The 142,558-nt window shown below is 46.9% G+C and overlaps 4 protein-coding genes across 10 annotated transcripts; 1 reads left to right on the forward strand and 3 right to left on the reverse strand.

Moving 5' to 3' along the window:
* Positions 1–6,969: 6,969 nt before the first annotated feature.
* VWA5B1 (von Willebrand factor A domain containing 5B1) lies at positions 6,970–77,688 on the reverse strand. Of its 6 annotated transcripts, XM_079986782.1 has the most exons (23): positions 77,306–77,688; positions 77,022–77,201; positions 56,373–56,532; positions 55,392–55,553; positions 54,212–54,434; positions 53,469–53,614; positions 52,007–52,138; positions 51,387–51,511; positions 46,745–46,921; positions 40,340–40,450; positions 38,877–39,079; positions 37,737–37,851; positions 29,075–29,260; positions 25,680–25,875; positions 23,711–23,907; positions 20,003–20,231; positions 18,642–18,962; positions 17,504–17,641; positions 16,693–16,806; positions 14,592–14,669; positions 13,402–13,462; positions 12,676–12,799; positions 6,970–11,370 (listed from the first exon to the last, which is right to left on the reverse strand). In XM_079986782.1, the coding sequence occupies exons 3-23, from the start codon at positions 56,509–56,511 to the stop codon at positions 10,660–10,662; spliced, it is 3,888 nt and encodes a 1,295-aa protein (XP_079842908.1). In that variant the 5' UTR covers positions 56,512–56,532; positions 77,022–77,201; positions 77,306–77,688; the 3' UTR covers positions 6,970–10,659. The 6 variants fall into 6 exon arrangements, with proteins under 6 accessions (XP_079842908.1, XP_079842913.1, XP_079842911.1 ...); XM_079986787.1 differs by lacking the exon at positions 77,306–77,688 and having other exon boundaries at positions 20,003–20,222; positions 55,395–55,553; positions 77,022–77,251; XM_079986785.1 differs by lacking the exon at positions 77,306–77,688 and having other exon boundaries at positions 55,395–55,553; positions 77,022–77,251.
* Positions 77,689–89,846: 12,158 nt separating this feature from the next.
* LOC307222034 (ATP-dependent RNA helicase DDX19B) lies at positions 89,847–113,705 on the forward strand. 2 transcript variants are annotated; one of them, XM_079987049.1, is made up of 13 exons: positions 89,847–89,975; positions 95,135–95,183; positions 95,303–95,377; positions 96,845–96,898; positions 98,917–99,052; positions 104,364–104,456; positions 104,778–104,880; positions 105,888–106,002; positions 106,494–106,671; positions 107,493–107,730; positions 109,035–109,197; positions 109,638–109,829; positions 111,381–113,705. In XM_079987049.1, exons 1-13 carry the CDS (start codon positions 89,919–89,921, stop codon positions 111,440–111,442), a joined length of 1,515 nt encoding a protein of 504 aa, XP_079843175.1. In that variant the 5' UTR covers positions 89,847–89,918; the 3' UTR covers positions 111,443–113,705. The 2 variants fall into 2 exon arrangements, with proteins under 2 accessions (XP_079843175.1, XP_079843176.1); XM_079987050.1 differs by lacking the exon at positions 95,303–95,377.
* A 1,384-nt stretch (positions 113,706–115,089) lies between these two features.
* Positions 115,090–126,896, reverse strand: UBXN10 (UBX domain protein 10). Its single transcript, XM_079987250.1, has 3 exons — positions 126,598–126,896; positions 119,368–119,489; positions 115,090–118,574 (listed from the first exon to the last, which is right to left on the reverse strand). The coding sequence occupies exon 3, from the start codon at positions 118,557–118,559 to the stop codon at positions 117,666–117,668; it is 894 nt and encodes a 297-aa protein (XP_079843376.1). The 5' UTR covers positions 118,560–118,574; positions 119,368–119,489; positions 126,598–126,896; the 3' UTR covers positions 115,090–117,665.
* Positions 126,897–139,198: 12,302 nt separating this feature from the next.
* Positions 139,199–142,066, reverse strand: FAM43B (family with sequence similarity 43 member B). The gene has a single exon (XM_079987175.1). It carries the CDS (start codon positions 140,728–140,730, stop codon positions 139,609–139,611), a length of 1,122 nt encoding a protein of 373 aa, XP_079843301.1. The 5' UTR covers positions 140,731–142,066; the 3' UTR covers positions 139,199–139,608.
* Between the last annotated feature and the right edge of the window lie 492 nt (positions 142,067–142,558).

Here is a 142,558-nt window from a genome sequence, read left to right on the forward strand (position 1 = left end):
CTTTAATTTAGTTGAAATTTTATGCTACATTAGGTTGAAAACCTTTAATAAAATTGATTAAAGAACAAAACAAAATGCTGTTGATTCCCACCCCACCCCCGAGTTGTGTGTGTGTGTGTGTGTGTGTGTGATGTAGAATTTCGGAGCACTGAAGATCAGACAAAGGAGAAAGTGAGAGAATGCCCAGAACTGTCTTACCTGCACACAACAAAATGTTTGGGGCCTGTCCTGATTGCCTCAAACCCAGGGTTGTGCAGGACTGGTTTTCTTGGGATGAGTTGCAGATCAAGTCAGGCAGGTGCTTGGCATCCGAAAAGCAACTGCATGTGCATTAACGAACACCATGGAGATGAGTACTTTATAAATACACCTGTGCTAATCATCCTCCGAACAATCACCCGAAAACGAGCCAAAGTGTGGGCAGGAAGATCAGAACCAAAGCACTTATCTGTCAATTTAGCTTTGCTGTGAAGCTTCACAAGCACTGCTGGCGGCGGCGGCTGAGGGGCGGGGGGGGGGGAGAGACCCTGCGACACCTCCAATACGATTCCCACCCCCACCCCCCAAGTCCACGTGCTGCCTAGATCAGCTGCAGCCTCTGCCTCCTCTTTCGGCACAGAGCATCATCAGCTGTCAAAACTCAAGCGGAGGCTTCACTAAGTCTCTAAAAGGGCTTCCCCACCCTTCACCCCAGGGACTGGGGGTTGGGTATTTGCTTTTTAAAAAGAGGAAAGCCTGGGGCTTGGGCTGGATTAATTTCCTACAGAGGAAAGAGCAAAGTCAGGTGGGGCTGCTGTGTTAGTCTTACATTCTGGAACTGGGGCCATATTTCCTTCTCGGTTATTTTCTGGGGGCCACTTTCCTTTAAAAAAAATAATATTTGTCAGAGCTGCCTCTAGGTCCCAGCTCACAGAGGACCAACGCTAGGCTGTAGTAATGTACAAAAGTCTTTATTGAAGTTCAGTTTCCATTTCAAAGCCACAGCGTGCAGCCCTACGTCTTAAACCCTAGATCGGCGAAGTCCCGTCTGAGTCTCCTCCCCTATGACACCAGTTTAAGATCCTAGCCCTGCTCCACCTTTTACGCTGCTCTTTCCTCCTCTGGGTCCTCCTGCCCGCTGGGGCATTGCCCTTTCTGGACTCTTCCGACGCTGAGTCGCTTAGCTCCTCCCCCTCCCTCCGGCGGGCTTTAGGACCCGGTTCCCAATCCTCATTCTCTGCTGTCCCGCGCTCCTGTACATTTGAACTTGCCTCTCGCGCCAACCCAGTGACCTTTCTCCTAACCGTTACACTACTTCGGTCACTGCTTCCCTCTTCCGGGACACTGGCCGGATCTGACCTCTCCTCCGTTGTCCGACTTTCTGATGGAGGCATGGTCAGCCCTGCCTTATCTTCTCTCCCTGGTGGGGAATGCACTGGCCCCGATCCTTGGGACTCTTCCCCCCCACTCTGCTCTGGTGGGGAAGCTGGTCCTGATTTCCAGCTACTGCTCTGGGAGTCCCTGCTGCCCCCTTGCTCCTGGGGCGTTCCCCTTGGGAACCCCCTACCCCTGGCCACTGGCGCCCCCTTCTGTGAATCTTCCGATTCGCTGGAGAGGCTCATGGAATCCCTCGGTCCACTGTCCTCTTCTCCTACGCTCCCCTCGGATTCTTCCCCTTCGCTCTCCATCTCCTCTCTTCCCTGTGCCTCTGCTCCTGAGCCCCTGCCAATATTTATTAAATTTTCCACTTTTATCATAATCACGTTTTGTTACATAATTCTATAACTTAATACATTACAGTAGTACCTCGGGTTAAGAACTTAATTCGTTCTGGAGGTCTGTTCTTAACCTGAAACTGTTCTTAACCTGAGGTAAAGTAAAGGTAAAGGGAGCCCTGACCATTAGGTCCAGTCGTGGCCAACTCTGGGGTTGCGGCGCTCATCTCGCTTTATTGGCCAAGGGAGCTGGGGTACAGCTTCTGGGTCATGTGGCCAGCATGACTAAGCCGCTTCTGGCGAACCAGAGCAGCGCACGGAAACGCCCTTTACCTTCCCACCAGAGCGGTACCTATTTATCTACTTGCACTGAACCACCGACATTCTGATCGGCATGTCCTAGGCTCTGTGGTTTAACCTATAGCACCATACGTGTCCCGTAACCTGAGGTACCACTTTAGCTAATGGGGCCTCCTGCTGCCGCTGCGCCACCGCTGCACAATTTCTGTTCTCATCCTGAAGCAAAATTCTTAACCCGAGGTAATATTTCTGGGTTTGCGGAGTCTGTAACCTGAAGCGTATTTAACCCGAGGTACCACTGTACTCTATAAGAGCATCGACCTCCTTCCCTCCCTCTTTCTGACTTCCACACACCTTTCTATAGTCTTCGCATTTCTATAATCACATGTTTACCTTCTATCTTATTATATTTTACCTTGTTATTGGTAAATCAGTTCCTTACATTTACATTACAAAACATTTCAGTTCAAGCCTACAAACCTTTTCAAATGTTTACAGTTTTCTTTCATATAAAGTATATGGTAAATTTGTTCCAGTCCTTTTGAAAGGGTCACTAACTGTTTCTGGGGGCCACTTTCCAGTGGCAGGCAGCACCAGAGGCAAAAGGGAGCAGCATGCTAGGTTTCTACACACACCTTTCTCTGTCTTCCAACCAGGCAAGCAAGGGGCAACATCAGAATTCCAGGATGCATCCCAGCCAGCAGCAATGATGGCATCCACCAACCTGGATGGCTTTAAAAGAGGATCAGACAAATTCATGGAAGAGGCGGCTATCGACGACTACTAGGCACAAGGGCTATGCTTTGCCTCCACAGTCAGGGGGCAGCAATGCTCCTGAATATCAGCTTCTAGAAAACACAGGAGAGAAGAGGGCTGTTTTGCTGGGATCCCGTTTGCTGACTTCCTGCAGGCATCTGTTTGGTTGCTGTGAGAACAGGATATTGGCTAGCTGGGTCATTGGCCTGATCCAGCAGTAATAATAATAATAATTTATTATTTATACCCTGCCCATCTGGCTGGGTTTCCCCAGCCACTCTGGGCAGCTTCCAACCTAATATTAAAAACAATACAGCGTCAGACATTAAAACCTCCCTAAACAGGGCCACCTTCAGCTGTCTTTTTAAAGTAAAATAGTTGTTTATTGCCTTGATATCTGCTGGAAGGGCGTTCCACAGGGCAGGCGCCACTACCGAGAAGGCCCTCTGCCTGGTTCCCTGTAACCTTACTTCTCGCAATGAGGGAACCCCCAGAAGGCCCTCGGCGCTGGATCTCAGTGTCCAGGCTGAACGATGGGGGTGGAGACGCTCCTTCAGGTGTACAGGACCAAGGCCGTTTAGGGCTTTAAAGGTCAGCACCAACACTTTGAATTGTGCTTGGAAACATACTGGGAGCCAATGAAGATCTTTCAGGACTGGTGTTATGTGGTCTCAGTGGCCACTCCCAGTCACCAGTCTAGCTGCTGCATTCTGGATTAATTGCAGTTTCCGAATCACCTTCAAAGGTAGCCCCACATAGAGCACATTGCAGTAGTCCAAGTGGGAGATAACCAGAGCATGCACCACTCTGGCAAGACAGTCTGCAGGCAGGTAGGGTCTCAGGCTGCGTACCAGATAGAGCTGGTAAACAGCTGCCCTGGACACAGAATTAACCTGCGCCTCCGTGGACAGCTGTGAGTCCAAAATGACTCCCAGGCTGCACACCTGGTCCTTCAGGGGCACAGTTATCCCATTCAGGATCAGGGAGTCCTCCACACCCACCCGCCCCCTGTCTCCCAAGAACAGTACTTCTGTCTTGTCAGGATTCAACCTGTGCCATGCATCCTCCAACTGCCTCCAGACACTCACACAGGACCTTCACCGCCTTCACTGGTTCTGATTTAAAAGAGAGGTAGAGCAGGCTTTTCTTATGTTCTTATCCCTGCTGTACAGTCTTTTTCCTGAGATGTTTATTATTAGATTTGAGCCCCGCCCCACCCCGGTATTAACTGGACAATTTGACCTTCCCCAAGTATTGCCATGCTTTCTCCAGATTTGGCTGTCTCCCTTCTGCAATATTGGGAAGGCACAATGAAGGTGTCCCATAGGAGGAATCTTTGTGTCCCTGTAGAGATGAATCAGTCAAAAGTTTAGGCCACTTTTTAAAAAAATAAATAAAAATAAACCCTGTAATCTTCATGGAGAGCAACACAACAGGCTACTTTGCCCCTTTCTGAGGAAACATCCTGTAAGGACAGCAGTCCACAATGGTACCTGTAATCTAGATAGCTCAGTTGGTTAGAGCATGGTGCTGATAGCACCAAGGTTGCAGGTTCGATCCCCATATGAAACAGCTACATATTCCTGCATTGCAGGGGGTTGGACTAAATGAACTTCAGAAGGGTCCCTTCCAATGCATCAATTCTATGAAACATTTCTTGGCTGATTCAAACAAGCTAATAGAGTCAGTGGCCAAGTTCCTGTTCTCTACTCAAAGGTCTCATAAGGTGACGCTCTCATTTTAATTGCAATTGGCAGCTCATTTTTTTATCCTTGTATTATATGTTATTTAAATATGTTAATGTTTTAATGATTATGTTCTTACTCTGTCTGTCCTGTTTCAGTGGGTCCCTGATGGTATAATAGATTGTTCATTGATTGTTTTAATATATGCTTTTATAAGTCGCTTCAAGGTGTTTCTGTGAAAATTGCTGCGTGGGGCCCTGGCCATTTACCACAAAGTCCTTTCCCAAGGGCACCACCTCTTGCCAGAGAGGTGCTGAAATCTGGCAATGAGGGAGCAGTGCATTAATTCCGTCAGTGCAGCCTCGCCATGCTTACAAACCAAGACAGAAAAGGTTTTCTTGCAGCGAGTTGTGGTTTTATTGCAACACCGAAGCTTCCACAAGACAAAACCAACACAAGAAACAAGCCAAAGGAAAAATAATAATCCATGCAGTCACCATTTTGCTGATATTGCACAATGCCCTTCCCTCACTAAACTGCTCTTCCAGCACCACCAACTAAAGTTCAAAACACAATTTGGAGAGGCATTTTTCTTTGTGCATCCAAAAACACTCACCAAACCCCCATTCATAATTTGTTCGCTGATATTCCTAATGACTGTTACTTGAGATAGAGATAGATATAGATAGATAGATAGAGAGAGAGAGAGAGAGAAAGAGAGAGAGAGAAAGAATTGGGTTGTTTCTGATATTATTCTCATGTAAATTTCTTCCCAAATTTTGAAGTTCTGAATTACTTGATCTGGTTTCCCTAACGGATCCAGTGCATTAGGAATCATCTCTTGTTCTGTCTTTAAGTTTCCACATTTTCGTGGGTGCAGGATCTGACACAGCTTTCCATTCCTTCAAGCCATTTGTGTCTTTCTCCCTCCTCGTCACTGGGCCATACACATTGCTAAAACACTGCACAAAAGCAACCCTTAATATGACTGTGCATGCTATTGTGTCAAGATTCTTTTCGTGTGGTGTTTTACCGATATGTTGTGCATTGGTGAAAACACTACACAAAAAATAATATTGGGGAGCAGATGTACAATGGCATCAATATTGCCTCTCTTTTTGGGGGTTGTGTTTTATCAATGTATATCTTTGAACGTAACCTAGATAGCAAAGAAGAAAGAAGTGATGCGAGTAAACTGAAAGTAGGGAAACTGATCCCAGCTCTATTCCAAATGAGATGAAAGTGATTGGAGCCAGTGAAAATGCCACCTGACTGGCAGAGAGCAATGCCTGGTGGTGGGGCAACATTTCTGATGCTCCCAGAGGCTACTACTTAAGTAGCACACATAATAGCTACTATGTGGACTATCTGCAGCATAAGAGACAGCATTAAAAAAAATCACTCAGTATATACTATCTATTCAGGGAGCAAGGGTACATAAAAAGACATTCAATAAAACCAGTCATACAGCAGAAATAGAGAGCGTAATGAAAATCCTCATAGATCATAGATCAGCTGCAAACTAAAAACAGCAATTCAGTTTGGGAAAGGCCTGAGAAAAACCATTTTTGCAGCACAGAGTAGTAGGCAATTGTTGAAACAGTAAAGAGGACAGGGTCCCATCCATTACAGGCATGGATATAGAGAAAAGTGGATTCTCAGCTATTCCAGTCCTGAGTTGTTAAGGCTTTATAACAGCGCAATCTTAACCATGTCTCCTCATAAGTAAGTCTTGTTGAATTCAGTCGAGTTTACTACCAGGTGAATGAAGTTAGGATTGCAGCCTTAGACCATAAACTTGGCCTAAGGCAACCTAGCTGATGCATTTTGCCCTACCTGCAACTTTCAGTTTAACCTTAAAGGTAGAATGCATTGCAGTAATCCAGTCTGTGTCTGAATACAAGTTTGTGGAGACCACCAAGGGGGAGACTTCTGGCTCTTGCCCTCATAACCTAAATGCAGGCTTCCCATCTGTTTGGCCATTGTGAACACAGGATACTGGACTGGATCAGCCCCTCCATGTTGGTGGAAAGATCTGCTGATGTAGAAGTACCAACAGCAGGGTTTCCATGGTGGTAGGGAGTAAAAGGGGGCATGTTGGAGGTGAATTAGGGAAGGTATTGGACCCATAGGAAAAGGGCAACAATCTGTACCAGCTCTGGAGCTGATGACAAGGTTTTGTTTTGTTTTGTTTTGTTTTGTTTTAAGTAAAAAAGAGAATGGAATCAGTGGAAATTCCACTTATCTTATTTTGAAAAAAGCATAGGAACCATTGAATCTGGCAAGCTGATGCTTCATGTCCATCAACAAGAGTAAGGTTTTCATGTACTCTTGGCTGTATTTCATTGGAGATTGAAATACTCATTTAACAGATTTCAATCTTGCTTTTTTATATTGCTGTAACCTTCCTCGGGACCTCATGGATGAAGGGTGGGCAAGAAATCAAGTTGTTGTTCTTCTATTAATTTCCAGCTGGATTCCAAAAGTAAAATCTGAGCAGAAAGTCAGAAAACCAAAATAATATTTTTTTTGGGGGGGAGGGGAACCAAAGTTTGAATTTGTGGGTTGTTGTTTAATTACCAAAATGGCTCTAGTTTAAATGGAGGAGAGGGGTGCCTGATCCCGATTTCACGCAACACTGTGCAAGCTGCAGTAAATATATTTTAGCTCACAGGAATACTTTGCTACAGGAAAACAAAAGGGAGGCAAGAAAAGGTTTCAATATTTTTTCCCCACTTTTGAGGTTTCGGGCGCATGGGATGGCAAATGCAAAGCCCAGACACCACAGTCAAAAGCGTCAGTGATACAGCAGGCATGATCACATCCGGAAGGCACTTCAGACGTTAGATAATTATATCATCACATTGAGCAGCAAGAACAATTATTGAAAGAGGCCACCTGGTGGACTGACACAACTAAATGAAGCTGCTAACACTTTGCCGGCAGTATGAACACAGCTCAGTAGAAAACCCCACTCCACACATCCCTGGTGGCAGAGCCGGAGGGCTGGAAGATGAGTGGCAGGTAGGGGGGCTCCTGAAATTCTCCCAGTCTGAATTCCTCCCTGGAATAACTGGGAACTCTGAATCACCTAGTCTTGTTTTCAAAATAGAGCTGATGCTCTAGGAGTCTTCCACTGCTGTTTTAAACTTCCTCATCTTACATATGTGCAATTGGCCATAGCTTTGCATTCTATGAGGACTGAGATCTTATTTTACATTTAGGGGAAAGTCTATAGCTCAGGGTGGAGCATCTGCTTTTCATGCAGAAGGTTCCAGGTTCAATCTCTAGCAGCTCCGGGTAGGGCTGGGAATGTGCCCAGGCTAAAACCCTGGGAAGCCACTGCCAGCCAGTGTAGACAATACTGAGCTAGAAGAATCAATGGTCTGACTCAATATACGATAGCTTTCTATGTTCTTTCCTGTGTTGTGCCAAGACCTGCCCTTCAGTTTCTCAAAAGTTTTCTCCCTGTTTGTCTGCATGGTTCTCAGGGTAGTTTATAATTTTGGTAAATATAGGGCTTTGAGCTTAGCTTATCGATGTAAGCATGCTATGTATGCTTTTCTTTACATCAAACATTTTCCTCCATGCTCTGTAGCCTCCCCAGGTGCCTGTCCTTCCTAGCCTCATATGTGGAGTTACTTCATGACGTCTTTCCCTGGGCTTTAATTGACGTGTGGGCACCTGGGAGGGCTGCAGAGTCCCAACCACAAGGGGTGATGAATTGCAGAGTGAAATAAAGGGCTGTGAATGTCTTGTCTTTCTTTCTCCAAATCACTTGCAGCCTTCCCAGGTGCCCTCAGCCACCTTGAAAGTAAATACAACAAAAAGCCACTGGCCCACCCATTACGACCAACATTTTATCTTCCCTTTGGATGCAATTCCTTTTCTCATTAGTTGACAAAGGACGGTCCCTCCAAAAGAAAAGTGGGAGGAAGTTTTTGTGCTGCAACATTAGTCTTTTCACCTCCTCTGCATTACCAGTGTGCAGGAACGTGCTGATAAAAGAAGACACTGCTCAAAACCAACCTTGATGGGATTGTGCATCTGCATCTGTCCTCCTCACCATTCCGGCGGCTGCCTCAGTGAGAGAGATGAGAAGCAGGACTCACCCCATCAGCTCTACTGAAAGGCCAGCTCCATCAGGCACCTCCAACCCCTAAACTGTTCCCAAGTGGTTATTATAAAAAGTGCTATTAAACTTTAAGAACCGGTGCCTGATTGTTCCTTTTTCTGTTGTGTGCCATGTCTTGTGATTGCAAGCCTGTGGTCAGGGAATATTCTGTTTTCATTGGTTGCTTATAAGCCTCCATGGGATTCTTTCCCACAAAGCAGATTATAGTGGTGTTGTGATCTGCGGTCAAAATTACTATTTCTGCAGCAGTGTCAACCCCATCAACATGAAAGGGGAGTTTTTTAGCCACTAAGAAGCCTTCTCACCCTTTGTGCTGATTGGAACGAATAAGTGTGAAAGGGGCTGAGCCAGCCAGGGAAGATTGGCTCCTAGGGTCACTCTGGAGAAGGTGTGTGGGAAGAATATTGAGGAGAAGTTGTTATGTATGCTCCGAAGCTAAGCGTTTAGGAACACAGACAACACAAGCTGTTCCAGCGGAACGTCAAGGTAAACACAGCTTAAGCCACTCTGAAAGAACATATTGGAGCTCTCTGAATCAGTTCCCAACGTACCTGGCACAGAAAATAGTAGATCCAGCTGAAAAGCAACAAATGGAGATTTGTATTTATCGTTGCAATGCCTCCCTAATTATTATTGTTTTATATTTGTAAGATTATTGTATAATCTTAGGTCATATAACCTTAGAAGTGGGTGTGTCTGTGACTAACACAAAGGGAACCCTGCACTTCTGAATTTGTCACTACAGTACCAGCGTAAGATTTTTACATCATTCCTACATTTTGCAGAAGACAATACTGAGCTAGGCAGATCAATGGTCTAACTTGGTCGAAGGCAGCTTCCTATGCTTATATAGGAGAAAGGCTGTAGCAGGTGCCCTTTCTGGAAAAGATCCCAGGTGCAACCCCCAGCACTTCCAGGAAGAGATTCCTCTTCGAAAACGTGGTGATCTGTTGCCCTGCCAAGACAGACCAGGGTGGGCAGAAAGTAGATCTACTGTTAGATCTCATGGTGATTTCCAGTAGATCTGTGAGGGTTTGTTTAACAACAGGGCAATAAAAAACATAAGGCTTTCTCCACATCCGACTCTTCTGAAAATTAAGCTGCTGAGATGAAGAAAGTTTATTGGGAAAACCAGGAGTGGAGTTTTGTCTGGGACTGGACTGTAAGTTTAGATCTGGTGAGAAAAACACACCCTTGGGCTGAGCAAATGCTAAGAAGCACCTTGTTCCTTAATTCTAGGCACATGTTGCCCTTCCTCTGACACTCTTTCACACGCTGATTGCTGGACTTGACATTCACCGGCATCTTAATAAACCAAGAGCAGGAGTGGGACCCATGAGCCTGAAGTTTGCTGCTCATCCCTGGTGTCTACAAGAATGGGCTGGATGGACCCCATGGGCTAAGGGAGCTTCCACAGTTTGTATCTACAGACGGGAATAATATTAGCCACCATCACAGGACTTAGACAGAAGATGGCAATACACATTGCAAGCTTGGGACTTGATAGAAAAGGATGCATAATATTACCACGGTTTAAATGATTCTAGCCCCATAGAAAATGTGTGTTGCTGGCAGAGGATACAAGGCTGCAGGGGTGGGGAGTAGCCTCTGAAAGCAGCATTGAACCCAGGGGCAGGGAACTGCTTTTCAGCCCAAAGGCCACATTCTCTAGCAGGCAACCTTCTGGGGGCTACCTGGAAGTGGTAGATGGGGTTAGGCTTACGGGATAGGACTCCTTCTCTTTGTGCAACAGGCTACAGTCCAAACAGAGAGCAGTCAGAGAGGTTTTACATAGACAACTCTGCATCCAGGAAAGCAAGAAGCGTTATCACAGTCCAAGAACATGTCTCAACCAGGTGAAAGAGCTCAAGGAAGCTCAGGAGGAGGGTCAGTGAGAGGTGTGACCCCAAGGGGTCGGATAGAGATCTTTGAAGGGCTGCATATGACCTCTGGGCCTGAGATTCCCAGCCCAGCCCTCAACCCAACATACAGGGGTGTTTCTGGCAGTAATTGGTAGGTTGTAACCTGGTTTGTGAATGAGCCACTGTGTGCCCACCTTCCCTCCTGAGATCCCACCCTCTCTTCCTCTCTATACATTATTAGGGTTGTAGCAGAGCAAATTGAACTCCAGGTTTTCATCCCAGTGCCTGAGCAGCACAAAGAGCTGCTGAGCCGCTGCCTTCACTGCCGGCAGGCTGCGGCCTTCGGGGAAATCTTGCTCGCTTAGCCACAGGCTGGCCTTGGCTGCCGCCAGCTCCCACTCAATGAAGTACGAGGCAGAGCTGTGCTCCAGCCAGGCTAGGGCCACGGCTGTGGCCCACAGCATTCCCTCTGGTGCATTCTTCTGCTGGAGCTCAGTGTCCACCAACCAGGCCTGCAGCTCAGAGCTGTCCGTCTCAGAACCTCTCCCGCTGTCAGCCTGCGACTCCTGAGGCGATGGAATGCTTTCTGGAAAGGAGAAGCGCTGGATGGTGATGGCCGGAGGAGAAAGCTTGTTCTCAGCCTTCAGGGCCCCGGAGTGACTTTCGACAGCGCCGCTGGCAAAATGGCAGGCATGGCCAGACTCACTCTCTTTGTTTGTCGAGGGACTGACATTGTCCAGTGGTTGAGTTCCCTCAGAGCTCTTGGTTTCCTCTGAGGTGGCTGATCTCCTGGAGGCGCAGGAGCCAGCTGAGGGGCTGACAGCCATGCGGTGGCAGGCAAAAGGAGACGTCCACTTCAGCTTCTCCAGGGGAATGTTGATGGCCTCACAGAAGGCCTTGTTCAAGAGGAAGGAGCCGCAGGCAAGCTGGAGAGACACCTGAGGGGAAGGGGGAAAACAGTAGTCCTTTTGGATTCCCAAACAGGCAAGAAACTCGGGTGGTCGCAAAGGAGAGTGTTGGAACTCTCTAGAATACTGACATAAACAGTTGACAAGTGTGTTCAGTCTCCTACAAACAGGGCCGCCACATCCCATTTTGCTGCCATGGCACCACTGAAGCTTCCCTTAGCTGGATTGTGTGGCCATGCCTGCCAAGTGGCAGTAGGTTCCAGTGAGATCTCACAGAGCACAAAAGATCCCATGAGATTTCAGTGGATAAGCTGGTGCTACTTCTCTGCCAGTGGTGGGGTGCCCCTGTGGGTGCCCCATCTCTTAGGCTTCTGCCACATGAGACGGCTGACTCAGCCTGCCTCATGGGTGGGCCGGCCCTGCCTAAGAAACCCTAGACCAGCAGAATTGTAGCCAACTAAGTTATACTCAGATCATAACAAGGTGGGCAAGATGGCCTGAGCACATAACACCAATTTTGGCCTGGCTGCACCAATTAGTTTCTGGGACCGATTCAAAGCGCTGGTTTTGGCCTATAAAACATTCTGTGGCTCAGGACCCCACTGCCTCCAGGGTCTCCTCTCCCATCACATGAAGACTCTGTCTATGTGCCTCCTCCTCAGGAGATCCTGAGGGTGGTAATATGAGAACAGGCCTTTTCAGTAGTGGCTCCCTGCTTATGGAATACACTCCCTTGGGAGGCTCACCTGGGTCCATCATTACACATCTTTAGGTACCAGGCAAACATGTTTTTCCCCCTTGCCAGGCTTTAGCCTTTTAGTTATCTGAGGCCTCCCACAGTGGGTGGGATATTTTAATCATGCATTTTTAAAAAAGGATTGTCCTCTAGATTTCCTTTGTTTTCGTTTATATCCGTTTTGATATATCTTTGTTTATATATTGTAGGTAACCCTGAGTTACCACTGGGTAAAATAAAGTTAAAAATACATCTAAGAAATAAGTAACAAGAACAAGGTTGCATATGGGGATTACTATTATTTCTGGAAGTGTCTTCATCAATGCACCTGTGCCATGTGGAAGGGATGGAGGCACATAGGAACTGCAGACTGTGCGAAAGCTGCAGTCAGTTATTTATTTAGTTATTGAATTTATATGCACAACTCTTGTGCAAATGTCGGAAACAAGAGCTGTGCAACAAAGCATTCCTAATACCTGGGTTCCACTTCAGTAAAAAGTCACAAGGAAATACAGAACTTGATGTGGGGTTTTTTTGGAAGCATCCCAATGTGAATGCTTGGAGAGCAGTGTCTGAACCTGGTGGGACTCGATACTTACAAGGGGCAGGTAGTCAATGTTTTCATTGTCGCTTTCCAAACTCGTCTCGCTGGTCCTGGTGGGTGTTTTTCCCATAAAGCCTCGGGCTGCTCGCGTCAACAGTCTTGTTTTGTTAAAGGTGAGCCTGGACCACCAAGACAGGGATGTGCAAAGAAAGCAGAGATGCGCTGTTCAGCCTTCAGCATGATGGTTGCCCTCTCCCAGTCAAGCACATGCTCTTTGGTTGAGGGAAAGTGGTTTCTCCCACCCCACCCCACAGAATTCAAGTCAGTTTCAAGGAAAAGATTTGACTGTGTGAGGAGCCCATTCACCCTACTGACATCTTGACCCGCCGGTTTTTGCAAAGTTTTCTTGGGCGACATTTTAAACAAAATAAAGATCGCCCAACATTTCACAGCTGAGCACAGGGGAAGGCTTGCCACTAAAGCTGTGTACAAACAACCTCTCTAATTCCGCCATTTTCTTTGTCCACAGAAAAACTGGGAGGTGGGACAGTGTAGCCCTCTTATCAATATACAAAAGCTGCCTGGCCTGTGTGAGTCTTCCTTCAACACTGGTTGACAGAACAACATTCTCCACTGTCCCCAAGGATAGCAGGCTCTCCTAGGAGGTGCAAGGTGCAAATCCTGATCGCCACCCCTCCCCCCTGGCATTTGCCACCTGAGATGGTCACCTCATGCTGCCCTTTCAGGAAGAGAAACAGACCATGGAAACATCAGCCCTTACCTGGCCGCAAAAAAGCTCTCAATGGATTTCTGAGAGGAGACAGATGGACTTCGTAGTGGAACTGAGGAGAGAGAAAATGGAAGATGGCGCCAGAGCCGGAAGGATGACAGTTTAGTGTAGTGGTCAAAGCAGGTCTCTCTATCTGGCCCTCAGAACTCTCCCCAAGCTGCACCCCTCCCTAGTCCTGCTTTTCACCTTTCTTGAGGGTTGGTGCAATGGTGGAATGTGTCCCTCTACTCTAATAATGCCTCTGGCTTGTCTGGGCAGAGGACAGAAAGAAGGAAATAAATTTGTGTACAATCCAACTCGCTGTAAACACAAGAAGTGGAATTTGCATTCATTGCTCCACCCGCTTCTGCCTCACTGGCATGTGGTCTTCAGAAGGTTGTCCAGAAGGCAACGTGGCCCTCGGCCTGAGGTTGCCATGACCCTGGGCCTTCTCATGCCCCTTCTCTGGGGAATGAGGTCGGGGATCGCACTGGATTGCACAAATGCACACTGTGTCCTAAAGTAGATGAATGAATGATATGACCCAGTCTAAGGACTTGTCCACACTTCCGCTTTCCCTGCTACTTCCCCCCGAGAAAACCCACTCTTTATGGCTGAAGCAGAGCAAAGGTCAATTGGATTTCCCCCACAAATTGCTGTTTGTTCCGATTCAGCAGTAAAGAACGTGTTTTCCCTGGGGGAAAGCAGCAGGCAGATGCCTGGAAAGCACAGGGCAAGTGGCAAAATTCTTTGACCTGTGTTTTCTAGGAACTGGACGAGTGGAAGGCTGGATGAGTCCTAAGGCAACTTTCTATGTTCCTACTTAAGTCAGTGCTTTATAGCTCAGTTGGTAGAGAAGGAGACTCTTAACCTCAAGGTCGTGGGTTCAAGTCCCACATTGGGCGAAAGATTCTTGCATTGCAGGGGATTGGACTAGGTGCCCCTTATGGCTCCTTTCCATTTTACAATTCGATGATTCTTAGGACTGGAATCTTTCTTTCTCCTAAGGAGAAGGACCACAGTTAATTTGTGGAGCGTCTGTTTTATATGAACAAGGTGCCAGGTTCGACCTCCAGCATCGCGAGCTGCGGCTGAGACCGTCCCCTGCCTGAAACCCTGGAGAGCTGCTGCCAGTCAGTGTAAACAATACTGAGCTAGAAGATCCTATGACTTGGTGCAAGGTTCTCTAAGACGTTCCTTACCATCTGGGAAAGTGATGCGATCCCATCCCGAGGAGGACGGTGTACTGCACGGAGACAGGCTGTTCTCTTCTGCATCTGCTTGTGGGGGGGAAAGAGAGACAAGAACCAGTGACCACCTGGGTTAGCCTCTTCTGCAGCATGGCAGGTATCAGGGAACTGGCATCGAAAGGGGGGAAGGGGGCACAAGAATACAGGGAGCCTCTGATGTTGCTCAGAAGCAGCTCTTTATCAGGCAGTGGAGAGACCCCTGCCCCAAGTGAAGCAGAGGGGGGAAGGAGGGGCAAAGCGAGGGAAAGGCTCACTGAGGCTACTGAGAGCCCAAGCACTCCGCTCAGCCAGGCTGGTCTGGAAACAGAGATGCCGCTTCCATCGCCCAGTTTTCGAAGAGGGATGAAATGTAAGGAGGGGAGGTAGAGATTTGGGGTGTCTAAGTTCTTATGCTGGGGGGAGGACCGGAAGAGGCCACTCCCAGAATCTGCAAGTGACTGAGGCAGAAACTTTGGATTTCTGCACTGTACATAAAAGATAAAGGTAAAGGGACCCCTGACCATTAGGTCCAGTCATGGCTGACTCTGGGGTTGCGGCACTCATCTTGCTTTATTGGCCGAGGGAGCTGGCGTACAGCTTCCGGGTCATGTGGCCAGCATGACTAAGCCGCTTCTGGCGAACCAGAGCAGCGCACGGAAACGCCGTTTACCTTCCCGCCAGAGTGGTACCTATTTATCTACTTGCACTTTGACGTGCAACTGCTAGGTTGGCAGGAGCAGGGACCGAGCAACGGGAGCTCATCCCGTCACGGGGATTCAAACCGCCGACCTTCTGATCGGCAAGTCCTAGGCTCTGTGGTTTAACCCACAGCACCACCCGTGTCCCTGCACTGTACATAGTTTGCACTAAAATAAAACCTGTAAAAGACAGGTCAGAGTCCTGGCTGTTTACTCGCGAGCAACCACCTGCAAACCTGACAGCAGGGATTGGGTTGCTCACTGCAGGGGCATCTGTGAGGCTCTGCCAGGGTCCTAGAGTCCTCCTTCCCTAGAGTCCTCCTTGGTGCCTTCCCAGCTTTCGGGAAGAGATGGGAGGGCTCCAGGACCCTGCCAGAGCCTCGCACCTACTTCACAAAGCCAGGTGCTTCCTTACCTGCCTTTGGGAAGGCAGTGTGAGGACTGGGGGAGGGGGGGTGAACCAAAGTTTGGGCTCGCACAGGGTGCAATGGTACCCAAGTCCGCCACTCCTCAGTGCAATTACAATTTTAGGCGAACCATCTGCTCATTGCATGCTGATAAGGTGGGGGGGGGTTCAGCAGGGCTGGTGGCAGGTATGGGCATTGCAAGGCCCATAACCCTAAGGGGGGGTCAACATCCAGTCCCTGGAACTGATCCTGGAAGGAAACCCTCAAGAAACTGGGGTACGGTTCTAATTTCGCCAGCTTCTTGATATCAGAATAAAAACAGACCTTTTAAATCCTGGGGAGAATTCAGATGGGTTTTTTAAAAAATAAAAATAAATCTATGCCTTTTAAAAAAGAAACCTACTTTAGTTAAAAAAAAAAAACAACCCAAAAGTTTTTCTTTTAACAATTGCAAATAAAGAGATTCCAAAGGACCTTTAAATTTTGTTCTTGTGTGCCACAACCATAGCCAGAATGGTGTTTGCCCAGAAGTGTAAAAAGATGCTATACCAACTAAGGAAGAGTGGCTGATTAAACGGATGGATTATGCCGAAATGGCAAAACTGATGGATGTAATAAGAAACCAAGAGGGTAAAATTTGTAGAATATCTGAAAACTTCTGGCATGCAAATAAGTTCATTAGTAGGATTAGCTTAAATCAAGCAGTTAAAAATAGTACTAAAGTAAAAGGAAGAATTGCTTAAAAATGGAGTAAAGTGGAATATTCAATGTTAAAAATCTAAAGTAGAAAAGGAACCACAAAAGGGGGGGGGGAGTCAAATATGGAATTGTATTCATAATTTGTGTTTGCAAATTTCTGTGTCTTGGTCATATTGTGAAAACTGAAAAATCAAATTTATTTTAGAAAAAGAAAAAGAAAAGAAACCTACAGGAATGCTGTTATCTTACTCATGCCAAGCAATTGGTCACCTGCTGAATCTTGACCACAGGTTGACTGGATGCGTCCCAGCCCAGAGGAGAGTGTTCTGTGCCGCCTGTTCTCAGAACCCGAATTCCGTTGGCTGCCGGGTTTCAAGGCTGGACCTTGGAACAAATCAGATGGAATCATTATAGAGTGAGAACTGGCAATTTTGAGGGTTTGGGAGGGGGTCGACATGTCTTCTAACCCAATGAAAATGAAACACACCCACCCACCCATGCAAAACAATTTCTCCACCCACCTTTGCCTACTGCTAGCATGGGGACCCTGGAAAGCTTCTCAGAAGGGAATGCAGGAATAATAATAATAATAATAATAATAATAATAATAATAATAATAATAATAATTTATTATTTATACCCCGCCCATCTGGCTGGGTTTCCCCAGCCACTCTGGGCAGCTCCCAACCGAATATTAAAAACACGGTACAGCATTAAACATTAAAAATTTCCCTAAACAGGACTGCCTTCAGATGTGTTTTAAAAGATAGGTAGCATGGGTGTAGCTGGGTGGGTGGTTAGGCAGGGAGTGGCAGCTGCCCCCCATAAATCAATAAAAATGCATAGCTAACTGAGGTTCCCCCCCCCAAAGACTCCCCCCCCCACAAGAAAAATCCTGGCAACACCCATTGCAGGCAGCCCTGCATGAGATGGCTCCAAGGCCTGATTCTGAACAAGACAGCAGCCTCCTACATTTCTAAGTCCACAGGAGCATATGACATAACCCTTGTACTGGTCAGTCTTCCAGGTGACACCAGGTGCTGTTGCCCACAATCCTTGTGCTCCGGCTAGGCTCCTCTACCTGCATTGGGATATTCCACAACGGTCGGCAAGTAGCTATTGTTGCTCAGGTCTACGGGCAGAAAGGCTGTGTATTTGCTGATCACATTGCAGGCTTTGCTGGTGTGCACGGCATTCACCTGGTACCGCCGGCCGGACCCTGTTGGACAAAAAGTGCCGGGTAGAGATAGTCAATCTCCCCCCCCCCCCCGAGATAGAGAAGTTTGCTTCCTACAGATCCAATCTGACTGCACAGTAAGAAAGACATCCATATGAACCTACCTGGACCCTGAGATCATCATCTGAGGTCCTCCTTCATGTGCCTCCTCCATGAGAGGTCCAGAGGGTGGCAACACAAGAAAGGGCCTTTTCTGCAGTGGCTCCCCCTCTGTGGAATGTTCTCCCTAGGGAGGCTCACCTGGCGCCTTCATTATACACCTTTAGGCACCAGGCAAAAACGATCCTCTTCAACCAGGCCTTGGGCTGATTAACATCCTATACTCCTTTTACATGTGTTTGTGGGAGTGGGTGGGGAGAGGGGGTTGCTGATTTGTGTGTGTGTGGGGGGTAATCATGTATTTTGTGCTTTTATATTGTATTTTGGGACGTGGGTGGCGCTGTGGGTTAAAACACAGAGCCTAGGGCTTGCCGATCAGAAGGTCGGCAGTTCGAATCCCCGTGACGGGGTCAGCTCCCACTGCTCGGTCCCTGCTCCTGCCAACCTAGCAGTTCGAAAGCACAAAAGTACAAGTAGATAAATAGGTACCGCTCCGGCGGGAAGGTAAACGGCGTTTCCGTGCACTGCTCTGGTTCGCCAGAAGCGGCTTAGTCATGCTGGCCACATGACCCGGAAGCTATACGCCGGCTCCCTCGGCCAATAAAGAGAGATGAGCGCCGCAACCCCAGAGTCGTCTGCGACTGGACCTAATGGTCAGGGGTCCCTTTACCTTTAATATATTGTATTTTATGTTGTGAGCCGCCCTGAGATCTGCAGATGAAGGGCAGTATATAAATTTTGATAATAATGATGATGATGTCTGGACAGGGCCCCAAGTTATATCTACAGCATGTTAAAACATGGTTTGGCTTACTGGGGTAACTCCATCTTCCACCCCCCAGCAAAGAGTAGCACTTTCACTGAAGCTATCAATGCAAGTTACCGTGCTCAATTTCACATTCCCTCTCTGCGAGCTGCTCAAAGTCCCGGACGATGGACTTGGCAGCCAGGTGGTGGAAGGTCTCGCTCCAGAGATCATCTTCGTCATTCCTCTTGCCCTCCCGACCTTGGAAAAGCGGGGCGATGTCAAACAGCACCTCCCACTGGACCACTTCGTTGTTCCGCAGCCCTTTCACCACCGCCTTGCAGGTGGATCTTGGAGAGTGCCGCCAGCTGCCGCCGGCTGAGCCAATCTCTGGGTCGTGGGATTCCCAATCCGACGAAGTCTCCGTTTCAAAGAGGAAGGATGGGTGCTGGGCAACATCTGCCGGGGAGAGGGATGTAAGCAGTTATGTGATACCTGTGGGAAATGTCTTGTTCAGGTTTCCACTCAGCCAGCCATGCCCTTCTTCCATGCTGCTCCATTCCTTTCCCCCCTCCCCTTTGGTTGCCACTGTGGTCTAAACCACAGAGCCTAGAGCTTGCCAGTCAGAAGGTCAGAGGTTTGAATCCCCATGATGGGGTGAGCTCCTGTTGCTTGGTCCCTGCTCCTGCCAACCTAGCAGTTTGAAAGCACGTCAAAGTGCAAGTAGATAAATAGGTACCGCTCTGGCGGGAAGGTAAACGGCGTTTCCGTGCGCTGCTCTGGTTCGCCAGAAGTGGCTTTGTCATGCTGGCCACATGACCCGGAAGCTGTACGCCAGTTCCCTTGGCAAGTAAAGTGAGATGAGCACTGCAACCCCAGAGTTGTCCGTGACTGGACTTAACAGTCAGGGGTCCCTTTACCTTTATTCCATGTCTATTAAGCATGCTCAGTCCCCACTGGGCTGGAGAGGGGTTGGTGCCCTCTTCGTGGTGCTGATAACTCCATGATTGCAGGTTCGATCCCGGTATGGGGCAGCTGCATATTCCTGCAGTGCAGGGGTTGGGCTAGATGATTTTCAGGGTCCCTTCCAATTCTATGATTCCCCCCCCCTAAATCTTTTTGTACTTCTGCAATCTTCTGGATTCCCCAACACTATTCCCAATGCTTCCCTCTTGCTCCTGAGTGGTGCTATTTCAGCTACAATCCTGTTAGCACTCACCAGCTGAGTTTGCTATTAGAGGGAGTGATATATGAAGCTACTTGAAAAGCCAGATCATTAGTCTGTCTAACTCAATATTTTCAACTAGCAATGGGGCAAGGAGAGCAGTAAATAATGCTGATGTATTTCACATCTGGCAACCGACACAAATTTCCATGGCCCTCTAGCAGCCACGGTGGCTCATTTGCCAGAAGTAATGTACTTAGTCTTAACTCTGGAAGTGTATACTCAATTCTGACCAAACTAAGCCTCCTAGGGCCTGGTGATTTGGATGGCTTACCCAGATCCCCCGGGCTCCGGCTCTCTGAAAAAATGGACCCTGGGAGGGAGTCGGTCTCAAGTGGCCCAAAGTTCTTCCCAGTCTGTGCAAGGCTGCTGTGCTGCTGTGGTGATTCTGGGTTGTGGCAGAAGGAGAGACGACTCTGCTGCAGCAGGGAGGGCCGCCTTGCTCCGACCCCCCGTATTCTTGGGGTAGATATTTGAGGGCTGGCAGCGAAAGCCTGAGAAGACTGAAAGGTCAGGAGAGGAGAGGTAGGATCCCGTGCATACTCCCACCCAAAAACACTCTGGGAAAACAAGGGCATCGCTCAGGAAGAACAGCTGGTTCTGAGATAAAAGTGACAACAGTGGCGTAGTGTTTGGGGGCCACAGGGGCAGTTGCCCCAGGCAGAAAATTGTTAGGGAGTGCAAAATTTCAACACCCCGTGCTGCATCAATTCAGCTGCATGCTTATGTGGCTCTGTTGAAAATGACCTCTCCATGTGAACCAGGAAGTGACCTCTCCAGGCAATGAAATTACTCTTCTTTTCTTATCTCTGCAGCTGCAATCTCCTGAATAATGTGGATATCTTTAGGCAGTTGAATGCACGTGTGTACTCCATCCTTCCCTGGGTGCTGGCAACCCACGCTATGCCACTGAGCGACAAGAGTGGTCAGAAATGGGATCCACATGCAACAAGGGAAGGGAAGGTTTTTGGCTCCAAGGGCTGCATTTGCTCTGGGGCAAACCTTTTGACGCTGCATGGGTGGGGCTTGAGGCAAAAGTCAGAGGAGCAGCAGCAGATGAGACGCTTACCTTTGTGCAGCAGGCTTCATTCCAGTCACACCAAAGCCAAACATTTACACACACACAGACACACAGAGCCACAAGCCCTAAATAAGATTTTCTACTTTCAAAGGGTTTCCCATTCTCCAGCTCAGTAACTCTAATTTCTGCTCAGTTAGGTAGACCACTGCTACTATTCCTCAGATTGCAGACTGGGCTTCCCACAAGGTCTCTTAGGGACCAAGTTCCCTTCACCTCCCCCTAAAATATTTGAAGGGTCCGAGGGTCCGCAAAGTTGATGGGCATTGCCATTCAAATGGTGTGCGTATGCTGTGTCTTGTGATCTGTTATACAGGGCAGGGCTTACTTGCCGCCCCCCCCCCCAATATTTTATTCAAGTTGGCATCCCTGAGCAGGCATCTTAAAGGTAAAGGTAAAGGTACCCCTGCCCGTACGGGCCAGTCTTGACAGACTCTGGGGTTGTGCGCCCATCTCACTTAAGAGGCCAGGGGCCAGCGCTGTCCGGAGACACTTCCGGGTCACGTGGCCAGCGTGACATCGCTGCTCTGGCGAGCCAGAGCCGCACACGGAAACGCCGTTTACCTTCCCGCTGGTAAGCGGTCCCTATTTATCTACTTGCACCCGGAGGTGCTTTCGAACTGCTAGGTTGGCAGGCGCTGGGACCGAGCAGCGGGAGCGCACCCCGCCGCAGGGATTCGAACCGGCGACCTTTCGATCAGCAAGTCCTAGGCGCTGAGGCTTTAACCCACAGCGCCACCTGCGCCCCAGTGAGCAGGCATCTTACAGCAAGCTAAACCTGAGTCCAAACAACAGCTTCCACACTGTAATTAAAGACAGCACACACACAGGGACGTGTGTGGCGCTGTGGGTTAAACCACAGAGCCTAGGACTTGCTGATCAGATGGTCGGCAGTTCAAATCCCCATGATGGGGTGAGTTCCCGTTGCTCGGTCCCAGCTCCTGCCAACCTAGCAGTTCGAAAGGACGTCAAAGTGCAAGTAGATAAATAGGTACCGCTCCGGCGGGAAGGTAAATGGCGTTTCTGTGCGCTGCTCTGGTTTGCCAGAAGCGGCTTAGTCATGCTGGCCACATGACCCGGAAGCTGTACGCCGGCTCCCTCGGCCAATAAAGCAAGATGAGCGCCGCAACCCCAGTGGATCACAACAGGACCTAATGGTCAGGGGTCCCTTTACCTTTAATATTTCTGAATACCAGTTGCTGGAAACCCTGGAAGGGATAGTGCTCTTGTGCTCGAATCCTGCTTCCTAGTTTGCTGCAGGTACCTGGTTGGCCACTGGGACAACGGGATGCTGGACTAGATAGGCTGTTGGCCTGATCCAACAGGCCTCTTATGCTCACGTATTCTTAATCATGCTGTGTTTGAGCAAGAGAGAGTCTCACACTGCCTCAAAGACTTACTCCTTACGGCATAAGCTTTCATGCTCACTTCATCAGATGTGCTTCGGTTAAGTACCCAGTGAAGCTAGCGGCTCTCCACAATGATTCCAACCACAGTTAATCTTCGAGGTGCTACAAGGACTCTTAATGGTTTATAGAGCCAACAGACCGGCACCGACTCCTCTGAATGTCATGTCTCGAGTGATCTATGCTGCTCCACTTATTGGAAAGGTTTCGTTGACCTCTTGTGAGGTAGACAAAGCAAAATATACGAGCTTCAGCCAGCCAGCTGCTTTAATTACAGAGAGGAAGATTAGGTGTATGATACCAGGGCTCAGTTGCTTGGTAACCACAGCTGGAACCTCTGTGACGTTCTGTGGCGTTCTGTATGTTTTAAACAAGGCCCTTTCTTAGAAGGGGGTGGGGATTAGGGATTCATATACGTAGTACTGAGAGGGTCACACTCCATTCCTAGGTTCACTTTTTAAATTCTTTTTTTTAAAAAGGATAGCTGTGTTTTGGTTTGCATATTGTTTAGGAATGTGTGAGTTTGACAAGTGGATTTCAGTTGCTGGGAATCACAGTTGGGGAGAGTGCTGTGTTGCCCTCTCCTCCTGCTTGTGGTGCTTCCCATTGGGAGAATCTGCTTGGCTACTGTGTGAACAGGATCCTGGCCCATTGGCCTGATCTAGCAGACGCTTCTTACGTTCAGAGATTTTCAAGGAGAATGTATCTTCTGATTGCTCCTGTTCTGCATTCAGAAGAAAGGTACCGTGTTTTTCGCTCTATAAGACGCACCTTTTCCCCTTCAAAAATTAAGGGGAAATGTGTGTGTGCATCTTATGGAGCGAATGCAGGCTCCTTGGCTTCAGCGATAGCAATGCGAAGCCTCCGAAGCGCAGAGGGAGAGCTCCCGCTGCGCTCCGGGGGCTTCAGGCAGCTATCCGCAAGCCTTCGGAGCGCAGCAGGAGTTCCCGCTGCGCTCTGAAGGCTTGCGGAAAGCCGCCTGAAGCCTGGAGAGCGAGAGGGGTTGGTGCACACCAATCCCTCTTGCTCTCCAGGCTTCGCTTTGCTGGAGAGGCGCTGCACAGTTTTCCCTCTCTGCGCAGCGCCCCTTCAGCGAAGCGGGAGGAGAAATGGAAGGGGCTCCGTTTCTCCTACCGCTTCGCTGAAGGGGTGCTGCGGAGGGGAATTTTTTTCCCCCTGTTCTCCCCCTCCTATGGTCTGGTGCGTCCTATAGAGTGAAAAATACGGTATCGTCAGATTTCCTTATGAACACCCCTTGCATTCCCATCTACAGACATATTTCCCCATTAAAGATCTGTTCTTGACTTCCTCTGCGGAAAGAGTCTACTGTAGTGGGAGATAGCTTGAGCCACTTGCCCTGGTGTGCTGAACTTTCAGAGGTGTGGCAAATAAGCTTTTGACACACCCATTAGAAAACAACAAAAAGGCATGCAGATAAGCAGCTCCAGGGACACCCCCCCCCCAACATATCTTTTACTCAAAGTGCAAGGAAGCTTACCTGAAACTCCACCTGCCACAATGGCGGTTCTGGGCTGAGTTGGGTGAGATCCTGCAGCTGGGCCTTCCGAAGCGGATTCTTAATGAGGGCAGAGCTGGGGTCGCTGGCCGTGGGAACCTTCCGGAATGGTTCGTGGTCAGCAATTTGATTGGTGCTGTACGCCCTACGCCGTGACGGAGCTGTTGTCGCGTCCACTCCTGGGAAGACAAAGCACCAGTAGGTTGTATGCAACTAAATCCGACTTAGACTAGGCCCACTGAAATTAATGAACCTAAGTTAGCCATGCCCATTAACTTGAATGGACCTACTTTGAGTAGGACCAGCCTTGGATACAACTCTATTTTACATAGCAATATAGGCGGGGGGGGGGCTGGGGGAAGTTAATAGGTAAAGCTCTCCTCAAAGCAGCAGCTCCCTTGAGAAATAAAATCAGTCAACTAATAAAAAGGCTGGTAAAAGCTACACCTGGCCACTGAGGTCACCTGGGCCTCTCATGACAGGGGTGGATACATGAGCAGCCGCAGACTGTGGACCATACAAGAGGTAAAGGTAAAGGACCTCTGGACGGTTAAGTCCAGTCAATGGTGACTATGGTGTGGCAGCGCTCATCTCGCTTTCAGGCCGAGGGAGCCAGCGTTTGTCCACAGACAGCTTTCTGGGTCGTGGTCAACATGATTAAAACGCTTCTGGCGCAACAGAACACCAATACAAAAACCAGAGCACACAGAAACGCCGTTTACCTTCCCGCCGCAGCAGTACCTATTTATCTACTTGCACTGGCGTGCTTTCGAACTGCTAGGTTGGCAGGGTCATTCCACATCAAAACACCTGATTTTAATACTCGACCGTGCTCTCACGACTCAGATTTCCTTCAAGAATTTTTTTTAAATTAATTTTATTTTGATATCCAAATAAGCCAAATTGGTTGAAAAATAAGCGAAACAGGAGGGTTTTTTCTAAACTGATGCAGAAATTGCATTAGCCTAAATCGCTCAAAAATCAAAAATTTTAAAAAATTCTCCTGCGCCCAATTTTGGACCAAAATATCTTTAAAAATTAATTTGAGGTTCTATCATAGGTATCTACACATTTTAAAAAATTGAAGAAAATCTGAGTTATGAGAGCACATGGCACCAGGTGATTTGGCGTGGAATGACCCTTCAAGGAGCCTAAGGTAGCATCTGTGGCTCTCTCCCTCTTCATTTGACTCTCACAATCCTGTGAAGTAGGTTAGCCCTAGAGATGGTTACTGGTCCAAGGTCACCCAGCGTGCTTCATGGATGAGTGGGGATTTGAACCTAGGTCTCTCCAGGTCCTAGCCCAGCACTCTAACCACTTTGCCACACTGGCTTTCATCTAAATTGTGGTGCTTTACTGCACCAGATAAAAATGCCTTTCCAGAATGAGCCCCTGCACTTTGCGCCATTATGAACTGTAAAGCAACATGCAAAAGGAACCAAGATAAGGTGGCTTCTTTCCCAAGGACTTGGCAGAAAGACAATTCCATTTTCATTTAAAGGTGAACCTACCTAATTCACACTTTCTGAACCAATACACAGAATGAAGCATGGCTATCCTTCAAAACGAGCCCTTCTCTGAATTCTGCAATGGAGATCTCCAACCAAACATTGCATACGAAAATAATAATTTTAAAAAATGAATATGTATGGGGGGAAATGCACACGTTCATGAATATAATGCACATATTAGGGAAAGTTGCTTTGCAAAAGATGTGTGAATTAGGCAAAATTGCATAAAAGCATGCGTATATGAAAATAAACTTGCACAAGGACGTTAATGAATTTTCATGAGGTCGCCACCACACTGCCAAACTTGATCTGGAAACATGGAAAACGGAGCAAAACATCTGGGAAAGGAGGAACGTTTAGGAACAGTAAAGGAGAAAATCTTCTTTTCCCCTTTTACATGTATGAACCACATCCAAAGAGCTGAAGGAGAGGAAACTGACCAGAGTCCACTTCCGATTCACTTCCCAGGTCTCTTCCAACCCCCAGGAGTTCAGGGGTCCTCTCTGAAGGCAACCCGGTTTCTGAATCCTTGAGGCAGCCCCAGACATCCAAGCCACCTCCTTCTTCTTGTGAGTGGAAGAAAACGGAGCTGCCAGACTCTTGGGAATGCAGCATGCTGTAGCGTCGCCTCTTGTCCTAATAATAATAATAAATAATAAATTTTGATTTATACCCCGCCCTTCCCGGTTCAGAAAACTGGACTCAGGGTGGTTAACAACAAATTTAAAACATTTGATGTAACAAAAAACAGCATAAAATACAGAATTGGACAAAATGACAGGAAGGATTCGAAACCTGCGGGACCAGAGATTTACAGAAGATTGGAAGAAGTATATGAATTATTTGAAGAGCAGCTGTAATCAACAAATTACGCTAGTAGGACTACAAGAAGTTTTGTGAGGAGAAATATTTGAAGTGTTATAAAGCAGAAAAAGATAGAGATATTGGTTATGAGTTTGAAATGTAACAGGGAAGATAAGAAATGCATACTGAGAGATTAGATTGGGAAATTTTCAGACAAGATTGATGGAAGTCAAAAATTCGAATAAGATGTAAAAGTATGTTTAATTACTGTTGAAAATGATATGTTAAAAAATTATACACACACACACACACACACACACACAGTATAAAACGTGAATAACAATAAATTCAGAATTCAAAAATCAATTGGGGGGGGGGGAATCCATCCAATAAACAATAGATGATCGCCAAGGCTAGCTGGCTAAATTAGTCCTATTTGGGCCAGCGAGGAGACCAGGGGAGAATTAGCTGTGGGATCCCAGATCCTAGAGGAGAGAGGAAGGAAACTGGTTCAAAAGGATCGTTTAGCTCCCGCTGCAAAGCTAGCTGATACTGCCCCACACCATTTGGTCCATCTGTCTTGTTGCTGTCTACACTGACTGGCAGTAGCCATCCAGGGTTTCAGACAGGCTTCTCTCCCAGTCCTACCTGGAATTAAACATGGGACCTTCTGCATGCAAAGCAGGTGCTCTAATGATAAGCTACAGCCCTTCTCCACTTGCTGTCTTTTTTCCCTTTTCTTCTTCTTCTTCTTGACTTAAGAAAGTTATAAAGGTAAAGGTAAAGGGACCCCTGACTATTGGGTCCAGTCGTGGCCGACTCTGGGGTTGCGGCGCTCATCTTGCTTTATTGGCCGAGGGAGCCGGCATACAGCTTCCGAGTCATGTGGCCAGCATGACTAAGCCGCTTCTGGTGAACCAGAGCAGGGCACGGAAACGCCGTTTACCTTCCCGCTGGAGTGATACCTACTTATCTACTTGCACTTTGACGTGCTTTTGAACTGCTAGGTTGGCAGGAGCAGGGACCGAGCAACGGGAGCTCACCCCGTCACGGGGATTCGAATCGCCAACCTTCTGATCGGCAAGTCCTAGGCTCTGTGGTTTAACCCACAGCGCCACCTGCGTCCCTCTTAAGAAAGTTATACAGACAGTAAAACAAAGAAGCCTAAATTAACATTGCCTTCTACTGATAAGAAATAATAATAACTATTACAATAATGAAAATACTAAATATACATTTACTTCCCCTTTTGAACTTCTATTCTGTTTACAATATATTACTATTCTATAAGAATCTATTATATCCTTTTATTATATCCTATTATTTTATTTCTCAAATTCAACCTAACCCTCCCTCCTCCCCACTGCTTCCCTTCACCTGTGTGAGATCTTCCCATCATAATATTTTTTTCTAGTTGCTTTAACAAAATAGAATAACATGAAAACTGTTAAATTATAATTACTTCTTTTGTCCTTACACGCTTAACAATTGCCTATTAAGAGTTCTGCTTTAACACCATATTTCTTCCTGTATTCCCCTATGCATTCCCATTCTGTGTAGAATTTTTGATTGGAGCAGCTCCTGATTGATGCAGTCATTTTTGCCATCTCGGCAAACTGTCTTTTTTTCTCCTGGATCTGATTTCTCAGGTGAGGGTGACCATCAATAAAAGATGCCTACTTATATGGCTGAAAAATTGCCTCATTGAGTTCGGCCTTGTCTGCTGCAACTGGGAGTGAATCTCCCGATTCTCACAGCATTGAGTTTGTATAATGCCTTCTACACGGAATCATAGAATTGTAGTGTTGGAAGGGACCCCAAGGGTCATCTAGTCCAACCCCCTGCAAAGCAGGAATCTCAGCTGAACAGGGTAGGGCTGTGACCTGGATTCAAGAACTAAGGTATTTACTTGCCCCCAAATGGAAAGAACAGGAGTCCCAGCAAAGGAAGAATGGATATAAAAACTTATGGAGAAATGGCAAAATTTACCAGAAGAATAAGTAATCAAGATACAGTGGTACCTTGGGTACATATTCTTCAGGCTACAGACTCCGCTAACCCAGAAATAGTACCGTGAGTTAAGAACTTTGCTTCAGGATGAGAACAGAAATTGTGCTCTGGCGGCACGGCGGCAGCAGGAGGCCCCATTAGTTAAAGTGGTGCTTCAGGTTAAGAACAGTTTCAGGTTAAGAACAGACCTCCGGAACGAATTAAGTACTTAACCCGAGGTACCACTGTAACAATTTTTTAAATAAAAAAAGGGAAATGGTTTGTTGAATATTTACAGATGAATTATAAAGAGATGAAACCATTGGCAGGATTATTGTAACAACCTGCAGTTTTATAAGAGTATATATTTAAAGAAGATGAGTAAATGAGCAAATTAAGTTAATTTGGATATGCAGAAGATATTAAAACTGCAGAAAGTGGGGGAAGGAAGTCAAGTTTTGAAATGTCAAAATGACTGTAAAATTAGTGAAATGTATAACATTAGTGAAACGTATAAACTTGAAAAGTATAAATAGATCGATAGATAAACAATTAAAAAAACAAAAAACTAAGGTATTCACCATCTCAAAAGAATGGCCCAGACTGGCCAGTTAATGCAATCAGTGACCATTATTTTGACAGACAGGAGAAAAGCCACACTCAAATTTCTGTTGTAGACCACCTCTTTCTGTGATGTGTCTATGATGCTTTTGGGTGGTCTATGGTTAAGAGGCTGAGCAATTTCTAAAGTCTTTAAAAGTTCTCACACACCTTCGTTCTGGGTCCTAGCCTCCTGGCAAGATGGGGAGGGGAACTCTGCTGCAACAGAAAAATAAGAGCTACCTTGCTTTCACTGGATCTTGCCTCCATCCATTCATCTCTGACTGATAATGGACTTAGGAGACACTGAGTCCTTTGATGGAGAGTTGAGCTATAAAAGTCAACCCAATTTGTTTCTGTAATGGGGGAAGAACAGGATGGAGCCAGATCATCGTTAATGGCATTATATTAAGCAGAAGGTTTACTGTGGGTGGTTACTCACCAGCCTGGGGTTCGAAACATACAGGGATGTATCACAGACGATGCTGTAGCCCACCAACCGGTCCCCTGGGAAAAGGCAGCTGGCACTGACAGGTGAGATTAAGACTTCGGCTGTTTCAGGGAAGACCCAGTCCACAGAGACATCGCTAATGACAGGAGCCATCGCCTTCTTCAGAGATTTTATCATCTGGGAACCCAGAGCAAGAACAAGTCTGTCAAATCAGATTCCAATCACATGTACTGGTAAACCTTTGTGCTGAGATTTGGTCATAGGTAAAGGTAAAGGGACCCCTGACCATTAGGTCCAGTCGTGGCCGACTCTGGGGTTGCGGCGCTCATCTTGCTTTATTGGCTGAGGAAGCCGGCGTACAGCTTCCGGGTCATGTGGCCAGCATGACTAAGCCGCTTCTGGCAAACCAGATCAGCACACGGAAATGCCGTTTACCTTCCCGCTGGAGTGGTACCTATTGATCTACTTGCACTTTGACGTGCTTTTGAACTGCTAGGTTGGCAGGAGCAGGGACCGAGCAACAGGAGCTCACCCCGTCACGGGGATTCGAATCGCCAACCTTCTGATCGGCAAGCCCTAGGCTCTGTGGTTTAACCCACAGCGCCACCCACATATTCAGGCTGCACTACTGCCATGAGTTGTACCTGGAGCTGCCTTTGAAGGCCGTTTGGAAATTTTGGTTAGAGCAAAATATGGATGCAAGGCTGCTCACTGCTATGGAAAGTCGGCAGAATAAAGAGCTTACGGGTGCTTAGCTTGTTTCTAGGAATAATTGATGTACTGGTATTGAACTGGAAAGCCCTAAAACACCAAATCACTGCCTGCTCCCCTGCATAAAAGATGGGAGAATGTGGGAAACAACACACCTCATGGGAGAGTTTATGCTTTGCATGCAAAATTTTCCAGGTTCAGTTCCCAACATTTCCAGGTAGGGTTGAGAGAGACCTGTCTGAAACTTTGGAGAGCCACTGCCAGTCAGCGATGCAGTTACTGAATTAGATGGACCAATGGTCTGACTCAATATAATAAAATTTCCTGTTTAAACCAGCCCTTAGAAACATGAGGACTAGAATCTTGTTTTATTTTTAAGCGAAGGCTCAAAGTGATCCTTAAGCAAAGGCTCATATCCCTATGTGTGATTGCAACAGGTAAAGTCCACTCTCTAAGCCAAATTCACAGTCCACACACTGCATACCAAAGTCCAATAACGTTGGTGAACATAGAAAATGCATTACATATGGGGGAATTGCTTGGGGGGGGGAAACGTTATTTTGAGGAGAAAATACATACAAATGCAATTATCAGGAGAAATCTGCACAGCAATGCTGATGACTTTTTCATTTTCAAAGAATCGCAAATGTTGCTGTGGAAATGTGGAAATCTGAATTTAAGAATGAGAAGCTGAGAAGCTGAAACGGACAGATTCTTCTACCCTTACGTATGAGTGAAACCGCCGAGTATGGCTCCAATTAAACAGAGTTCAGGAGGAGTGAAACACGAGACAGAGCAAACCTATGAACAGAGTGTGTGTGTGTGTGTGTGTGTGTGTGTGTGTGTTGGGGTGGTGAATCTGCTCACTCCTAACTCCAACCTTCCGAAAGCTTATGATGCAATAAATGTATTTTAAAATGTATTGAAAGTGCCACAGCTGCTTTGTTGATTTTGATTCATTCCTATGCTGCTTCCTTCCTTTGTGTTAGGGCTCCAGGAACAGAGTGCACTAAACACTACACTTACTTTTTTAAAAAAATGTTGTCTGCAGTGCTGCAGTCCTGAGAATTCTCTGCCTCTCCATACCAGTCCATGGTTCAGGAGCTGCTTTCAGAGGCAAAAGAGAGTGAACCCTTCTGCTATAAATCACACGGCAAAACAGGGAAGTGTTGTTTTAGATGAGGCTGCTCTATGTGTCCCCCGAGAGCAGCTGACACTGCTTTTTTCAGAGAAGTCCAATGGCCAAATTAATGGCCCTATAAATGCTTGCTTTCATCTCAGGGATACAGAGCGGAGAATCTCAAGCTTTTGAAGACGCATAAATTCCATCCCCTCATTTGCTCTGTCTCTTTCTCCCCCCCCCCCCAAACTTGGCTGATCTGCAAAAAATAAAATAAAAATAAAAATTAAAGGTTGTACAAAACTTGTGAGCCAGCAAGATTTTATTCAATCCAGACTGGAAGATGATGAGCCGGTGGTGCACAGACTCTTGAAACCTTCTTTTCCAGCTGGACCAACCCTGATTAGAAGTGTCATTGCTGGACTGTGAGTTGGGAGCTCCAAACATTTTGTGAACATTTATATATTCATGGCATTTTTATCTGACCTTTCCTCCTGTCAGCATTTGGTGTTTGTATGCAACAGCAGGAGGTTACCTTTAGCAAAATGTATCCTTGCTTGGAGCGCACCTTTAATTGGAAGGCACTCAGACTAAGTGTAAGATAAGGAAGCTTATGTTTATTAAGGGAAGCGCATTATTGTTTGGAAAGAGTTCTATAGCCCTAGCTAACTAACTAGTTGGCGAAACAAAGAAGCTCCTATTGCCCCTTCTTTCTTGGAAGATAGTGGCCTTGGCCCTTGCAAGTCCAGAAAAAGTGAGAGAGGAGGTGAAGGGGGAAAAGGATGAAACTTAAATGACATTCCTTCCAGTAGCACCTTAAAGACCAACTAAGTTAGTTCTAGGTATGAGCTTTCGTGTGCATGCACACTTCTTCAGATACACTGAAACAGAAGTCACCAGACCCTTCTAAATAGTGGGAAGGTGGGGAGGGGTATTACTCAGAAGGGTGGTGGGAATGGGTGATTGGCAGATAGCTGTGATGAGCCTGTTGACGACTCTTAACGACTGCAATAGGTCTTACAGGAAAAAGCAAGGGGTGAGAAAGTGAAAAATGGCTTTGTCATGTATAATGAGATAAGAATCCAATATCTTTGTTAAGACCAGGTCTCTCTATGGTTTTAAGTTTGGTAATAAGTTGCAATTCAGCAGTCTTCCAATTTTGTGAGGTGGGATGAAGGAGAACTTTCATGTTACTTGCATTTGAATGAGAAACAGTCTAATCTGCACTTCTTGAACCAACAGGCAAACTGAAACACACCTATCCTTTGAAATTCACCCTTCTCCAAATTTTGCAGTTTTCCTGCCCAATAACGTGTGCAAAAGTGCACCTATTAAGGGCAAGATTGCTTAAAAATCCAAATATCCCTGAAAACAACATGCAAACAATGTGCATGATGTTAAGGGACTGCTTTGAGGAGGGAAGGTGTGTATATATCAAAACTGTGTACAAAGAAAAAAGTGTTTATTAGGAGACATTCACACCGAAATGGCTGACCCATTTTCAGGAGGGTGTGTAATTAAAAAAAGTCAATCAATCACAAAGCACTTCAGAAAGGTGGAGGACAGTATTTCAGAGCGGGGGAAATGAGAAACTGAAAAGCCCCTGGAAGAGCAGATTTGTCCATCCCTATTTGTGGGCATGGAAATTGGGAGACAGGGGAACCAGTTCACCTAAGTTCTCCAGCAGGAGAAGAAACCCTTCAGGGGCATCTGGCAGAAGCAGAGCTTTTATCCTTTTCTTCCAAGTCTGACAACCATCCTCCACAAGGCCCCAGACTGAGCGTCATTCCAGGGCATGGTGTGAGGAAAACAATGGCTTTTGACGCCAGTCTAACACTTAAAGAGTTGTCGGTGTGGGGAGTCTGACACACCAAGTTGCTTTGACATCACACTGAGGCAAAAAAAAAGCAGCCTTGTTTTATTGCTCCCCTCACCCCCCAATTTCCGGCTACTGAACACCCAAGTTCAGGCCCTGGCTAGAAAACAGAAGGGCTGGTTCCACTTCTTGAGCAAGTTACGTCTCCTCTGCTCCTATTGTCTCCGATGCGTTGAAAGCAAACCCCTTTTTCCAACCAAGACGGTTCTTTCTTCCTGCACATAGACACACGCACTTCCTTGCCAATCTCCCTGCTCTTACACACAAAAGGGTAAATTGCATCTCTCTGGTGACTGGTCCGCGGGGGCGCTTTTCATCCGACATAACTGGGCCCACTCAATGTGTGGGCGTCAGGGAGTGGAAAAAGAGCACCAGCTGCCAAACCGCCTGCCTCCGCAGTCCTTCTGAGATGGGGGGGTGAGGGGGGGGTGAGAGATCATTAGATGATCAGAAGTTTTAGACTCAACTGCAAGACTAGCGATGTGTTGTCACATTAAAAGACCAGAGCATCTTGGAGGAATTTTGAATCGTAATGAAATCCAGGGGGGGTGGAGGGTGGGAATGCTTTTTCTAGTGGAATGATGGGGTGAAAGGAGACACTGCAGAGACTGTGCGGCTACTGCATTTGATGGCTATTGTCCACCTAGCTCAGTACTGCCTACTACTGACTGGCAGTGGCTCCCAAGGTTTCAGGCAAGGGTCTGTCACCTGGAGATGATAGAGAGTGAACCTGGGATGCAAAGCAGGGGCTCTTCTCAGTGGCGTAGCGTGGGGGGTGCAGGGGGGGCCGGCCGCACCGGGCGCAACATCTGGGGGTTAGGGAAATCCACGGGTTAGGGGGCGCAAATCCACGGGTTAGGGGGCGCAAATCCATGGGTTAGGGGGCGCAAATTACTTGCCTTGCCCCGGGTGCTGATAACCCACGCTACGCCACTGGCTCTTCTCACTGAGTTATGGCCCTTCCCCCAGAAAACAGAATGACAAAGGACAGGGCTGGCCTCAGATGTGCTCTGCCTGTTTCTATTTTTCAGGCATCGTTTCTGTTTTCTGTTTTCTGGACCCCGGCTCTGACAAATCCCTACCTTATGGATTTTCACCTCTTGTTAGAATTTTGTTTGTTCAATGCACAATATCCTTTATTTTGTTCTAGGGATTTTATTCCCCCTAGCATCTCAAGGGGCTACATCACTGAGTGGAGGATGGATGCCTCTTTATCAAACACACATGCAAATCCAAGCACACAAACCTTTGAAAGACCTACATTGGCTCCCAGTACGTTTCCGAGCACAATTCAAAGTGTTGGTGCTGACCTTTAAAGCCCTAAATGGCCTCGGTCCAATATATCTGAAGGAGTGTCTCCTCCCCCATCGTTCTGCCCAGACACTGAGGTCCAGCTCCGAGGGCCTTCTGGCTGTTCCCTAACTGTGAGAGGCCAAGTTACAGGGAACCAGGCAGAGGGCCTTCTCGGTAGTGGCGCCCGCCCTGTGGAACACCCTCCCATCAGATGTCAAAGCGATAAACAACTACCTGGCATTCAGAAGACATCTGAAGGCAGCCCTGTTCAGGGAAGTTTTTAATATGTGATATTTTAGTGTATTTTTCATCTTTGTTGGAAGCCGCCCAGAGTGGCTGGGGAAACCCAGCCAGATGGGCGGGGTACAAATAATAAATTATTATTATTATTATTATTATTATTATTATTATTATTATTATTATTTGGCCAGGCTAGGAATATCAGAAGTTGCCTGATACATGATACAAACACATCAGGGTGGGTGTGGGTGTGTGGGTGTGGGTGTCGGGGAAAATACACAAAGGATCTGAAAGATGAAGCAAACTGTACAGGAGCTTGGAAAGCTGCCTTATACTGAATCAGACCATTGATTCCTCTAACTCAGGATTGTTTACACAGACAAGCAGAGGCTCTCTGAGATTTCAGACCTTCCCCAGCCTCTGCCTGTAGATGCCAAGGACCTGGGACCTTCTGAAGGCAAAGGATGATGTCTACCAATAGGCTACGATGCTCATAATAAATACAGGAAGCTTCCTTAAGCACTATGAGCTATGCTTCACGTAGCTCAGTGCTGTCTACCTGCCAGGGTTTCAAGTGGTACCTGGAGATGCCCAAAGTGAAAATTGGAACCTTCTACATGGGGGCACTGTTGCCTGGAGCTGATGGGAGCTGTAGTTCTAAACATCTGGAGGCACCAGGTTGGCAAAGGCTGCTGTGGTGCACCCTGAAGGTACCTTTCATCAATGATCCCAAGTATGAGCCAGCAAATGAAACAATTCTTGAGAAAGCCTGGCTCAGCTGCATGCAGTTGTCTGCTGTTCCCAAGTGTGCTGACCTTAGGACACTGGAGTAATATTGATAACAACAAACAAAAATGGAAACTGTGTGTGATCTGAAATGAAGAAAGGAGGGGGAGGGGAAGATGAAGCAGGTCTGTTGGAAAGACAGAATAATTCCCCTCACTTCAGTTTAAAAACAACAGACAAGGAAAAAGACTGAGATTTTTGTGTGCTACTGACAGAATGCAATCTTAAGATAAAGTTTAATTGGGCCATAAATCTCTTGCTGGAAGGAAAATAATTTGGGGGCTGTGATAAGAACGTTGCAGAGATTCTGGGAGTTGGAAAGGAGTATTAAATCTGCAGTGCATTCAAAAACTGCACACCTTTTCCTAGGCTGAGAGGAAAATGGCAAAGATCTGCAATACGTTTTACTAGTGAGACAAAATGGTTTCTAGCAGACTGTCATCTGTTCTGAGACACTGAAGCAAGGGACGGAAAAATAAGACCTCTGAGAAACTTTGAGATTCAGTTCCACCCCAAGCCACAATGGGAGAAAACAACAGCTGGGAAGTGAAAGAGACAACACCATATACTGTATGGACAGAAGGATTCTCCATGGATATAAGAGTTTTCACACCCAGGGCACAATAAAAGTAATAGTTTGAGTTCCTCACTTAAAGCTTTATAAATTTATATACTGTAACATCATGAATGAAAATAATTATGTAGCTGTTAATGAAGGGATTATTATTATTACTGAAAATTAACTGACATTAATTAGGATTATGGAACACACTGATATAAGATTGGAAATACACCCAAACCATCATGAGGGGAGCCACTTTCACTAGAATGTAATAATTGGGAGTTGATTGGCACTTTGATAATTGTATAGTTTGTTATTGCTATAATTTGGTTATTTTGGGGGGTATATTGGAAAACTAATTAAAAAATGTTATTTAAAAAGTGTGCTGATCTTAATTTCTAGTTTTGTCTTTGGCTCATGCTCCTCTGCAGTAGGGTGACCAAACTTAAACTGAGCTCATCGACCATCTTCCCTGCACTGGCTGACTCCAATCAAAAATTTTTAATGATAGAAAACAACTGATTCCAAAGCACTTCAAAGTTTGCACTGGCTTCCTAAAGCCAGGTGAAAACTCTCAGGCACACAAAAATGGGTGCGCTGGGGCCATCATTCTGATGATTCTAGTCCCTAAGTTGGGAAGATGGACTTGGAAGTAGTGGTTGGTCTTCAGGGCACACTTTGCCCCTTCCCCAGACTTATGGTGGGGGAGAGCAGATCTATGCACATTTCCACAGTGGAAAAACTCTTGCAATTGATTTGCTTTGGAGTGGATTTAAAGTTGCTTAGACACTTTGGAGCATGTCTGAGAACCCACCTCCAACCACCACTTTCTGAATCATGGTTCACAAATTGCCATCTGTAGGCCCATATATATATATATATATATATATATATATATATATGAGTGTTCTAAATTAGATCTGTCTTCTTTTACTTCTGCATGTGATTCTTGTACAGTCGTGCAGAGGACGGAGTGGAGGCAGCAAGTGTATTGAGCGGGCAGGGACAATATCACCAGAACGATAGGAGGTACCTATTGCCACAGCACACTTCCCATCATTCCCCAACAGTCCTCCTTGGGTTCAAGGGGAGCCCAATAGCCTGTCAGAGCTTGGGGCCAGGGAACTGGAAGCCATCAGATAGTTTTCCCAGGCAGGCAGGCTAAGTCAGGCAGAAGCAGCTTCAACAGACATCAGGACCCTGGACAGCTCTCAGCGGCCCCTGTTGGATAAACATCTCAGCAGATTGCTGAGACCATCTGAAGCAGGGGTCAGCAAAGGCCAGTGTCTCCAGCGCCAATCGCAAGGCAAGCCGGGGGGGGGCAAGGGAGCGCATGCCCATATGTGTGCGCACATGCTATTTCCGACGCACTTCCGGGTCGGAGGAGCACCGGAAATAGCTTGTGCGCATGTGCACGGGCCTCCTCCGACCCAGATGTGCACCAGAAATGATGTTTGCCCATGTGCAAATAACGCTTGCGCATGCACACAGGCTATTTCCAGTGCTCCTCCGACCCGGAAGTGGGCAGCCGCGCAGCACAGCACCAGTAAGAATGGGCGGCAGCAGCGGGGATCGCCACGGGCCAGATAAACGAGTCCCTCAGGCCTTATCCAGCCCACGGGCCTTAGTTTGGGGACCCCTGATCTGAAGCCTTAGGTAGCTTGGCAAAGCCTGTACTGTACTTGACTTCTCCTCCTTGGAGAAACTAGCTATGCTATCTTAAAGGGCTCTTACAAGTTGTGCAGACATGGCTTTTACAAGGTCAATGAGTTAGGTATGCTTGGGAGCTTGTTCTCGAGCCTGATAAAGGTGGGAGGAGCTGCAGCATCTTCCCCATCAGTATCTTCCCCAGGGGTTACATTTTGGGGGTTATGTGATAGAGAAAGTTTATAGAACAATGCATTTCATATGGAAAGTATGTGGGGTTGGGGGGGGGGAGAGGTAGAGAACTTTTCTTCCTCTCTCATAATCCTGTAACTCAGCTGCCTGGCTGGCTGGAAGAGTGAAGAGGAGCACCCACATTGCAACCCTTTCTTGCAAAGGAGATGGAAAACCACAGCAGTACCTTTGGCTGCAACCTCTCTCCCTCGACCAGGAATTCCGCACTTCCTTTGGACACGGCAGCCAGGCCATTCACCAGCCTCCGACAGGCATTCTGCCCAAGGCCAAAAGTATAGCACCTGCAAGAGGAAAAGACAGAGGGACTGGATGCGCCCGCAATGGTGGTGAAGGGAAATGCCGAGACTCTGGCAGTGGAAAGTTCTGCAAGGCTAGAATTCCAAATGAATTTTGCTCCCATCAACAGCAGAAGCACAGCTGGTGGTGGCATGAGAGATAGACTTTTCTGTGACTGCTCCTGCATCGTGAAATTCCCTCCTTAGCAGTATTAGACAGGATTCCTCCTTGTTATTCTTCCTTCCTGTTCCTTTCTTCCTATTCAGCCAGGCCTTTGGAAACTAAGCCACAGAAGATGCTGGCCACTGTCATTTATTGGGGGTGCGGAGGGTGAAGGGACTTCGGCCGCTAGGAGCTGACTCTTATGCTGTTAGGGCAAGCTGTACTCTAATTGCTGCCTCAAAATCTGTTCCGGTGCATCTTAATTATTCTTTTTAACTAGTTTCTATGACTTTTTATTCTATTTTACTACTTTTTATTTGTGCGCCTTTCTAGGATGAAGCAGCAGCAAGCCAGGTGAAGTGTAAAAAGGCTCACTCATTCGTCTCTATGGCAACAGAGGTCAATCTTTACGATGCAAAGGATGGGTACTTAAGCTGGCCAGCTAGAGCCATTACCTTAACAAAGGGAATGGTCTGACCAGGTTCCCTCTTATAGATCCTGCCATGATGAAGAGACCATCATCCAGACTGACACCCATCAAATCTATAACAGTTTATTAGTCTAATTCTCCTCCCTCCCCACCAAAGTTCTGTCCACCACTCCTTTAGCTTTCTTCCAGTCTTAAACATGAAGGAGAAATGATAGTACAGTCAGACTGAGAGCTTGGGAGCTCACAGAAAGAGCTTTCAGCCTCCACAAAGCCCCAGACTGACAGCCCAGAAAGGCACTTGGTCCTGGGAAGATCTGCCTTTGCATTCAGCCTGGCATAAAGGTCACAAGTCAATAAATAGATTTGTCAATACGGTGGAGGATGGGAGAGGCTGTTGCAAAAGCAAGGGGGAGAGGAAATGCCAGAAGGGGCTTCTACCTAGTGGAGAACGAGTGGTTCCGGACAAGCTCGATGACCTTTCCCGTGTTGCTGACGGCGCCATCGGTCAGCAGGAAGAGCAGCCGTGGGTGGCCTTGGTGGATCGGCTGCCGGATGACCCACCTCAAGGGCGACAAGACGTTGGTGCCACCCATGTCAGCACGGATCTTCTTTATGCTTTCACATGCAATGGCCAAGTTCTCCTGCAGAGGAGCACAAGAACCACCCAGGGGGCTCACACATGGACAAAAGGCAAACTGGCATTTGTGGAGGGGTTCACATGAACAGGAGGAAGGATATGGGGCAGGGTTATGTAAGGGTTATGCTAGGTGAGGAGCAACCAACCTTTTGGGGCCTTGAGAGCACACCTGCAAAATGGGAAAGCTATTGTAAGCATGGTGCTGCAACCAAACACACAACGCCATCGATTCCATCAGCTGCAACACAATTGTCATGGATGCAGAAAGGTGGAGGGAGGCACCAGCTGGGAAACGTCCAAGGGGACAAGGTTCAGAGCTGGGGGTTTGATGTCCCCAAGTTCTGGTCTTATAAGAGAGGGAGAAAAACTTTTCTCTATTAGCTTCCTCAATGTCATGCACAACTTTATAAATTTCTATCATGGCACCTCTTGCCTTTTCTCTAAACCAAAGTATAATGACAGCATATGTGGCCACTAACTTGGATGGATTTAAAAGCTGATTAGAAAAAAGTCATGGTGCATAAGGCTATCAATGGCTACTAGGCACAAACTGACTATGTTCCATCTTCAGTGATGGAGACACTGAACGCCAGCTTCTGGGAATTGCAAGTGGGGAGAGAGCACTTAGGTATTCCTTATGGCAGTGGTTCTCAACCTGTGGGTCGCCAGATGTTGTTGGACTACAATTCCCATCATCCCTGAGCTCTGGCCTTGCTAGCTAGGGGTGATGGGAGTTGTAGTTCAACAACATCTGGGGAACCACAGGTTGAGAAAGGCTGACTTATGGGCTTCAAAGAGGCATCTGGTTGGCTAGTGAGAAAAGGTTGCTGGACTAAATGGGCCATTGGCCTGATCCTGCAGGGAACTTCTTACGTTCATATAAGAAGAGAGAACTGGGGGAGGGGGGCGGATAACTCATCTCTCATCAAGATCAATGAGATAGATGAGAATTAGATGGGGGAGATAGCATCATGTGGATAAGTTCAACATTGAGATCATAAGAAATTTACTCACACGGGCCTAATCTACACACAGTGAACTGGTTCCAGAAAATCCTGTTCATTCTTCAGTGAGTGGAGGGTGACAGACCTAGTTGAGGGGGGGTGATGAAGGAGGAAGATCCAGCTAGCAAGTGCCTACTGCTCCCTTACCATGTGTAACTCTGAAGGGAATTACGGAGTCACCACAAAGTCTGCTCATGATGGGTTAAGATCTCTGAGGAAAAGGAGATTTAAAATAGAAGAGACAGAAAGTGTTCCCTCACCTCGCAGTAGGTCTGGCTGGAAGGAAACAAGGCCTTGAAGGTCGATCCAAATCCAATGATATTGAATAAACACATTGGCATCAGACTCTTCAGAATGACCAGGAGGGCATCCTGGTTAAGGGAAGAAAGGAACAGAAAGTCAGGACTTCTGCTTGGTAGCAGCATATATGTGGTCCTATTTTTCCAAGAAGTAAAGTCCAGAGACAGCTTTAGTTTCCTTTGGGGAAGAAAAGAAAATAAGGAGTGGAAACTTAGCAAGACAAATAGCGGCTGAGGGGTCCTTTGAGGGAGAGTTGAAAGAGCTGGGAATGTTTAGTCTGGAGAGATGAAGATTAAGAAGATCATGCTTTTCAGCTACCTGAAGTGGAAACTGCGTTTCAGCAGAACATTAGTAGAGGGCTCTTAATGTTGAGGACTTTTCCTGTTAAGTTGTGGGTGAACATATCAGACGACACAGCGATTCTTCAGACAGCTCTTGTTTATTCACAGGCCAGAACAGAACTAAACTGAAGGGTTCAGCCAACCTGCTTATATAGACCTCAGCTACAAAGCAACAGTAACAACTTCCAGTAACTATCCAATCACTGAACGTCACTTTCAATTCCTTATTTGCATATGTGGACCTGAGTGAAACTATCTACAGTATCCCCCTGCTGGCCCAGGGTGAGAACTTCAGTACATAAGTTTCAGCAGGCAAATGGGCTCCTTCAAGAAGCAGTAGGCTCTCACAATCACACACACACACCAGCATGGCAGCAGGCTGCCCACTTCCCTGAGCAGTGAGAAATTCTGGGGACCAGCACAGCTAAGGGAGCTAAGGCTTTGATTCCTTCGGATCAAAGAGCAGTGGAGATTGATGGCGTCCTTGCAATATTTGTTTTATTTGCAAGTCCTCCCCTTTCAGCCAGCTTGCAGTGCTGCTGTTTTCCTGGATTCCTATGCTCCTTTTACACTGCATTGCCCATTGCATTATGTAACTGTGACCTTTTGATCAACATAATGCCACGTCACACCAGAAATTTAAATGGCATAAAAAAAGTACGGCAGAAGACAACCATTAATTCCATCACATGAAATCATGATGCAAAGCTCCCAGGATTTTCTGGGTTGCAAATAGATAGATTCCTCTCCCCCTCCCGGATGATAACACAGAAATTAGCACCAAAGTTCTACAAGATTCCACTAGTAGTTTGCTGGAAAAGTCAGCAAACTTTTTCAGCAGGGGGCCAGTCCACTGTTCCTCAGACCTTGTGGGGGGCCAGACTATATTTTGAAGAAAAATAAAGAACGAATTTCTATGCCCCACAAATAACCCAAAGATGCATTTTAAATAAAAGGACACATTCTACTCGTATAAAAACACACTGATTCCTGGACCATCCGCGGGTTAGATCTAGAAGGTGATTGGGCCAGATCCGGCCTCCGGGCCTTAGTTTGCCTACCCATGTTTTAGACCCTGGGCTAGGGACTGGTGAATCTGCCAGTTTCAGTTGCTCTCAGTTTCTTATTTTCCCAATCTGAAGTCCAATTCTCCACTTTTCAACATCAAGTTGTGCTTTTTAGCATTGTCTGTCACTTTAGGGGGTCCTGCAACAACAGAATTGTGGGATTTGGCCCTAAGGTCTAAAGTTAGGTGACCCTGAGTTTTGCAGTCTTAGAAGGGCCCCTCTCTTTAGAGTGGTACCTCGGGTTACAGACTCCGCTAACCCAGAAATAGTACCTCAGGTTAAGAACTTTGCTTCAGGATGAGAACAGAAATTGTGCAGCGGCAGCGAAAGGCCCCATTAGCTAAAGTGGTACCTCAGGTTAAGAACAGTTTCAGGTTAAGAACGGACCTCCGAAACGAATTAAGTTCTTAACTCGAGGTACCACTGTAGTTGGTAAAGTGTTTTATTTCCACTTAATTCAAAATGTGTTCTGCTCTGCAGGGTGAGATCCTGGATTTCTGCCCTGGAGGTGCCATGGCCTCCCAAGCAGCACCCCTGCAGACAAATTACTACCCCACCCGGGAACAACCCAGGGCCAGGGTGATTTGTTTAAAATGATATTCCAGACTATTCTCAAGAACATATTCCTGCATTGCAGAGGGTTGGACTAGATGACCCTTGGGGTCCCTTCCAATTCTACAATTCTATGATTCTATGACTCCAGGAGAACCCAAAGTGACAGACACATTCACAGTCATTCAACAGCAGATGCTCCACATCAAGCACACACACTATCCAACAGGGTCCCCTCCTGAGTTCTTTCAAGAGATGTAGATAAATAGACAGGCTAACAAGGAAGATTAAAAATTAAATACATACAAGGTGAATCATTGCCAGCTATTTACTCACCTTCAAAGGTATTTTTCTCCCTAGCACCAGAACATGTTTCCACCCCCACCCCCCTTGGGAGTTTAAGAAACAAATCTAGATTTCTGATTTCCATTCAGGGAGCTGCCATTAGCAATACAAAGAGACAATGGGTTTCCGCTGCACCCAAAACCATTATTCCACCCACCCAGGCATAATCTTGTTTATATGAAGATAATATTCCCTTCAGGCGACCCATTTCCAATCTTGCTGTTCATAAACAGAAATTACACTTTCCTCAGACTAGACAAGGTTGCCTTCTCCCTCCCTCCTCTGCTGCTTCTGAATGCACAACACAACAAAACCTTAGCAGGCTCAGCCTGCTGCAAAGTTGCTCATTTTAAGCTGAGTTGAAAAGCTCCGCGATGGAGCACCTGCTTTCTGTACAGGAAGTCCCAGGGCTTTTTTCAGCTGGAACTCACCAGAACTCAGTTCCGGCACCTCTCAGGTGGGCGCATTGCCATAATGTCCCACTCTGCCTTAGGACGTCCCTATTTTCACTGGAGAAACGTTGAAGGGTGTGGAGTTATGCAACCCCCAAGCCAAGGAGATAACCTTTAGAAGACATCTGAAGGCAGCTCTGTATAGTTTTATTATGTTTTCATATATGCTGGAAGCTGCTCAGAGTGGCCAGGGAAACCCAGTCAGATGGGAAGGGTATAAATAATAAAATTGTTGTTGTTGTTGTTGAAGAATAGGACATCCCTATTTTCATCAGAGAAATGTTGGAGTAATATTAGCTGGTAATATTAGCTTGAAAAACCAAGGATTGAATGAGGGATCTTCTGGCTATAAAGCATCTCCTTTGCCACTGATTGCCCATATATGTTGGAAGCTGCTCAGAGTGGCTGGGGCAACTCAGTCAGATGGGCAGGGTATAAATATTATAAATAATAAATAATAATAACAATAATTATCATGCCCCTATTTTCATCAATGTTGGAGGGTATGCAGGGCTGGCTGGCAACCCACCAACATTTTTGTTGTTGTTGTTTAGTCGTTTAGTCATTTCCGACTCTTCATGACCCCATGGACTAGAGCATGCCAGGCCCTCCTGTCTTTCATTGCCTCCCGCAGTTTGGTCAAACTCATGTTTGTAGCTTCGAGAACACTGCCCAACCATTTCGTCCTCTGATGTCCCCTTCTCCTTGTGCCCTCCATCTTTCCCAACATCAGGGTCTTTTCCAGGGAGTCTTCTCTTCTCATGAGGTGGCCAAAGTACTGGAGCCTCAGCTTCACAATCTGTCCTTCCAGTGAGCACTCAAGGCTGATTTCCTTCAGAATGGATAGGTTTGATCTTCTTGCAGTCCATGGGACTCTCAAGAGTCTCCTCCAGCACCATAATTCAAAAGCACCAATTCTTCGGCGATCAGCCTTCTTGATGGTCCAACTCTGACTTCCATACATCACTGCTGGGAAAATCATAGCTTTAACTATATGGACCTTTGTTGGCAAGGTGATGTCTCTGCTTTTTAAGATGCTGTCTAGGTTTGTCATCACCTTTCTCCCAAGCAGCAGGCATCTTTTAATTTCGTGACTGCTGTCAATATCTACAACCTCCATATAAATAGGTTTCCCTCCTGGAAGCGAGCTACAGGCGCCCCAAAGTTCTTGCTCTTCATGGGTACAGCTAGTTGGCCAAGCTTCCTGGGTGCTCCAAGTGCAGCAGAAAATGGCTGAGGGAGCTATGGTTCAGAGAGAAAGTGAGAGAAACACCACAACACAGACCCGCACCCTAAGCACACACATATTCACAACACACAGAGGCCCCTGTTCTCCGTACGGTAGGCGTTTCCCAATCAGGAAACCTCCCATGCGTCATTTGTTCAGTCACATAAATGCCGCTTCCAGTGCGCCGCTTGGCAAGAGGAGTGAGCGAGTGCCAAAGCCCCAAACCTGAACTATTCCACCCGCTTTCACTTTGTTCAGCATGGAAGAGCTATCAAGAGTGCTCAGCTGTGGCTGAAGGAGCACATTAAACAACATTATATGCCATTGTCAGGATGACAGAGCAGAATCCCTGAAGAATAATTAAGAAGTCACTTAGCTGATAGAAGGACAAGGAAAAGGAGACCTCCCTGCGTCTTCAATGAGGGATTGATGCACTGACGATGAGTCACCGCTTTGAAGGAGAGTAAATAGCTGCAGAACTTCACCCTCCATTTTCCTAGCTAGGTGGGTGACGTGGGGAAGGGGATGACAGGAATGTGCTGATAACAGGGGGTAAAACAAACCATTTTGATTTTCCAATTTATATTTCTGCTTTATGAGAAGGCCAGCAATCATATGAGCAGGGTGCTTATGCTTTCCAAAAGTGAAAAGAATACACAACTTCTAAATATCTGAAAGTTTTGTAATGCCTGCATCGCTGGTTCAATACCTGTGCAACACCTGAACTTCAGCCTTGTTGCTCATTCAACGTACAGTCCTGGCTTAGCTGTGTCTCACTTCCCATCCAACAATGCAGACCTGGTTTAATTTTATTCCCCAACACAGACCTGGCTTAACTGTGCATTGTTCCAAATTCAACAGCACACAGCCAGTTTAACTGTCCATCACCTCCCATTCAGCAATGCAGACCTGGTTTAATTGCATTTTACTCCCCCTTTCAACAGCAGCACAGAGCCCATTTAACAGCACAGGCTTGGCTTAACTGTGCATCGCCTCCCATTCAACAGCACATGCCTGATTTAAATGTGCATCCATTCGTCAGCACAGATTTTGCTTAACTGTACACCATTCCCAGCCCAATGGCACAGGCCTAGCTTAATTACAGGGCTAATCCGGATTTGCACTTGCATATTCCTCAACTGTCCTGATTAAATTGGGACCTCCCATTTTGGGGGTCTTGTGCAGGCCATATGACTTGCACGATAACATGGCCCCAGAAAACAGGAATCCCGGTTTTCTGCTGCAACATGTTGGAGGGTATGCACTTGTCCCATGCTTAGAAAGCAAGATATTTTTTTTACCAGTTTTGCAGAACTGGTAAAAAAAAAATACGTAGCTTGGCTTCTCTCCAAAATCAAGGAGGGAGAATGGGATGTGTGTGTGGAATCTGTGTGGATAAATTCTACATTTTCAGGAAATTCCACCTGAAACTGTCTGAAAAGCGTGATAATGATATAATAAAGTAACAAAACTAAAGACAAACACATTTTAATAAAAGCAGTCGCTTGAGGCTGCAGCTATCAGCCGTCGCCATGAGAACGGGGCCGGGAACACAGTGACGTGCAAACAGGACCACCAAGGTCTCCCTGTGTGTTTGTTCATGTTTTCAGCTTCCCTTCCTCTCTTATCTCTGAATTAATCTGGTGGCTCTCAGGGAAAGAAAAACGCAGAAAGTTTGATTAGCCTTTACGTATCGATGCTGCTGCAGTGTTTGGATGGATTGATCTAGAGGATGGTACGTGCTGGGGGGGGGGGGAGATAACAGAAACTGGGTGTTCAGCAGAAAGTAATAAAATGGTAACTGGGTTTTGTTTGAAACTGAATTGGATTTCGATAACAGGAAAAGACTTTGCACTGCTGAGTCTTTTAAAAAAGACTCAAGAACAATCATCTAAGGTACAGCTAGGGAGCCCCAGGCCCAGGGGGCAATGTGGCTCTCCAATTCGCTCCATCCTGCCCTCCAGGTCACACACACACCCTCCTGTGCCACCCCTCTTCTCCCCAGGCCACCTCCCCTTACCACCCCTGTTTTGCACCCTCTAAGTATTTACACCAGTCGGGAAAGCATTTTGAACTTCAGTAATGCTTGCTTGCTTACTTACCTGGGTGGGAGACACAGAGAGCCATTGTATCTCTAATTTGCTTTTAAGGGAGATGGTTGTCAGAAGGTTGCCTGCTCCCTGCCATTAACTGCCCCATGCTCCTTTCCACACGTTCTGCATTAACTTCCAGCATGGAAAACTGTCACCAGAGGGCCCCTGCTAAGCACTGCATCGTGTGGCAACTCAATTTTCTACCCAATTGCCCAGTGAAACTAGAAGGCATTCACGAACGAATGCCCTTCCCACTCTACATGCAAGAATCAGGTAGCCATGCACACCTTGACACGGTTGATGTTCACACCACTCATACTCCCACTGCGGTCCACGAGAAAGATGAATTCTCCGTGGCTCTTCCTGAGGTTGGGTTGGACCGTCCTCAGATCAGGACAGAAGTTCAACATGATCACTGGGTGATGAGGGATGTCCTTGTGGAGCCGCTTCCTGATGATTTCTGTCTGCAACAACCAACAAGAAAATTGGTACTTTGGGGTGAAGGAACTGTGGATAACTTTGGTGATAACAACTGGTCTTTCTCTATGGGGCTCACCAGCAAAATATAGCCTGTTGTTGCCTTTCATTTAAAAACAAGCAAGCCAGTTTTATTTCTTAGAACGGTGGGTCCTTTTCATAAATTAGAATCCTGGAGCTGAAGATAGGACTTCCGCTTATAACCTAGGGTTCATCCACACTTTCGCTTGGCCTGCATTTTGATCATAATGTGAACTGACCAATTCCCCCCCAACCTGAGAACTTTTCTTGTTCTGTGGCTATGCCTTGCGAAGATCTGATCTTACTCACTGAACTGGATCTTACCAGATATGTGTAAATCTGAAGAGAGATTTTGCTTAACTAAGCTTCCATTCAGTGGGTAAGATAAGAATTTGGCAAGGCACAGCTGTGGAATAATGAGATAAAAGCTGGGGAAATTAATTGGTATACAATATGATCAAAACAGAGGTCAAGGAAATGTGGGGATGAGCCCTTATTCTCAGCGGCCTTTATACCTTTCGTGTGTGTGTGTGTGTGTGTGTGTGTGTGTGTACACACACACATATTCCCCCTTTCTCTTCTCTCTCTTTTTCTTTTTTCTATGCTGTTCTTTATCTTATATACCCTGTTGTTGTTTAGTCATTTAGTCGTGTCCAACTCTATTTCCATGCTTTTACTGTTATTAGTTTTACTTCTACACACTTCTTTTCCATTAACTCCTCATTTTCTCTGTATGTGTGTGTGGGAGGGTGTCTTTTGTATTTCTTTATATTAACATGATTCCTAACGGATTGATTGAGATAATTATCTATGTAATCACATCCAATGAAATGTGTCATTGCTTCTCTCCATTTGTCTTCAACTTTTATTATATAAATACCCACTCCCCCCGCCACACCCCATGAAAAAGCAATGATGAGACGTTATGAAGATATCAGAACTGCATGATGATATCAAAACATTTATCTGAGCTTTTAAAAGGAAATAAAGGTGGGATTTGTTTAATAGGATGTCTTGTGTCATGACCGATATGCATGTACCCATCAGACTACTTCCTCTCTCAGCAGCCACTTGGTAGCAACCATTCCATCAGGCTGGAAGAGACAGAGAAGAGAAGCAGAACATTTCATCAGCCCAGTTGAGAAGCCAGTGATATGGGGCTCCTCTCCTCTTCCTTAAACTGTTTATAATTTAATGGTCATTACAAGAGCTTTGTAACTAAGAACTAGTGCCAGAATTCACTTTTCCTCCTCAATCCCTTCTAGGGTTGCCATATTTCAAAAAGTGAGAATCTGGACACAAAAGTTGAGCTCTCTTTTTTTGGCAAAGTTGTTGAGCCTTCCCACCCACCCACCCACCCATTTTTGAGCTTTGTTTTGCACAATGTGAAAAAAGAAGAAGTTTTGAGCTTTTTAAAGGGGAATTTGCTGAAATCTACACTTCCAACATGAGTTGCTATATGTCCAGATTTTCCCAGACATTTCAGCGATTTCTGCCCGGACGAGGGCCAAATCCCAGCTATGTACGGGAAATTCCAGGTGTATTGCAACCCTAATTTTCCTCTTGTGCCATGTCTAAGGGCAGGGCCTCTGTTATTATTGATTTTAGTGAGTTGGTCTCAGAGTCTTCTTTTGGCTGAAGAGTGTAGGCAAACATTTCCTGCACTGCTAGCCTTGGAAGTATTGGAACTCAATAGTGCAGCTGCTCTGCCAAGAATAAAATGCGTTTCTGCTTAATCATCTGAGTCCCCCTGTGCCTTGAATTGGGAAAGACATTTGCATGGGTTCTTATTAACACCCTCAACCCATTATCCAATTATGGTATAAACTAACAAAAGCTCATTAGTTGCCCACTGTTTCCCCAGGATGTTTGTCCCACGTAATCCCACTAGCTAACGAGTATTTGCATAACACGCCAAAGACAGGAGCTTAATTACAATTTCCAACCGACATTCTGAAACTTAATATTTTAAAGAAAGGAAGGAACTCCAACAGAGTCTTGTGGAGGCTGTTTGCCACCAGAAATCGCTCCATTTGCTGCTTTCTTGAATATCATCAACTGGGCACCTCACAAACTGCTGAGTGTAATAGGATCACTTTTCCTATTCAATGCACATTGATTTCACTAGCTATTCCACCATAACATAATGGCGGACTTTGTTGAAAGCCTTACTAAAAATCAAGATACGCTACATCTACAGTATTCCTGAAATATTCTCGGAGTCGAGTGTGGATTTCATGCTCTTGATTCAGCTCATAGTAGTGAGGAATGAAAGTTCCCCCCAAATATCTGCTTTATATACATTATTTACACAATGGGCCACACGTGATTGGCTAATTCTGGGATTCTCCTGTAGGCCAATCAGGTTGCGGATTCACTTCCACCTGGAGCTGGATTGGGTGGCTCCTGCGGACCAATCATACTGCTGCATTGTTCTAGGACCAATCAGACTGCTGCATTCTGGACCCTATTGTTCTAGGACCAACCAGACTGCTGCATTCTGAATCCTATTGTTCTAGGACCAATCAGACTGCTGTCTTTTGGATCCTATTCAACTCAGTACATAACAATTCCCATGATCCACCAAGTTAGAAACGATCAAAAAAGAAAAGAAGAAAAGATTCATCTGGCATGACTTGTTTTTGAGAAACCCATGCTGGGTCTTAATAATCATAGCATCCTTTTCTAAATGCTCACAGACTGTTCAATTAAAGTGGTGCCTCGCAAGACGAAATTAATTCGTTCCACGAGTTGCTTCGTCTTGCGGTTTTTTCGTCTTGCGAAGCACGGCTATTAGTGGCTTAGCGGCTTAGCGGCTATTAGCGGTTTCGTCTTGTGAAGCAAGCCCATAGGGAAATTCATCTTGCGAAGCACCTCGAAAAACGGAAAACCCTTTCGTCTAGCGAGTTTTTCGTCTTGTGAGGCATTCGTCTTGCGGGGCACCACTGTATCGGTTCTAGGACCTTTCTTGATACTGTACTGATGTCAAACTCATAGGTTGATAGTTTCCTGGGTCCTCTCCACCACCATTTGTGCACCTCCAGTCTGCAGGGACCTCAGCTGCTGGATCAGGCCAAAGGCCCATCCTGTTCAGCATCCTGTTCTCACACTACCAGTCAGGTGCCCCAATGGGAACGCTGCACAACAACAACAACAACAACTCTCCCCACCTGTGATTCCCAGCCACTGGCACCCAAAGGCATCCTGCCTCTACATAGCCACCGTATCCATTCATAGCATTATCTTTTATAAATATCCAAGTTGCTGGCTGTCACTGCCTCCTGTGGGGGCAGGTTCCATAGGCTGACTGTATGAAGAAGTAATTTCTTTTGAATATCCTGAACCTCCCAACATTCTGCCTCTTTCTTGGAGGTCTCTTGAGTTCTAATACTATGGAGAGAGGGAGAAAATCTTTTCTCTGTTCCCTTTCTTTGCAGCCATAGAAGTGCAAATACCCACACTATTGGCCAGAATTGTGGAAACCTTTTGGAAAAAGTGTATTTCCGATGTTTGGTGGCTCATAACACCACTTTGTTTTTTAGTAATACCATAATATTATGTATCAATGGAAAGATAACTTAATGAAGAATGTAATGCAACAAAGTTTGTTCAGTTATCTGTATTCTATCAAATGTTATAGCCAAATAACCAGAAAAGGGATGCACAACTTGCTTAGGTTAATATGCAGCAGTTTTCCTTCATTTGAATGCAGCCATTAGCATGACTGTGTAAAGAGAGCCAACTAGGTGTTATGAGCCATCAAACCTTGGAAATACACTTTTTCCAAAAGGTTCCATAATTTTGGCTACTAGTGTAGCAACCTGCTTTCTATAGTGGCCAACCAGATGTTTCAAGGAAGTCACAGGCAACACTTGGGGGAAACACCCCTCCCCTGTTATTTCCCCACTGGGAATTCAGAGGCATGCTGCCCCAGAACATGATATACCTGGGTCATAGAATTGTAGTTGGAATGGACCCTGAGGATCATCTCGTCCAACACGCTGCAGTTGTGAGAATATGAAGCCATCCCATACGGGGTTCGAACCTGCAACCTTGGCGTTCTCAGCACTGCACTCTAACTCTATGAGCAGAAGTGGTGAGCCTGTGGGCCCTCCAGGTTGTACAACCAGCCAAGCTAGCATGACCAATGTTCAAAGTTGATGGGAGTTAGAGTCCATCAACATATTGAGGGCTGCAGCTAAGCTCCCCAAATTGTAATGAAAGCTATCAATACCCATCCAGACCTCATTTCCTCAATGAATTTGGGTCAAACCGCACACCATCATGGGTGCTAACCATGCTTATCGCTGGCTGCTTCTCAGAATGGTTTAAGAGTCAATCTCTCTCTTCCCAGGGAACTCAGAGAACTGTAGCTATGTGAGGCTGGCGTAGAAAATGGAGGGAAGACTGGCTCGCTCTTCTGCCCCTCACCTTTCTCTCTGCACTTGCATCTTTCTTGGTCCCTTTAATGAAGTCATTCCGCCCCTTCAGGTGCTGCTCATATTCCGCGGGGGACATGTCACCCTCTTCCATTAATACATGGGGCAAGTGAGGCTCTGGAACGGCAGGGAGATTGGGAGAGAAAAAGAAGAGGTCAGGTTTGCGGGATCTACTTTGCGATTTTTCTAGAACTTTGGGATCCACCATCAACAGGAGCTGGGGGCACCGAGGACAGGGGGTGGGGATGCTTTTTTCAGCCAGAGGATAGAGGAAGATGGGTAGAGTGTCTATACTAGTCTACTGTACAAAGTGTGGGATGACCAACCTCCTATAAGCAACATGCTTAAGTCTAATTAATGCATAAAGGGGTTAAGACCATAGAGTAAGCTGTCCTGCCAGGCTCAGCTCTCATTGGGAGGGACTAGGTGCAAGGTATATTTTTAACAAGCCACCCCCAAAATGACAAATGCAGAGGCAAGATTGGATCGGCAATTTACCAGGGACCAGAATATTCAAGATGCAATGTTTCTTGCATTGTCTAAGCAGAGAAGGAGGGATCTCTGGGATGGGGAGGCCCCAAAGGCAAGAGATAGCAAGCATGGCCCACTTACCACTTGGATGGATCAGGATCTCCACGGGTCGGTCAAAAGTATGTTTATTGGCCAGTGTGATCACAATGCTCTTGGCAGATCTGGCTGAAGGAGCGGCATCTGCGCGGATCTCATGCGTCGGGCTTTCAACTCCTAGTTGGGGAAGCCAGTGTGGGAAATATGATGGAGAACCCCAAAGAACTTGAGAAGAGGTACGTGTGTGTGTGTGTGTGTGTGTGTGTGTGTAGGAGCCATTGTGGAGTAGTGGTTAGAGTGTCAGACTAGAACCTGGGAGACCAGTGTTCAATCCCCACTCAGCTATGAATCTCGTTGGGCGATCTTGGGCCAGTCACTGTTTCTCAGTCTAGCCCACCTCACAAGGTTGTTGTGCGAAGATGAATCTGGAACCCGGAAAACTTGAGTTTGGAGAAAAGGTAGGCATATGAATGCAATCGTAAGTAACAGCAAACTCATGCACTGCTACGCTAAAAAGCAGGATGGTAATCAATTTTAATACTGTTACTTTTCAACAAAACGTTTTCACCATGTTTGCTGTAGCCTTGCTTGCAGTGCAAGCCCTACTGAAGTGTAAACTATACTAAACTCAAATTGAACTATGTGCCGGTGCATGTTACAGAAGTCATGCCTGCCTCACACCTCCCTGACTTTTGCCGCAATAGGAGCCATGGTCTGGCTTAGCGTTATGTCTCGTTGGTTTATTTCCAATCAAAACCATGAGCTGTGAACCAAGGTTTATTCTTTGCTTAGCACTTATGGTTTGTTCGAGGGAAAACAGACCATAAGCCTAGGTCTGGACATAGTGCTAAGCCAGACAATGGCTTAACTTCCAGCCGGGCAGCAGAAAAAGTTGATGTGAAGTGTAGCAGCCTTAATTTTTATCCCTTGCACCAACACCACACACGAAACCATAGTCTAGTTTGACCATGAGTGAGGGAAAGGGCCGTAGCTCAGAAGCAGACAACCTGTTTTGTACTCAGAAGACCCCAGGTTCACTCTCTGGTAAGATTGCCATATTTTGAAGAGCAAAAAAACAAGAGGACACCTTTGCCAACTTCTACTTTTAACTATGGACCACTATGATGATTCCATCCATGAAAAAGAGGACATGTCCTGGTCAAAGAGGACATATGGCAACCTTGTGAGATCAGCTGGGAAAGAATCCTCACTGAAACTCTGAGAACTCTGCCAGTCAGTGTAAACATTACTGAGCAAGGTGGGCCAATGATCTGACAGCTTCCAGTTGCTTAGATTGGAGGAGTCGGCCACGGAGTAGCTGCACTGAGAACCAGAACTCACCATTGTCCCACAGAGCAGAGGTGGTGAACACAATGCCCTCCAGACTACAACTCCCATCATCTGTGACCATTGTCCATGTTGTCTGGGGGCTGATAGGGGTTATAGTTCCATACCAGGTAGATGTTTAAAAATGTTCCCATCCCTGCCCGCTTTTATATAGACTTACCTGCAAGTAAGCACGGTCCTCTGATCTCCAGGTAGAAGCTGAACTCGTACTCAGTAGGATTCATCGCCTCCGTTTCCAAAAGCCGAGCCAGACAGAATTTTCCGGGCTGATCCGGAGTAGCAACACCACAGTAGTGTCTGTCTCTGCTAAGAAGGAGGCGATTTGTAAAGGGAATGCTAAAACGCAACTTTCAGGTTTTGCACAGACCCATCTAAAGGACTTCAAAATTCCCATCCAAAATCCTCTCTGTATTTTTGAGTCTTGAACAATCTGGGCTTTCCTTAAAAGCAGAAGCAAAAGTCCTGTTCCTTGTTACACCTCTAAACTTTAGATAGCATGGAGAGCTATCTATTCCCCTCACAGAGCTATAATTCCCAGAGTTCCCTGTGAAGAAGGATGGATTGTCAAACCACTCTGAAAACTGTAGGTTTGTGAGGGGAATGGGGTCTCTGAACAGCTCTCTGCACCTTTAACAAACCAGAGCTCCCAGAATTCCTTGGGGAAGCCATGGCTGTGGAGAGGGGTATCATAGGGCTTTCAGTGTATGCTGCGCATGTAACTTAAGAGGCACACATAAGGCTCCCAGGTGATTCTGCCATAGTGTCCCTTCAGGCCATGCTATAAAGCCTTGGCAGCTTTGCCCTAGGATGTGGCAATGTTGTCCCTCCCTCCCTCTCTCCCTCCCTCCCTCTTGTAGCGCTAGCTAAACCCATCAAGAGCAATATTTCATGTCGGTCCCTTACAATCGAAGGTGGTGCCCAGAGATGGCAGCGATGGCATCTGTGCTATTCTGGGGGACCTTAGGGACACACACAGCTGGAAGGAGGACCCTCACAGCACCACTGGGAAGGGTCTGCAGCTCTGAGGAGGTACTGATGCAGATGGAGACATTTTCCTGAGGAGGAACGATGCCCAAATTGGCCACAAAGACGATCCTCTCCAAATCCTCATCTAGCACGATGCGTCCTGTGTAAAAGAAAAGAAATGACAAGATGTCAAAACATTCATATCCCCAGCAACCCCACCCATCTCTCTATATAAGGGTTGCCATGGTCTAGTTTTCAGAAGTCCTAACTACCACTAGCATTGGGTGAATCTCTCCATTTTGGTTACTCTCATTTTCTCATGTTTTCAATCTTAAGTTCAGTTCTTCATATTTCCAAATCAGGTTGCTTTAAAAAAAAAAAAAAGACTCCAAATAGACATAGTTCTTGCCTAGTATAAATGTTTTTGTCAAGCAATTTCAGCCTAATATACAACATTTTTGTATGCTGTGTTCATTAATATCCTCCTTTTAATGTGCATACTTTATCTTACTGTATGCATTTTGGTATGCCACATCATCATTCACTATGAAAAAGTGTCTGAGCAGCTTATGAAAAGACAATATTAAGAATAATACAAAACCAAAGCAATATTTTTCAGTAACACAATTTCAGTACACCCATTTTGATCCTAGTCTGTATGTGTATTGGACTTGATTATTTGTTTGCTTTGAATGTATGTACTGCTTGCTGATATTTTCATTGTTAAATTGCTTTGGGATGCCTTATGGGAAGTGATTCATAAATGATACAAATAAATAACTCTCTGTGTAAAGGAATTCTACCCTGCACAGGACTGGGGCACTGTCAGATTGGGGAGTGGCAGGGGAAAAAGAAATTTCTCTTCAGTTTTCAGGAAGGGTTTGCTGTTTGCTTTACTTGACCTTTCAAGGTGGCCAAAGGTATTCTGTTCCCCCTCCTTTGCTTTTAAAACTTTTTTTCCCTTAGAAAAGTGGTAGAAGGCTGTTTTTGCCACTTCCCAGATAAGGGTGGCACTCGGCTGCCACTGCCACCTAGTGGCCTGGAGGGTCTACACCCTCACCAAGAGTTGCTACCATCTTAGATGTGGTTGTATTTTCCTCGCAAATAATTCTCTCACCACCTTCGTCCAGGGCCCTGCCATTGGGGAGGCTGCAGCAGTCAACGTAGCAGTCGTCAATTCTGGCCTTGTCTTTGATTTGCACGGTCACAACCCGTTCAGAAACCATCGCCTCAAAGCCAACCACAGTTGTATATTCATCCAATGGGTAGACAAAGAGCCCTGCCAATGGGAAGCATCCTTTCAGGAGACATAATGCTTATGCCTGGGGTCAAAGGTCATTGGGGCTGGGGGTGGCTAAGGCAAGGAACCTCACACCTGGGAAACAAATCTGACCCTAGGGACGTTCTCCTCCAGCAACATCCCAGGCCAATGTTATGAGTCCCAAGGAGATGTCTTGGAGGGGCTGGTCAAACCAGGATGAGAAATGGGAGGAGTTGGACAATGACCCTAGGAAAGCTCTGCGGTCCCTTTCCCATCAGCTCCCGCACCAGTCTCACCTTCAGCACTGGATCAGCCACCTGCATAACGAGAACCCACCCCTGGTACAGCATCCCAGGAAGCACCTCACACCTAGCCTGGTCCATGGCAGTTGCTGACACCCCCTCTGTCACTTAGGTTGTGGAGGCGCCAGTACCAGCATGGACAGACAGATCATACCCAGCCCAGCCGAAGGAGTTCCTGTTTGGTTGCCCAGCGCAAAGAAACATTCTGCTTGCTGCACTGAAGTTGCGTCAACCCCAGACCTAGGTACAGGGGGCAAAGGGGCATGTTGCTTGCTGGGTCAGCATCTTAGCTGATTTAGCCACGTGAGATTCCAGGGTCTGGATCAGCTGGGTTCCTGACGTCACCACTAACGCCAGGTGTGCTAACAGGGATGGGGCAGGTGGCAAACTGCAGGACGCCTTGCTGTGGGTCTCCTCAGAGAGGCTTGCCTCATTAGACCCTTTAGGAAGCCTCTCCCATGTGGACACATATCACCTGAGACAGATTAATAAGTCTCGAGTACGGACATAGTTGCACATTCCCTCTGTCTCTTACCTTCAAAGGGGTGGGTCTCCGAGTTGCTGTAAGTGAGAGAGGCCGTCATCCCAAAAGCATAGCCGCTGACACAAGAGGTCACCTCAGAGGCCGCAAGAGGGAGAGCAGAGTTGGTCATCCGGTTGATGAGCCCCGGCATGGTGCTAATCGTCTCTCCAGACTGGAGCAGGGTGGGAAAGCACAGTAACAGTCAGATTGTTAGTTTTTTTTTTTCTTGGCAACTTAACTCGAAGATTTATAGGGGCTGAGGAATGCTGGCAGCCCCATCACCTGCTCCCGCTTGGGGGACTAATTGTTAACACCTGCCTGAAGAAGAAGAAGAAGAAGAAGAAGAAGAAGAAGAAGAAGAAGAAGAAGAGTTTGGATTTGATATCCCGCCTTTCACTCCCCTTCAGGAGTCTCAAAGCGGCTAACATTCTCCTTTCCCTTCCTCCCCCACAACAAACACTCTGTGAGGTAAGTGGGGCTGAGAGACTTCAAAGAAGTGTGACTAGCCCAAGGTTACCCAGCAGCTGCATGTGGAGGAGCGGAGACTCGAACCCGGTTCCCCAGATTACAAGACTACCGCTCTTAACCACTACACCACACTGGCTCTGGACGCCACCCAGAGATACTTGCTTACAGAATCACTCCTTCATGACAGGTGTTAGGCCAGGCCAATGGCCCATCTAGTCCAGCATCTTGAAACCTTCATTTTGGATGTGTTTCCTGATTGGTGGTTTCAGACCCTCCAATGAAAATAGGGACACCTATTTACTATCTTTTAGTAAAAAAAAACCAGAGGCATTCCTTTTAGGTATAATCACAAATGATATTCCTGACAATCAAAGGAAAGTATGCCTCTATGCGACAACAGCTGCCAGGATGCTCATAGCAAAAAATTGGAAAGGGAGAAAAATTCCATCAATGAAAGAATGGCAAATTAAATTTTGTGAATATATAAATCCGGCAAGACTCACAGCATTCATAAGGGAACAATCGGACCAAAAATTATTAAAAGAATGGGGATGTGCTAAAGAGTATATGAAATAACATTGTTCTGGAGTAAGCATATTGGTATGTAATGAATGAAGCTTTGCAGGGTTAAAGAAAGAGAAAAATGGTGTAAAAAGTATAAAGATAGAGGTATTCTACATTAGTCAGAACAACTTAGAGTAAAAATTTCAAGGTCTTAGAACAAAGGAAAGAAGTCAATATGTGTATATGTATGTAATGATTAGATTAGAATGATGATGTGGTTTTGTTTGTACATGTGTGTTTTTGTTTTGTTTTTGTGTTCTTTTTTCTCTTGGGTTTTTTTCTTGTTTGTACTGTTTCATTTTTGATTCAATGTTTGTAATTTTGTTGTAATTTTGCATTGAAAAGAAAAAAGAAAAAAGAAAAAGAAAGAAAATAAGGACACCCTAAAATACGCAGGTGGCGCTGTGGGTTAAAGCCTCAGCGCCTAGGACTTGCCGATTGAAAGGTCGGCGGTTCGAATCCCTGCGGCGGGGTGCTCTCCCGCTGCTCGGTCCCAGCGCCTGCCAACCTAGCAGTTCGAAAGCACCTCCGGGTGCAAGTAGATAAATAGGGACCGCTTACCAGCGGGAAGGTAAACGGCGTTTCCGTGTGCGGCTCTGGCTCGCCAGAGCAGCGATGTCACGCTGGCCACGTGACCCGGAAGTGTCTCCGGACAGCGCTGGCCCCCGGCCTCTTAAGTGAGATGGGCGCACAACCCCAGAGTCTGTCAAGACTGGCCCGTACGGGCAGGGGTACCTTTACCTTTACCTTTACCTAAAATAGTATTATTATTATTATTAATAATAATAATAATAATAATAATAATAATAATTTTTTACCCCGTCCACTCTAGGCAGCTTCCAACATTTCTAAAAACATAATAAAACTATATGGGGCTGCCTTCAGATGTCTTCTAAAGGTTGTCTAGTTACTTATCGCCTTGTCTCAAGGGTCACCTAACTCCATACCCTCTGACATTTCTTCAGTGAAAATAAGGATGTTCTACCATACCCTCCAATATTTCTCCAATGAAAATAGGAGCGACTCCTAAGAAAAAATGAGACATTCCAGGATCAAATCAGAAACTGCAATGACTTCTGTAAATCTGGGGCTGTTCCTGGAAAATAGGGGCACTTGGAGGATGTAGGATCAGCCTGTTTGGCATTTCAAATTGCAGGTTGCTTCCATTGACACCTTTAAGCAAATGACAATAAAAAGATATCACCCCAGTCAATTCCATAATTCATTAAAATATGATCCACCAGGATGGTATCAGCAAAAAAAATTACAATCCATAAAATGCCACAGATTAACTGAGCAGCTCAGTCACACAGACATTCCAGCCTTTCTTGATTAGATCAGAAAACCACTCATTAAACACATCAAATGGTGTGAACTTTGCCAAGTAATGTCTGAAATTAGGAAACAACTAAGTAAAGGGCCAGTAGCCCAGAGAGGCAAGACTACGTTAACACACATCAAATAGAAATACCTTTCCTGATTGACAGTTTCAGTCCTAAATGCACTTTCCAGGGAGCAGTAAGCCACACTGAGCCGAATGAGACTTAATTACTTTTGAGCAAACATGTTTAGGATCTTTGCCCATGGGGCTAGGCTACGGGGAATAAAGCGCTATATAAAGTTCTACATTGAGCCCATGGTTTTAATTTTGTTTCCTGCTGATTGTGAAAGAATTATGCCCCAGAGGCACAGAAGTGTACTAGAGAGGAAAAGATGGTAGTTTTAATTAAGCGCTACCATTAACTATGCCTGTTGCTGGTTTAAAAAAATAATTACTGGTAAGAAAATTAATATAATACGCTCATTCTGAGATTGAGCTACTTCGGGATTTGGCAGAGGCGTAATCAACTTTGCATGGTTCCCTTGATCAAAACTCTCCAGCCCTGGAAATTTAGCTTCATTTAGAATTCTAAACTTTTATCTCTGACATGCAAACTTTTCACGAAAAGTAAACTCAGGGCACAAAAGAGAATGCACCCATCCTGCATTCTTGAGTGGTACAAACCCCGGTTAGCAGGACTAACAGCTCCCTTAGATAGCTTCCTATTCATTTCAAGAGAGTTTGCACAAAGCAGGTTTGCTGCGAATCAAGGCCTTAATTACATGAGTAGCAGCTTAAATCAGCCTACATTACGTTGCTGAAATGGAAACTGCTAACCAGAGGTGGATTTTTGTGTGTGAAAGGGCTGTGGGCTCAGTTCAGTTTCTGGTACAAAAATCATAATTCTGTGCTCAGAATGCATTCAGAAGACCTCTCTGCTCTTTCTTTCTAACTCCAGACACCTTTGCAGATGGACCTGGTTCATAAACATCTTGGGGTTCTAGCATAGGGAGCCCCCCCCCCGACTTTTAGTAAGCAATGCAAATGCACTATAGATGAGGTATAGGCCCTGAGCTTGATCTAGCACATAAATCCTGCCCTTGATAACACTGATCCCTTTGGAAACCTTGCAAAATTAAGATGGGGAAGACAACTAAACTCAGTGGGTTGGATGCAATAGGTCCCAGGTTCAATCTGAAGCATTTTAAGGCAAGACGGGGCAAGCCCTCTGTCTGACACCCCAAAGAGCCACTAGCAGCCGCTGCAGGCAATACAGGGCTTAATGAACCCATAGCCTGTTTTTGTGCAATGCAGACAGAGGTATAGTGGTCAAAGGTTATGAGAGGGAGAGTTGAAGACCCATTACTATTTCCACATCAGGGTCCCAGCAGGGTCTCTGGCCCCCAAACCCTGGAGCTGCCCTATCAGCTTGAAAGGGGAACTTTCTTGCCACTGAGAATAATAATAATAATAATTTATTATTTATACCCCGCCCATCTGGCTGGGTTTCCCCAGCCACTCTGGGCGGCTTCCAACAGAATATTAAAATACAATAATCTATTAAACATTAAAAGCTTCCCTAAACAGGGCTACCTTCAGATGTCTTCTAAAAGTCTGGTAGTTGTTTTTCTCTTTGACATTTGGTGGGAGGGCGTTCCACAGGGTGGGTGCCACTACTGAGAAGGCCCTCTGCCTGGTTCCCTGTAACTTGGCTTCTTGCAGCAAGGGAACCGCCAGAAGGCCCTCAGCACTGGACCTCAGTGTCCGGGGTGAACAATGGGGGTGGAGACACTCCTTCAGGTATACAGGACTGAGGCCGTTTAGGGCTTTAAAGGCCAGCATCAATACTTTGAACTGTGCTCGGAAACTGGGAGAAGAAGTCTTATCACTCTTTGTGTTGATTGGAGCCAATCAGAGTGAAAGGAGTTCAGTCAGCCACTGAGGATTGGCTCCTAGGGTCACTCTGGAGAAGGCGCGTGGGTTCTGTGTGCTCCAAAGTCAAGCATTCGGAACACTGAAAACACAAGGTGCTTCAATTTCAAGAGGATGGTGTGCAAGTTCTGTTGCACACAATGGTACTTCAAAGGAAAACACGACTTAAGTCACTTCAGAAGGAGATATTGGAGCACTCAAAATCATTTCCCCGTGTATGTGCACAGAAAGCAGTAGATTGAGCTGAAAGGGCAACACATGGAGATCTGTGTTGATCATTGCAATGCATCCCTATGCTTGAAAAGTATAGAGCAGCAGTTCTCAACCTGTGGGTCCCCAGATGTTGTTGGACTACAACTCCCATCATCCCTGAGCTCTGGCCTTGCTAGCTAGGGGTGATGGGAGTTGTAGTTCAACAACATCTGGGGACCCACAGGTTGAGAAAGGCTGGTATAGAGGGTTCTCAAAGAAATGCTTAAATCTATAATGTGCTGGTTGATTTCAAAATTTCAGCTTCACTTTGAGCTAATGCTTGAATATATCCCATGGTTTTCACATATGGACTAGTTCTTGTTGTTGACAAAGGTGCTTTCACTGTGAAATCACCTCAAGATATTTAATGGGAAGACATTCATAAATGGAAGCAACTGAATAAATAATCCAAAGATTCACCCGAGGGACAGTGCTTTGTGCAAACAGATTCCTGCTTAATGACTATTATTATTAGGCTGGGCAAGGAAGGGAAGGGAAGAGACAGAGCTCAGCCCCCATAGTCATGGTCGAACTGGCTTCTCCTGAGGTCTTCCCAGAAGGTGGCTAGACCTTCTCTCCCAACTTGCAGCTTGCCAAGAGACTATCCAAGAATCTATTGTGCATCAGCAAAGATCTGTGTAAAAATCATGCACTGCTGCAAACTAAGCAGGGGAGGGGGCTTCCGTAGATGCTGGCAAGCCAAAACAGCTGGAATGGTGTGGACGGAAGCACAGCTGGGGAAGAAGGTTGCTAAGGGAAACGACAGCCAGAGCTCAGCCAATCACATAGGCACGGCACCAGGCATTGCAAGCTGAGGAAATGCATCTGTGGGTCTTTGCAAATCTGCAGGAGGCCAGAGTAGAACGAGAACAGACTTCAGCCGCAGCTACTGGCTTGTGGATTGGTTGAGGCACCCTGGAATTCTGTGGTTCAAGTTGCACAGCTCTGAAGTGTAGTAAGGCTCAAAGTGTGCTGGCATTCGTCAGCCATCCATGAACATTAGTCTAGTGGTGGCTGATGGGCACTGGGGCCAGAAGGGTGGAAGGCAAGGAGGCCAACACTAGATGGCGCCAGAGTCAATGACAGGAAGAGCTAGCAAAGCCTACTTTGGACCGATTCTCCTCCTCCTTGCTGAGTTGTACAGGGGCACTAAGTTCAGACTAAGGAGGAGGAATCAGACAGCCAGGGCCATGTCTTGGGCTGGTTGTAAGTAAAAGAAGAAGAAAGCAAGTGGAAACTGGCTGAAGTTGGTGGGGCAGTGCCCCGTTCACTCCGATGGACCAACTTCCACTGTCCCATCATCGGCCACCAACGTTCTAGTTCTCTCCTTGAGATGAACTGAAATTTTCTCTGGGCATTTTTTGCAGGGAAGGCCTAAGATTTTCATTGTCCCCAGGTTCCCCTAGCTAAACAAGCCCACGTTGCAGAATGTGCTCTGAATATCATCACCATTTTTTAATGGCAACCATCACCCTCCACTCCCAATGCCTGGGAATGATGGTGAAGGGTATTGATAGCTACTAACCATGAAGGCTATGCTCTTCCTCCATAGTTGGGTTTCCCATAGCTGGCCACTGTGATGGAGTTGCCATATGGTTTTCCTGCACTTGTCTTCTTTTGAGGGGCCAGCATGCCCATCCGGGTGGATTTTTGCACTTTAAATGAAATGTCCAGGTTTTGGGGGTTTATTTTTATTCATGCATTCATTTTTGGAGGGGCACATGCATGCTCGGGAGGGCACTGTGCCCCAGAAGCGGAAGCACCACAGCGGGGTCTGGAGTGAGGTCTGCAGGCCATACTGGTGCCACCTCTGCTGCGGCCATCTCTGGAGAAGTGGGTGGCCTGCCGTGGCCTGCTTTAGGTCTCTTGATGTCTCTGTTGGCATACAACCAAGGAAACGGGGCAATTGGCAGGCCCCCAGCTGGCTCCAGCCCACCGGCCGGTGTGCAGAACAATCTCCAGTCCTCGTTGCAGCATCTGCGACCCACAGCTTCAGAAGCCGGGGCACGCAAACTCAGCAGATATAACGTGCAAACAGAAGTGGCAGGAGAGGTTGTGTAAGCATATTTACAAGCAGTTTATTCAGCATACATCAAGACAAAAGGAAAACATGTCTGATCCCCCTTCGTGTCCAAAGCAAGCGGCAAAAAACGAAAGCTATACACAAACAGAAGTTCCCAGCAAGCTGTGCTAGAGTGTAAACAGACATGTGACACACAACAGTCTCATGTCTGTCCCTTAAGGTGGAATGGAATATTCTAACAGTCTCCGGCAGCCACCAGGCCTTGCTTAGCCTTCTGGGGGGCGCATCAGGTGTTGTGTTGTTTCCTGCAGCCACCAGGCCTGGCCTGGGAGCTGCTCAGCTTCCCATCGTCTGGAGACGTAGCGTCTCATGAGCAGGAGGCCAAATGGTAATGGAGGGGAGGGAAGGAGGAGGTGAGCAGGCAAACGAGTGTCCTCTTTTTTGCTTTTTGGGCTAAGGCAAGCCTACACTGTGAGAACAGGATGCTAGACTAGATGGACCATTGGCCCAATCCAGCAGGTTCATCTTATGTTTTTATTTTTCTTATGTATGAAATCATTCTTTTAGTGTAACAGCACCTACGCCTGACACATAATTTCAGGATGCTCATTTATTTTCTTAAAACTTGTTGATTTTTTATGTGTTTTGATCATTTTATTATGTTTAGCGTCTGTTTTCTGCTGCTGTTTTTATGAACATATCATGCCATTTTATGTAAACTGCTTAGAGATTTTTTAAAAAAAACAAAACGGTACGTAGTTAAATAAATTGGTTGGTTGGCATCCTTCTGTATCGGGAGACGATGGAGGAGTGCCTCTCTGGGGGTGAAGTCAAACCATTGGAAGGTTAAGTAAGTAAGTAAATAACAACAGTTAATGGGAAACGTATCTTTATGCCTGAGACCCAAGTGACTCAGAGCCAGTCAGACTATCCTCCGGACTAGGTGAGCAAATAATCTGATCTGGTACGAGGCAGCTTTCTGTGTTCATGTTATCTGCCTTGAACTCTTGGGGGCAGGTTGGCTTTAGAATCCAAACAGATAAATGAAAGAGAAAATGTGTGGAGACCGTAAGGCTGTAACAGAGGAAAGCTGCAGGTTGCTTCTCTTGACTGATGCGCTAAGGGGTCCTCTATCTGCTCTTAACAATCTGACTACCTCCTCTTTGGAAGGAAGATGAGGAAGATGAAGGAGGGGTGATTTATGTCAGGACTGTCCTTTTCTTGCAGGAACATAAACCAGGGATTTAGTGTTCCTCTCCAAGTGCGTTTATGGTGGTGCACTGGTGTTGCGTTGATATGATGGGAGGAAAGAGGTGATGCTTGGGGAATGTTAACCCACTTGCATGCCTTTGTAGCAAATTACAGCATAATAATCGTAATAATTTTATTATTTGTACGCCACCCATCTGACTGCATATTAAATCTGGTTATATAAACATTAAAAGATAAACATCCATTGTTACAGTACACAGCAAAGCAATCCCATTCAAACAGCACAGTGTTTAAGGCAGGTGGAGAGATCAAGGGAAAGCCTGTGTAAACAGTTGTGTCTTCCAAAGCCGGCGGGATGCCAATGCAGATGGAGACTCCTGTATTTCAGCATTCTGTTACACTGATGTGACCAGTGGGAAATATGCTGTGGGGAGGGAGAAGCCTCTGGCCCAGGAGCCAAATGCAGCTCTACAAGTCTGGCCCTCAAAAAAGACTCCTCCCCAGGCCACACCCCTTCCTAGGGCAAGCCTCCCACTTGTCCAGCTCTACCCCTTTCTTAAGGGCATTGGCCTCACTGGAATGGGTCCTTGGACTGTGACCATGCCTCTATCTTGCCTGGATAGGGAGCGGAGAGATGTATGTGGGTTAGGGTGTATATAGAAACCTCTGACACATGTGGCTGAACAATTGCTTACTGAAGCAAGTTCAAGGTCAGGTCCATGGCCCCACACACATTTGCCTCTGGATCCATCAATGCCTGTCATGCAGTTACCAGAAGCTTTCCCAAGGGGCAATGCAGCCCTCGGACTGGAAAGGGGTTCCATTCTTGCCATTCGGACATGAAAAGTGATGCATTTGCATTGTTCTGCACAGAAGAGCAAGACCCATAGATCAGCTGTTGGAGAAATGGGCACCTGTTCAAAGTTCTTCAAATTAAACCAGAATTCATGGGTGAGATAGTGTGCATGTGTGTGAGGCACCCCAGGCAGAGCAAATCAGAGGGATCGTACAGGAACAGGACAAGGGAAACAAGACTCATTCCAAGATGCAGTAATATCACATGTATATTGATGCAACACATCAAAATTGGAAGTCTTACTGCTAGAATCTGATGCACTCAATAAAGAACTGAATAATTGCAATGGGACAGGCCATTAATTGCTTTTTGAGATGTGTGTGAGCATGGCCCGAGCTGTCTTTGAGGGCTGCCAGATTATCGCACAAATGCAGATCCCTGAACCGACAGGCGAGGTGTTTGCCAGCAATTTCTTCGGCTGGCTCCCATTCCTTTTTGCTGAATGCAAGTCAAAGCAAAATCATATGTAGGGAGTGGGGAGTGGAGAAGGCAGCAAACTGGAGTCGTGTTTTTGTGTTCATCTACGTCTCCAATCCATGAAAGGCTTAGCAGCATTAGTATTCCACACGTCATGTCAGCTGCTGAAGGGTGTGTGCGGGTTTGTGTGTCTTGAACTGGGACCTGCAGTGACCAGCAGCCTTCAGCTCCTTACTTCTTGCACAATCAATCAGCCAAGCCATAAGGTAAGATGGTCTCATAGGCTGCAGTATCAGCCTGTGTGCTCTCAGCTAACCCTGAAGATTGTAGTTACATGCTAAAAAGGAGAGGGTTTGTGCACCTTCAATAAGTGTGTGACACGCTGCACCTGCTGAAATCTCTTCTACCCAACATTTCCCCCCAATGCTCTTTACTGAGTTTTCTTTAACATAAACAAACAAAATAAATACTCTAAAATTCAACAGTCATATGTCTACTTATTTTCTAAATGCTCCACCGCGCACAGACTTCCCTCCCTCCCTTCAACAGCCTTTCATATTGAATTTTCTCTTTTTTTGCAGATTCTTAATAGCATCCTATACACATCACAAAATTTATTTTAATCCTACTACAGTCTTTAAACTTCTACAGTTATTACCTATATACTCAACAAATTTACTCCATTCGTTTTTGAACTTTGTTTCCTCTTGGTTACGGATCCTGTGGGTCAGTTTTGCTAATTCTACATATTCAACCATTTTTGTCTGCCACTCCACTAGTGTTGGTATTTCCTGAGTCTTCCATTTTTGGGCTACTAAGATTCTGGCAGCAGTCATAGCATACATAAATAGTCTCTGATCTGCTTTTCTTATTTCATCTCCTATCAACCCCAGCAAAAAGGCTTCCAGGGTTTTGGGGGGAAGGTATATTTGAACAGTTTTTTCAATTTGTTGTAAATCATATTCCAAAACTTTCTCATTTTTTCACATGTCCACTACATGTGAAAAAGCTTTCTCCTCTACCCAACAATTAATGGTGTCAGAGTCCTGAGGAGGTCAGCTGAGCTTGCAGCCTGATAGAGAGGCAGCAGACCTGATCAAATCCCTCATTGAGAGCTGGGTTGACAGTCTGAGCAACGTGTTGCCTCTAGTTTCCTTGCCAGCCTCATAAGAACATAAAATGAGCCTGCTGGATCAGGCCAGCGGCCCATCTCATCCAGCATCCTGTTTTCACAATGGCCAAATAGATTCCTCGTAGGAAGTCCAAAAACAGGACCTGATCACACGAACACTCTCCCCTCCTGTGGTTTCTGGCAACTGGGATTCAAAAGCATCGCTGCCTCAAACCACGGAGCCAGAGAATAGCTATCGTGGCTAGAATCCTCAATAGCCTTCTGTTCCATGAATGTGTCTGATCCTCTTTTAAAGCCAGCTAAGTTGGTGGCCATCCCTGCCTCCTGTGGGAATGAGTTCCATAGGTTAACCATGCGTCCATGCGCCCTGTGTCAGAGCACAAAATGAAGGAAGGATTCTTGGGGATCAGAATCCCGGGGATCCATTTCACAGGGTGAGTTGAGCAGGAGAACACTCAACCTGTTTCATGAATAAAAAAAAGAGGCGGCTGCAATTTTCCAGGAGTGAAGGCACCATTTAAATATAGTTTCACACACAATGGAGTCTTGATATGACAGCTAATAATTGCATGTGAAGAACAGAGTCTTAATGGAAATTGATTCAGTGGAGCGTAGGTGTGACAGAACCTAGAATCTCAAGGGAGCAGGGAAAGGCCTCCTCAGACTGGGGCTGCCATAGGCAGAGGAGATTTGACTGCCTTGGGGTTGTGCTCAGAGAATAGACCTGTGCTTTCTAACTTGTTCATAGACAATCTAAAGTTAGGAGTGAGCAGTGAGCTGGCCGAGTTTGCCGATGGCACTAAATTGTACAGGGTCATCAAAGCAAAAAAAAGAGATCCTGAAGAGATCCAAAAAGGACCTCTCCAAATTGAGTGAAGGAGCAGTAAAATGGCAAATGGAATTCAACATGAACAAGTGTAAAGGGATGCATGTTAACAGTGGTGGAGGAAGGGGGATGTGGTAGGGACGGGCCGCCTTGGGTGTCACCACTGATGGGGGTGACAAGATGCCGGGCGGCACTCACCACGGGGCCTGTAGCACACATGAGTCACATGTCTGTCCTGGTAGCTCTGCGCTGCCCCAAATGGTCCACCCACCGCCTCCCCCTCAGCTGTAGGGCGGCTGAGTAGAAGGAGGCAGGTACCGGGTGGCCCGGCCCCATGGGCAGCTGGCACCGCCCCTGGGCGCAGGGTACACGCACCGCACCAGGCGCCCGATTAGCTTGTTCCGCCACTGCATGTTAAGGCAAAATAATCATCATTTCACACATATGCTTAAGAGGTCTGAATTGGCAGTAACGGACCAAGAGTCCTAGTAGACCTTGGCGTCATATAGATAGATAGATAGATAGATAGATAGATTCTTTATTGTCATTACACAAGTGCAACATTGCACAGTGCAACGAAATTGGATGTCATCCCTTAAAAAAAAAACAAAAGCAAAACAGCAACAACAACCAAACAAACCACATTCCAGCCACACCCACACCCACACCCATCAAACTCCCAGGTCACACTATCGAGTTACAGCATTCAAAAAGGCCACAGCTCTTGGATAGAAACTATTTTTCAGTCTATTTGTCCTTGACTTGATGTTTCTATATCTCCTGCCAGAAGGCAGTAGTGCAAACAGACTGTATCCCGGGTGAGATGCATCCTGCAGGATGTTGTTTGCTTTCCTAAGACAACGGGAACCGTACAGTTCTTCCAAAGATGGGAGAGGATGACCAATAATCCTTTGGGCTGTGGTTATGACCTTCTGGAGCACCTTCTTCTCCCTAGTTGTACAACTGGAGAACCAAGCACAAATACAGTATGTGAGAATGCTCTCTATGGAGCCTCGGTAGAAGGACACCAGCAGTTTCTCACTCAGATTGTTCTTCTTTAAAAGTCTGAGGAAATAAATTCTCTGCTGAGCCTTCTTCACCAGAGCAGTGGTATTTGCGCTCCAAGTCATGCCCTGATCGATAGTCACTCCCAAAAACCTGAATTCCGCCACCCTCTCCACCCGTTCCCCGTTGATATACAAGGGCTGAATGACCGCCTTTTTTGTCCTGTAATCCATCACCAATTCCTTGGTCTTAGCTGTATTAAGAGCCAGATTGTTCTCTCCACACCAAACACAGAGCCGCTCCACCTCGTCCCGATAGGCGGACTCATCCCCTCCTGAAATGAGCCCCACCACCGTAGTGTCATCAGCAAACTTGATGATTTTGTTGCTGGAATAGATGGCTGTACAGTCATACGTATAGAGAGTAAAGAGCAGGGGACTCAACACACAACCCTGTGGTGAGCCGGTGTTAAGGCTAAGGGCTTTGGACATATGTGACCCTACTCTAACCCTCTGAGAACGTTCTGACAAAAAATCCAAAACCCAGAGACAGGTGGAGTTGGAGAGTCCAATCGCCTCTAGCTTGGACACCAGTCTATGGGGGAGGATAGTGTTAAAAGCAGAGCTAAAATCCACAAACAGCAGCCTCACATAACTCCCCGGCTGCTCCAGATGGGACAGAGCAGCATGGAGAGTGGTGGTGATAGCGTCTTCTGTGGATCTATTTGCCCTGTATGCAAACTGGTAGTTGTCAAAAATTGGTGGAAGACAGGAAATAATGTGACGGCGCACCAGTTTCTCAAAGCACTTCATGATGATTGGAGTCAGTGCAACTGGTCTGTAGTCATTCAAACTACTGATTGTGGGTTTTTTAGGCAGAGGAACAATAGTTGACGACTTCAGGCAGGGTGGGACAATAGACTGGTGTAAGGACTTGTTGAAGATCTTAGTAAAGACCCTCGCCAGCTGATCCGCACAGCCCTTCAACACCTTTCCAGTGATGCCATCAGGTCCAGCAGCCTTCCTCGGATTCACCATCCTCAATACCTGTCTCACCTCGTGCTCCTCTACAGTGAATGAGGGGCCCCTATGGGCTGGTGGCTGTAATACCGACGTCTCAGGTGGCTCCCTCTCGAAGCGAGCAAAGAAGAGGTTAAGCTCCTCCGCCAGCAAAGGGTCACCGTCGACAGCACCAAGGTTAGGTTTATAGTTGGTAATATGCTGAATCCCCTGCCACATCTGTCTTGTGTTGTTGCTCCTTAATTTATCCTCAATCCTCTGTCTATAATCCAGTTTCGCCCGTCGAATACCCCTCTTCAAGTTTGCTCTTGCCACACTGTAAAGCTGCACCTCGCCCGACCTGAAAGCCCTGTTTCTTTCCCGCAACAGGCATTGGACCTCTCTATTCATCCAGGGTTTCTGATTGGGGTAAAACCGGATGGATTTATTTACTGTGACAGTGTCTGTGCAGTGATTGATATAGCACAGAACTGCCGCCGTGTGCTCCTCCAGGTCTGAACGATCGAAAATATCCCAATTGGTTCTCTCAAAACAGTCCTGCAGCTGGTGAATAGCACCTTCAGGCCAGATTTTAACAGTCCTTGATATTGTGGGAGCCCGTTTCCTGAGTGGGATATATGCTGGTACCAGGAACAGAGACATATGGTCGGACTGGCCCAAATGTGGCAACTGTAAAGCCCTATAGCCGTGATTTACATTCGAATAAACTTTATCCAGTGTCTTGTCCCCTCTTGTGGGACATTTCACATGCTGATAGAGCGTTGGGAGCACTGTTTTAAGATGGCGGCGCGCATAGACGCTGCGGCTTAGTACTCTCCCTTGTTTTTCAGCGTTTTGTTTTGTTTTTTATTATTTTTACTTGTTCTGAGTATGTCTGGTCGGGCAAGAAAGATTTACAGCAGGCAGGAACTTCTGAAGGTCGGGTTACAGTGTGTACAAGCTGTAAGAGCTGATTATTTAGATCTATCATCTATCAACTGTCATCAACTGTCAGCCAAGATGGCGGTGCGCACAGACGCTGTGGCTTAGTGCTCTCCCTTTGTTTTTCAGCGTTTTGTTTTTGTTTATTTTTACTTGTTCTGAGTATGTCTGGCCGGGCAAGAAAGATTTACAGCAGGCAGGAACTTCTGAAGGTCGGGTTACAGTGTGAACAAGCTGTAAGAGCTGATTATTTTCGCCCAGATACCGTTCCTGTGGGAGTAGCCAGGCCACCGGGCTCTCCATGGATTACTATGCCTCCAGGGAGGAGGCGAAGGCGGCGTAGAGACAGGAGGCAAAGGAGGGGTTGTCGGGCCGGCGTCCTGGTAAGATTGCAGAGGAGTCCATCTAAACCACCACTCCCTAGCATATTTCTTGCTAATGTGAGATCTCTTGCCAACAAAATGGATGAATTGAGGCTGCAGGCAGCAAAGAACAGCCTTGTAAAAGATTGCTGCGTTTTATTTGTCATTGAAACATGGCTTCAACCGTCCATACCAGACATAGCTATTCAGTTGGAAGGCTGTGCGGTACATCGTCATGACCGAAGCATGGACTTCGGAAAAACCAAAGGAGGGGGGCTGTGTGTATATGTGAACAAGTGCTGGTCTAAAAATTCTAAGACTGTGGGCAGTCACTGTTCACCAGATTTGGAATTTGTAGCTGTTAAATGTAGACCAGCCTATCTCCCTAGGGAGTTCACAGCTGTTATGCTAACTGGTGTGTACGTGCCACCAGATGCTAATGCCAACTTGGCTTTGGGATGCCTGCAGAGCCTTATCAGCAGCCAGCAAGACAAGTATCCTGAAGCTGTGCACATATTAGATAGCTTGATGAAGGTGTCAACACAGTGTGCAGCAGCTGAGAAAAAGGCAACTTCCATGCTAGGGAGCAATGGGAAAGAAATCGAAAATAAAGCTACAGATATCAGAAAAGTTATTATACAAATCTATGGTGCGACCACATTTGGAATATTGTGTATACAGTGGTACCTCGGGTTACATACGCTTCAGATTACAGACTCCGCTAACCCAGAAATAGTACCTTGGGTTAAGAACTTTGCTTCAGGATGAGAACAGAAATTGTGCTCTGGCGGTGCAGCAGCAGCAGGAGGCCTCATTAGCTAAAGTGGTGCTTCAGGTTAAGAACAGTTTCAGGTTAGGAACGGACCTCCGGAACAAATTAAGTACTTAACCCGAGGTGCCACTGTAGTTGTGACTGACTCACCACGAAAAGGATATTGCAGAGTTGGAAAAGGTTCAGAAAAGGGCAACCAAAATGTGAGAAAAGGTTGCTGCATTTGGGAAGTTTACAGAAAAGGCAAGTAAGACGTTGCATGAGAGAAGTTAGTTTTTAATTTCCTTTTGGCTGCTCCTTGGTTGTGTGGCTCTGGACGGGGGGGCGGGGGGTCTCATGATGAGCTCCTGCACTTCCTGATTCCCACCCCTATTTGGCAGTGGCACCATGGCTCTTAAAGAGCATTCCCAGAGAGGCTCTCTTCTGTGTCAGGTGAAAAACTTTTTATTCGCCCACACTTCAAAACTGTGTTTTAAATCCGTGCTGTAAACTGCTGTGTTGTAAGAATGGATGTTTAGTTCTCTTCTCTTCTTTTCCGTTCGCTTTCTAAGATTATTATAGATTGTATTTTTAATATTGTTTCGTATGTGGAATATTTAGTGATGGACTGCTAGGCAAAGGCCATCATCAACTTCAGACAGCTCTCCAACAGGTACAGTTCACGGGATGCTTCAGGTATCCACTTTTGTGGAGCCCCACCATGTGATCAGCAGCTAACCCTTCATGGAGTTCCAAACCTACTGGTTCCAGCCAAGCTCCAGTAAGCCCCATGACGGACAGCTATACAACAGGTGAAGCCATTCCTGGCATAGAGATGGGCCCATGCTGCACATGGCACCTCCTTCCCTGCTCATTGTTGCTCATTGTGCAACTGTTAAGTGCGGAGGAGCCCTGCCTAGGTGACTGGCTGAGGTTTTCTTTCTGAAGCCCATTTGACCCCAGAAGCTGTTCAATAAAGGCAGCTTGCGAACAACTTTTTTTGTTTTATTTGTCACCCAAATGGGCCACCTGATGATGATGATGATAAAATTTTATTTATATCCCACCCTCCCCAGCCAAAGCCAGGCTCAGAGTGGCTAACAACAATAAAAGTAACACAGTCTACATAAAATCAATTAATTGAAATGCATTCTGAAATCAATTCAAAATCAAATTAATGGCAACCATTGGGCTAGAGTTCTGTGAGGATTACCGAAGGAGGGGGTCAGGCTGTGCCTTGGCCAAAGGCCTGGTGGAACAGCTCTGTCTTACAGGCCCTGCGGAAAGATGTCAAGTCCCGCAGGGCCCTAGTCTCGTGACAGAGTGTTCCACCAGATCGGGGCCACGGCCGAAAAAGCCCTGGCTCTGGTTGAGGCCAGCCTAACCTCCCTGTGACCCAGGATCTCCAAGATGTTTGTATTTGAAGACCATAAGGTCCTCCATGGGACATACCAGGAGAGGCGGTCCCATAGGTACGAGGGTCCTAGGCCGTATAGGGCTTTAAAGGTTAAGACCAGCACCTTGAACCTGATTCTGTACTCCACCGGGAGCCAATGCAGCTGGTATAGCATTGGGTGAATGTGACATTGTGACAAGTGGGTGGCCTCGGGTCAAGCTGGATGTCCTAGATTGGTTGGATGCAGAGGAATAGTGGGAGGAACCAGCTGAGGAACCACCAAGGGAAGAAAGCTTAGAGCCCAAGGAATGGTGGTGGGACACTGATGAGTAGTCAGAGGGAGAAAACTAGGAAGAGAGGTGTTGGAAGCTGAAATGGTAACAGGGCTTAGTGAGCTGGGAGAGTCTGTGACAGAGAGATGTCCAGAATCAGAAGCTGAGGCTGAAGCAAGAGAGGAGGGAGGGCCAGAGGCAGAGAGGAATCAGGCTGGTGAAGAGTCATGGGAGTCTTCCCCTTCTGCTGCAACAAGCTCCCCTCCCCACTTTCTCCCAGAACCAGAAGAGGACTGAAACGGGTGGAGCAGCAGCAAGCTGCACACAGTGCAGTCTCCGATTGCTTAGGGAAAGCCCTGAAGAGGATGGGACTTACATGGCTGTGAGCAGGTGGGGATTTTCAGTCTTGGCAACTGATTCATGGGGAAAGACCTACCCGGGATGAGCTGCTGTGCTCATTAGGCCTGACACTCAGCCAAATCTGTGAAGGTTATGTTTTCACTAATACTGTAAAGGGTTAACTCCAGCTTTGCACAGTGTGAATTACTGCTGACTCACTCTGTGGCGTGTGTGTGTGTGTGTGCACGCGTGCACGCGCGCACACGCGTGTGTGTGTGTGCTGAAATAAGAATCTTGCCCACTGACCAGATCCAGTCCTCCTCTTACCCTGCAATATCAAAACCAACATAAAATGATCCTTCAAAATTTGTGTGCCTCTGGTTTTGGGGGTGCAGTTTCCCAACCAACCAGTGTGTACAAATATGCACACCCCACGGGAAATGTTCATCACACAAAGAAGCATTTCATTAGGCAAATAGCTTGCAAAAACATGCAAATTTGCACGAAAATTGTGATAAATTATCACGATTTTGTTTTTTTTAAAAGATCGCAAATTGCTGCAGAAACTTTAAGTGATTTTGAGATTGGAAAACCGAAACTGACAGAGGGAAAGCCAAAACTGATATATTTGTCCACCCCTAGTGTCTCCCTACTTTAGTGAGTGGACTGGCTGGCATACAGATGTGGCCGCATCATCAGCCTGTGATTGGTGGGAAACCAGTGGTGTTTCTGTTCATGCTGGGGGCGTGGCTGTCATAGCTGCTCCAATTTCTGTGGCGGCATCACTTTTACCTTCTCAGCCTTATTGCTGGGCAAGTCTAGGATACCAATGAAGTTAGTGCCCAGAATTTAATGCTGTTAGAAAGGACTTTGCTTCAGAATCAACGTTGGTTTCTTCTGGACTTCGGCCATATTCACGCCACATATTTAAAACACTATAATACCACTTTTGACAGTCATGGCTTCTTCTCCCAAGGAATTCTGGGAGCTCTGGTTTGTTACAGGTGCACAGAGACCCCTATTCTCCTCATACAGCTACAGTTTTCAGAGCGGTTTAACAATCAATCCCTCTTCACAGAGGACTCTGGGAATTGTAGCACTGGGAGGGGGGAAAGGGGTCTCCAAACAACTCTCAGCTCCCTCAGCAAACTGCACTTCCCAGCTTTTTGAGGGGAAGCCCTGGCTGCTTAATGTGGTAGAATGCTTTAAATTTGTGGTGTGAATGTGGTCTTTGTACCTTCCATCTCCCAATCTCTACAATGGCACACTTATGGGGTAGGGGGAAGAGAGGAAACCTAATTAGGCAGGGAAGAGAAGACCCAATACTCCCTACTGCAACCATCAAATCATCACCATGGGAGACTCGAGTCTAAACAGGGCAGAAGGCCTCCTGTGCTCTTTCACCAGTATGAGCATAAGTGGCCCTCCAACATGTCAGGAATCATAGAATCATAGAATTGTTGAGTTGGAAGGGACCCTGAGGATCATCTAGCACCCTGCGATGCAGGAATATGCAGCTGGCCAGTATGAGGACTACAGGATCTCTCTCTCCAAAACTCAGCTGTGAACCAGGATGTCCTCAGTTCAGATCTGCCCTCTGCCACAAACTCAAGAGGTACCCTTAAGTAACTGCCTATTCGCTTGGCCTCAGTCTTCCCATCTGCAGTATGGGGATAACTATATTGACCTACCTCAAATTACACAAGGCCGTTAGAGTGATTAGTCTCTCAACCACACCAGATGAATGTTATGTTTACTTGTTGCTAGAATATAATATTTCCAGTTAATTTCCTCAAGTTTTTGGAAGTGGTGAAATAGTAAATTCCAAGGTCCTTTGGAAGATGTGAGGACATGAGATTTCTACTGAATACCCCTGGGGAATTCTCAAAAGTGCAGGGAGTGAAACAGAGCTCCAAAGTTTAGCAATGGCACATAAAAATCTTGAGATTTCACACACTCTGCTAGCCCAGGAGGGACTGTACCAAGTCTGAGTATCACACACTAGAGTTGAGATCATGTATTTAAGCTGTCATGGTGTTGATTTCTCCACAACAATGGAATGGGTGGGTAGACGCAGTAGCTCCAACAGAGTCTAATAGACTTAACCTTGCAATTTCAAAAAATGAAAAAAAGGGGGGGGGATGCAGCCAATCCTGTTTGAGAGTGAGACTTAATCTGAATCAAGTGGCAATTAGCTCCAGAACCTACCGGTATTTATTATGCAGTGCCTGAGCCCCCCTGGGTGAAACGCAAAGGTGCAGTGGCGTAGCGTGGGGGGTGCAGGGGATCCGCCCGCACCGGGCGCAACATCTGGGGGTTAGGGAAATCCACGGGTTAGCGGGCGCAAATCCACGGGTTAGGGGGCGCAAATCCATGGATTAGGGGGTGCAAATTACTTGCCTTGCCCCGGGTGCTGATAACCCACGCTACGCCACTGCAAAGGTGATTCGACAAACTAAAGCTATGCTTCAAAACATGTGCCCAAAACACTTCTTCTGTCACTACTAGCTGGTCCAAAACATCATGCGTTTGTGGGGGAACGACTTTGGGGGTGGGCAAAGCACTTGACTCTCAGCCCTAGTCCTCCACTGCGAGATGAAACCATTTTGAAAGCACTGCAAAAATCATAGCTCACCAAACGGTTTAAGATTATTTTAACAAATAACAATGTGCTGATACAGTGCAGTCAAAGTGCATGGAACTTTCCAGAGCTACATAAGATCAGGTCCCTGCCCTGCACAGCTTACAATCTGCATGTAACAAGAGGGGAAGAGAGGGCAGAAGCAATGGTGGGGAAGAAGAAAAGAGGGGAGGGAGGAGAGAGGGGAGGATTACAGGTCATGATGTTTCATATGATCTAGCAGCTTAGCAGCCATAGAGGGGGTAATTAATGAAAGAGATGAAAGCTTCTGCAGGCTATATGGATCGTGTTGAAGAGGTCTGATCTAGAGATGATATTCAGACAGCTTGAGGGAGCCTGTGATTTTCTCATGCAACTCTTTATTCCTATATCCTCCAGAGAGACACCGACCATCAAAACAAGTCTGAATGTAGAGGTTGAATGGATCCAGAACCTTCAATGGCACCTTGGAAGGGTAGTTTTTTCGAAACTGGGGCTCTGGTGCTGTGTTACACACACACACACACACACACACACACACCCTTTTCAGCCAGCAAAGGGGATTCTGTGCTGCCCCAGCCTTTTGCCACCCAATTCCACCCAACTCTGCCTCCCCTTTGCCAACAACATCCCTTAAGAGACTGGTGGAAAATGTTGCTTTGGAAAGCAGAATCTCTCTCTCTCTCTCTCTCTCTCTCCCTCTAAGTGGGAGCTACTAGAACCTGTAGAAATGTTCAGACAGCGAAGGTGAAGTGCCCAGCTACACATACACAACTAACTAGACATGGAATACGGCGCTATGGGAAGAAAAGTGCAGTCAACAGACAGGCACGCAGAAGCGACGCAGACCCTGGCACCGCAGCAGAGGCCAATCTGTAACACCCCTCGCCCCCCCCCGCCCTCCAAAAAGAAAAAGAAAAAAAGGAGAGATCAAGAAGAGAAAGTCGCTGCTTTGCTTCCCCGTCTTTCCTACCTTGTCTGGAAGGAGAGATGAGCCGGGAAACGGGGAGGTGTCGAGGGGAGAGATGCCGGATCAACTTTGCAGCTTCCTGAGCGCTCGCTCGCTCCGCTTGCTGGGCTCAGTGGTCCAGAACGGGCTGGATCGGTCTAGGCGATGGCAAGCCGACAGGAAACCTTTTCCCGCTTCTGTGCTCTGTGTGTGAGAGAGACAGCGCGTGAGAGAAAGCCACACAGAGAGAGGAGACATGAGATAAGGAATCAGGGAGGGAGGGAGGGGAAGGAGGGATGCTCAGCAACCTGTGGGATTCAACAGGCGCTCAGCATCCTGGAAAGGGCACTAGGAGCACCAGCTCCGCGGCAGCCCAAGCCTTGGACCGGTCTCTCTCTCCATCCCAGCTGGGTGGAGGCAAGGCAGAACTGCCTCAAACGCCAGAACTGCAGCTGCCCTGCCGATCCGGCTGGGCTGGAGCAGTTTGCCATCTGGCAGGGGGTATTTTCGGGGCGTCAGCACGCAGGAGAGCACCCTGGGCCAGGATTGCACGCCAGAACAGGGTTTCCAGAGCGGTGGCCATCTATCCTACGGCAATAGCACTTGCATCCTTATTATTAGCGATTCGTTATTATTTGATATTACTGGGATCATTTCCCCCCAGTTTGATCTAGGATCGTCTGCGTTACTCAGCAGTTGCAAGGAACAAGTAGAAGTGATTCTAGTAGACTTTCCAGAGAATTGTGTGTGTGTTGGGGGGGGGGTTACTTCTCCACATCTCCTATTACTAGAACTTGGGGGGAGGGAGAACCAGCGGAGCTGAACACTGGAAAATTCAGGATCTCACAGAGTTAAGCTGTGCAATTTGTTCCAAACAGCAGTGATAATCACCAGCTTGGGTGGATTTAAAAGGGGGTTAGGTAACTTTACAGACGCGGGTGGCGCTGTGGGTTAAACCACAGAGCCTAGGACTTGCCGATCAGAAGGTTGACGGTTCGAATCCCCGCGATGGGGTGAGCTCCCGTTGCTCGGTCCCTGCTCTTGCCAACCTAGCAGTTCAAAAGCATGTCAAAGTGCAAGTAGATAAATAGGTACCGCTCTGGCGGGAAGGTAAACGGCATTTCCGTGCGCTGCTCTGGTTCACCAGAAGCCGCTTAGTCATGCTGGCCACATGACCCGGAAGCTGTACGCCAGCTCCCTCGGCCAATAAAGCGAGATGAGCGCCACAACCCCAGAGTCAGCCACGACTGGACCTAATGGTCAGGGGTCCCTTTATCTTTACCTAGGTAACTTTACAGATGATAGCCACAGACCCTAGATTCCCCTTCCACTGTTGATAGGAGCCAACTCCTAGGGACCAATGTCCCTTCAGCTCCCCACCCCAATAAAATGGGGGTCCGGGGACCCCAAAGTTGATGAACATTGCCATTCAAATTGTGTGTGTGCACTGCGTCATGCCATCAATTATGTGGGGGGGGCTTACCCCCATATTTTATTCAAGTTGTCACCCCTGCTACTGTTGGAGGCAATATGCCTCTGAGTATTGGTTGCTGGAAGTCACAAGTTGGTAGAGTTGCTGTTGCACTCAGATCCTGTTTGTGAGTTTCCTGTTTGTCAGGTCACTGCAAGAACAGGATGCTGGGCATCCTGAGCATCCTGAGTGGACAGACTCTCTGAGTGGTGCAGCTGGATTCTGGATTTATGAGGTCCTTCATATGGTGTGGCATACATGGTTCTCCCCCTCCCCATTTTATTCTCACAACAACCCTGTGAGGTGGGTTAGGGTGAGAAACAGGGGTCGCCAGACACTTTTGAGGCTGTGTGCAGATTTGAACGTGGGTCTCACATCCCAGTCCAGTGCTCTACATCTCACTTTGGCCGCAATCCTACTTGAGAGTAAGCCCCATTGAATTCAATAGGACTGACCTCTGAGTAGATGTGGCTAGGCTTGCACTGTTGGATGGGAATGATCTTTGGCACATCTACACAGAAGTAAGTTCTGCTGAGTGAAAGGGGACTTGGCCCCCATGTAAATGTGTGCAGGATTTCAGCCTTGCTTTCAAAATGTGAAAAGCTAGCCCTGTTGCATTGCAGTGGGGGTAGGGGGTGGTAATGGACTGCTCCCCCCAAAGACCTACCCAGACAGCAGCACTTGCTTGTGTGATCCACTTTTTAAAAGGACCCAAGTGTAAAATGTTCTAGAGTGCTACAGATGGGAGTGCTTAGCTCACATAGAGAAGAGGACAAACAGGTCAATGAGAAGCACCAGATGCAGGGATTTTGTGTCAGGGTGGGATGGGAAGATCTGGAGAAGGCACTTTCAGAGGTCTTCTTCATCTGGTTGAGATTCAAAGCACGCAGCCTGAGAATGGGATTTCTTTTGCGGCCTAGGACCCACGTACCTATGGGACTGCCTCTCCTGGTAGGCCCCACGGAGGACCTTAAGGTCCACAAGTGACAACATTTTGGAGGTCCCAGGTCACAAGGTCGTTAGATTGGTCGCAACCACGGGCTTTTCAGTACTGGCCCCGACTTGGTGGAACACTCTGTCACAAGAGACTAGGGCCCTGAGGGACTTGACATCTTTCCACAGGGCCTGCAAGACAGAGCTGTTCTGCCTGGCCTTTGGTTTGGACTCAGTCTGACCCTTATGTTTCCCTCCCCTTATGGTTTTGATGAGGCTTTTTTAAATTGCATTTTAACCTGTATTTTAAATTGGTTTTTTTCCCTTCCCTATTATGTTTTTACTGTAATTTTACTGTTGTTAGCTGCCCTGAGCCTGGCTCTGGCCGGGGAGGGAGGGGTATAAATAATTTTTATTACTATTATTATTATTATTATTAGGTCACAATATATGCACAAGCTTTGCAGGCTCGGTACACCCTGTACCTTCAAAGCACATTCAGAGCACATTCTTTGCCTTAAAGAATTATGGGCACTGTAGTTTACCCCTCACAGTTACAATTCCCAGAAACCTTTAACAAACAACAGTGCCCAGAATATTTCGGGAGGCTGTGTGCTTCAAATGTGCTTTCAAGGTATAATGCATACGCAGCCCTTCTCTCTGGAATGGGCCCTGTATGTAAGTGTTGCTGCAGAGGAAAAGTTTAGCCTTGCTGGCATTTCCCATTTCCCATTTAAAAAAGACTGAAACATCTACCCCAAGTAGTAATTATTTTGCTGGTGGCCCTCAGGCTGGTAATCGCATAGGACTAGAAGGCTGCAAGTGAACTTATCATAGACACCTGATATCAAAAGGGTTTTATTAATAGCCATCTCAGAAAAATTAATTCATCACATAGAGGTACAAGGAGCAGGGCAGACTGGGAACCTGGTGAGGTTTCATTATTCATACAAAGCGGTCCTTCAGAACACCATGGGTTGCTGGCAATGCTAGTCCTACTCAGAGTAGACCTACTGAAGTTAATGAACATTACTTAGTTCCATAAATTTTAACAGGTCTACTCTGAGTATAGCAGTTAGATAGAAACCCATGTCTCCAAGTAGTATGCGTTCATATGAAAAAAATACTTGGCAATCTCTTTGTTCTTGGTTCTTCCTTAGATAAGTTTCCTTCTTCAGTGTTACTTGTCAGAATGATTCCCAATTTGGCCAATTCTGGTACCTATCCTGTAATAAAGTGAAATATGTTGTTAAGCTGCGTATTGCTCATTTGTTGATAATTTTGATATTGCGTATGGTACATCAGTGTCCACTTTGGGTTGTAAAATATTATAATGATAATAATAGTTGTTTGGTTGAACAGACTTTACAGTTATTAACAGTGAGGAGGCTGAAATCTGAAGAACGTGTGTGTTTCACACAGCTATAATTCCCTGCACCTGTAACGAACTATAGTTCCCAGGATTATTTGGGGGAAATTATGTGCTTTAAACGAACACTGAATGTACTTTTGATGCATGATGTGGATCTTCCCAACAACATTGTGAACATTTAAAATCTCAGTTCTCACCATCCCTGACATTTGGCCATGTGGGCTGGGTCTGATTGACAGTTCAGTAACATCTGGAGGGCTTCTTGTTGGCTTTACCTTGCCTGTTGGTGGCAAGGGAAAATAAAAAAATATCAAAGGAGAATTCCCTGGATACCAAGATCCAGAGCAAGTACTCTTTGGTGAGAGAGGTTCTCAAGAGAACTCCATCAAAAATTTAAAATCACAAAATATGCAGCAAAATAGAGCATGAAAATATAGGCTGTTAGACCTTTAAAATATGCCCCTGTGAATTCCTTCCAAAGTTTGCCTCTTCAGCTACCAGAGACAAGTGCATGGGGACACCTGCTTGTCAATCATCCTATGTTCCCTACTCTATTCAAGCTAGTCTGCTCTGCAATGGGGAAATGTTCCTTTGCTCATGTGGTTTGATTTTAAAGCATGCTGGGCAAAGGTCTTTCAGCTGCCTCCTGTCAGCTAACCAGCACTGATGACTGCACAGCCTGTTTCCTTGGGCTACTTAGTTTGATTTCAAGGGAAGCATTTTCCGGCAGTCAGAAGGGCTTGCAGGTGTATTAACTTGCCCAGGAACCAACAGTGGCCCTAGGATCCATTGTAGTGCAGGGCAAGGCATAAAACCTCCCTCTGTCCCCATCCCCTATATAAATAAAAATAAGTAACCAGCTGTTTCTGCCCAATCGTGTACAAAGCAGAGGGTGGGAGGGTCAGATTTTAAGGGGGATAGACATAGGGAGGATGGGTTCAGGCAGTCCTTGCGGTATCCTGGACCTAAGTTGTTCAGGGCTTTGTAAATTAGCACAGCCTGGCTCTGTAGTAGATGGGCTGGCAGGGCTGATGCTTTAACTAACGTGTTGCATGTTCTCAGCCAGATGCCCCCATCAACAATCTGGCCACTACATTCTGCACCAGCTGGAGCGAGGAGCAAGGACCAGGACCAAAGGCAGCCCTGTGGAGAAGGCATTGCAGTAATCCAGCTTCAAGGTTTAAATGTATGGCATGGGTGTGCTCTTTCGGTCATACTTAGTTGGGACAGAGGAGCGTGGCAATTCAGTGCCTCTGCTGCACTGCCTGTCATCTAATGATTTAAGCTGGAATATTCTATTTCATCTATTTGTTTACTTTCAATATTTACAGGCCACTTTTCACCGCGGATGGTTGCAAAGCAGCTTACACAATCCATCGATCAAAATCTCACAGTGTTTGAAACAAATGGAAGCAACAGGGAAAAGCATCAGATCAATAAACAGGGGTAGCAAGAATTGCTTAAAAGGCCCCCTGAAATAAATAAAAAAGTCACTTCACATGGGAGTAGTGGGACTTACTCCTGAGTAGACAAATATAGGCTGGCACTAGTGAGACACAGAAAGCTGTCGTGTCGCCTTTGGCTCCTAGCCACTGCTTTTTCCCAGCAAAGGGTTGGGAAAGGCTGAGTTGCAAAAGGGTCATTTCCACCACCAGCTGAAGGACGCAGAGAGGAAAACAGAGACATCATAATAAGCAGGACGGAGACATCCCTGGCACTCAGCCCAGCGTTCACTCAGTCAATTAGATCATGCGTCTACATTAAACTTGCCAGATATGATACATTTCCCCAGTTCTTGTGGATTCCCAAGGAGCAGAAGGCATAGGGAAAGGGACTGCATCAAAATAAAGGGTGGGTTTGTTTAATATCTTTTTGCAGTCCTGGAAGGTGGAGATGGGTTATTCTAACAGTGTGGATCAAGGTGGCCCTGCCTTGCTGGGAGGGGTGGCCTCTGCTATCACACAGGTCTCACCTACAGGGAGTAGCTGGCTTATACCTCCAATATGAGATGTTTTAGGGGCAGAGAGAGGTCAGGGAGAGACCCTAAGTCAGCCCAGCTACCAGCAAGTACTAGCGTTGAGCCAGCTGGTGCAGCAAAGGGACTGAATCGCCACACTCCCCTGTCTCAACTGAGTATGACCTAAAGAGCACACCCATGCCATACATTTAAACCTTGAAGCTGGATTACTGCAATGCGTTCTCCGCGGGGCTGCCCTTGGTCCTGGTCCTTGTTCTAGCTGGTGCAGAATGCGCTGGCCAGATTGCTGATGGGGGCATCTGGCTGGGAACCAGTAGCGTAGCGTGGGTTGTCAGCACCCGGGGCAAGGCAAGTAATTTGCGCCCCCTAACGTGGCGCTGTGGGTTAAAGCCTCAGCGCCTAGGACTTGCCGATCGAAAGGTCGGCGGTTCGAATCCCTGCGGCGGGGTGCGCTCCCGCTGCTTGGTCCCAGCGCCTGCCAACCAGCAGTTTGAAAGCACCTCCGGGTGCAAGTAGATAAATAGGGACCGCTTACCAGCGGGAAGGTAAATGGCGTTTCCGTGTGCGGCTCTGGCTCTGGCTCTGGCCAGAGCAGCGATGTCACGCTGGCCACGTGACCCGGAAGTGTCTCCGGACAGCGCTGGCCCCTGGCCTCTTAAGTGAGATGGGCGCACAACCCCAGAGTCTGTCAAGACTGGCCCGTACGGGCAGGGGTACCTTTACCTTTACCTTTAACCTGTGGATTTGCGCCCCCTAACCCTACCCCCCAGATGTTGCGCCTGGTGCGGCCGGCCCCCCTTGCACCCCCCACGCTACGCCACTGCTGGGAACATGCAACACCTTAGCTAAGCATCAGCCCTGACAGCCCATCTACTATGGAGCCAGGGTCTTTGTGCTAATTTACAAAGCCCAGAACAACTTAGGTCCAGGGTACCACAAGGACTGTCTGAATCCATATATCCCACCTTAAACACTGAGATCATCGGCAGGAGCATTGTTGGTCATTCCCTCAGTTGGCGAAGCTCACTTGATAACAAGAAATAGGAGTGTCTAGTGTTGTCAGCCGAGTCTTGTGGAATACTCTGCCAGTAGAGATTTAGCAGGAGCCTTCTGTTTTAATTTTTGAGTGCCTGATGACAACAATGCAGGCAGTTAAGAATATATCTTTCTGCAATGGTTAATAGATGCCTGTTTCTAACTTTTTCCTAACTTTTTTAAAGGGTGCTGAGAATTGTAGTTCTGGGAGAGGTAAACTATAGTCCCCGGAATTATTTGGGGGACGCCACCCCCAATGTGGGACGCGGGTGGCGCTGTGGGTAAAACCTCAGCGCCTAGGACTTGCCGATCGTATGGTCGGCGATTCGAATCCCCGCGGCGGGGTGAGCTCCCGTTGCTCGGTCCCAGCGCCTGCCAACCTAGCAGTTTGAAAGCACCCCCGGGGTGCAAGTAGATAAATAGGGACCGCTTACTAGCGGGAAGGTAAACAGCATTTCCGTGTGCTGCACTGGCTCGCCAGATGCAGCTTGTCACGCTGGCCACGTGACCCGGAAGTGTCTTCGGACAGCGCTGGCCCCCGGCCTCTTAAGCGAGATGGGCGCGCAACCCCAGAGTCAGACACGACTGGCCTGTACGGGCAGGGGTACCTTTACCTTTACCTTTACCTTTACCCCCAATGTAGGGTGTGGATGCGCCATTTTATTTCATAATGCTGTTTTGTCGTTTACTGCTAGTTTCATGTGCTACATAAAGATTTTTTTAAAAAAATCTATTAAGCACTTATAAATGCTTTTAAATAAAATAAAAATACAACACTTTATTTATTTATTTATTTACTGGATTCATTGGCATGCGTACAGCAAACGATGAGGTCAGCTTACTGGCTCTGCATGTGTATGTGAAGTTAATACTCAAATTGCACCATCTCCCTCCTCTCGTCTCTGTCAACGTTACAGGCCTAAGTTTAGCTAATGTTTCAAAAGATTGAATTTGCTTCACTTTTGGGGAGCTGGGGAGGCATGTCTCCAGTCTCTCCTTGCTCGGTCTCTTGTGTGCGGCTCTTCAATTATGTCTTTCCAATGCTGCCATTTCCCATTGACAGTCTCCTTGTGGCTTTTGCGCCTCTCAGCACCCTCTCGGGCCCGGCGACACGGTTGCCATGGCGAAGGCTGCAATGTCACCTTGGAAAAAAGCAAGGCAGCGAGACCCCTAAGTTCATTTCAGCACAAAGTGAGCAGCGTTGGAGAAGCAAAAGTTAATTAGGCCATGCACGCTGGTAGGGGAGTGGGAAAGAGAAGGAGGCAGGCAAAAATGCAAAGCAATCCCTCATATGCTGTTCGTACCATGCAGCAAATATTCTGGCAATGATGGAGCCAAGAACAAGCATCTTTCCAGACAGGCAAAAACAAAAAAACAAAAACACGGCCGAAACAAAACCCAGAGCAAGTGACAAGGCTATAGGGAGAGAATGGGGTTTTTGAGGTCTCCCTTTAACCCTAAGAGGTCTGGGCTTTCAGATCATCACATCAGGCAGAAATTTTAAGAGGTTCCCCCCTTGCCTCTTTTTTATGTTAAACACACACAAAAATCCCAACAAAGGATGGGTTTGAAGTCTTTCACATATTATTAAAAGATCTAATAAGCAGGTGAAGAATTCCAGAAGATTGTCTACGGTAACGAAAAAACATCATAACGTCCAAATTTCACTGGCTGTTGCTGGTATATAAGGCCAAGCATCTGAGTTGGAGGTATAGACAACCAAGTTCCACCATACCATGCTGAACGATTGTGGCTTCTCTGTGCCCTTGCAATAAAGATACTGTTTAAAAATATCCAAGTTGGCGGTTGTAATGGTTATGCTCGTGCGTAAGTTGCCGCCACTCCTGGCTAGATAGCCTGGTTAAACCTGTTCTGAATGGACAGCCCTTCACTTCGTGGCTGTTCAGTCGCTAGCAGAATCCGTCAGTGGGCGTTTCTTGAACTTCTTCCAGCAAAGAAGTTCTTTGACGCCAAGTCTACGCCTACTTTCCCTGCGCGGAAGTCTTCTGCGCAGGGTGGGTGTGGGTAGCGGAGGACCCGTGCTCTCCCCGCTGGTCTCCAGCGAAGAGTCCTGGAGCCCCCTCGCCGATTCTCCCATCTGCCCCCCTTTATCCCTGGTGTTACGCTGATTTCCTTCCCCAGCCGATGAGCTCCCTCTCTCCCTGCTGGGCCCCTCTCCAGCATTGCTTGAGAGCCTTGCCTCCACCTCTGGCTCCGATGTCAGTTTCCTGACAGCGGTCATCGCTATACCCAGTGCTACCGAATTCCATAATGACTGTGCTGTGTGAAGGCATTCTTCCTCTTGTTTCTCCTGTTGCACGCCACCCCAGTCTCTGAGCGGCGCAAGATTACAGGGGCTCTGGGCAGTTTACCCAGAGTCCGTGTTTCCTCTTGGAACTGAGTCACAGCAGGGTGTGCTATTGTTATGATACATGGTTTATTTATACATATATACAACCTGAGCCTACGATGGAGGGGTTCACAACATTAACACTCTAAGAGGGTCTTGCTTCCTCCATAGGCACAAGCTAGGATCCAAGCAGAGATCCTACATCAATCTCTCTAGTTTACATCACAGCAACTCTATTTTTTTATCTCTCTACTCTAAGCTCCAGCTTTATCAGTAGAGGGAGGCAGTGCCCTCACCCATTTGCTATCTCGGACAGAGTCCCTTGATCTTTTATTCTTCTTAATGGCCCATCACCCCAGACAATTGCCTCATGAAGTTAGCCTAGCTTAATTAGCCTTTAACACTTGGTTTAATTAAAGAATTGGAGGTGTCCACCTGGGTCTTGCTATTTCCTGATTTTAATACCCCAAGCCTTAACTAAATTTCAACACCTACTAGACCCAGGAATTTAGGGTGTAAAAGCAACCACAAACTCATAACAATACATTATGGATGGGGTTTTATTTTTGCAAAAGAGGTGATAGATCAAATGTTGTTTAGTCATAACATCACATTATCTAAGGCTTTCCATCATTGTAATACAGTCTGATGAGCTGCATTTGATAAAAACAACAGCCATAGTTCAGGCTGAATCTCCTTATTTGGTCCATTAAACAAGGATAATAAAAACAGGACAGGCACATAAGCAATTAGCTCCATTACTATTTTAGAAAGCTCATTATAGACTAAGACCCAGAACTGCTGAATACAGGGACAAAATTCTAAAGGTATTGGTTTGGTTTGTTGGTGCAAAAAATGTATATCCAGAATTCTTGAATGCCAAGATCCAAGTTTGGGAAAAGTACTCTTTGGTGTGAAAACCCCAGCAGAGATATAAAGCCACAAAGTAATCAGCGAAGTAATGTAGGCTGCAAAACCTTTAAGATACGCCCTTCTAAGTGAGTTCCAAAAAGGCCCCTTTAAACGTTCCTTTCCAAAGTTCCCCTCTTCCCCTAGCATAGGAAAAGACCACATGTTTGGCAAGTTAAATTTGGTTTACTTGCAACCTTTCCCAAGGTCAGATTCATGTGCTTCAGTATACTTGCACAGGCAGTAAAACACATCGCAGTAATCTAACCTAGATTAGGCTATACCTGTCCAGACAGAGCCAAAACTGGGCTACCAGCCAAAGGTGATGGAATGGAAGGCACTCCACACCACTGAGAGGCAGCATAACTCTGTCAAGAGGAGGCAACCTACCAGCCATCCAGTCTAGGGAACTGCCCACTAACAGTGCCTCAGTTGTGCTTGTTTTTAAGCTCTCATCCAGTCCATTACCGAGGCAAGACAATGGTCCACCTGCAGATGTAAAGAAGCAGAACTGAGAGTTATCAGTGAATTGCTGACAATGTAATCTAAAACGCCAGATAACCCCATTCAGCAGTTTCATGTAGGTGTTAAACCAGGGATCAGCAAACTTTTTCAGCAGGGGGCTGGTCCACTGTCCCTCAGACCTTGTGGGGGGCCAGACTATATGGGGGGGGATGAATGAATTCCTATGCCCCACAAATAACCCAGAGATGCATTTTAAATAAAAGGACACATTCTACTCATGTAAAAACACGCTGATTCCCAGACCGTCCGCGGGCCTGTTTGCCAACCCACGTTAAACAGCAAAGGGGATGAAATTGAACACTGAGGAACCCCACACTGAAGGCTTGATGGGGCCAAAGAACACCCTCCCCTCAAGCATCTTTGGAAGTGACCATCCAAGTAGGATTGGAACCACCGCAAAGCAGTGCCACTCACCTACAACTGGATACCATGGTCAATGGTATCGAAGGCTGCTGAGAGATCAAGGAAAATTAAAAGGGATACATTTTCCCACCTCTCTTCCTACAAAGGTAATCATACAGCCATAATTCATGCCTACTGCGCTCTTTTCATCACCTGCTAAAAACATTCTTATTTAGGCAAGCCTACCCAGCTGTTCGGGACGCAGGTGGCGCTGTGGGTAAAAGCCTCAGCGCCTAGGGCTTGCCGATCGAAAGGTCGGCGGTTCGAATCCCTGCAGCGGGGTGCGCTCCCGTCGTTCGGTCCCAGCGCCTGCCAACCTAGCAGTTCGAAAGCACCCCTGGGTGCAAGTAGATAAATAGGGACCGCTTACTAGCGGGAAGGTAAACGGCGTTTCCGTGTGCGACTCTGGCTCTGGCTCTGGCCAGAGCAGCGATGTCACGCTGGCCACGTGACCCGGAAGTGTCTCCGGACAGCGCTGGCCCCTGGCTTCTTAAGTGAGATGGGCGCACAACCCCAGAGTCTGTCAAGACTGGCCCGTACGGGCAGGGGTACCTTTACCTTTACCTTACCCAGCTGTTCAGGAATTTGAGGTCATTTTGATCTGTTTTACTATTTCAACTTTTGTATGTTTTAAAGTACTGATGTTAATTTTCCCTTGATTTCCTTGTTTTATATTTTTAGTAAACTGTTTAAACCACAATTCTATAATTCTGGACATGGGAACCACATAAAACCTCAAATTTTCCAGGATTCAAACATTTGTTGCTTGCCCTTTGGTCAGGGTACTGTACATGAAATCCTCAAGGCACATTCCTTTCAAACCAGGAATGGGCAGCTTTCATAGGTAAAGGTAAAGGTAAAGGTAAAGGTACCCCTGCCCGTACGGGCCAGTCTTGACAGACTCTGGGGTTGTGCGCCCATCTCACTTAAGAGGCCAGGGGCCAGCGCTGTCCGGAGACACTTCCGGGTCACGTGGCCAGCGTGACATCGCTGCTCTGGCCAGAGCCAGAGCCGCACACGGAAACGCCGTTTACCTTCCCACTGGTAAGCGGTCCCTATTTATCTACTTGCACCCGGAGGTGCTTTCGAACTGCTAGGTTGGCAGGCGCTGGGACCGAGCAGCGGGAGCGCACCCCGCCACAGGGATTCGAACCACCGACCTTTCGATCGGCAAGCCCTAGGCGCTGAGGCTTTAACCCACAGCGCCACCTGCGTCCCACAGCTTTCATAGCCTTAGGCCTAATTTCAAAAACTGTCTGCTAGCCATCTGCTCAGACAGGACAGTGGGGAGGAAGAGGCAGAGTAAGAAAGGAGGTGGCAGAGAGAGAGAGAGGGAGGGAGGATGGCAGTGGTAGAAATAAATTTCTTTTCTGTAAACCACTCTGAGACCTCTGGGTATAAGGTGGTATATAAATTCAATCAATCAATATTTCAGGGGGCTAGCTGAAATAAGTATTTGGCTACCAAACTGGGTCCCAATTGGGTCATCCTGAATAAACCATTCTTTTGAGTTGGGTGCTTGTCCCGTGTATTAGGTTCCTCTCTGTTTGTGTTCGTAAGTTGATTGTCCTAAAGATTTAAAACATAAAAAGCTAACAAGAATCCCTAGCTGGACTGGAACTATTATTATTATTATTATTATTATTATTAAAAATGCGTTTTTAAAAATATCATTTGAATGGATTTGGCCGGAGGAAAGGTGAGCTAACAGCAAATGGGGGGCTGAGAGAGTCCTAGACCCTCCGAATCAGAGAACCAGGAGTGGAAGGAGGAACTTATAGCTCCCGGTACAGCAACGACGCGGACTGAGTTTCCTGCCCGGACTCTCTTAATGTCTCTACCGGGCAGTGCGCGTCATTTCCGTTAGCGCCTGCGCAGTTCTTTCCGGCGGCTCCGTTGCGGCTAGCGCTGCTCAGCCAGGAGGCTCCTTCCTCGCGCGCGCCAGCATGGCGACGGATTCCTGGGCTCTGGCGGTGGACGAGCAGGAAGCGGCGGCGGAGTCGGTGAGAAGGCAGAGAGGGGAGAAGCCCGGGTGGGGTGGGGGGAGGGGACCCTTCCTTCTTATTATGGTATTTTTTTTCTTTTTTCCGTAACTCGCTTTTCCTCTCAAGGCGGCATGTATTGCTCTCCACGCGTTGCTGGTCTCCGTTGTTTACAACAGCCCTGCGAGGTAGGGCAGGTGGCCCAAGGTCACGTGGTGAGCTCCATGGCTGAGGGGTGGGTGTGATGGACCTTGGGCCTCCTTAGTCGTTCTCCCAACGCCCCATAATTATTTAATAATTCATTTATTACATTTATATAATTCGTCACCTTTTCCTCCAAGGAACGAAAGGCCCACTCCACCCCCACCCCTTGTTATCCTTGCAATAACCCTGGGAGGTAGGTTAGGTTGGGAGGCAAGCAACTGGCCCAAAGCCACCCAGTGAGCTTCATGGCTGAGGGGGGATTTGAACCCTGGTCTTCCAAGTCCTAGTCCGACACTTCGACCATCACATTTTCTCTCCTCCCCATTCTAGAGGTTGCTAGAAATGCCCGTCAACCTTGCCTGTGGTTAGGGATGATCAGAGTTGAAGTTACAGCCATGCAACCCTTTGGGAACACTGTTCTAACCCCCTGCACTTCACTGCTCGTAGGCATGCAAGCCAAAGTGAGTGCAATCAAAATGAATGAGCCACCCAGGGAGCCTTTTTGGCTGAAAGGTGGCATAAAACAATAATGTAACTTCCCGTGGAGGTGCCTGGAAGCTGCCTCAGACTTATGCTGTCTGTTCTTCCATCACATGCACATTTTGTGTATTAACATCCTGCTTTAACCCAAGTGGCTGAAGGCAGCATGCATAGTTCCCATTTTATCGTTGCAACAACCTTGTGAGGTACTCTTGCTAGTGAGCTTCATGATCAAGATACCTTCCCCAGTCTTCGTCCTCTGTAAAGGTAAAGGGACACCTGACCATTAGGTCCAGTTGTGACCAACTCTGGGGTTGCGGCGCTCATCTCGTTTTATTGGCCGAGGGAGCCGGCATACAGCTTCCGGGTCATTTGGCCAGCATGACTAAGCCGCTTCTGGCGAACCAGAGCAGTGCACGGAAACGTCGTTTACCTTCTCATTGGAGTGGTACCTGTTTATCTACTTGCACTTTGATGTGCTTTCAAACTGCTAGGTTGGCAGGAGCAGGGACTGAGCGTCCTCTGTGGTGCCCTGCAAATGTTGCTGGACTGAAGTTCCAATCATCCTGGACCATTCACTATGTTGGTTGGGGGCTGGTGGGAGTTACAGTCCAATAGTCTCTGCAAGTCACCATGTCTACTCTAGTTGCTGCACCACACTATCCACAGGAACACATTCTGAATTGTGCGATGTAGTTAGCGGAAATAGAAACAGTAGTATTTTATTGGCTGTACTTGTTGCAGTACATACTTTTTAACATTTTATCTGGCGTTCCATGCTGCCTTGGTAAAATTCTGCATTTTTGAAAGTTCATGTATTTTCCTGAGATTCCTGGGAGGAGCTAATTTCCTTAAAACAGAGGTTTGTGGTTGTATTATTAATGTTGGAAGGGAGGACATATTTTCTGACCCCACTGGAGGAGGGAGGAAGAGAACTGGTTTCCTAAATACAGAGATTACCGTATTTAAACTTTTTAAAAATTCCCTGGTATATGGTTTTATAGAAATTGGGAACTTTGTCTGGATGCTTAAGTGGGCCCATGGACCTTCATGATGTAAGCAGAGTCCCATAGTGGATGGACATATGATCTGGGCCTATTTGTCCAGGTAATCCAGAAATGGGTGCCAAATACCATGGAAGGAATCTGGCATTTCTTGTCCCATTGGGATATACGGTATGTATGTTTAGTGCAATGCCATTATCTGGGATAGCTCAGTTGGTAGAACATGAGACTTAATCTCAGGTTTAGAGCCCCCTGTGGGGTAAAAGATTCCTGCAATGCAGGGGGTTGAACAAGATGACCCTTGTGGTTCCATTCTAATTCTATGATTCTATCGGCGGATAGCAGGGAAGTATAATATATCTCCAACCAGCTTTTGTGACACATGAACTAAAGCTGTAGTGCTTTTTCCATGTTTCCTTTAAAGGAGTGTGATACTAAATTCAAGATATGGGGGCGAGAATCTGGTAGTGGAGATAAAGCAGTTGCTTGCAGTCCGTGTTTCTCTCTGTATTTATTAACCAGTGTTGTCTTTTTAAAGTACTTAAAACTTGGGGATTTTTTAAAAAAAACTTTTTAGTGGGTAAAGCACTTGAAACTTTCCTTATTTTATGTAACAAAACCCTGCATATCTGTCGCATTCAAACAAATTTGTCATATGTGCCCTGTACAGATCTTTATTGTTTAGCCACAGGCAGTGTTAGAAACTGGGATATGAAATTTAGGAGCTAAATGGCACCTTAAATCTAAGCTTTGGGTGCAACAACAATGTCTAGGGACATTTTTTAATAACGAGAATACAAAGTTGAAGATGAATGAACTGCAGCTAAAATATTATATTCATTTTTCACATGGTCTAGTCCTCATCTGAAGACTGCAAAAAACAATGCCATGCTTCCCCTGCCCATCCCCCAAATATTCTTAAAATTCCTAATATTCTCTTCTCCAGTCTGGAGAGTGGCTGGAAGTGGGGATGCAGAAGAAGGTCCTCCTTTCCTTCCACTATGCAGTTTTAATCTGAAATCTTAGGCACAGCACTGCACCCAGAGCTCAGAAACTGCTTGCACTAATGAAATTCAATGTTGCAAAATGCACCTAGAACAATGGGAGTTTCGAATGCTGGCCACAGTCCATTCCCAATCATACAAAAATACAATTAAAGTGCTATGTTAGTCAAAATATGCTACTGGTTTCTTTTTAAAGTCATAACCCATTGCGGTATCCATTATCTTTTACAACCACCACAATAGTAAAAGCTGTAACGCTCACTGCAAAAGGCTCCTACTCATTTACAGTGCAGCTCGCCACTTTAGCAAGAGAGGTGGCAGTCCCTTACTGTCTGACACCCTTCACCCACCTTCATTATTCTAAATTTGGAGTGGGGAACCTTTCCTCAGTCATGAGGGGCCAGGCCCCTCTATCTAACCCTTAAGGCTTTTCCTCAGGTCACCTCCCCATCCCCAAGCCTTGCTTCATGTTCTTTTTGAGAATTTTTGCTGGGCTGGAATGTGTCCTTGGACTCCTAATGCCTCTTGCTTGCCTGGAAGGAAGATAGAGAGGGTTGTGTGTACATAGTAGCACAGGAAGCAAAGGTAGGGTTTAGACCAGGGGTCAGTAAACTTTTTCAGCAGGGGGCCAGTCCACTGTCCCTCGGACCTTGTGGGGGGCCAGACTATATTTGGGGGGGGGGGGGATGATGCAAGAGCACCATGAGCCCCGGTGGCTGCTTACCTGTGTCTTGCGAGCGGCAGGATCTGCCAGTGGCAGAGAGACAATAAGCGGCGCATGAAAGGGCTTTGGAGAGGGGGCTGCTTAAAATGGCGGCCACTCGAGCACTGCTGCTGCTGGCACCAACAAAGCCCAGCCCCCTTCCTCCTCTAGGCAGGGCGAGGAGAAGCCAGGAGGAGGTGCCGCCACCGCCGTGTGAAGGAGAGGGAAAGAACGCATGCGTGCTGGATCTGGCCCGCAGCGATTCCTGGACCGTCTGCGGGCCAGATCCAGAAGGCAATTGGGCCTGATCCGGCCTGCGGGCCTTAGTGTGCCTACCCATGGTTTAAATTTACTGTTCTGCCCACTTTTGCCTCTTGACTCCTCACACCAGTGGCATGTGGCCCCCTGGAAGGTTGCCCAGAAGGGAATGGACTCCTTGGGTTGGAAAAGGTTTCCCACCCCTGCAGCATACACTTGCTAAATATTATTGGTAGTGACCTGAAGTGGGATAAAATTGCTTTAAATAAGAGTATGAAGCTGAAACCACTGGATCCTGTACCTTTTGTTCCACATGTGCATGCCTGGCAATTTACCATCTTTGCTGATCTAGAGCTGCTCTCCACGTAAATCCTTTCTTTATTGATCAGATTCCCAAAGGACTGTAATATAACCAAGAACTTGAAGGGCATTTTGGAATCTAATTGGGGCAAAGCTGCCTGGGTTCTGCCAGCTCCGTTAAGTCAGTATTTGTGCAAGGAATCTGCCCCAATTATATTATATATCTCAGCAGCTGGGTAGAAAGCAAAGCAACTGTAACTCAAGCCTGGATTCTGTGACAAATATCCCATTGTGCTGGGGTATGCTTTAAAAGTATGGAGAAGGCTAGACTCCTACAACAAAGTGTTGTTTATCCTCTCTTATCTATTAGAGTCCTCCATGTTCAGGATTCCAGCCAGTGACACCCTCTTCCAAGATACTTGGCATCAGTTGTAAGGTGCTCACTCAGGGTGTTACCTCATAAGGACCTAAGAAGAGCCCAGTTGGATCTGTGACAGAATCCACTTTTCACAGTGAACATCCAGTAGCCTATGGGAAGCCTATAAGCAGCACATGAGCGCAACTTCACTCTCCCCTCTTATGATCCACAGGAACTGGTGTTCGTAGCCATACCTCCTGTAATACTGGAGGTAGTACACAGCCATTATGTGTAGTAGTCATTTATATCCTTATCTTCCGTGAATTTGTTTAGTCAGATTCGAAAGCCATCCAAGTTGGTGGTCATCACTACATTCTTCTCCTTTTCCTGCCTCCCCAAGTATTTCCATCTGTCTTTTCCAGCTGACAATCAATATTATGTGGGTATGGATCATGCTTAATCCACATTGCCATGTTTTGGATGTGCTTTTTGATTTTTGCTTCCAGCTGTGGAGTCCCTGGTTCAGAATCTTGCATCTGCTGCCAGCTCACTTCCTGTCAGTGGAAAAATAGCTTTTGATCAACCTCTGTACCAGTGCTTCTCAAACCTGGGTCTCCAGCTGTTGTTGGACTACAGCTCCCATCATTATGACCAGTGGTCAGAGATGATGGAAGTTGTAGTCCAACAACAGCTGGGGACCCAAGTTTGAGAAACAGATTTATACCTTCCCAGCTGCAATGTGGGGGATATACTGGTCTGCCTTATGCCAGGCTGGCAGTAAGAATGACTGCAAATGTACAAAGCATAATGGTGAAGAAACTGGACCAGCTGTAGCATTTGGGTGACTTGTTCTGTTTTTGTTTTTTTAGATGAGCAACTTGCACCTGAAGGATGAGAAATCCAAGCCAGACTCTAATGGTGAGCATAACCATGACTTACTGGGTTGAGCAAGCCATCAACTACTTTTCCTCTTTCCCCAAAATCTTTCTCTTTTTCTGTTTATCTATTCCTTTTTTTTTCCTGTTCTTGCTACGCAGCACTCAGAGCAAAAGGCAACCCTCACACTGTTGCTGCAGCTAGAATCGTACAAGGCAGGACAACTCAAGGCACAGGTGGGGGAACTGGATCAGCTGGTGGGCCAGATCCTTACCTCCTTCACCATCACCACCCACAGGCCAACTTTGGCAGGTGTGCGGGGGCCCACACCTGTCAGTCACTTGGTGCCATTATGATGTCAGGTGATGACTTAAAGGGTGCTCGCTGGCTGGCTGGCTGATGGGCGCTGAGAGCAGCCCTCTCAGTCACACTAGGTCAGCCAACCCCAGTGACATCTTTTGTGCTGGATGTCACCCTTGATGTCATATGTTGGAATGGTGCATGTGGTTTGTGGGGGAAGCCTTCTTGTGGGTCTAATTAGAACCACAGTCGGGATTAAGGCTGCAGGCCAGAGATCCACTGCTGCTGAATCTTAAGGGAATCCAAAGTTGGCTGGGTTACAAAAACAAATCCCTGCGGCTGGCACTTAAACACAAACAATATTGTGGCATAACCTTTTGGGGACCAGAAGCCACCCTGACAGGTGCACAAAGCAGTCTTCTGAGTTGGCAGGTATTTGTACAAATGGGGTTGGTGGGTGGTAAATGTAAATGTAGACCTGAAAGGGCATGAAATACAATTAGTGGCTGCATCAGAAATGAATACAAGGTTCAGTTGGTTTACTTGTGACTTGCTTCCCCCCAATAGCTGCAGCTGTTAAATTGGCAAAGCAAGCTGGAGAGTGTGAATATTGAAATACTTGCTTCCTTTAGCAAGAGAGTGATTCCCAAGTCTCGGCTCAGTCCCGCAGTATCATGTTTGATAATGAATTTAACTCAGCTGCTGTAGTTCAAACCGACTACAGTCATATCTCTGGTTGCGAATACTGCGGGTTGCGTGTTGTCGGGTTATGGACCGCACCAAACCCAGAAGTACCGGAACGGGTTACTTCCGGGTTTTGGTGCTCGTGCGTGCGCAGACGCGGCACTGCAGGTTGTGAACGTGCCTCCTGCACAGATCACGTTCACAACCCGAGGTTCCACTGTATTCCCATTCAAATTCCTCCAGATAACTTGTTCAATCTATTTGCACCCGATCCTAGATCACACCAACATAGTTCCTCTTCAATTTATTTACCCCAATTAATTTATCAATAGATTCTGCCCCAAATAAGTTAATTACCTTTCTGTTAACCCTCGTTTGTTACCCCATCTCACATTATCCCTAGATAAATGCATCTTTTCATCAACCCCTCCAAATTAGCATGCAGCAACCCAAAACCATTGCCCAGCCAGAAATACTTGGGGCACTTTGAAAAGGATTCGGGAGCCTCTGCCCTGTGGGCAACAATCCCCGCTCCCTGGGTGAGAGATTGGCATATGTAGTCTGTGGGCTTTACCTAGCTTGTAAAACTCTCTGGAAATCTAGCATAGTTGTCTACTTGAGTTCCTTGGCTTGTTGGTACAGCATGAAACACTTGACCCATTAAGGATGATTGTTCTGCTTCAGTTTAATTGTACTGTAAACTGTTTGTCCGAACACAGGAGCAGTTCTCAAGACAGATGACAATACGGAGAAAATTGAAGAGGAGGAAAAAGGTAAGCGTCTCGGACCCCAAAGGGCAAGCTGGGGTAAGCAAAGATAAACGGGGGTGGGGGGGAATAACTCAGTGGGTAAAGCATGTCCCGTTGCACATACAAAAGTCCCTGGTTCAATCCCCTGCATCTTCAGTTAAAGTATCTGTGGTGGTAGTGGTAGGAGACTGTTGCTGAGCTCCAACTCCCATCAGCCGCAGGCAGCATAGCCAGCAGGTAGGGATGTTGGGAGTTGTAGTCCAACAACATTTGGGGGCTGCATTTCCCCTTCTGTGGCTGGTGCTGATGGGAGCTGTAGTTGAAAGCATCTGGAACATATCATGTTGGTGAAGGTTTCTACCTGTCTTGGAGAGCCACTGCCTGCCTACCTGGATCGACCAGTGGGGGTGGAGCCATAACTCGGTGGTAGAGTGGCTGAACACAAGAAGAGCCCACTGGATCAAGCCTCAGCCACAGCCTCCTTTTCTTGGCAGGCCTGGGCAGCCAAGTGTCACTGTCCAGTTCTTCTGTGTCCTGAGGGAAAGCAAAGCCCACCAGGGTTCCATTCATGGTGCCAGCAGCTTTTCCATCTGCTGATTCTATCTCAACCACTGGGACAAGAATCCACACCTTCCACTTTCTAATCCAGAGTGAAAGACTTGGCAGGATGTACCCCCGCCCCCTTCACAGTACAGATTATGTTCACTGGACTTGAAAGGATGTTATTTTTACAGGTGTCCAGGGCCACATTCGCACGGCATATTTACGGCACTATGATAGAACTTTCAACAATCAGGACTCCCCGCCTCCCCCAACCAAAGAACTTTGGGAGTTGTAGTTTGAGAAGAGTTCTGGGAGTTATTAGAAGGCCTCTTCTCCTCCCAGAGTTACAATTTTCAGAGTTCCCTGGGAAGAAAGATGGCTTGTTAAACCACCCTGGGAACTATAGCTCTGTGAGGGCATTAGAGCTCTCGGCACCCTTAACAGACTACCCCTCCCAGAATTCTTTTGGGGCAAAGCCTGGACTTAAAGTGTTTAAAGTGGTGTTTAAAGTGTTTAAAGGCACCAATTACAGGGGGAAGAGGTGTGTGTGTGTGTGTGTGTGTGTGTGTGTGTATCACTGACCTTCTTCCAAAGGAGCCCAGCATGTTTTGAACAGAGTTCATCCTTCTGCGGTACTCCTGAAGAACCAATTTCAGTTCTGGTCATTTTGTGCTGTTCATAATAGTCCATATGTTATAGGTATCCAGCCAGTACAGTGGTGCCTCGCAAGACGAAAAGAATCCGTTCCGCGATTCTCTTCGTCTAGCGGTTTCTTCGTCTTGCGAAGCAAGCCCATTGACGGTTTAGCGGATTAGCACTATTAGCGGTTTAGCGGCTTTTAGCGGATAAGCGGCTTAGCGGCTTAGAAAAGGGGGGGGGGGAGGAAAAAAAACCCGCAGGAACTCACAAGACATTTTCGTCTTGCGAAGCAAGCCCATAGGAAATTCATTTTGTGAAGCACCTCCAAAACGGAAAACTCTTTCGTCTAGCGAGTTTTCCGTCTTGCGAGGCATTCGTCTTGCGGGGCACCACTGTATAGCAGTACTCTAGCTGCCATCACCCCTGGCCATTGGCCACGCTGGCTGGAACTGACTGGGGCTGGAGTCCCAACAACTTCTGGAGGGCTACTGGTTGTTCATCCCTGCAGTATATGGATTAAATAGGTGCTAAGGAATACCCCATATCTCCTTTATTTTCAGTTTTCCCAAAGTGCTTTTACCAAAAATGTGCCAAGTTTGGTGGAGAGGGGACAATAGGAGTTTCTGTAGGGTAGCCTTGCCATCCTGCTGCCCTCCAGATGTTTTGGACTGTAGTGCTCGGTCCCAGGTCCCTTGGGCGTTCCACACTGCTACTCCACACAGCTTCATTCAAACAAGGCTGATGGAATTCAGAAGTGGTGGTTGCTGCTGGCATTGATCTGCTTCTGCCAAGGGATTGAACTGCAGACTACTTGCTCCCCCTTCAACTTTTTCTTTCTTTCTGTCGTTGCTTCCTGTCAGAGGACCGAGCCGCCCAGTCGTTGCTCAACAAGCTGATCCGCAGCAACCTGGTGGACAACACGAACCAAGTGGAGGTTTTGCAGAGGGATCCTACGTCGCCCCTCTACTCCGTGAAGTCTTTCGAGGAGCTGCGGCTGTAAGTGCCTCTCCCAGCTTCCCTTTTCGAGCCACGGGCTCATGTTTCCCTGCATCCGTTGGGTAAAATGAACTTTGCAGCCTTGCCCTTCCTGGTGCAGCCCCAGTTTCTCCAGAAAGGGTGACCTTAGCGGGTGTGTGGTGGAGCTGCTGTGTAATTTGTGTGAAGTGGGACCACAAGTTGCACTGAATGATGTGGACAAATTCTGGACTGTGTGTCTGCAGGCAGAGATACCTATTTCATCTTGCTTGATTCCAAAATGTGAACAGCTGGGCCATCTTCTATCTTCTGGACTTGATTCAAATTGTTAGACTTGGCTTCTGCGTGTCTCAGAAGCAGCCTTTTACATCTGGCTTGGACCATGGTTCATGGAATGCAGCAAAATAGCTCAAGTGATTCTGGAAGAAAATACTCCCACCACCCTTTTGAGATAATGCTTACCCTCCAGTAGTTTTTATTATAAGTCCTTGCCATTGTTTAAAATAGAACATTAAAATTATCTTGCCCCATTTCAGGAGGACTTTTAGGGTTGTATTCAACCAATACTGAATTAGAGCAGACCTGTTTGAAATTATGGACCTCCAGTTACTTATGCCTATTATTTTCAGTGGGTCTGTCTCTGAATGGGACTAGAATTGGATGCAACCCTTAATTTCTGTTGTGGCACCACTAGCCTGTTAGGGACTAACTTCTGGTCCCTTCAGCTATCATTTCCAGGCTGGAGTTATTTATTCTGAGTCCTGCCATGGCCCAGGTGTGAGAGTTGCATTTGACGCACCTGAGAATGGGGGGCTAGGGGAGCAGGGAGATATTTTGCCTCTCCCTAACAACTCTAGTTCATCTTAATTTTATTTTGACTGTGTCGTCAGCTGCCTTGAACTTTGGCTAGTAGGTGGGGTATAAATGAATGTTTTGTAATTGAATAAATGTTGCTGCCCTAATTATAGTTGTTGCCTAATTGAGCTGAGTTTGCCGTTGCTGCGAGGGAAGAGAGACCTTGCGTCATGGTCGCAGCATGGAGGCCGATCCGTGCCCTGCGTTAGCAGCTGGCAGCGTGGGTAGATAATGGTTTTCCCGGCTTTGTTCAAGTCCGTTTAAAGATGAAAAGCATCTGGGCTTAACGGTTGATCACTGTCTCTGCCAAGCACACAGGGAAAACAGAGTTGCATCTTCTCTAAGGAGAGATACAGCCTCATTTTATATGTCTTGAAAGAAGCCCTGTTGAGTTCAGGGGGCTTCTAGAGAAACACCCTGATATCAAATGGAAGAGCTTTGAAGGGGCTGGACAAAATCGGAGCTGCTGTTTCTCCCCACCACTTCCTGTCCCGGAGACATTACTCTGCAAGCTGTAAAGCTGGATCAGAATATTTTTGTGGCCAATGTGCCCCACCGCCGCTGCAGCCCTTCCCTGTGGCTAGTACATTGTGTGCATGTGGTTGCTGCTGTCAGGATGTGGGTGCTTGCCGAGATAACAGCCCAGGATTCCAGCCAGTCTTTACAAGATTTATTAAGTCCAAAACTATGTACAGTACGGAGCTCTTAAAAGCATGTCTGCCTCAGTTGCCAGAAGTGGCTCGGGCCTGTTCCCCTTCAAGACGTGAAACTTCTTGAGACACCCCCATTTCCTCCTCTCCTTACATGAAAACCTAAGTGCCAGAGGCTGCTCTTTTCTCTCTACTATAACAGCCTTTCTCCCTCCCTCTCATTTTCCGTATTTCCTGACAGCCCCTCCTCCTCTCCCTCTGACGAAGTGCAGCTGCTCATCAAAGGAGGCGGCTCTCTGTACATTCCGGTCTCTCCCCCTTCTCTGCCAACTGATCCCTGACAGCTGCATTATGTGAAAGGGCTACGGTACCAGTCCTCATGGCAATGCAGGGGCAGCAAAGGGGCAGAAAAACGAGATGGGCAAGTGGAACTGAGCTTCCATTTACTGAGAGGTGTCTTGGAACAATTTTGCCCCCCCCCCCTCCATTTTTCTCTCCCCTTCCAGCCTGCTAGCTCCTCTTCCTTTTGGTGTGTGTTCTATCCTCCCTATTCCTGGCCCTAGTTTCCTGTAATATGACCAGCTGTCCCTAACTTGTATTTCCTGTTCCAGTACATCAGGTTCCCTCAATCTAGATGCTCTTGGACTCCAGCACCCATAATCCATGATGGTTGGCCATGCCGACTGGGGCTGATGGGAGTTGGAGTCTTAAAAACCTATGGAGGGCTACCCCTGAAGTGGATCTTTACCATGATGGTTCCCATCCCTGCTGCAAAGTTTGCACTGTCCTAGTTTTCCCTATCCACAGGGCGATGCGCCTCCTCCTGTCAAGCCATACATACTTGTTTCTGTTGTGCGTACTGGGAAATCCATTTGCTCAGTGGTGTCGAACTCTTTGGGTTGTATCCAACTATGATATACTCAGAGTAGACAAGATTGAACTTCATATTAGTCATGTCCATTAACTGCAGTGGGTCTGCTCTGAATTGCACCAGCATTGGCTACAACCCAGGGTCTGCCACTGATCACTACCCAGTGGCCTCCCTTTATCCACCTGGATAAGAAGATCCCATCTTTAATTGCTCTGTAGCATCCCATTCCTGCAGGATCTTCTAGCAGCCATCTCCTAAAGGGCCCTGCTTCTTGCCAAGGAGCTGAATGGTTTTGTCTGGTGAGGGCTCTGTTGTTGTTGGGAAAGATGCTTCCCTCCTTGTGCCCCTCCTTCAGGAAATTGCTACCAACTGGCAACTCGAGAGACCTCCTTTCCCTTATATCTTCAGTCGAGTGTTGCAGTCTGCAGGAGAGTTTTCTCCTGCGACTTTCAAAAGTCGCAGTAACTCTGAGCAAGGGCTCTTAGTGTGGTGGCTGCCCCTGTTCTGTGAAACAGCATTCTGGAAGCAGTTGAATATATTTTTGCTCCAACAGGCTTCCCCAGCTGAATAAATGGGTCTTTGCCACAAGTGTCCACTTGTTAGAGTTTAAGTCTTGTTCTATTTGTGGTTTTAATTGTATAATTATATGTAAATCACATTGAAGATGGTGGTTTAGAAGGTGATTTTTAAAATCGGTTGCAATAATAGCTGATAGACGTGGAGGTTGGGGGAAGTCGCTTTAGATTGTACACTCTTCTCTATTTGGAGAGCAAAGGGTTTCATTGGAAAAATCAAAGGCAAGGCAAATTATAGTGATCTTCAGATAAGTCGAGTCTCCGGTTCCTCTTCACAGCCTACGTGTCTCCTTGGCAACGCAACCGAAAGTTCAAGGCTTCGCAGATTTCTGGCGTTTTGAGACAATGCCTGGCTTCTTTCCAGAGGGCTTTTCCAGAGCCCGTACTGGGCCCAGAGTGGTCACCTGGAAAAGCCTGCAGCTGTCTTTCATGAAGCGGAGGATTGGGAGGGGGGCACCTTCACTCACCTTGTGGTCTCTCTTCCCGGATATGGGAAGCTCAGTGTTGGGAGATACAGGACAGATTGGTGAAAAGGCTTCTTCACATAACGCATAGGTAAACTTACGGAACTCCCTCCCACAGGAGGCAGTCACGGCCACTGGCTTGGGAGGCTTTAAAAGAGGATTGGACAAATTCACAGGGGGAGGCTATGCTCCACTACTGGAGTCTGTGATGCTTCTGTATGTCGGTTGCTGGAAACTGCAGGAGGGGAAGAGTGCTTTTGTGCTCACGTACCCAGTGTGAGAACAGGATGCTGGACAAGATGGGCCATTGGCCCTGATCCAGCAGGCTCTTCTTAAGAATGTAGGAAGCTCCCTTTGCACCAGGTAGGAGAGTCCGTCTAGCCCAGTGCTGCCTTCTGGGCCCAGTAGCAGCGCTTCAGGATCTTAGGCTGAGACAGGTTATTCCTGTCTCCTGTTATCTGACACTTTTAACTGGACGTTCTTGGGGTTGAACTGGAGTCTGTCACTTGAGCCAAGGGCCCTTCCCTACATAACAAGCTGTCTTTATATGGAGTCAAACTGTTGGTCCGTCTAGTTTAGTATTGTCTGCGCTGATTGGTAGCTCTCTGGGTTTTCAGATGGGAGCCTTTGTCTACCCTTCCTGGAGATGCCAGTGATTGCACTTGCATGCAAAACTTGCAGCCCTTCCCTAGAAGGAATTGTGAGTTTTCATAATAAAGAACATAAGACACTGTCATACACTAGATAAGCCTGTTTGCTCATCTAGGAGACCCAGAGTTTTGTCTTCTCCCCAGGATCTCGGACTGAGAAGATTCTTCCACATCACCTGCTCCCCTGATGATTGCACCTGAGACCTTTTTCTATGAACTCATACCCCAAGCTATTGTTTCTCTAACCCAGTGTTCTTCAACCTTGGGTCTCCAGTTCTTGCTGGATTACAACTCACCCATCATCCCTGACCGCTGACCTTGCTGTGGATAATGGGTGTTGTAGTCCAACAACTTCTGGGGACCCCAGGTTGCGGGACACTCTGCAGGCCTGGGATGGCTAACTTGTGTTTGACACCCATCAACCCCAGCCAGCATGGCCAGTGGTCAGAGAAGGGTGTCTGGAGGGCCACAGGTTTCACCATTGCTGCTCTAGATGCTTTTCTCCCCACTGAGCTCCCTTTGGTACACAGTGGGCTACCAAGGATGTTCAAAGCGCCCTTTTGCAGTTGAGGCTTCCAGGCTCTCTGCTTCATGCTGCTTTGGGGCACTGCGGTATTTAAAAAGGGAGGTCCACATCTGCATTTTAACAAGGTATAAGAGTGTGTCGAATCTATTTTCGAAAAGCTGCAGAAGGGAAACTGGTGTTTTTGTTTCTTTGATTGTATCGCCTGCTGCTGCTACTCCTACCACAGATTCTAAGGCATCTTCAGGAGCAAATGAAGTAGCCAACTTTTTAAAACTTTTAAAAACATGCCATTTTTAAAGTTACTGCATTCAGCAGAGACTGGCCCGGGAAGTGTTTGCCTTCATAAATGTGGGACTGGGAAAAGACACAGCAGAGGGCTTAGCCTTACTGGCCTTTTTTGCTGAGATTGCATTGTCCAAATCCATAGCCTCTGTTGCTGAGCTTCTGGTGCTGCCTGTTAACTACTTCCTGCCCAGCCCACAGCTTCTCATCAGAAAAGTGAGGGATGAAATCCAGCTGCCGGGCAGCCATGTGTCAACTAGGGCTTATCAGATGGTTCAGAAATGGTACAATGGTATAATGTATGTTTGTTGCTGTGCCCATTTGTTGCAGCAAGCCTCCTATTCAGACAGCTGCAAGGCCCAGTCCTGCTCTGCTTTTGCCGTAGGAGTGTGCTGTGCCTGCCTTCAGGCTGTTCCTTAGCAGCCTTTTTGCTTAGCCTTTTTGTCTTCTTCCTGGTAGGAAGCCACAGCTGCTGCAGGGTGTCTATGCCATGGGTTTCAACAGACCATCCAAAATCCAAGAGAACGCATTGCCCATGATGCTGGCAGAACCGTATGTATTGGTGCATACCTGTTGCAGTGCCTGATGGGTATGGGGCGGGTGTGGGGTTGGCTGGTTATGCCAGGTAGTCAAGAGAGTCTTCAGGCTGGGAGGGGCCCAAAGACTAGGGATGGTGGGCAAGCTTCCCTGTAAAGTTGCCTGTCACTTCTGATCTTCCACTTCCCGCACAGCTTGCAGCTAGGTGTGTTTTGAAAGGAACATGTAGCTCATGGGGTGCCACAATGTGGCCCAACAGGAATTTTCCTTTTAATAGTCCCCTCCCCAATACACAAGTCTTGTAATCCCCCCCCCCACTTTGGTGTGTGTCTCCAGTCCACAGAACCTGATTGCGCAGTCACAGTCTGGTACCGGTAAGACGGCAGCTTTTGTCTTGGCGATGCTTAGCAGAGTGGAGCCGGAGCACAGATACCCCCAGGTAACAGCGGATCTCTTCTTTTTTTTTTTTTTAAATAATTTTTATTGGTTTTCCAACACAAATATAAACAAACAACACATTCACATACACAAACAAAAACATATACAACATGTATAATTTCATAATCCTCTTTTCATACCCCTTGTTTCTCCGACTTCCCCATACCTCCCTTTTACTGCATCCTTAATTTTTAACATTTTTTTTTTTAGCAATTCTCCAATAATTAATTATTTAATTCACTTTCATTACATTCCTTTTTCTTTAACTTATTAGTTACCGCTGCAATTCTCTATTTCTTAGTCCCTGACATCTAGCTCTCCTCGATTTTGCAATAATTTTTAAGATATATCTTGAATTTCTTCCAATCTTCTTCCGCTGTCTCTTTCCCCTGGTCACGAATTCTGCCGGTCATCTCTGCCAGTCCCATATATTCAATCACCTTCGTCTGCCATTCTTCCAGAGTAGGTAGTTCTTGTGTCTTCCAGTACTTTGCGAGAAGAATTCTTGCTGCTGTAGTAGCATACATAAAAAACGTCCTATCCTTCCTTGGCACCAATTGGCCAACCATACCGGATCTCTTCAGCATAGTCTCCTCAGAGGGCCAGTGTCAGGCTTTCTTCTTGCCACTTTTGCAGAGCTCCTCTCTATTTACGGTGTAATTGGCCAATCAGCTGAACCATGGGTTAGAAGCCTTTTTCCAGCTTGAGGACCGCATTCCCTTTTAGGAAACCTTGTGCGGGTCATGTGTCAGTCGTAGAAGGGATCAAAGGCAAAGTGGGCCGAGCAACATGCATAAAAGTGAGGGGGGGAGGGAGGGAGAGAGAGAGAGAACAGCCTGGGGATAGGTTTCTCCCTGGGAATGAATGGCAACCACTCCACAAGCATGGCAGGAACTGAGGCCATGTGGCGGAGGACACTGCAGGGTGGGCATGCGCTGCACCATAGTAACATCATAACATCCACTTGCCTTAGGACAGTGTCCCAGACTTGCCTCCTTCCTCTTGCAGTGTCTCTGCCTCTCTCCAACCTACGAGCTGGCTCTTCAGACAGGGAAGGTGATCGAGCAGATGGGCAGGTTTTATCCAGAGCTGAAGCTGGCCTACGCAGTTCGAGGCAACAAACGTGAGTGTGAACTCCATCCTGCTGAATAATACTCAGTATCTCACAAGCAGACTAGAGTACGCAGGCAAGGAAATGTCAAAAAGGGCATATAAGTCACCAGGGAGGGACCGAATCCTAACTGGAAGGCCTTTGCGGGGTCTATGTGGCAGTGGGACTCATCCAGATGCTGCTGATAATAGCCTGAGCCAGGAGGATCCAGACCAGACCAATTAGCCCCTCAAGTTGGTGTTTCTATAGTTAACCTGCTGGGTTGCTTACAAATGTGGGTTTTCTGGCTGACAGGGTTGATGAGCTCTTTCAATGCTGAATTTTAGGCATTGCGAGTGAGGGGCTGGGGATGGGGAAGAGTTGGTTTCCACAGATGGTAGGAGACGAAGCACAGTTTGGTCGCTCCAGCAGGAAAAGCGCCCCCAAGCAGATAGTGCTGCCCTTTCTGGGTCTGCTGGGGTTCTGCCTACCTCACATCTGCCCTTGATCTCTTCCATGAATAGTGGAGCGTGGCCAGAAGATTGCTGAGCAGATTGTCATTGGCACGCCTGGCACCGTCCTGGATTGGTGCTCCAAGCTGAAATTCATTGACCCCAAGAAGATCAAAGTCTTTGTCTTGGATGAGGCCGATGTCATGATAGCCACCCAGGGTCACCAGGATCAGAGCATCCGCATCCAGAGGTAAGGGTGGACTCCTTGTACAATTGACTGGGTGCCTTGTCACCAGTTCAATGCCGGATTTCCCTGGCGCAGCTGTGCACATCCAGTACCCTTCCTGTTAGTTGCAAATTTCAACAGAAACGAAACTTACTTCTGACTTTACCGGCCCGAAGGAGCTTGGGCCTTGCATAATAGTAGTTGCTTCAGGAGCTCTGTTATCTCCCAATAATTGTCCCAGTCTGCCACGTTTGGCATTTTAGGTACGGTGCTACTACATTGAAGGCTACCAGCCACAGTGGCTGTCCTCTGCCTCCACAGTTGGAGGCAGTAATGCCTCTGAGTTTCAGGTGCTGGGAACCACAGGAGGGGAGAGGGCTCTTGTGCCCGGGTCCTAATTGCAGGTTTCCTGGTTGGCTGCTGTGAGAACAGGATGCTGGACTAGATGGGCCGTTGGCCTGGTCCAGCAGGCTCTTCTTAGGTTGTAGTAATGGTCACTAGTTTAGAAATCAAAGGGGATTAGACACATTTATGGAAAAGGAGAAGTCTCAAAAATGTAAGCTGTAGCAGTGATGGCTCAATGGAACCTCCAAGTTTGTCAATGTCTTTCTGAAAAAACTCTGCTGGGGGAGCAGGGATCCCAAGATGGCAGTGGAGGACTGTTCTCTTCAAGCCCTGATTGTGGGCTTCTGGGAACTTCTGGTCAACAGCTGTTGAGAAGAAAAGTCTCTGGCTAGAAGGGCCATTGGTGTGATCTAGTGGAGTTGTTCAGTTCTTACTGTGACTCTCTAGCTGAGGAAAGAATGTGACTTTTCTCCCCACCCCACCCGTATCCTATCTCTCAGGATGCTTCCCAAAGACTGCCAGATGTTGCTCTTCTCAGCCACGTTTGAAGACTCTGTGTGGAAGTTTGCCCAGAAAGTTGTCCCCGACCCCAACATCATCAAGCTGAAGCGGGAGGAGGAGACTCTGGACACCATCAAGCAGTATTACGTCCTGTGCAACAGCCGTGAGGAGAAATTCCATGCCCTCTGCAACATCTATGGCGCCATCACAATTGCACAAGCCATGATCTTCTGCCACGTGAGTCCTTTTTTTGTTTGCTGCTCACCAACCGCTCTTGCTTTTGGCTTCATGCAAATCCAAAACAGTGATGCATCACTACAAATCCTCCAGTGGGGGCTGTGCTATGGCAGCCTTGCATTTTTTATGCGTATAGGAAGAAATTAAAAATATTTCCAACTAAATAGCGGATCATATAGATAACACAGCAGAGGCCCAAAAGCACATAGTATCCTTTTGCAAAATATTTTTGGAGACAGTATTCATTTTTGGTGCTGGTTTTGCCCTTCTGCTATTATAATATTCACAACAGACTGTGTAATTCAGCATTTTCCTAAGTAATGGGACCCGATTTTCAACACATTCATCATCAATTTGTCTCCTTTCTCTCACTTTTATTGTTATTAGTTGATTTTATCATTTGGGCACCATCCCATAGTTTTATAATCCAGCAGTCCAATGCTGGAACATTTTTTTTCTCTTGCTTGAAACTAATTGCCATGCAGGCAGCTGTTGGAAAGTGTTGTTATCTCCCTGTCCTTTAACGAAACATAGTCTTTTACATACCCCAATGTTACTTGTAGCAAATGCCCTATAATATTCTCAATTTATTTCAACACTGAAGTCCAGGAGGGTATTATTTGAGGACATGGCCAAAATCTGTGTAGTATATCGGCACTTGTAGTCTTCCATCTCCAACACAGGTTATTTGATTAAGTCTAGCTAGGGTCAAGTAAGACCTGAAGATGAGTTTGTAGAAATCTTCTGAGACTGATGGGGAATACATATGCATTCTCCATTCCCAAGTTTTGATGGGTTTCCAGAAACTTGTCCCAGGATCTTTCCCCAGATCTCTTCCCATATTTCTGGATGGCTATTGGGCATTGTATCCAGTTTCACAATTAGTTTCCAGGTCTTCTGGAGTAGCATGTAAGTGCTTTGAGGGAAGAGGTGGGGGCACCCCAGTTTTAAAAAAGAATTAAATCGGCTCTTTTTTAAAAGAACTAAATCGGCACCTACACCATCTACTGTCATACTCAGAGAGAGAGAGCTTTTTGCACCTCAGCTCTGTTCTGACCTACAGGGAGGGTGAGTGTCTAATCCTGGCATCATCGAATGAAACATAGGCCTATTTAAGAGGCTCATGCTCAATGTTGGAGAGACTGAGCCAATGCAAAGAGGAACTGAGCAGGAAGTACCTAAGTGGAGTTCTTCCTTTATTTCCAAATGTAGGGTTAAGCAGAGGTGGAAATCCCTTGCCATAAAAAAGCCCCTCTCTGTTGGTGTTCATGGGGGTGCTCCTCTTTTTGTTTCACATTTTGCAGACTCGCAAAACAGCTGGCTGGCTAGCTGGGGAGCTCTCCAAGGAGGGTCACCAGGTGGCTCTCTTGAGTGGCGAGATGATGGTGGAGCAGCGTGCCGCGGTGATCGATCGCTTCCGGGAGGGCAAGGAGAAAGTGTTGGTGACTACGAATGTCTGTGCCCGAGGTAATGGTGTACTCCCTGTACTCTCCAAAATTGGCTTCGGGGTCAGGAGGACCCCCAGAATGGGGGCTGGAGGGAGGAGAGGGCAAACCAAAATACTTGCCCTGATGGAACAATTGCCTTAGTGCACTACTCAATACCTCTCCCATTCCTGCACTGCAGGGGGTTGGACTAGATGACCCTGGTGGCCCCTTCCAACACTGATTTTACGATTCAGCTCCATTTTGTTTGTTTTTGAAAACAAAAAATCAGAACTAAGAGAACTTGGAAAAGGCTGCTAGATTTTAAGTAAATAAATTGGTGGCTGGTTTTTTTGTTGGTATGTTTTAAGGGCACATTTTAGGCCTTCTGTGCTGCAAACATTCTGTGCTTTTGTAAACCTTATTCCTTCTATAAAGGAACGAGCTGTCCTCTCCAAATCTTGCAATGCTCTCCTCCCCTAGGGATCGACGTGGAGCAGGTCTCTGTCGTCATCAACTTTGACCTTCCAGTGGATAAAGATGGGAATCCGGACAACGAGACATATCTTCACCGCATTGGCCGCACGGGACGTTTTGGCAAGCGGGGCCTGGCCATCAACATGGTGGACAGCAAGCACAGTTTGAACATCCTCAACAGGATCCAGGAACATTTCAGTACGTCCTGCCATGCTTCTTTCCCCCATCTTTTGTTGAGCGTCTTAAGCGGCTATTGTGCAGCCTAACAGGGCACTTCCAAGTCAAATAATTGTGTGCTGTTCTGGGTGTTCTGCACCCCACATCAGGAAGGTGGGAGGAGTGGTGGTAACCTGAACCCCTATTTGCTGGGATCTCCAAGTGTTGTTGGACTCCAGCGTCCCCCATCAACATGGCGAGTTGTTGTGGATGATGGGAACTGGAGTCCAACACCATCTGGAGGGCCGCATGTTCCCCCCTCTTAATCTTTTGGGATAAACTACGCATCTCCACCTGGTAATGATTGGATATCCTCAGAAACAGGCCTCTGGGAAAACCACTCTGTCAAACTGTTTGTGAGGACAGGTGAGGTTGGTGAGGCCTCTCCATCCCCAGCCAAAGCAACTTGGCCAAGGAGAATCTCTTTCCCTCCCAGACTGAAGCTTCACAATCACTGGATTAGATTAGTAATCCTCAAACTCTGCCATGAGAGAGAGCTGCCAGTGTTGTCCCAAGAATTACCGTATTTTTTGCTCTATAAGACTCACTTTTTCTCTCCTAAAAAGTAAGGGGAAATGTGTGCACGTCTTATGGAGCGAATGCAGGCTGCGCAGCTATCCCAGAAGCCAGTAACAGCAAGAGTGATTGCTGCTTTCACTGCGCAGTGATCCCTCTTGCTGTTCTGGCTTCTGGGATTCAGAATCCCCGCCCCCCTTATCTTCCTCCTCCAAAAACTAGGTGCGTCTTATGGTCTGGTGCGTCTTATAGAGTGAAAAATACGGTACCTTTTTAAAAAAATTAATTGAATGCAATATTTCCCAACCTAGCTGTCCTCTATCTAGCTGCTGTCAGACTACGATTCCCCTCAACCCTGGTGGCCAGGGATGGTGATGGAAAGTCGGGGTGCACCAGGTTGGCCGAAGCTAATTTAATGTCCCTTGGGCGTTATCAACTCAGAAGGCAGACCACTATTTCTGTGGAAGTAGGCAAGGCCAGAACAGAGAGCCATGCCATCGGCTCTGTTCCCAGGGGACTGTCATTGTGTGTGCTGGGACCCACTGCACAGAAGGTGCTTAACTGCCTTCCTCTCTGAGAGATGGGGTCTGTTGTCTCTCTGCATGAAGCACTGTGCTGGACTTGCCTTCTTCCAATTAGGGATGTGCTCTGAGGCTTTGAGCACTGATTTGTGCAGTAGCAAAGGAGGTGGGCCTTCTGGGAAGGTGGCCGACTCTCAATCCTGTACACTGGAAGGCCACTCAGAGTGGCTGGGGCAACCCAGATAGATGGGCGGGGTACAAATAATAAAATTGTTGTTGCTGTTGTTATTACTGTAAAAGTGAAGTGGTATGTTTCTCCAGGTTCCGTTTTAATTGTGAAAAAGATGTTTGGCTGTCGGCCTTTAAATGTTTCTCACCACCACCCCTCCTTGGTTTAACCTGAAGAGGATTTGGTTTGATGCAATCCCTGGTTGTAATTCCAGTTCTTTCTTGATAATTTGACTCCACTTTCTCTCTCCCCCCACCCCCTCCCCAGACAAGAAAATTCACAAGCTGGATACAGACGATTTGGATGAAATTGAGAAAATAGCAAATTGAAGCCCGGTTGCCGGAATTGGTGCACAATCCCTCCCACGGTAGCACTCCTACTGCAATTGGATCGCATCCTGATTGGCACACGTCTTAGCCAGTCACACGCAAAGGGACTTTTTAAAGATAACAAATACACAGAAATTACCTCAACTTTAAAAAAGAAAAAAAAGAGTGTGGCTGGACTTGATTTTTAAAGAAGTACAAACTTTGGAGAAAGAAGAAATGTTTACAACAAATTTTAACTTCCTTTATTTTTTAGTTTAGCCTTAAAATGGGAAGATATCTTAAATTCTAAAGATGATGCCAAAAACATAGCCAATCACTAAGTAGAGGAGAGAATCAGACACACCTGCTTTGATCTCTGTCAAGAGAGGAGCAACATTTTAACCATGGCCAAGCGGTATATTAAATGTTCCAACAACCCAGTTGTATATAGAGAGGACCTTCTGTTCTTTGACGGAGAGAGCTCGGAAATCTGGCAAAAAGGAGTTTTTGTGAAATGGCGTTTTTCACTTAGAGCTTTCTGTTTCCTAGATCTCTGCAGATCACACTGCTAATTCCTTAGATAGGTGGTCCAGAGGTAATTGCTCTTCAGTAGGCTGAACAATCACCTGACTTTTAACTTCTCCCTTGCAAGGAACATGCCTTAGGAACTGTATTCTAACCTGCTGACCTGCAGAAGCTTTTGAACTCCAAACTCACAGCAGGCAGCATGGGCGCTGTAGTCAAAATATGATGGGTGTGATAGTCCAACTGCATCTAGGGAGGTCCTATACTGACCACCCCTGTTCTATGGAGTCTTGAGATCCTCAGTCACCACGCAGGACTGCTCAGAGCGGCTTGAGGGGAGAGCTGTTGCTTTTGGATATGTTTTTTGTTCACAGGGTTGGCAGAGGCAGTGTCTGCTGTAGATTTTGGAAGGTCAGGCACCCTTTGTGAGCCTGCCTCCTCATTGCTTCAGGTCCAGGAGTCTCTTTTGGCTCTCAGCAAATGCATGGTCATGCCAGCCTTTGTGGTACCCCTGGAGCTGTCTTTGTATTTAAAATGCTGTTGTGGCGACGGATGCCAATTTAGCACAGTGGATGTAGGGTGTATTATCAGTTCTGCCATACCAGAAAAGACAACCTGTACTACTTCGGTCAGGAAAAGGGATGAAGAGGTTAATCAGCAAGTCCTCCGTTGTGTCAGAGTATCGGGTAGATCTGCACTTTGCAAGCAGGAAGCAATGAAGAAGTAGAGGAGGATGGATTAAAGATTTGTTGGTTGCATGCCCCCATCGCCCAAGGAAAAGAATTGCAAAGGATGGCTCTTACTCTAGCAATGCAACTGCAAAGCCAGTATAACCTCTTTCCTGGGCCTTGTTTCATTCCCATCGTAAAATCTGCCAGCAGGCTGCATTTTAGACAGGTATAACAATTCCAAGGCCACCTGGTTGCCAGGGTAGACTCTGTCTAATAGGCCAAGTTGTATTCCTGGCCTCTGTAGCAGCTGATCTGGAGGCAGGGGAAGCTCAGTCTTATCTTTGTGCCCTTCTGACACAAGGTGTGGCCGATTCCGGAAATCCATCTAGAACAGGGAATGGTGGACGTCGAACTGTCTAGGCCAATTCAGACTAACTTCTGTTGCAGCACAGCAAAAAGGGAACTTGGTGGTTAGCAGTGTAAGACTGAAGTGTTAATGTGGTCAGGCAGGAAAAGGGATGCATTGTGGGGCCAAAGACTTCTTGTGCTAATGCAGTTTTTAAGTATGTTTTATCTTGAAAGGGGGGCAGTTCCCCCAACCTCATGATAGTTGGAGGATCGGGACAACCCCCTACTTGGCACAGGAATCTTTTAAAAAAACCTAATAAATGGTAAATTTTGTGGATTTATCCATATCCTTTTTTAAAATGTCATTTTAAATTTTTTTAAAACATTCCAGTTGTTAACTTCTGTTCAATGATGGAAATGTGGAATCTAAATATAAATTTAGGAAGTGGACAAATGCAGACTCCAATCAATTTGTGTTAAACGGCTTTAAGAAGTGGTGGAGCCATTTTTAAAAAAATACATACCAACTTTACCAGGATATATCTATTTTTCTTCCTTGCAAGGGGGACAGCCGAGTGTGCGCTTTTTTGTGGCAGAGGCTATTCAACCACTTTCTTTATGTAGAACTGCCGAGTGACAATATTGAGAGCATTGCGCTGGTCTTGAATAGAAGATGGGTGGGCCTGCGTGATTTTCCTAATGTACTTTTCAGTTGGAATAAAGAACCCAAAAGACTGAAATGTAGTCCTGGCTGCCTTTCTCATTCAGGTAGACTACTTTTTTTCAGCCAGAGTTGACAGTTGTTTGTGTGTGTATTAACAACCAGCTTTGCAGCACTGGACTGGGAGCGGGGAGTGGGGGGCGGTAAGGAAAGCATCAAGGCAAGGAATTTCATTGCCGCATGGCTTTTGGAAGCCAACTAAAACATTGTAAAATAACAGTTAAAAAAAAATTATCCCAGGACTGTACTTAAGGAGGGATGTTGAGCAAACTGGGCAAGATGACGTGGGTCTCATGTTTAAGTCTTAAAGGCTGTAGTTTGTATACATCTTAAGGTTTATTGTCAGTGTAGACAATAATGAGCTAGACCAGGGGTAGGCAACCTAAGGCCCAGGGGCCAGATGCGGCCCAATCGCCTTCTCAATCCGGCCCGCGGACGATCCGGGAATCAGCGTGTTTTTACATGAGTAGAATGTGCCCTTTTATTTAAAAGGGTTATTTATGGGGCATATGAATTTGTTCATATTTTTTTCCAAAATATAGTCCAGCCCACCAAATGGTCTGAGGGATGGTGGACTGGCCCATGGCTGAAAAAGGTTGCCGACCCCTGAGCTAGACTGACCAATGATCTGACTTTCTGTAGAAGAATGAAATAGATTAGACCCTGCTAGATTAGACTGTGGTGGGTACAAAACAAGATTCCTGGCTACATCAGCCATAGTTGTTTACTACTACTTTTTTGGAAAACATAAGAACTAACTGATAGTTCTGGAGACCATCAGAGTTAAGGGGAGAGAGCAGAAGTAATGGAAAACGGGGTTCAGCATGCCACCTAAGTACAAGGAGTTGTCTCCAAGTTAATTCTACTATTGAAACCAATGGGTGGTACCCAACTAACTTGGTTCCATCAGTGCAAGGATTTCAATTTGTGCAATGGACATTCCTGCTCTCCCCATATGGGCCCTGTGTCCTCCCCAAATGGGAAACCACAGAGCAGATTTCGATTGTGCAAATTGAAATCCTTGCACTAACAGGATGCATTAGATATGCTGGGCAGGATCCAACTGTCCCATCAATGTCAATGTATCTCTTCTTGAGTAGGGCTAAAACTGAAAACAACCTCCTTTGTTTGACAAGACAGGTAAAGATGGCTGTTACCTTTGTGATCAGGGGTATTGGGATGGTCGCTGTTAAGAATCAGGTCTTTGATGAAGACACCTCTTGAGCTGGTCCAATGTGCTTACCATTAGCCACCTTGACCTTCTGTCAAGAAGGAAAGTGGGATAGAAACTGTAAAAGTGGGGTGGGGACCTTTGGTGCCTGCTCAGTTACCCACCCAAGTAGCGCATGTGTGTGTGTTCCAAATTGTTAATATTGCAGCACTAAAAAATTAGGCACTCAAAATGAACACTTGCCTGGACAGAACTAGTCCAGTACACCCAGAATATATTTATTGTATCTAACAGCACACACAACATATATTCAAATTATACTGAAGTGCAAAAAGCGTACTTTCCCACCCTCCATCCAGGAAACTGTTCCATTGCTTTAAGCCTTGACATTTTCCAGGTTTTTCTTTTTCTACTGTTCCCATGGGGGAGACAAGCTTTCAGGCCATCAAGATTCCAGGCCCATTTCAATGGTCCTTGCAGCTGTAATTCTGAAAACATTTGGCTCCCCTCTACCCTGAGAGGACTCCCCCGCTCCAAAATCAGAAACCAAAGTCAGCATTTGTTCACGCAGCCCGGAGGTTATCTGCCAATATATGGAATAGTGCTGTCATGTAGGTGACAGTTTCATATATGGAGCAGAATCAAGTGGTGAAGTCTTTCTGGACTGCCTTCTCAGGCTGGGGACAGGGTTTGACAATACTCTCCTACGAGACAAAGATGGAATTGGGAATTAGACCAGTAGCCTCCCAGAGATGATTTACTGAGTGCATGGGGAGGCAAATGATGCAGTCCAAGGGAAGCTTCACCGCTTGAACCTATGCCATGTGGAAACTGACCCTAAGCTGGAATGACTTCTAAGCAAGACCACTGCCACCGCTCCCCTTGGGTGAAGAAAACACATTTGTGCCCCACACCCATGGTGCTGCTGGTCAAGCAAACTTGGAGCAAACCAGGCTGCTCATACAACACTCTTCCTTGTCTCTCTGGACTATAGGTAGCACTCTCTGCTAGGTAGAACATGAAGTTTTCCCCATCATTCTTGACCCTGCTACATGAAGGTGGATGTGGGCTCTCGGGATCAGGCCTTGCCTTGTGCCTGCAGGCTAATATCTTGTCCAGAGATGGCATTGCTGCCTGTCACCCAGGTGTCTTATGCTGATGGCCCAGGATGCCCTGCATTCTTTCACCTCTTTCTGCCATAGGTGTCACACTTTGGGGTACTGACACATCACCTCATTCCACCTTGCTGTTGTAGGCATCTCTGTTTCCCAAAGGACCCAGGCCTCTGCAAAGAGAGAAACCCAGTAGCTGTAACTGAAGCAAGGCTGGGCACTCTACTAGTCTCGCCTGTAAAGATGTGAGAGCAGAGATGGCCACGGATGTGGCCCTATAGGTGCTGCAGAATTCCACCTTTCATCAGCCCCAGCCAGCAAGGCCAATAGTCAGGGATGATGGGAACTGGAGTCCAGCAGCAACTGGAAGGCCCCAAGCTGGCTGTTCTTGTGTTAGAGCAAAGAGGTGAGGAATGTCTGCCCCACTCAGTCCAATCCTCATTTGTGTCCAAGTGACGTAGGCCCTGGCCTAACTTTTAGCAGCTGCCATCAAAGCGAAGGTCAATTTCCTACCAACCTCCATGGTTCATTTGGCCATCTCGGCAAGGCAAAAGTGAGATTGGATAAAGAGGAATTAAGACTCGGAAGCAGAATGTTTTGGCAAGCTGTGTACTTAGAGCTTAACCCACCCCAATCTCAATAATACTAAGATTTCAAATCCTGCACGTGAACAGAAAACTTTTTTAAAAACATTCAAACACAGATTTTTTAAAAAGAATATAAATGGCATTTTGATAAACACAAACAGGTTAAGATTCATTAAAAAAACAAAAATGAGAAAGCAGCTTTCAGGAAAAGCCCCTTGCTCATCCCCAAGCAAAACTCGATTGATAACAGAATACTGAAATCGACACACGTTTGCAATTAACTCATTTTTGTTTCAAAAAAGCAAAGGTTCTGTTACCTGTTACCAAACAACACTCAACATTCAAATTTGCACTGGGTAAGCCCACTTAGATGGGATCTTTCCAGTCTAATTTGTGCCATAATCTTGTGAAAGGAACATCTGATTAACAATACAACAACAAACTCTGGTAGGCTGAACTAATGCAGCTGTCATAAATCTTGGCTTTTTCCATGGACAAGAGAGAGCAAGTGTTGGGGTCAGTTGCACTTCCATCAAAGCAAAAAACTATTTGGATCTTGACTGGAAGAACTTGGGGGAGGGGCAGGGTGGAGAGAAGAATTGGTCACAATCACCAGAACCTTCTCCTGCACAACCCCTGCTGAAAAGAAGTTTTGCAAACGGATGACAACATCGTTAAATGGAATTTGTGCAAGAGACATTCCTGGGGGGCCAGCTATTTATATCCATCTTTCCCCGTCCACTCATCTTAAAACTCACATTGGTGTGGGGAAAGGATCTATTCCTGGAGCCAAACAAATATCACAAACCAATCCCTTCCACTGGAATAAAGGAATCGGGATTGTAAGACTTCCCTGGAGAACAGGCCATTTTGAAAACAACTCAGCAAACCTACAAAATGCAATGGGGAATATGGGAAGCTGGGAGAGGAGGTGGGTGGGGTTTTCAATGCAAAGCTTCAATGCAAAGCTTAAGAAACAAAATGGTCCTGCACAGGAAAGCGCTTGTGGGCGGGGCGGGGGGGGAGTGCTACACCAGAGAAAAGGCGTCAGCTGGATCTAGAGATCCACTCTCCAATGGCATTTAATGCAAAGAACAGGCTCTGGACGCTTACAGCTCCCCCTCTTGCGACTCCTGCAGGATACACAACACTGACTTGTGAGGGATCTCGCACTCTTGCAAGGACTTGGTGAGGTCTGCGAAGGTCCTCCGAGGCACTTCCACTGTTTCAATGCTGCAGCGTCTGTACACGACCGAGTTCTTTTTCTCCGCCACTGTAAGGACGGTTTTCAAGCTGTCCGTCGGCCTGAAGTGATGCTCAAATCTGTGACCTGAAGGAGACCTGATGGCGAGAAGCAACCTCGGCTCCTTCTCGCTGGGCTCTTCCAAATTCAGCACGGGATGGGCCCCTTCCCTTGTTTTACTTCGGGGCTTTGTCTCCAGAAGAGGAGGTGGATTCTGAGCGTATTCTCCACCGCCCCCTTTGTGTTTTGCCATGATATCGGTGGAGGCTTTCCCCACCAGGGGAAGGAGCTCTTTGAAGCCTTGCTCTTTCTCTTCTGGTTGGGGACTCCCTTGGAGCTGACCAGCCTGCTCAGACATCATCTCCACGGCACCCTTCCGCAGTTCTTTCCTGCTGATGGATGGGAGCACTCTGTACTTGTTTAAGGAGGAGGAAGTTCTCATAGGCACCTGCTGGAGGAGATCTGGGATTTCAGCAGGGAACACCTGAACAGGTTGGTACAGCTGCTGGGTCGACAAGGTCTTTCGGCCACTTGCAGCATCTTCGCAGGGAGCTAATGGCTGAGGAGACGATGGCACCTGGTAGGAGTAGGCTTCTATGCTGTGGGAGTAATTCAAGTTGGATCTCGTGCGTCCCTTTGCAGATTTTGGCCGGGTGACATGCATGCTGAGGGAGTGTGGCTGCCAGATGGGAGGCTTCGCAATGCCAAAGGAGGTCTTCCGTTCAGAGGATGAGATGTTCAGGTGCGAGGCAGCAGCCATTGCTTTTCAGGAGACCTGGGGAAACAAAAGTCAGAAAGGGCCAGGCACCACCCGGCTTGCAGCAACCTGCTTTCACTTCCTGCAACAGACCACTTTTCAGCCCAGCTGAATTAGGCTTTGGGCTGGGCTGACAGGAATTCATATGAGCCTGCCACTTTACACCGGAAGGACAGCACTAATCTATCAACTCCTCCAGTGGAGTGCAGTCAGTGGACTAGGGGAACTAGGCTAGCTCCCTAAGTGTTCTCCTGGCACCTCCTTCCCAAAACCCGGGAGCCCTGAATGTGACATGAGGAAGGGTAAAGGGGGAAATTATGTCAGTTACACTTATTCAGGCATTAGTTTCAGGAGGCTGACTTGGAATAGAAGCAAAAGGGTTGTGGCTCTCCCGTCCACCCCGTGGGCTTCCCTGGCTGGGCACTGTGGGAACAGAATGCTAGAATATTTTAGTGAAGACTGCTTGAACATGACAGCCACTGTCATGTGGAAGGTCCAGGGGACAAGACTTTGCCCAGGCAGGCATTATGATGGCACCTAAGTGTAGTGCTGCCTTGCTGTGTGCTTGTTTCTGCAGCCCTATTATGCCTGCTCAACTTTGCAAGCAAATAGGTTACGAAAAAAGGAAACTGAAAGGCTTATGTTGTGCATAGATTGACATCAGGTTTATTCTGCAGCTGCCTCAGGGCCAGAACACCTCAGAATTAAAAGACATCAGCAAAGGCATCCCAGGATATTTCAGGAGCCAGTTAAAGCTTTGTCGTTGAAGGTCATGTTTGGGAAAAGTTCAAAAGCAAACCAAAACACTCACATGCAGAAGATGCTCCATCGGCTCAAAAGGACTGACGGCTCAAAAGCTCCAGAGGATCAAACAGGCCAGTCAGTCTGAGAGGATCTCCGCCTGCACCTCCAGGGAGTTGCAGATTTTCAACCCTGAAACCAAGCAAGAGAAAAGAAGGGCGGAGATGACATTTCTCTCTGTGAGAAATCTGTTAATCGTCCTCTAGAGGCCAAGGCAAGTATTGGAGCTGCCCATTTCCAGCAGGGCCCCATACTTCTAGAAGCTCACAACAGGCAGAAACCCAATAGGTATAGCTTTTATTGAATTAAACCTCTTAAAAATAGAGGGTCTCTGCAATGAAAAACAGGTACAGATTCTTAATGCACACTGAAGGCAGCCGAAGGCAGATGTTGGGCTGGGGGGAGTGCCCTCTGTACCTAGCCCTCATTCCATCAGCTGTTGCTGTTGGTGGCTGAGAGCCCAAAGAATACTTTGACCCATCTACAAAGACAGAGTGGCTGCATGCAGTCCAGCTCAGCATTACACCCAGTGAGATCACAGGCCATAAACATGCCTAACGCCAGGCTGAATTTTGACATTCTGGCTTAAGCAAGGAAAAGAAAAGTGCCACCTCCCTCTTGATTGACATTATTCCTCATGACTGCATTAGAGCGAGAGACCCCAGCAGCTTAGCAGCCTCCTGGACTTTTATGCAATTCCACTGCACATCACAAAGTCTCTGTGAATTGAAAGTGAAGATGCTATATGTACTTTTCCTTGTTTGTTTGTTCTGTAACACAAGAAAATCTTTAATAAAAACTAATTTTTTTAAAAGAGTTGGTACATTGAATTTGCTGCTAATCCTCTTCCCTCACCACCTCTTCCCCCTTTCCCATGGGTGTAGACAAGGGGGGCGGAGAGGCAGGGAAGGGCAACTCAAAATCAATAAAAATACATAGCAAACTGAGGTTCTGCCCCCCAACAAAAGGCCTGCCCCCCAAAAAAATCCTGGCTATGTCCATGCCGTTTCCTATTATCGTATTTTTCGCCCTATAGGGCACACCGGCCCATAGGAGGCACTTATTTTTTTTTGGGGGGGGGGGAATAAAGAAAAAAAATTACCCCCCCCCAAGCCCCAAAGAGCAAAGAAGCCATGACAGCGAGCGGAATGGATCCCGCTCGCTGTCCTGGCTTCGTTTTTAGCCTCGGGGCTTGCGGGGCTGGGGGCAGGGGAAGCCTGAGCTTCCCCCGACCCCAGCCCCCAGAACGGGTCTGAGAGCGATGACGAGGTTGTGCAACCTCGCCATTGCTCCCGGAGCTTGCTTGCGGGGCTGGGGGTGGGGGAAGCCCGAGCTTCCCCCGTCCCCAGCCCCCAGAACAGGCTGTTGCCGGCAAGACAAGGCTTGCGGACATTTGCGCGAAGCACGGGGCATGCTCCGGAGTGCGCCCCGTGCTTTGGGCTGCAGGTTGCTGCCCGCAAGACTTGCGAGCCCGGCGGGCACTCTCGTCGGGCTCCCAAGGCTTGCGGATAGCTTCCTGAAGCGCGGAGAGCGAGAGGGGTCCCTAACCCTAACCCTAACGCCTCTCACTCTCCAGGCTTCAGCGAAAGCCTGCATTCGCCCCATAGGATGCACACACATTTCCCCTTCATTTTTGGAGGGGGAAAAGTGCGTCCTATAGGGCGAAAAATACTGTATGTGATTTCTTCTGTTTTATGTTTCCTGAGCATTCTTTAACATTTTAAACCACCTTGAATACTTGGGTAGGAAGGTGACATGTAGATATAGTTTAAAAACTGACGCATCAAATTTGCATATCTAAAACAAAGGTTGTGAAGAAAAAGAGACACTTGTGTGTTTAAATCAAGGAACCAGGTGTTGCTTAAATGATACATCGATGTGTCACTCCCAAAAGGTACTGTCTTCCTCCTGTGTGAGATGGAAGGGGGCGTCTGCTACCTGTAATGCTTATGTTAAAAATAATTCAAGAGGAATGCTTCTTAAGACAATTTTAAAAGGTTTTACCTGACTAAAGGTTGCTGCTCTACAACCAAAGAATAAGTGTAGTGGAGGCATTTTTTTTTTTAAAGCACAAAAGTTAACGGTTGTCGAACTACAGGGATGGACATCCCCAGCAGGGGAGACACATTTCTTCCCTTTATACATTAACAGCAGCACAATTTGTGCCCATCTGTTTATTTACATCTATTTAGACAACTTTCCAAACAACACTCACAGCAATGCTAAACTAAATTAAAAATATACCATAACCGCATAAATATACAAGAGAACACTTTAAGCACCACATTCAGTGCAAGCTTACAAGGGAAACCAGCAATACAAATACTCCCACCTTAAAAGTCAAGGCACTTTGAGATGTCAATTGAAAAGCAAGCTGAGAGAAGAGTTGTTTTTCTTTTTTATTCCTTCTGGCAAAAAACACTGAGAGAGATAAGGACCTCTCTAAATCAGGAATAGGAAAACCTTTGTCAGCCTGAGAAACACATTCCCTTCTAGGCAAACTTCTGGGGGCAGGATGCCAGCACTGGGCAGAGCCAGAGGAAAAGTAGGCAAATTGAGGCATGTGAATTTCACCTTTGTCCAGGTGGCTAATTTCAACACAGACTCACACACCCCTCACACGATCATCCATCCAGGCCATCAAAAAACATTGCCAGACTTCAAGGACACATTCCAGTCAGACAAAAACACTCATGGAGGCTGCAAAGTAGTGGCAGTGAGAGGTGTGGCAGGGGAGGGTGTGTGTGGCTTGGGGAGACTCCCAAGGGCCAAATCAAAAGGACTGAGTGGGCACATCTGGCCCTTGGGCCTGAGGTTCCCCACCTAAAGAGACTGTATCACAGAGTGATACAGTTTGTGCTCCTCCCCAATACATTACCAGAATTCTGGTATGTACCTCCTTAAAAGATGGCAGTCAGAGTAGAGGATTTCCATTATGGATCTGAGTCTGGAGGGAAACTTGGGAATGAAAGTGTTTTGTGATGCATGCTGGGGATAGGGATTGCAGGGTTTTGAAAGGTAGGAAACAGCTCTTTGGAGTCAGAAGGAGACTGATCATGTAGGCTTCCTAGTCACCAGCAGAAACCTTCAAGGAAAAGTGCTCTCCCCAAATTTTGGGTACGCATCCTGAAAACAACAAATCTGAGATGAGGGCCATTCAAATTTACAGCCCTTCACTGTCTCTAAATATCAGCTGCCTTTGAAGAAGACATCTCCAGGGCTGTGGCCCTAGTGTCCTCTTAACAGAGCTTCAGCTAAGACCTTAAATAATGGCTCAGCCTTTTAATAAACACTAATTTTCATGAAATGCTACTTCAGGCTATTTTTAATGCTAATTTAACAGTTTTTATTTATTAATTTCTTTTTACTGTGTATGACATTTAAAAGTTTTAAAATTGACTTTTCACAAACTGCCTTGAACTTCCAAAGCAGCAGGCAGGATATACAAGTTGAATATGCGTACACATTTTGGGTTGTATCGTATCTACTCAGAGCGCAACCACTGAAAATAATGGACTTGAATAACTTAGGTCAATCACTTTCAATGGATCTACTCTGATTAGAACTTAGATAGCTACAGCCCTTTGAAATTAAACCTATTTTGAAGCTGCCTTACCATCCAGAGCATCTCAAGTTCACCCCAAAAACTGTTAGTCCAAAGAGTAATTGCCAATCCTGCTGCTTTCACAAAACTGGACAAAGAAAACAAAGCTCTTTTTCACCTTATGCCTTCTTGTTTTCTCACATCCACAAAATGGGGAAAGATTCTGTAGCAAATGATGAACTCCGCTCTTGTGGCCAAGTCTGGGGCACTGCTGCTGCCTTGTTCCAACTGACAATGGCACAGCATGCACCCACATCTGCCAGCTATATATAATAGGGGAAAGGGCGCATTGACTTGGGTTACAATGAAAGGTGTAGGAACCACCAGCTGGCCACAGAGGCCAGGCTCACCAAGACAATCATCTACTGCTGTCTTGGAGTGGGGATGTAGAGTAAAAAGAGTAGGTGTGTTTGTGTATTAAGCTTGATATGCCAAGCAACAGATATAAACACCAAGGCAGCACAATTAATACAAAGCGTTTTATGTGCCATGTCATGGAGAAAACACGTACAAACAGGAGTCCAAGCTACATCTAATCTCAGTCCAAAAGAAAAGAGCATACAGATGAGGATTAAAAGTGAGTTCTCCCATTCAGTTCTACACTCCTAGAATCCATCTGAATACCATCTCAGTTCGACCTTTATAAACAAATATTTGCTGTTTCAAAACGAATGTGAGGCAGACTTTTAAACCTATTCATTCGACAACATTTATATACCACTTGAATGTAAAAGAAACCCCAAACCTCTAAATGGTTACCGGTATGTTAAAATGCTTCGTAAAAACTGTTAAAGCAAGTATGTAAAGGACTCAAAAGATTAATTTAAATCAACAGTAGCTAAAAGGAGAAAGAATACACATAACTTCTGCATGTGTGGATAGGCTTTCCTAAACAGAAATGTTTTAAGCACAATACAGGGAAGGCACCTGCCTGATGTCAATAGGCAGGCAGCTTCAAATGTGCTGCCAGCAAAAAGAATGATTTCTTACAGGTGCAGAACAGGTATTATGGGGCACTAGTAAGAGCCAGTTCCACAGACTGAAGCAGCCGAGTGAGCATATAGGGGGAAAGCAATCCCTTCAAGTAAACTGGTCCCAAGTTGTTATGGGATTTATATACTAACAGTATACACACTGAATTCCGACCAGTAGCAAATGTGCAGCCAGTGCAGATCTCTGGTGCAGATCTCTGAGCAGAGGTGTTATATGCTGACAGGGTCTCATTCCTGTCAGCAACCGTGCGGCAACTTTCTGCACTAGCTGCAGTTTCCAGATAAAGTGCAAGTGAAACCCTACAGAGTACATTACAGTAATCCAATCTTGAAGTCACCAGTGCCTGAACTACTGTAGTCATGCTCTTCCAGTTCAGGAATGGCCATAGTTGTCGCTCATGCTAAAAGGAACTTCTGGCCACTGAGCAACTAATCCAGAGGTGGGGAACTTGTGTCCTTCCAGATGTTACTAGACTCCAGCTCCCATCAGGCCCAGCCAGCATAGCCAATGGTGATGTATGAAAGGAACTGAAGTCCAGCAGCATCCGGAGAAGGTCACAGATTCCCTGTTAAGGTCCTCATCTGATGCCTTGCTCTATTTACCTTCCCTTTTTGCCTGCCATGGAGGAGACGGTGGCTACCAGTGGTGTGGCCTTTTTAGCATTGGCACCTCATCTATGGAATTCCCTATTCAACCAGCATCAAATAAAAAAACATTTTTGGCTCTTCTAGGTAAAAATGTGTATTGGTGCTCTCAACAATCTGTGACAGGTTTGGGGTTTTTATACGTTTCCTGCTAGTGTGTGTGTGTGTGTGTGTGTGTGTATAGTTTAATTGAAATACTTCTATATACCACCTTGAAAGTGCTGCTGGTCAGCAAGAACCGTCTGGGGATTAGGTGAATTGCCTGTTTTGGTCACTATCCTTGAAAAAAACAGGTTCACCTCTTGAAAGTTCTCCTAGACCCAACACTGCTCTTCATCACCCAAACGGCAGCTTGGCCAGGAATGCATTTTGCAGTGTTGGCTGGTATGCCAGCTGTGCTCTTCCTGGAGAAGGCTGATCCACTTGCCATTGACACAGCTAAACTGGATTAGTCCAACACTCTCTATGTGACTTCACTGTTGCACCATTTTACTATCTCCCGGTTTGTTTACATCTCCAATTAAAAATGCTGATTATAACTGCAAAGCACTACCCAGTTTTTGACCAGCATACTTGAAGGATCACTTCTTCCCACTCAGATCTTTGGCAGAGGCCCCAATCCATGCCCCAGCACCATCCAGCTTGTAGTTGATGAGTAGGTAGAAGGGTGTCAGGGGCTTCTCTATTGGGTGGGTGCCTGAGCTTCAGAGTTCTCGGCCCCAGCTGGCCCCATCACTAATGACACTTTCATGCCCTCTGAAAAACATATCTGAGCCATTGGGCCCCTTTGGCCTAAATACTTAATCCCACTCTTTCATTCCCTGTCCTTCCTGATGCTGACACTTTTCCATTATGCTAATAATACCATTTTATTGTGTGCTGTTTTTGCATGGTTTTAAGTGGATAGTTGTTGGCCATGTTGGAGGCCCTGTTACTGGAAAATAAAGTGCAGAATAAAAATATTTTGATAAAAATATACTCACGTTATATTTTAAATACACATACATAAAACCAGATAAACAAACATTAAAATATACAGTAGAACAATCCCAAACAACACAGCCATTAGAACAGGAGGCTCACATACATATGGCACACCACAGTAAATAAACACAAATACAAACAACCTTCCAGAAAAGCTGCCACATTCTATGCAATGTAACTAGCAACTAAACAGAGCATTGTTTTTAGGCTTAATTTCAATGAAGCAATATATAAATGTTGCAAAATAAATAAAATTCAGCATCAAAACAAACATGGCACATAAAAACTACAAACACACACACATACACACAAGGAAAATCCTACACTATATCAGGAAAAAAATGTGACCAATGAAAACTGAGCAAAAAAGAAAAGTGAAAATGTAAACATGATTTACTAAGTGAGCAACTTAAGATATTTTTAAATCCACAGATGAGAACGGGCCAAATAAGTATAAGACCAAATCCATGCCATACTTTTAAAAGCACACGCAACTCACATTTAAAGCACGTGACTTCCCTGAAAGAATCCTGGGAACTGTAGTTTGCTAGAGGGTGCTGAGAACTGTAGTTCTGTACTGGGGAAACTACCTTTCCCGATATTCTCCAAGGTAAAGTCATGCGCTTTTAAATGTAAGGCGTGCAACTGCCCTAATACCGTGTGTGCGTGAGTTTCTATGCACGTTCGCCACTCAGCCTTTGCCAACCCGGTAACCTCCCGGAAGAACTTTTGGACCACAGCGCTCACCAGCGCAGATGGGAGTTGTAGTCCAAAACTTCCAAGAGGGCCCCGAGTTGGCAAAGGCTGGTGTCATGTAACCAAGTATCTCATACGCGCGCATGCTCGGTCTCTCCCACCACCTAGCGATAGGGAGGAGGCCTGTTGTGGGGCTCCTCCCGTAGGAGGCCGAGGCCCCCCGCTCCCGAAGCGAGAAAGGGCGGGGGGCGGGGCCCGACCCGGTCGCGTCAGGTAAGGCAAGGGGAGCCCCACGCCAGGCCTTCGCCCGCCCTCTCACCTCGCAGCGGCTCCATCCAGCAGCCCTTCTCGCTCCCTCGCCGCAGGTCCGGTCCTCCTCGATGGTAAACAGCGCCGCGTTTCCACGGCAACGCCCGCCAGTAGCCTACTTCCGGCCTTGACCGGAACAAAGCGCAGCCTCTCCATACACGACTGAAGAACGTCCTAGAGAGGCCGAAGCGGGTATAAGCTAGGTGGGTGGGCGAGGGCCAGTTTTAGGACATGGTTTTCTATGGGCGCGGAGTCGCGTCGCTCTAGCCTTCGTCACCTCCGTGGTAAACAGAGGAAGAACTCTGGAATAAACCAAGAGACAGGGAAAGAGGAGAGGGGCGATGGAGGCTGTGAGCAGGAGCTGAGGGTCAATTTAAAGGGAATTTTCTTTGGAGATAACAGCACCTGCAATATTAGCAGTGGCCTATTATATGGATGCTCACTCGCGAAAGTAGTAAATGAAGAACGTGGACTACATTGCAGGGGTGTTGTGCTCCAGTTTTCTCTTGAAATAATTATTTATACTTTTCAAGTTTATACATTTCACTAATTTTACAATCATTTTGACATTTCGAAGCTTTTCTTCCTTCCCCCTTTTTCTTTTAATTTAATATATTCTCCGTATCCAAATTAACTTAATTTGCTCATTTATTCATCTCCTTTTAAATATATACTCTTATGAAGCTGCAGGTTATTACAATAATCCTGCTAAGGTTCTTATCTGTTTACAATTTATCTGTAAATATTCAATAAACCATTTCCATTCTTTTATTTAAAAATTGTTATCTTGATTTCTTATTCTTCTGGTACGTTTCACCGTTTCTGCATATTCCATAAGTTTTTGTATCCATTCTTCATTTGCTGGGACTTCTGCTTCTTTCCATTTTGGGGCATGTAACATTTTTGCCACTGTAATAGCGTACATAAATAAGTTTCTATACAGTTTAGGTGGTTCTGTCGCTATAATTCCCCGAAGAAAAGCTCAACCCACCTGCCTTAGTCTGGAGCTTGGTGGGCATAATAGCACTGAGCAACACTGCAGGGCTGTTTCAATCCGTTTAGTCCAGATTTCCCCCTTGTTACAGAAAACCCAGCAGGTAAAAATCACTCATTAAACACCTGCAGCCGCTGGCAGTGTGTACATTTGTTTGCAGGTGTGTGTAAACAGCTTGTCACATTTGTGGTGATGTTTCATGGGCTGGTTTTATTTCGCCACAACCTGAGCTCAGCATCTGAGCACAACCTCTTTACAATGCATCTGGTGTGCTCCTGCTGCTCATTTGAGAAGCTGTGTACACACCATGTTAGCAAGATCTGTTGGGATGTTAATGCTATGAGCCCCTCCAGCCTACGCTCTGGTTGTATATGCTCTGTGTAAATAAATCCATATATCTTAAAGACACCACAGTCTCCACTGACCTTCATTCCAAGGAAACCAAACCTGGGTAAATGCAAGAACCCTGGAAGTGCCTTGCCATTCAGAGATTGGAGTATGTGCAACAATATGGATTGTGGCTAATACCCTATATATTTCTGCTGGGGTTCTGTCACCAAAGAGTCCTTGCCCCAAACCTGGATCTTGGCATCCAGGCAATTCTCCTTTTTATACCTATAATTATTTTTTCCTGCACCAACAGATTCCAGCCTCAGGTTCGGAAGGGACCCAGACTGACTTCCCAAACCCATAACAATAACTATCCTGTATGTAGCCCATGGTTTCTTATGAAATAGTGCATTTTTGATGTACTTTCTCCCAAGGTAGAGTTGATCCAAACTGATGAAGTGAATAACCTAGCTGTGTTTTAAACTGATAATGTTTCTGATGACCTGTTGGCCTGTTTCTGATCACCCAAACTTTGCATGTGTTCCTAATCCCAGCAATTGCTGCATGCTGAAAGCACATTCATGAGCCTTGTGAATCATTATGGAGATGGCAATACCTCTGTATTTAAAAATAACAATTTATCAGCCCATTACGCATCCCTAAGCCAGCTTTTTAGGAGTGAGCAGCAAGATACTGAATCATTCAGTGTGATTAAAACATACAAATCCAGATGAATGCTGAATAAACAGGTTTTATGGAATTGGTTTTGCTGAAGTTGTTGCCATGAGATTTATTTATGTAATCACTGAATGTTTTATCTTTGAAATAACTATTCTTCTTTCTTTTCTGCAAATAAAATAACTGATTTACTGAATTGTTTTTGTTTTATGGGGATGAATCTTGCTGGAAGGTTGCTAAAACGACTTGTATTAGCTTAATTGTTTTGCCTTGTTTTATTGCTTTGACGTGAGTTTGCTTATGATAAATCTGACACCGAATTGCTCGTTACCTGGCTGCACGGCTGGTAAGTTTCTATTGCCAGTGGCTGTGCGTGCCTTTTGTTTTTCTTGGTTGCTAAACTACCATGGGAGCATTAGGCTGCAGACTTATAAATCTGCTTTGATGGACAATAATAATGCCAAATGACTTAACAGGGATGCTCACAAGATTACAGTAACAAAAAAGTGATGTGATGCCCTATGAAATCTAAATAAGAAAAGTGTTAGCGTGCATACTGCTCTACTTCTGCTCCTGAGAAAGTTTTGAAAATGGCAACGGCTGTTTGACTAGAACCAGAGACATGCGGGGGGGGGGGGGCAAATGCAGACCTCCAATCCCCTCTCTTTGGCTTTTGGCACCACTCCAGGCTACCCTCCTCTTTCCACAAGCCTCACCTTGGGTACTCTAGCCTGCCTAGAATGTGCCCTTGAAATCTGATGAAGTCTTGTGTTTGTGTGCCTGGATGGAGAATAGAAAGAGGTGTGTGAGCTTGTGTAGAAATTAGCTTACTGCTGCAAAGGTAAAAATTTACATATATTGCCCACCTACTTTTGCCACCGGCCTTGCCCACCACTGGCACCTGAACTTCAGAAGGAAATGGACCTCTGGGAATGAAAACAGGGTTAGAGGCAACCATGGACGAAAGTCAAGGCTTCTCTCAGCTCAAACCACTTTTGACTCTCTTAAAAACTACCAGTCCTCATCCAGCCCAGGTTTTCTTCTTTTCTAGTCTTACCACTAGAGGGCGGGAAGTGTCCACTGATGCAAGGCCACTTTCAGATTTTGCAGTTGCTATTCAATCATAGGCAAAATTGGGTCTCACAATTAAAGCGGATTTGGTGCTCTGGCACAACAACTGTGCTTCTCTGCCCCATAAAAGCAAAAAAACTCGACAGCCACAGATATTTTTTCTGGTGGGAAAACGGGAAATGCATTTTAAAGTGTGGAATAATGGAAACATTGGGTGGTGCGACCTCTGTGGACACAACTCAGAATGAATGGTCGATAATCAATCAGGTGGGAGATTCCAAGAGATTTAAAGAAATTATTTATGCATGCCACCACAGCAGCGAGAGTTTTGATTGCTCAAAATGGGGAAAGTGAGACGATACCAGCAAAAAAAGACTGGCTGATTAAACTGATGGAATATGCTGAGATGTGTAAACTGACAAGGCAGATAAGGGACCAAGCAAAAGAAAAATTTAGTAAAGATTGGAATATATTCAAACAATACCCGAAAGACCACTGCTGAGAATTAAATTTTTTGACTGATTTAGATTAACTATTGTAACAAGAAATATCAAATAATAGTGAAAAAGTTGCTAACCAACAATTTAGATTTATTATGACATGCATTCAACCAAGAACTCCAAAAGACCCAAGTAGGAAGGGGAGGGAAGTCCGAGGTAATTAGAACATCAGTGAGTCGAATGATTAAGAATATATCTTTTTGATTTAGAAACACATGTACATCAGCGAGAAACTGAAACTTTGCATTGTGATTTCATGTTAAGAAGGCATTTTTTTTGTAAAAAACCAATATTTTTTTTTTAAAAAAAGAGGTCGATAATCAGTGACGTTGTATAACCGCCACATAAATTTTGTGCAAACAAATCAAGATGAATGTTCAATAAAGAGATCGTCTGTTGTTTTCTGCAGTTGGCTGTCATTTTTCCCACAGTAGAAGACCAAAAAAATAAAATAAAAATGAGTTGGGAAGTCTCTTCTGCGGACAATGGGTGTGCATTGCTTTGTTATTTATGGCCTCTATGGCTTGTGCACTCTCTTCAAATGTAAATCACAGCCCTGACTTCCATCACTGGCTAAGAAAAACAAAAGGTGGTAGCAGGATAGTTTCTCACAAACAATGGGACACTTTGGCTCATATATCAGCTTCTGAAAGGGCAAGGCCAATGTGAGCATGGACGAGGAGCTCATGGGGACAAGGCCGATTTTTTTCTGGTTTTCTCCCTTGCAATGATACTATAGACACCTAAGCACTGCATTTGTGCAAATATTTAGCACCTCGCTAAAATGAAATGTGTCATACTTTGGTTCCTGCTGCTGTCGCTGTTGCTTCTCCGCCTCAAGATTGTTAAGCAGAGCTTTAAGTGCTACAATAGAGGTTTTTAGTAACCACTTTAAATGCTGCAATAGAGGGTTTTTAAACTGAATGTGGAAGGTGTTTTTGTTTGTCGCTACGGTATAGATTTTTGTGTTTTATTTTGTAAACCACCCTATGATCCTTGGATGAAGGGCAGCATATAAATTTAATTAAAGAATAAGAATAAAAATCTGTATCCCACCTTTCCTTATCAGAGCTCAAAGCACTGTTAGTTGTTCCTCTCTGGTATGTTTTATCCTCACAACAACTCTGTGAGGTAAGCTGGACTAAGACACAATGACTGGCCTGAGATCACCTAATCATTAATGGCTGCGTGGGGATTTGAACTCGAGTCTTCACAGGCCTAGTCTAACAACTACGAGATAAACATTGTGTCATCTGTTTGCGACATGTCCCTGTTTATTATTTTTCAGATGTGTTCGGTACAGATTATTAGTTTTCCCTCTTGATTGTTTTGGGGGAAAAGTCATATTGAGTGTTGTTTCTAAAATGGAAGGGTGGAACAAATATTTTTCAAAAATAAAGATAAATAAAGATCCTTTAAAAAAAACCACATTAACATAAATATTAAAATTGAAACATTTGTGAAGAAAAGCTTCACAAAATAGAACATTTCTTATCTTACAAGGAGATAAGTTCTAGAATAGTTTGTACCCTGGACATTACTATTAATTATGCATTTAGTCACTTGTTGACATATTTAATGAATGACTGAATGTTCTCTAGGGGTCCCTCCCACCTTAGTTATGCTCACTTGGTAGCAGTGATGGGCAGCCAGTTTAATTTCCCATCATGCCCCACTGATGTATCATTCCTCCAGGGCACTGTGGGAAATTTAAATAGCAGGCACCACTAGAGGCCTCAATGCTCCATTGGGGGCATGATGGGAAATTAAAATGGCTGCTGGAAGACCCAGCTTCCCAGTAGTTTGGATGAGCTGGAGCGTGTGCAGAGGAAAGCAATGAAGATGATCAAGCGTCTGGAAACTAAGCCTTTTGGGAAGGACTTAAAAGAGCTGGGTATGTTTAGCCTGGAAAAGAGGAGACTGAGAAGAGATATGATAGCCACACATCTTCAGATATCTCAAGGGCTGTCACATGGAAGAGGGAGCATGCTTGTTTTCTCCTGCTCTGGAGGTTAGGACTCGAGGCAATGGCTTCAAGTTACAGTGGTACCTCGGGTTACAGACGCTTCAGGTTACAGACTCCGCTAACCCAGAAATAGTACCTCGGGGTAAGAACTTTGCTTCAGGATGAGAACAGAAATTGTGTGGCGGCAGCACGGTGGCAGCGGGAGGCCCCATTAGCTAAAGTGGTACCTCAAGTTAAGAACAGTTTCAGGTTAAGAACGGACCTCCAGAATGAATTAAGTTCTTAACCCAAGGTACCACTGTACAAGAAATGAGAAGGAAGAATTCTCTGACAGAAAGAGCTGTTTGACAGTGGAACAGAGAGGTAGTGGCCTCTCCGTCCTTGGAGGTTTTTCAGCAGAGGTTGGATGGCCACCTGTCCTGGATGCTTTAGCTGAGATTCCTGCATTGCAGGGGGTTGGACTAGATGACCCTTGGGTCCCTTCCAGCTCTAAGATGCTATGACACACTGGTGCCTGACAGCTATCCAAGGGTGACAGGTGATGGAGCTGGGACTGGATGGGGAAACCCTGCGTGAAGAACCCTGGCCTCTGGAAAGCCAGGCAAGTGCCTCTTTCCTGGTGTCCCACTGCCAACTTCTTGTCTGGAAAGGAGGAATCTTGTATGGATCTGGGGGGAATACAGTCAAGCACTGTGCTCACACACCCCACCCCAAGGTTGGGGGGGGGGCGGCAGAGCAACAGAGAGAGCAGTGTCCCTCGCAGAGCTCATTTGAGAACCAGGAAAGGCACCCAATGTCACAAGTTGCACATCAAGCCAGCAGCTGCTTGGGGATATGGATTAATTGGAGGGGGGAGACACACAGCCCTCATTGTCAGAGGGATGGCACCAAGAGAGTGGCACGGACACAGCCTCTCTTCAGATTCTCTCTCCAGTCAAGCCCCACAAGGATGGTGTTGCAGGAATTTATGTATAAGTTGGGGGGGTTGCCCCTCCAGCAGATACCATGCACATGCAGCCCACTACCAAAACCAGCACAATCGCTTTTGTGACTTTTGTGATTTGTCCCCACAAAACACTTCATCACAGTTTCTTCCTATCTATTCAAAGGGCCTTTGCTGCACGATACCAAATGCCAGAATTCACTGATAAATGTATCTATGTACTGGCTCACAGGGGAAGCATCAGAAATTCATATAGACATGTGAGCTCAGCTACTCAGCAGCCCCTCTGCCTGAGTGAAAATCCCTGGCATCCTGATACCTGAGTGCCAGACAGGTAGCCATTCCAGAAATAACAAACCCAGATGAAGACAAAAGGCTGTGATTAACTTGGCTGGGAAACAGGGAAATGTAAATATCTTTTTTGTTACACTTGATGGGTGCTTGGTGGAGGGCAAGGGGAACCATGGGGCAGGGTCCAGGATGCTCAGATTACTGCCACCAGACCTCCCCTTTCATGATGTAACTATGATGTATTAGTGATGTCGTTTGGGGGGTGTAACATTGGGATAAGGGACAAGGGTGGCACTGTTGGTTAAACCACAGAGCCTAGGACTTGCCAATCAGAAGGTCGGCGGTTTGAATCCCCGTGACGCGGTGAGCTCCCGTTGCTCGGTCCCTGCTCCTGCCCTCCTAGCAGTTCAAAAGCACATCAAAGTGCAAGTAGATAAATAGGTACTGCTCCAGAGGGAAGGTAAACGGTGTTTCCATGCATTGCTCTGGTTCGCCAGAAGCAGCTTAGTCATGCTGGCCACATGACCCGGAAGCTGTACACCGGCTCCCTCGGCCAATAAAGCGAGATGAGTGCTGCAACCCCAGAGTGGGCCACGACTGGACCTAATGGTCAGGGGTCCCTTTACCTTTACCTAACATGGAGATTAGCAGCTAATAAAAGTTTGGGGGCTCTTTTGTTTGGGGCTTCCATCTTGTTCCACCTTGTGGCAGGTGGGAGTCCTGTCACGACAGTCTTCAATAAAGACCAAGCCTACTGGCTGCTGTTTTGCTCTGGTATTCCTGGCTGGTGTCCTTGTTTTTTGTCCAAGGGAACCCTCAGATTTCTCCGTTAACAATGGGGAACCTGCAGGAGTCAAATACGGCCCTCTAAGGCTCTCTATCTGGACCCCGGGACCCTCCCCAAAATGTCCCCGCTTTGCTCCCCCTCAAGTGTTTTTCCCTGGCTGGAAAGTGTCCTTGAATTCAGATAATGCCATTTGGATGGAGGACGAAGAGCGGGTGAAAAATACTGCACAAAACGCGCTACACAAAAGTCAACATTCACATTTGTTGCTCTGCTCACTTTTGCCTCAGGCTCCGCCCACCCCCAGCATCCGGCCCCCAGAAAGTTGCTTAGGAGTGGATGTGGCCCTTGGGCTGGAACACATTTCCCAACCCTCCTGTGTGGCACGTGGGACAGGACCTGTTCAGCTTGACGGCACTAGCAGTCGTGGCAATTTGAGGGCGGAGGGAGCAATAACACAACGGCCTGAAGTCTGAGCTGAACATCTCAGGAGGCCTGGTGGTCTTTTCAGTTCAAGTTCTTATTCTTCTGACTTTCTGTACAGTTTCAGTTTAATGTTGAATCATAGGAACACAAGGTTGCCTTATAGTGAGGAGGATGCTTGGTCAGTCTAGTTCAATAATGCGCACACTGACTGGAAGCAGCTCTTCACGGCTGCAGATGAAGGTCTTTTCCAGCCATACCTGGAGAAGCTGGTGGCCAAAGCAGGGATCCTCTGCAGGGACCCCCATACCTTTGACTCCCACCCAACATAATTCCTGATCCAGCCAGCCAGGTGCAGTCTACTGTTGACGGGCAGCAAGCAGCAGCTCCCCAAGAGAGGGGCTTTTCCAAGCGCAACCTTAACTTGAAGACATTGGAATCCAGAACCTTCTTTGTGCAAAGAACCACTTGATATACTATTACCATTCCCAACCCACCCAGCAACTTAGTTCAGAGGTCTTACCCAGGGGTAGGGATATGTCAATTTCATCTCTGTTTCTCACTTTCCCAATATTCACTTCTCCACATTTCCAGTCAGCTTGCAAGGAGTGCTCAAGGCGCCTGTGTTTCCTCCACAGAACAACCCTGAGGAAAAATAGAGGAATGGAACTGGGGGGGGGGGGTGTCACTTCAGCCTTACAGTGGTACCTCGGGTTACATATGCTTCAGGTTACATACGCTTCAGGTTACAGACTCTGCTAACCCAGAAATAGTACCTCAGGTTAAGAACTTTGCTTCAGGATGAGAACAGAAATCGTGCGGCAGCAGCAGTGGGAGGCCCCATTAGCTAAAGTGGTACCTCAGGTTAAGAACAGTTTCAGGTTAAGAACGGACCTCCGGAACGAATGAAGTACTTAACCTGAGGGACCACTGTATTTGCAATTGCCGTGAGACATTATCACCAAGAACAGAAATAACATGATTCTTGCTATTTCGGGAGCAAAACTCCAAACATCTACCAAGCTTTGGGCAGGGGAAAAACAAAGCTCAGTGGTTAGAGCACTCTTTTTCCATGCAGAGCACCCCAGGTTCAGTTCCCAGCATCTCCAGGTAAAGGCTTGGAGAGATCCCCACTTGGAACTTGGGAGAGCTGCTGCCAGTCAGTGTAGACAATACTGAATTAGATGGAGCATTGTACCAACTCAGCAGCTTGGTAGGGAGCTCATATGAGTTGCTTGAGCCAGGAGAGTAAGGAAAAACAGATAAAGAAGTCAAACATTCATTGCCAGCTGGCCCCATCACCTCCCTGCCGGGAGTGAGTTGCCTTGCCATGTGGCCCGAATTAGAAAAGAAGTCATTTGCCATGACCACTCAAATTTGATGTTGTACCCCATTTCCACCCCTCTCCCTTCAGTGGATCTTTCTGGAAAAGCAATTGCTACAGGAAGTAGCTAAAAATAGACAGTCGTTTGCCTCTAGGTGTAATATTGCTTTCTGACCTCATCACCTCCCCCTCCCCAGCCGAATACAATGCATATAGAAAAGAGAGCGGGGGAAACATACTTTTCTGCGCACAAAGATTGCAAAGCAGTTATTATCATGCTTTGCCTCCGTCACAGACCTATGCCTGTACACACACACACACACACACACACACACAATTCTTCTGCACTTCCAGTTTCTTCAATAATGACTCGCTAAGGTTCTCTCCTCTCCAGAGATCTCGCCACATAAAAAATAGAAGATGTCACCCCCAGGTTCTGCATTCCGCCCCCACACAAAGAAGACGCACAATCCCATCCCAGGCAAACATGTCTTGAGACAGCCGAAAGGGAGAAGGAGATTTTATTTATTTTTTTAAAAGGCAATCCAAATTCACCAGTAAAATATAAGTCTTAAGCAGCTGCCGTACCAGAATATTCCCTCGACCCATTAAGCTCGATATTGGCCGCATAAGAGCTGAGGACCCTTGTACACTCCAGATGTTACTGGACTTCACCTTCCATCAGCAAACAGACAGCATGATCAACTTTCAGGAATGATGGAGTTGGGATTCAGCAACATCTGGAAGGTATCAGATTGAGAAAGGATGGCAGTCGCCTGACTCTACAGGGTGTCAAGCAGGAATCTTCCCTAGTTATAACCCGATATTTATGCTAAGGATTGAAGTGGGGTCTTTGTGGGTGCAAGGGAACATCCCAAGCAGTGCATTAGCCCTGTAGAGCTCAGTGTGGCCCTACACCAATTGGGAGGAGGTCTCCAATGTTTCAGGCATGAGTCTTTAAGAACATACGCAGAGTGATTTAGCCTGATTCAACTAGAAGGCCTATCTAGTTCAGCATTCTCTTCTCACAGTGATCAGGCCTATGAGCAGAACGTAAGAAGAGACTGCTGGATCAGGCCAGTGGTCCATCTAGTCTGGCCTCCTATCCTTGCAGATGCCTGTGGGATACCTGCAAACAGGACCTGAGCCCTCTGTGGCTTCTAGCGCCTGGTAATTCAAAAGCATTATTGCCTCCAACCATAGGCAGAGAGCATTGCCATCAGGGCTAGTAGCTTTATCTTCCAAAAATTTGTCCAATCCTCTTTGAAAGCCATCCAAACTGGCCGCCATCCCTCCCTCCTGTGGCAGTGAGTTCCATAGTTTAACCACTTGCTGCATAAAGAAGTACTTTTGTCTCTCCCGAATCCTTCTGCCTCATTGGATGGCCACCCGTTCTGGTGTGGTTGAGAAAGGGAGGGAACTTTTTCTCTGTCCGCGTTCTTTATACCATGCATAACTTTACACACGTCTATCATAGAATTGTAGAGTCGGAAAGGGACCCTGAGGATCATCTAGTCCAACCCTCTGCAATGCAGCTGTCCCATACAGGGATCGAACCTGCAACCTTGGCAATATCCGAGACCTTCCATGTGCAGAGCTTGCCCTCTGCAACTGAGCACTGAGCCCTCCCCAGCAGCAAAATGTGGGCAGAAATCATATATTCCATTTCCGAGTCTCAAAGGCAGATTTCTCCCCAGAACAGAACCAAACCTTTGCTGATTTTTAAACTCTCAGTTTGAAAATCCAACCAAGTCATGCTCACAGCAGATCCACTGAAACTAATAGTCTTTACTAGGGCTTCATCTGCATATATATTTAGAGTGTCGTGCCACTTTAAGGCTTGCCCCCAAAGAATCCTGGGAACTGTAGTTTAAGGATCCCGAGTGTTGTTAGGAGATCCCATTCTCCTCCGCAGAGCTACTATTTCTGGAGTGGTTTAACAATCTTCAGGGAATTATGGGAATTATAGCTCTGGGAAGGGAATAGGGGTCTCCTAAATACTCTCGGCACCCTTAGCAAACTACAGTTCCCAGAATTATCCGGAGGAAGCCATAGCAGTTTAAAGTGGTATCATAGTGCTTCAATGCCTGGTGTGAAACCTACCAGTTTCAATGGGTTGTAGCCAATGGCAGTCCTACTCAGAGTAGCCCCATTGATCTGGATGGACATGACTAACGTAGGTTGGTTACCGGTAATTTCAGTGCATCTCCTCTGAGTAAGGCTTAGTTGGCTTCCAACCCCTGACAACTCACTTCCAGAGGCCCGCCCAGTTTTTCCTCATCCACATTTCAGCTTTCCAAATCGACCAAAATGTGAGCAAGCCCCAGTCAATGTATTAGGAACTGCCTAGTTCTCTTGTGCTTTATTGTTGCTACGGAGTTCTAGATACAGTGTTTTCAGTTCCTTCATGTCTTTCCTGCCTTCTTTGTATCATTGATAGACATGTGCACACATCGATAAAAACCTGCGGAATCCAGATTCTTCTTTTTCTGGGTAGTCTCTGACACGCAGCAAACTAAAGAATCAACATATGCAGCAAAAAGGATCAGGGAATCCATTGGGACCAGGTGAGAAGCTGCTGCAAGGGAGGGAGGCAAGTGCTGAATTTAGCCCATGATGGGTCATTAGTTGCCTATGTTTACCTTTCCACTGTGTGAATTCAAAACAATGGGGACTAGAAACCCAGTTTGTTTTTTAAAGAGGGTTTCGGGAATTCAGCAGATTCTCTGCTTTGAGCAAAGGCTAGCCAGATATTCTCTCTCTCTCTCTCTCTCTCTCTCTCTCTCTCTCTCTCTCTCACACACACACACACACACACACACACACTACTTAATTTACCTCTTCAAAAATGTGGGGAACCTAAGTGGGTTGGACCCTTACTCAAAGGAGAGAAGCTGTGTTTTCTGGACACACAAAATTGGATATTTTGGCGGCAGAGAACCCTGGCCCCAGAAAGCTGGTGAAAAAGAAATGCAATGGAATTGGAAATCCAAGTTTAAACCTCACTTCCACTCCTACAGCCCCAATATAAGTTGGTTGGAGGGGAAATGATTGCTTCCAAGAGTGTTCCTCATTTGGTCTCCTAACTCAATACAGATTCCCAAAATCAGATGCCCAGTATGATGTCACACATACCCCTCACCAGGGGTGGGGAGGAAGGAAGCATGCAAAAACATGTACAAATCCAAAGGGTGAGCACTCTTTACATATAAATAAATATCTATGCTGAGGTGTACATACACAGAGAGATTTTGCTCCCCCTGCCCAGCTTGAGACATTTCCCCCCTTTGCCACTTCAAACAAGAACCATCAAGCCACCCTGATCCCAGAGGTGGGGTGCTGGGTGTCCGGCGGTTGCTCAACAGGTTGGCACAGGTTGAGCAGGGAGCGAGAAGCCTCAGAGGGTCCGCAGAAGAATAAAAATGACTGGAACAGATGGGTTGGTTTGGTCCAAACCAGGCCATAAGACATCAGTTAGGTAGAATCGGCACATCAACAATGTTCATCCCCTGGCAAGGACTAACCATTCTGCCATGTGCCGTCTATCAACCTTGAATGTACCAAGTGCAGCCCGATGAGGGAACAAAGCAACAGAGGAAACAACATGTTCCCGACGCCCACTCCCTCAAATCCATCACCGGGGAGGAGAGTCTGCAAAATAAACCCATGCCCGCAGGATCCTTAACAAGGCAGGCAAGACGACTCTTTGGGGGGCTCCTAGGACGGCAAGTCCTCCCGGTGGAGGGGCCCCCTCAAAGTGCAGACCCTCAGCTCGTGGGCTAAAGTCAGCACCTCGGGCCTCTCCCTGCTTTTGACCGTCTTGCGGCCCCGAGTGGTGTCAGCGTTGTGGCAGAGGGCCGTGCCGTCAGTCGTGCCGACGGCCAAGGTGGTGCAAATGGACAGTCGGACGCCTATAGCGCCGGTGGCAGCCCCAGCGGCAGCGCTGGCGCAGCTGCTCAGGTTGGCGCCGGTCCTGCCGTTTGCAGAGCTGGCTACGCAGCCGCAGGGGGTGCCCGAGGCCCCTTCCTCCCTGTCCGCTTTCTCCTCTTCCTCCTCCTCCTCCTCCTGGATGGCGCTCAGCCTAGGGGCGCTGCGTCCCCTGTCTGCTGGAGGCCTGTAGGGGCACTTGCAGTTGAGGAGTTTGCGTAGGGGCACCAGGGGGATGATGGCTTCGCCCAGGAGTTGCTGCTGGATGTGGCGCGAATCGTTTTGCCTCTTGAGCCGCTTGAACTCATTGAAGGCCGAGTGGGACGTCTGGTAGAGCAAAAGTGCCATGGAGTGGGCCTTCTCAGCCTTGGAGAGCAGGACAGCGTGGCACCGCAAGACCACTGCTTTGTTCTTGACCTGGTGCCGGTAGACCCAGGCGAAGACCTTGGGGTGCCGCCCATCGGCCACGCAGTAGGTGATGCGGTGCAGCAGGTAGGCATGGCTCGGCCGCCGGAGCCCCTTCTCGCAGGGGCTCATGCGGATGCCGTGGGGGCCGAGGGTCAACTTCATCTTGGTGCTGCGGCTCCCAAATTCGCTCTTGGCCCAGATCTTCTCTACCGCCTCTTCGGTGCAGCCCTCGCCTTTCGCCTGCAGGGTGACGGCGTTGCCCAGGTACCAGGCAGTGTAGGTGGGGTCTTCCTTGTTCAGCTCCACTTTCTGGCGCTTGCTGCGGAAGACGCTGCCCAGCCGCTCCAGGGGGCACTCGGGCCACAGGTCCGGGCAGGAGCGAACAAAGTTGGACAGCAAAGAGGCGTAGCTCAAGCCGGGACCCAAACTCTTGCTCTTGCTTTTGCCCTCATTCTCCTCCACCAGGACAAACTTGCTCCGGCGCCAGGGCAGCATGGCAGCCATGGTGGGCAGCGGAGAGGTCCCAACCCAGGCACGCTACCCTTTACCTAGGGGCAAGGCTTCTCTTGCAGCTGCGGGGCAGGGCGGGTACACATCCCAGGAAGAATCAGCCTAGGTGGATGCTGGCTAACGCAAGAACCAGCGTGGCACAGTGGTTGGGACGTTGAGCTAGCACCTGCAAGACCAGGGTTCGAATCCCTGCTCAGCCATGGAGCTTGCTGGGTGACCTTGGGAGCAAAGCCTTATCTACCTCACAGGGTTGTTGTGGGGATTTACTGAGGAGGAAGGAGGCGTCTTGAGATCCTTGGAGGGAATGGTGGTGTAAATGCCATATATCAGTATAGCAATACTATGCCTGATCTCGGCCAGCCTCCCTGGTGCCCTGCTCCTAGCTAGAAAGGGGGCGCTTTGTTTTCATCTTTGGGGGCTAGAGTTCAATTCTCCCCTCTTAGGAGCAAAGCCCTTGCCGGATCCTATACTCCCAGTGCTCCTCGGCATGTGTGAATGCCAAAGACGTGTCCACCCCCACTCCGTCTTGACCTACTCCTCCTACCCACTGTAGGGGGGCGGGGGCAGTTGTCTCTCTATGTTCGGAAGCCCCGATTTCTGCACTATTTAAAGAGGCAGCTGGTGTGTTATTGAAGCGGGGCGGGGGGGGGGGCGGAGATGAAATATTCCTTTTCTGTCTCCCTGCCTGCTGATCTCCCTTTCCCAGCCCGGAGATCCCTCCAGGACTCACCCACCGGGCGCCGGGCTGGGGTTCCCCCACCCCGCGACGGGAGCCCTGGCCCCAATTCCCCGTCTCCGTCTTGCCTCGGAGCCAGCTCCCGATTCGGATCAGCCTTTCTGCCTGCGAGAAGCCGCGATCGAAGGAGGGGAAGCAGAGGCGGCGGCGGCGGAGTCCCTGCGCGCTGCTCCGCCTCCCTCTCCGGTCGCGCGCAAAGCGCTGCGTGCGCGATCCGAGCGCTCTCCCGGGCCGCCCGCCTTCCCGTCTCCCTACACGTGTAGGCGCGCGCACGTGTGAAAGGAGTGCGTCTCAGAGCAGACGCGCGTGGCGTCGGTCCTCCTCCGGGGGCGGGGAGGTAACTGAGAGGAAGATAAACACCTACTCACCACCCGGCCTGTCAAATTCACACGCAGGGGCTGTTGGCCTCAATAGCTCCGCGCCTCCGCCCCTTCCCTTACGCCACGCCCACCCGCGGGCGCGCGGCTCGAATCTCTTAGAATGGTAGGGGGCCAAAAGGGGTCATCTAGTCCAACCCCTTGCATGGCAGGATCTGAAGGAAAAGGTAAAAGCCAGAACGCGCTGGGGACCCAAGGATGCTTTGTGTTGTGTGGGGAATGGTCCATCGCTCCCATCTTCTGCCTTGGTATGGCATCCACGCCACGAGTGTCAGGCCTGTTTTCCGATGTGGTTGGACTTTCAGTTCTCATTAGCCCCAGCAGCCAGCATGCCCAGTGGTCAGGGATGATGGGAGAGGATGTTGCTGATAGGAGCTCCAGTCCCACATCTGGAAGCCACCAGAGGTGGGGAATATCTCTGGGTCTCCAGGTGTTGCTAAATTCCAGCTCCCATCATCCTTCAGACCTGCTCCCTTGGTTCCTCATCCCCTCCCCCGCCCAGTTGACTCTGGTCTTTTTTTCGGAGTGGGGAGTGTCTAGGTCTTTTTTGTTTCACATGTTTCACCACACCCCCTTGCCGATTTGAGCAGATTTGGAAAGGTAAAGGTGGCCCGCAGTAGCCACTACCAAGACCTGGCATAGCTTCAAGGGGGTTCACCTCCATTGTTTCTGGGAGCCACTGTTCTGGTAATAACTGGTAGGAGTCAAA

The sequence above is a fragment of the Podarcis cretensis genome (genome assembly GCF_951804945.1).
Source record: "Podarcis cretensis genome assembly, chromosome: 8".
In the NCBI taxonomy this organism is placed as follows: domain Eukaryota; kingdom Metazoa; phylum Chordata; class Lepidosauria; order Squamata; family Lacertidae; genus Podarcis; species Podarcis cretensis.

Coding starts and splice junctions, on each gene's coding strand:
- VWA5B1 (XM_079986782.1), bottom strand. CDS start 56,511: ATGCCGGGGCTCATCAACCGGATGACCAACTCTGCTCTCCCTCTTGCG. Junction 46,922..51,386: donor ATGCAAGTGCAGAGAGAAAG/GTGAGGGGCAGA, acceptor TGGTTGTTGCAG/ACAGAAATCATCAGGAAGCG. Junction 37,852..38,876: donor AACCACTCGTTCTCCACTAG/GTAGAAGCCCCT, acceptor TTCCTCTTGCAG/GTGCTATACTTTTGGCCTTG.
- LOC307222034 (XM_079987049.1), top strand. CDS start 89,919: ATGGCGACGGATTCCTGGGCTCTGGCGGTGGACGAGCAGGAAGCGGCG. Junction 96,899..98,916: donor AATTGAAGAGGAGGAAAAAG/GTAAGCGTCTCG, acceptor GCTTCCTGTCAG/AGGACCGAGCCGCCCAGTCG. Junction 109,198..109,637: donor TACGAATGTCTGTGCCCGAG/GTAATGGTGTAC, acceptor CTCCTCCCCTAG/GGATCGACGTGGAGCAGGTC.
- UBXN10 (XM_079987250.1), bottom strand. CDS start 118,559: ATGGCTGCTGCCTCGCACCTGAACATCTCATCCTCTGAACGGAAGACC.
- FAM43B (XM_079987175.1), bottom strand. CDS start 140,730: ATGGCTGCCATGCTGCCCTGGCGCCGGAGCAAGTTTGTCCTGGTGGAG.